This window comes from Pseudorca crassidens, chromosome 6 (genome assembly GCF_039906515.1).
Source record: "Pseudorca crassidens isolate mPseCra1 chromosome 6, mPseCra1.hap1, whole genome shotgun sequence".
In the NCBI taxonomy this organism is placed as follows: domain Eukaryota; kingdom Metazoa; phylum Chordata; class Mammalia; order Artiodactyla; family Delphinidae; genus Pseudorca; species Pseudorca crassidens.
Window position 1 is genome coordinate 124,178,058 of NC_090301.1, and position 144,179 is coordinate 124,322,236.

At 41.1% G+C, this 144,179-nt stretch overlaps 2 protein-coding genes, 2 long non-coding RNA genes and 1 other non-coding gene across 6 annotated transcripts in view; 3 read left to right on the forward strand and 2 right to left on the reverse strand.

Annotated features, from left to right (window-relative positions):
* Positions 1-6,052: 6,052 nt before the first annotated feature.
* On the reverse strand, positions 6,053-105,124 carry MAP3K2 (mitogen-activated protein kinase kinase kinase 2). The gene is made up of 17 exons (XM_067742248.1): positions 104,689-105,124; positions 49,296-49,364; positions 44,962-45,080; positions 44,247-44,287; positions 42,632-42,731; positions 37,238-37,351; positions 36,978-37,065; positions 33,574-33,704; positions 32,560-32,639; positions 31,207-31,274; positions 30,938-31,030; positions 30,023-30,229; positions 28,445-28,593; positions 27,932-28,063; positions 23,219-23,348; positions 18,570-18,747; positions 6,053-15,287 (listed from the first exon to the last, which is right to left on the reverse strand). Exons 2-17 carry the CDS (start codon positions 49,300-49,302, stop codon positions 15,062-15,064), a joined length of 1,863 nt encoding a protein of 620 aa, XP_067598349.1. The 5' UTR covers positions 49,303-49,364; positions 104,689-105,124; the 3' UTR covers positions 6,053-15,061.
* Positions 75,959-76,031, forward strand: TRNAW-CCA (transfer RNA tryptophan (anticodon CCA)). The gene has a single exon. It is a non-coding gene; the product is annotated as a tRNA-Trp (tRNA).
* A 211-nt stretch (positions 105,125-105,335) lies between the features above and the next one.
* Positions 105,336-114,748, forward strand: LOC137226738 (uncharacterized). Of its 2 annotated transcripts, XR_010944497.1 has the most exons (5): positions 105,336-106,200; positions 108,983-109,123; positions 109,702-109,817; positions 110,612-110,665; positions 112,064-114,748. It is a non-coding gene; the product is annotated as an uncharacterized lncRNA (long non-coding RNA). The 2 variants fall into 2 exon arrangements; XR_010944496.1 differs by lacking the exon at positions 112,064-114,748 and having other exon boundaries at positions 110,612-111,262.
* A 19,139-nt stretch (positions 114,749-133,887) lies between these two features.
* PROC (protein C, inactivator of coagulation factors Va and VIIIa) overlaps positions 133,888-144,179 on the forward strand; it is a 10,335-nt gene continuing 43 nt past the window's right edge. Inside the window, 10 exon segments of the mRNA XM_067742250.1 lie at positions 133,888-133,999; positions 134,129-134,321; positions 135,658-135,711; positions 137,005-137,171; positions 138,581-138,605; positions 138,725-138,921; positions 138,923-139,103; positions 141,021-141,169; positions 142,301-142,418; positions 143,519-144,179. The exon segment at positions 143,519-144,179 is cut by the window's right edge and continues 43 nt beyond it. Coding sequence (XP_067598351.1) covers positions 134,276-134,321; positions 135,658-135,711; positions 137,005-137,171; positions 138,581-138,605; positions 138,725-138,921; positions 138,923-139,103; positions 141,021-141,169; positions 142,301-142,418; positions 143,519-144,096 — 1,515 coding nt within the window. The 5' untranslated portion in view covers positions 133,888-133,999; positions 134,129-134,275 and the 3' untranslated portion in view covers positions 144,097-144,179.
* Positions 135,073-139,383, reverse strand: LOC137226740 (uncharacterized). The gene is made up of 3 exons (XR_010944498.1): positions 138,713-139,383; positions 136,633-136,880; positions 135,073-135,807 (listed from the first exon to the last, which is right to left on the reverse strand). It is a non-coding gene; the product is annotated as an uncharacterized lncRNA (long non-coding RNA).

Below are 144,179 nucleotides of genomic sequence, written 5' to 3' on the forward strand. Positions count from 1 at the left end.
AAAGGACGACAACAAAATGAAAAGGCAACCTACAGAATGGGAGAAAATATTTGTAAACCATATATCTGATAAGGGGTTAATATCCAAAATATATAAATAACTCATACAACCCAATACAAAAAAAATGTCAATTTAAAAATGGGCAGAGGAACTGTAAAGGCCTTTTTTTCAAAGAAGACCTAAAAATGGCCAAAGGATACATGAAAAGATGTTCAACATCACTAATCATCAAGGAAATGCAAATCAAAAACCTCAGTGAGATATCACCTCACACAGGTCAGAATGGCTTATCAAGAAGACAAAGTGTAAAAAATGCTGGCAAGGATGTGGAGGAAAGGGATTCCTGTGTCCATCAATAACAAAAAAACAAACAACCCAATCAGAAAATGGGCAGAAGACCTAAATAGACACTTCTCTAAAGAAGACATACAGATGGCCAATAGGCACATGAATAATGCTCAACATCACTAATTATTAGAGAAATATAAATCAAAACTACAGTGAGGTACCACCTCACACCACAGAATGGCCATCACTAAAATGTCTACAAATAACATACCCGGTTGGTCATGCCAGTAGCACATGCTTGTCTCAAAGATTAAACCATGCCTGTCTAAGTATGCATGGCTGCTACAGTGAAACTGTGAATGGCTCATTAAATCAGTTATGGTTCCTTTGGTCACTCGCTCCTCTCCAACAGTAATTTACTGGCACAAAAACCAGAAATACAGATCAATGGAACAGGACAGAAAGTCCAGAGATAAACCCACGCACCTATGGTCACCCAATGTATGACAAAGGAGGCAAGAAAATACAATGGAGAAAAGACAGTCTCTTCAATAAGTGGTGCTGGGCAAACTGGACAGCTACATGTAAAGGAATGAAATTAGAACAATACCTAACAACACACACAAAAATAAACTCAAAATGGATTAAAGATCTAAATGTAAGACCAGATACTATAAAACTCTTAGAGGAAAACATAGGCAGAACACTTTCTGACATAAATTGCAGCAAGATCTTTTTGGATCCACCTCCTAGAGTAATGAAAATAGAAAACAAAAATAAACAAATGGGACCTAATTAAACATAAAAGCCTTTGCACAGCAAAGGAAACCATAAGCAAAATGAAAAGACAACCCATAGAATGGGAGAAAATATTTGCAAATGAAATCAGCCAACAAGGGATTAATCTCCAAAATATACAAACAGCTCATGCAGCTCAATATCAAAAAAAAAACAAATAACCCAATCAAAAAATGGGCAAAAGATCTAAATAGACATTTCTTCAAAGAAGATCTACAGATGGCCGAGAGGCACATGAAAAGATGCTCAACACCACTAATTACTAGAGAAATGCAAATCAAAACTACAATGGGATATCACCTCACACCAGTCAGAATGGCCATCATCAAAAAATCTACAAACAATAAATGCTGGAGAGGGTGTGGAGAAAAGGGAACCCTCTTGCACTGTTGGTGGGAATGTATATTTGTACAACCACTATGGAGGATAGTATGGAGGTTCCTTAAAAACTGAAAAAAGAGCTACTATATCATCCAGCAATCCCACTCCTAAGCATATATTCAGAGAAAACCATAATTCAAAAAGATACATGCACCCCAACGTTCATTGCAGCACTATTTACAATAATCAAGACATGAAAGCAACCTATATGTCCATCAAGAGAGGAATGGATAAAGAAGATGTGGTACATATATACAATGGAATATTACTCAGCCATAAAAAGAATGAAATAATGCCATTTGCAGCAACATGGATGGACCCAGAGATTGTCATACTGAGCGAAATGTCAGACAGAGAAAAATAAATGTCATATGATATTGCTTATATTTGGAATCTAAAAAAGGGTACAAATGAACTTATTTACAAAAAAGATATAGAGGTGCAAATTTAAAAAAAACAAACTTATGGTTACCAGAGGTGAAAGGGGCAGGGGGGAGGGATAACTGGGAGATTGGGATTGACACATACACACTACTATATGTAAAACAGATAACTAACAAGGACCTACTGTCTAGCACAGGGAACTCTACTCAGTGCTCTGTAATGACCTATATGGGAAAAGAATCTAAAAAAGTGGGTATATGTATAACTGATTCACTTTGTTGTACAGTAGGAACAAACACAACGTCATAAATCAACTATACTCCAATAATTTTTTTTTAGAAGTCTACAAATAACAAATGCTGGAGAGGGTGTGGAGAAAAGGGAACCCTCCTACACTGTTGGTGGGAGTGTAAATTGATACAGTCACTATGGAGAACAGTATGGAGGTTCCTCAAAAAATTAAAAGTAGAACAACCATATGATCCAGCAATCCCACTTCTGGGTATATATCCAAAGGAAATAAAAACAGGGTCTCAAGGAGATGTCTGCACTCCCATGTTTATTGCAGCATTATTCACTATAGCCAAGGTATGGAAACAACCTCAGTGTGTGTCAATGGATGAATGGATAAAGAATATTCGGTTTAAATATACAATGGAATATTATGCAGCAATGAGAAAGAAGGAAATCCTGCCATTGGTGACAAATCCTGTATGATATTACTCATATGCAGAGTCTAAAAAACTCTGAACTCATAGAAACAGAGAGTAGAGTGGTGGTTACCAGGGGTTGGGGGTGGGAAGAAATGGGGAGATGTTGATCAAAGAGTAAAACTTCCAGTCAGAAGATGAATAAGTTCTGGGGATCTAGTGTACAGGATGGTGATTGTACTTAATAACACTGTATTAAATATTTGTAAGATGGGAACTTCCCTGGTGGTCCAGTGGTTAAGACTTCGCTTTCCAATGCAGGGGATGAGGTGTGTTGGATCCCTGGTCAGGGAGCTAAGATCCCACATGCCTCAGGGCCAAAAAACCAAAAACATAAAACAGAAGCACTGTTGTAACAAATTCAATAAAGACTTTAAAAATGGTCCACATTAAAAAAACAACAACCTGTAATAAATAAATACTTGGAAGTTGCTGAGACTAGATCTTAATCTTCTCATCACAAAAAAAGAAATGGTAATTATGTGATGGATAATGCTACGGTGGTTATCATATTGCAATATGTAAGTGTATCAAGTCAACACTTTGTACATCTGAAACTTACATGCAATGTTTTACGTCAATTATATCTCAATAAAGCTGGGAGGGTGGAAAGTATTTTGTACAAAACAAAAACACCCACATTTATCATAAAAGTTTTTAAATTACAGATAAGTAAAGTAATAACCATCATTTGAGTGACATATATATTCTCTCAATATTTTTTCTAGCTATTTTTAAACAAAAAGTGGGATCAAACTATACATCTTGTGTAACTTGCTTTCTTTCAGTCGATAATACATGATGAAGAGTTCCATTGTACAGATATACTACAATTTTTTTGCTCAATCCCTGCTATGGTTCATTTTATGCGTCAATTGTCTAGGCTATGGTATCCAGTTGTTTGGTCAAACACAGTCTAGATGTTGCTACTAAGGTCTTTTTTTTTTTTTTTAGATGCAATGAGCATTTGCAATTAGTAGACTTAACTAAAGCAGAATTTGCTCAATAATGTGGGCAGGTCCCATCCAACCAGTCGAAGGCCTTAAGAGCAAAGAGAAGTTTCCGAAGGAAAAAGGAATTGTGCCTCCAGACTGTGACCCACAAGTTCTGCCTCTCTGAGAACCTTGGCTAGTACAGATTTTGGTAAAGGGAAGTGCTGCAATAAATACCCCAAAATGTGGACGTGTCTTTGAAATCAGGTAATGGGTAGAGGCTAGAATTTTGCAATGCACGATAGAGGAAGCCTATAGTGCCTTGAAGAGATGGGTGGTAGAAACATGGACATTAAAGGTGATTGTGCTGAGTGCTCAGATGGAAATGAGCATTATGTTATTGGAAACTAGAGGAAAGATGATTCTTGTTATAAAGTGGCAGAGAATTTGGCTGAACTGCTTCTGTTGGGTGGAAAGGAGAACTTGTTAAGTGATGAACTTGGATAAGATTTGGATAAGCTGAGAAGATTTGTAAGCAAAGGTTGAAGGTGTGGCCTGGTTTCTCCTTGCTGCTGCTAAGTTTAAATGTGAGACGAAAACGATAAATTGAAGAAGGAATTGTTAAGCAAAAAGGAGCCAGAATTTGAAGATTTGGAAAGTTCTCAGCCTATCCATTTGGCAAATAACTAGAAAGGATGCTCTGAAGAAAACACCAAGGGTGTGGCTGGACAACCATTTGCTAAAGAGATTAGGCTTGTGACTTGTGGATCCAATCGACTAAAACCCTGACCACTTGGAAGGGGACAGAGATGGGACAAAATGACAAAGGCTGGTAGACATCATGTATTCTACAGGCAGGAAAAGGATAGAGCTTTTCGGCTGCAAATGTGTTATCCTTAAAGAAAAGGGAAGAACGATTTGAGGGCAGTTCAGATGCCAGCAGGGCTGCTGTTGCCACCATAGGCCCAGAAGAGACAGGCCAGGGTGCAGGTCCACTGACTCTGGGCCACCTTCTTGGTTCTGAGGGGGCAGTGCAACTACCCCAGTAGGTTCCTCAAGACAGGGCATGGAGCCAGTGAGGATTCTTCTCAAGTCTTAAAATCTAATCAAATGTGCCCTGCTAGATTTCAGACCTGCTTGGGACTTGTGTCCCTTTTTTCCTTCTGACATCTCCCTTCTGGAATGAAAGTGCCTATCCTCTCTGCCTGCCCCACCACTGTGCTTTGGAAGCAGATAACCAGTCTGGTTTCACAGGTTCACAGATGGAAAGGAATTTTGCTCCAGCATGAATCATACCTCTTACCCATAACTGATTTGGATAATTTAGATGATGACATCTGAGTTGATGTGGTTTAGATGAAATACTGGACTTAAGAGTTGACGCTGGAACGATTAAGACTTTGGGGGAAGTTGGGCTGGGGTGGAAGTATTCGGTACCTGGGAAAAATATGAATTTTCAGAGGGAAAAATATGAATTTTCAGAGGGCAGACTGTAATCGGTTTGTGTTCCCCACAAAAAGGTATTTTGAAGTCCTAATCTCCAGTAGCTCAGAATGTGGCCTTAATGGGAAATATAGTCTTTACAGAGGTAATCAAGTTACAATGAGGTCAGTAGGGTGGGCCCTGATCCAATATGACTGGTGTCCTTATTTACAAAAAGGGAAACACACAGAGGGAGACCACCACATGAACACAGGAGGTAGAGACGGGAGTTACAGCCACATGCAAGGAATGCCTGGGGCTACCAGAAGCTAGGAAGAGGTAAGGAAGGACTCCCCGACAGGTTTCAGAGGGAGCACAGACGGCCCTGCTGGCACCTTAATTTTGGTCTTACAGCTTCTAGAGCTGAGGCAATACATTTCTGTTACAAGCCACCCCGTTGCAGTACTTTGTTGGACACGTAGAACCTCAATTTTGGGCTTTTATGGATATACTTTAGCGCATCTGCAATCATATTCCTACATACAAAACTGTTGTGTCAGAGGATATACAAGATTGAGACTGTTGACTTGCATAGCTAAGTTGCCCTCTGCAGCGTTCCCCAACCTTTTTGGCACCAGGGAACGGTTTCGTGGATGACAATTTTTCCACGGACAGGGGAGTGGGGCGGGGGGGATGGTTCAGGCGGTAATGCGAGCTACGGGGAGCGACGGGGCGATGAAGCTTCGCTCGCTCACCCGCTGCTCACCTCCTGCTGTGCAGCCCAGTTTCTAACAGGCCATGGACCGGTACCGGTCTGTGGCCCAGGGGTTGGGGACCCCTGCTCTATATGCGGCATTAACTCAAATGATCTCCAATACTGTGGGAGCATCCATTCCTTACCCTCTGACAACAGACTTTGTTTTTAATCACCATTGATCTCTGATTTGGGTAATCAAAGTGTCCAGAGAAATATGCCAGAGTATGTTGGGTAGAACATTATAAACTTGTATCCTGGGAAGATTTAGTTGCAGTGTTTCTAGGTTGGTCTATTACTGGTCTCCTAGGAAGTGATCAGCTCAGGCAAAGGAAAGACAACCGTGAGCGCAACGTGTCCAAGAACAGATCTGGACAAAACAGTCACAGTGGAAATAAATATCAGCTTTATTAACACTCAAAGTGCCATTCATTTATATTCATTCCATAGTCCAGAAGGTTACTTAGAGTAAGCCTTTGCACCACAATCTTTCAAAAAATGAACTAACATGTAAGAAAAAGCAATTTTCATTGTGCTAATTATTGCAGGCCTTCATGCACGATAAATCTAAACAAAGATGGGTGCCAACAATATACAAATTTCCATATAAACAAAGTCATTGATCACTAACAAAATATAAACATGGTTTCTTTCACATTAGATTAAAAAAAAAAAGGCTATTTACCAGCAAGAAAAAACAAGTACATAAAATCTGTAAAACTCAGAAATTTTATACATTTTTACAAGCACAATTTTGAATGAACACAAAGTCAAAATGTGCATGAAATGTGGCACACACCACACTGGATCTGGCTTCTGGTAGGTTTTTCTAATCATATTGGCTCCTTGTAACATAATAAGCTTAGTGACATTCAACTTCAACAGTGGACTTTATTCCTAACGTAAGTAATTTTACATGGTACCGCATATTAAAAACAAGGTTTTCCTTAAGCACAACAACATTGTCAGATTGGAACTTTAATTCCCAATTCTTTTTCTGCCAGTTACTTAAAATACACAGTACGGTATAAAGACACAATGTATGTTTGGACATTTCTAAACCAATTTATAGTCAATTACAGAGAATCAGAATTTGTCAATATATTGTTTTATGAATGAGGTCTGACCTTGCCCAGTAAGAAAAAAACTGAAAGTTGAAATCTTTGGGGAAGAATAAAGGAAATGTTCAAAAACAACAGTAGGCCAGGCCAACAGCAACTGGAGATATAAAAACCTTTGACATCTCTTCAAATTAATTTAGTTTCTCACATTTTTTCATAGTTCTGAGAATTCAAAGACTGTTTTAGTGGACAGTGTTTTTGCTACTGCTTAAAACCTATTTTTTTCTCTTAATTTGCATTTCATAGAATTCTCAGAGAGAATTCAATGTTGTTCTTTGCAAGAGTATTTTAATTGATAGATATCTAAGTAAATCTGCATCCAATTGTGGAAATACAAATACATATTGAATGGTTAAAAACAAAACTAAAAAAATATTTTTGATCAGCCAGCTGAAAATATATTCATATAGTAAATAATCTCTCAGAAAGCTTTATATATATTTAATTATTCTAACGAAACAGTACCCTTATAAAACAAGTTCATAAAAATGTAGAAATGAAAATAAGAAATTACTGGGATATATACAAGTACCTACAGACAAAGACATCTCCACACACACATCCCCTGACACAGAGTTACAAGCATACTTTCCACTTAGTCATGGATTTCAGAATACATATAAAATCAGAAAGTGATGTCGAACTCCTGAGTTCTTCAACAAAGATAGAACCATAGATATGTATACTTTGTAAAAGCAAGGAAGTCCATGTAAGTCAGTAATAGCAGTGCAGTTACTGACGGCTACATCTTGAAAGAAGTTTAAACACAGAGACACAGACAGTAGTTCAATGCGCGCATTCATGATGCTCAGACGCCCACCAACAATTATTGGTCAGAGTAGTGAAGCAGTGTACAGATTAAACACTTCCAAAATGTGCAAAAAAGTCAACCTTGGTAGGAAAAGAACACCTCTGTACATAATTATAAACTGCCCAGCATTCAACTGAGATTAAAAACGTTTACAGAGAGAAACTAATGGATTAAATATAGAGAATTTAATGGCTACATTTAAAAATGTACATTAGGTCAAAGGGTAAATTTACAAACTGATAATCATAGTTTGCAACAATTAAAAGTTTATTCTCAGATTTATCCAAGTTTACTTTTATTTACAGTGATATTTGAATAAAAAGAACCATGTGAAATGTAAGAGATGTCAGACATTAAAAGTATTTTTGGTATTAACTCTTTTACAATGTTTCAGAATGCAGGGTAGCAAATTTTAAAACCAACAGCAATAGAAAAAATGTAAACCTTTTACTTACTAATTAAGATTGTATTAAAAACAATTGTTTGTTTTTAAAGTATTCTTATCGTTAGACACTGTAGTTTCACTTGAACAGGGTATATTGCAAGGGTTTGGCCCACTTTTTTTTTTTTTTGGCCCATAAACCTTTCCAGCTCAAATGTTTCCACTAGTTCTCTCTTCTTATTCCAGGTGGAAAAAATTCTTTGCAAAAAATGAGAACATGACAAATCCATTTTGGAGCCTAAGTATCTAATAGAGTTAGGATGTAATTTTGTTACTTATCTCTCCCCTCCAAGTAATGCTAATGCTAAAGTCACCAATTGTTACTTACATAAATAAGTGAACACAAAAGTGCTTTTCAGTATAGTCACAAACTTTACTGTTCTCAACTGGCATTAAGGGACTCAGAAATCCTACCTGGGGACAAATTCTGCATGTATGCTGGAGAGCAGACTCATCCTTACGTTCCAAAGTGTCTATGGCACAAAAAGTCCATAACCTACTTTTCTTCACAGCTTTCCTGAAATGCCCCTCAAGTCAAACACAAGTTCATAAATGTTAAGACATTAGGAAGAAAGTACGCCACCAACCTGAGGCATCATATGTCAAGGTATATGTATATGCGTTTGCGGTCAAGTGACGTTAATAAGATTGGCACGTGTACAAACTCAAGCTCATAATGTCTATATAGTTCCGTAATAGTTGAAGTAAATTCCTGCATGTCTAAATGCAGACACTGAGCACCTGTCTCTAACTTGAAGGATAGATTGAGATACAAACTCTACTAGTACCTGTTTTATTATTTTTACACTATTAGCTTACAGGTGGGCAGAAGTAACAGTGCTAATCATTTTGGCTGTATGTGCAGAGAATATAAAAGCTTTGGTTTAATGTGATTCTGATAATACAGATTGTAAATACAAACAAGAAGTCATCAGGCATAGGGAATAATAGTACTCACTGATTTAATGCCTTTGCTGTTGTTAACAAAAATATCATTACTGTCAATTAAAATGCCCAATTATGAAAAATATGAAGAATTACATAAGAGACTGTATACAGGCAACAGGTAAAATTTATTCTTTTCTTTACGATAGCTGCGACTCCTCCCTTGACCTTCTGAAATGAAACCATATCTGCTCTCACTATAACCTAGAGAAGGTTCTCTAGACTCCCCTGAGAGCTCACTACCATCTACAGCTCTGAAAGGTGAGTACAGAGAGATGGTTGGCCCCGATACTTTCACACCTATTATGGCATCCTGTCCAGACTGTGGCAGAAGTTAAAGCAAAGCTAAAGACGACTATGAAGTAGGAACAGTGGCTTCACAGCACGCCTTCCCTAGCCAACCAAAACAGAGGTAAAATTTCCTTTTGAACACTTGGTAAGCTAAGGAAGCTTGTTTTGATAATGTCTGGCAGAATTTCTATTCCAAAGAGCTCATGAAGAACTATGCAAAACCAATTACTTTCTACTTAAGAATTATATATAAGCTATTATACACACATACAAATTCAATTTTTATCTACTTTTAGCAACCAAGAGCTTGGAAATTTACAATAAATACCTTTATTAAACAACCGTTTGTACTAGCTACTTGTGGAAAATGTGCTGGCATTCCATCATCAGTAGGTCACACACATTTGAGCTGTTCTTCCAAGAACAGAGACTAATCTAACTGGACATTCACACCTTTCCTTCCTTCCCACCCCTGCACCAACTCCAAACACACACACACACACACACACACACACTCTCACACACACACGCACACACACACACACACACACACACACTTCACAGAAAAGTAAGGTGGAGTTTTAGTCAAAATGTTAGTCATAAAGTAAGGATTAGAATTTGCTATCCCTGGATTTCTTGCTCATTGCCCTAAGTCTCATTGCCTTAACATCTGTAAACCATTTAACGGACCTCTTTAGGACAAAAACCACCTTTCTAGTTCTGCTTTGAAAATCATAACTGAACCACGACATACAAAGAATTTGGACAGTGCCAGTGTGATTGAAAATCAAGTAATCAACCGGGAAAACAATTCACTATGTCTCTTTAGAATTACAATACCTCTTTCTATCCTTATCTTAGGAATTTGTGTCTAGTAAAACTGCAATGTGTCTATCACAGAACAATGCTAATGTTTCTCTTCTAACATATTAAAAAAAAAAGAGGTAGAAAAGGGTAGGAGGAAGAAGCAGGCATTAAGAAACGTTTAAGGGCCAATACACAGTCTAAGGCCAAATCAACTCTTGAAGCCTACTGATTTTGGAAACACCTTCATTTCGGTGGGTAACTTGAATTATTATTGATATAAAACGAAATTAAGGCATACAGAGGAAAAGGCACTACGAAAAATTAACAAATTGCTTTCCGTTGACATTTTAACCAATGTTAAAATTCAAATAAATATGAACAGTGCATTTGTAACTAAGGCCAAACTTCATATAAAACAATAAGATCTCAAGAAATTTTCCTGATCTTAGTATAAATAACACTGTTGACAGAATTCAATTTCTATCAAATGTTTTGGGTATTTTAACAATTTAGACCAAAAGAAAATATTTTTTTCTTTAAAGGAAAAAGCAGGAAAAAATACTCTGTAATGGAATAAATGCCCCCATCACTGGAACTGTTTGAGCAGAGGCTGGGTTTTGTAAGAGGGAGTCCTGAGAGAGAGGCTGCTTGACCTACACGGATCCCTCCAATTTGGGGATACTTTTAATTGCTGTTGTTAATGACATTTTACTTTATAATAGCCAATGGTTACCCAAAATTGCTTTCCCTCACTTCATAAGAAATAACATTTTAAAACATCATTGCTTAACTTTCAGATTCAGGATATGCCATAAAAATAAGTAATTGGGGGCTCCCCTGGTGGCGCAGTGGTTGGGAGTCCGCCTGCCGATGCAGGGGACACAGGTTCGTGCCCCGGTCCGGGAGGATCCTGCATGCCGCGAAGCGGCTGGGCCCGTGACCCATGGCTGCTGGGCCTGCACGTCCGGAGCCTGTGCTCCGCAACAGAAGAGGCCACAGCAGTGAGAGGCCCACGTACCGCAAAAAAAAAAAAAAAAAAAAAAAGGAACTGTTTGCCCATTTTTCCTCCTAGACTGTGACCTCCTTAAGTTAATTTAGTACCATAGTAAGCCACAATACTGAAAAAGCAAATGAAAAGGATTCACCATATTTAAAAAAAAAATCAATAGATTCCTATACTTGGTTGACACCAGGTGATTTTATATCATGCTATTGGTCCCAAATGAAATCAGTGACCAAGAATTCTGCTGTGGGCCAACGAGTTTGCATCTGGCGAACATCTTGGCTTTTGCACCCAAGCTTAGTTGTCCTATAAACTACTCAGATTTGATTTTCTCAGTGATTTCATGTATCTTATAACAACTCCATCTCAGAAATACGACACACCAGACCTGACATATATAAGAACTGAAGTAGCAAAGAAAGCTACTCTAAAGAAATCGTTTCCTCTTTTTAATGTAGCTTCTACTGGGAATAAGATAAAGACTCCTTCAAGTGAAAGCCAATTCAATTTACTATGAAATAAGTTTTAATTTTTCTTTTATAGTTCAGCCTGTGCATTAACATTTCCATCTCTTATATAAATTATGTAAGGTTGACTGTACCTTTGAAAACTTTCTAAGGCAGTAGTCTTTGACCATTCTTCAGGTTAGAAACATGTTTTGTAAATGAGGAAAATTAAAGATAGTCATACTGAAAATTTCGAAGTCTGTATATTTTTAAATACATTTTAAAGAATTATCATCAAAACTTCCATTAGTCATTATGATATTTCTCAACCCTTTTATTCAATGCACTTTGTTTGCAATGTAAAAGATCTTATATTTGGTCCAAGCCTAAATCATGCCATTTTGAATCTCTCAAGGCCTAAGTAGAAAGATATTTCCTGAAAAGCACATATAAGACTGCTAGTGAATCTTCTCCAGCACCAAAAAGTCTGCCACTGTCAAAGCAGAATGCATTTTAAAGGCACAAAGTTAGCAGTCTGGTCATTTTCCAGCCTCAGCAAAGAAACATTACAGTATAGAAGAATCAGTTGTGCATTTAAAAAACAAAATACATTTAGAGTCATCTTAAAAAGTTCAAATTTCATTTGTTGATCCATACAATTATTAGAAAGAAAAAATTGGAGTGTTATTTTAACTGCCCCTGATAGAGGTAGTTCCTTTGAAAATTTTCTTTTTTAAATTTAATTTTGGTCTTTCATACTTCACCCCACTTTAAGCTTTTTTGTTCTAGTAGTTTTTATATATATTAACTTTTACTGTGGTTTTTGGTACCTTTACAACTTGTCTGAAATAAATTCACATCACATTTTTATATAACTCTGTAAACTATTAGTCTACTCTTAAGTCTTTACATAAAGAACAATACTTTTCCATAGCTAGTAATATTTTTCTTATAAAACAAAGGTCTTGTGCAGCAGTGTTAAAGTAGTAGTTTCTTTTCAGGTGATTTTATTTTCTGTAGCATTTCAAAAAGAAAAAGAGACTGAAAATAAAGCAAACAATTTTGCTTTGGGTTTCACAGTCTCCCAAGATTTCTCTTTAAAGAACACCTGTCTCATATTCTGCACTGCTGATTACCCTGACAGACCAAAAATGAGCCAAAAGGAAATCACAACCACACAATACAAAGAAACAAAGGAAAAGCCCACTGGTCCAGATACCATGATCCTGCTCAAGTAGAAGAGATGCCTTCACTCATAAAAGATAAAGAAATTATAATAGATCCACATCCTTGGGGACTATGTTTATAGCACAAGATTTGGCAGTTGATTTCCCAGGGGGAGGAGGCCAGTAATTCATGTTCTTCCTTGCAAGCTGCTTCCTTTCATTATAAGGGTATGTGAGAAGCTTTAACAACTATATTTGTGCTTTGACTTCTTCTCAGACTAGCTAATGGAATTTCAAATATTCCTACAGGGAATGCCAGATAGGACCTTGATACAGTAAAACAAGATCTACTTAACTTCAGAAACAAAGTATTTTAAAAGAGTTCCTAAACGAGCATACCTTTTAGCAGAAAACAAAATACCTGAGTCCCTTATGAATCCCATGAAAGGCATCACAGTTAGGGCCTCCAAGAATACTATTTTCTAGACCTTTAAAAATAAAGTACTTAGCATTTGCTTTAATACGTTGAAAAAAATTGCAAGTGGCCAGATTACCGATATCATTCATGTTTCTCAGTAGCACAAGTCCATTAGAGATAGTGGGAGTTTCCCAGCTGTCTCGTTCCGCTTAATGCCGTTGCTCTTATATTAGAAATACCTGGCAGTTTTAACCTTCCTATAAAGTAGCTGATACTTTGTTTTAATATGCCTTTCTTTTCCCACAATTACGAATTGACTTTTGAGGAAAGAATACACACAGATGACTGAGTTCAACAGGCTCCGTGTTTAAGTTCATTTTGTGTCTAAAATGGAAGTTACTGATTTGGGTGCAATATGCAGCTGGAAGGGAAAGGATTGTTACTGGCTTTTGTTGAGACCTTTCACCCTCGACTTGAAGTAGTGGTATCTTCTCTTGTAAAACCCTCATTATGCATTACATCACTCTCTGAAACTTACTTTTTGCAAGGAACCTGCTTTGCGAATGGCCATTTTCATTTATAACTGGGGCTGGTATGTACATCAGGGTTTCTCAACTTCGACACTTTTAACATTTGGGGCAGGATAATTCTTTGTTGGGGGGCTGGACGTGCTGTTCTTGTATACTTTAGTTTGTTTAGCAGCATCCCTGGCCTCTAACCACTAGATGCCTCTAGCATCCTCCTGGTTGTGACAACCAAAAATGTTTCCAGTCATTGCCAAATGCCAAGCAAAACTATCCTCACCCCAGCTGTGAAAACCACTGTTTTACATGCTAACTGTTTTTTGAGGTGCTTTAGTAGTCTGTGATCCAAAGAACAAGAACAAGGGTTTCATATCATGACACTAGCTTTTAACACATGGATACTGCAGGTTAAACTCTTAGTTCCTAAACAATGTTATCTATGGGGAATCAGGAGCTAGAAACAGGAAGATATAGTATACATGATTTTGATTATTTCTCCTTCCCCTTGATTTTTGGGACTTTCCCCCTCGGGTAAAGAACACAGTTTAAAACACTAAACAACACTTAGTTCTTCTTTTCATTATTTCTGTTGACCGGCAAATGTGGTCTCTTCTACTGCTCACACATTTAATTAGAGCAATCTCCTTTTGTCTTTTAATTTGAATTTGCTTATTGACTTCCCATATCTGTTTTAAAATAAAACAATATCTTTTCTTTTTTTAAGCAGAAAGCTATCCCTCAAGGTTTATAGATTCCAGTAACATGGATCTATTATAGTGTATTTGCTTATTATACTGGTTAGGATTAACAAACATACCTCCTAGAGATTCATATTTGCTATCAAGAGTCCTACTGAGCAAAAAGCTTGGTAGACAGAGGTTAGGATCTAAAGAATACAGATACAAGAAGGAACCTATATTCTTTAAGCTGAGTACCTATCCTAAACTCAAGTTTAGGGCTCAACCCCACAAACAAGAATCTATTTTAAATACTATCACTAAAAACTACAAATTATACATCATTTTCTTCTCCTTGTTTTCCATGTCTCCCCATCACTGCCAGTCTGTCAGTGACACAGGGAAAGACTCTACAATCTTTAGGTATTCCAAATGATCTTTTTGTACTAAAAAGAGTGACTATGTACTAAAGTGCTTTATGTCTCTGAACCACATCAGTACATTATAAAAATTTAAAAAAAAAAGTTTCAAGTTCTTGTAAGGGAAAAAAAGATTAAATATAAAAACTTCAGGATACTATTATTATTAATCAAATTTAACCAAGAATCAAGAGAAACACTTTCCCTCTTGTCTTTGTTTTCTCCCCCATCTCTCTTTTTTATAAAAAAGAAAAGTGCAGTCAGAGAGAAGGTGAATGAATAGATGGGAGCTGGGTAGAGGCACAGGAGAGGTTACTGGCTGCTAGTGATAGTGCACAAACATGTGCCTTAAAAGTTCATCAGCGGAAGGTCTCAGTTTGGCCTCTACAAAGATCCGTTTGAGGAAATCTCGAGTATGGTCTGAGACATGGGGTGGCAGCTTAGGGTTCGTCGGCTGAGTGGCGATTTTAAAGATGGCAGCCATTGCTTCAAATTCTGCCCAAGGAGGCTTTTCCGTTAGCATTTCCACCACAGTACAGCCCACGCTCCTAAGAAGAAATAAAAGAAAGACCTTACACAAACAACATCATCATGAAGTCAGCTAACTAACTACAAGATGAGAAACAGACGTGAAGTCCATATACATTTAAGTACGACTTGGTTTCAAACGTAAAGTTTCATTAAAAGGCTGTAAAAACTGAGGTCGGCCTCCCGCACGGAGCCTCTGGGGTCGGGGCCAGGGTCGGGGTCGGGGCCGGGCGTGCCTCGGCAGCGGCTCCCTCTCCTCACTTCCGAGTTGCCGAGGCGCTGCCGCCGCCGCAACCCGCCGCCACAACCCGGGCAGCCCCGCGGGGTCCCCGGGCCGCCGCAAAGCGCCAAAAAGACGCAGAGGTGCGCGTGGCTTCGGTGGGCCCGGCCTGAAGCGCGGCCATCACCCGACAGCGGGGACACCTGCCCCCGGCCCCGCGCCCCCTACGGGTACTGGAGGAGAATCCCTCGGCTCCTGTCGTCGGGCGGACACTGAGGGCGCGCATGAAGACAACCTGAGAGAAGAACGCTTCGGGGCAGGAATGAGGCGATTAAGATCGACTGACACGGAGACCTGACAGAAAGGGCTGGAGAAACGGGGTTTTCTGAATTTGAGGAGACATCTTTAAGTGAATTTATGTATTCTTAAGAAATAAGGAAAAATATATCCATACTTGATGTGGTATCATTCCCAAACCTGAAAAATGAGGAAAGTCTGTTTTAAAGATAAATATGCCTGCAGACACTACTGGACCTCCCAACAGGGATTTGTCGGGGGCAGAGGGCAGTTAGAGGGGAAGCATTCTATGTATGCAGTCTTGAAGAAAAATTTATATTTGGATTCTAGACTTCAATGAATTCTGACAGTTGTAGAAACAGATGGGAAACACTCAAATATTCCTCTTGTTGCACCAAAAAGTTAATTTGCGGTACATGAAATGAATATTGTTTTATAACAACTGTTATTAGTGAAATACTTTCTAGTGCATTTTATTGACTCTTCTTAGTTTAACAAACAGTTTAAACACCTATGCAAACTTAAAATGTGCTTTTCTTTCTGAAAGCTGGTACTGTTTTGAAAGAGTTTTCTAAATGTAAAGTACTGAGAATTTCAATTTGGGTAAAATGTTTGTATAACTTCCAATATTTGATGTTTGTTAAACTCAACTCTGGGCAATCAAAAATGAATAAAAAATAATGAGGAAATGAATAGGGGCTACCCTCCTTTTCCCAGGATAAGGGGAAAGAAATTTATATTTCTTTTTTTTTTAACGTCTTCTTTTGAATTGCTTTGAAGGCATGGTTTTTTTGCTTATTACTTTAGGCTTGTAGTTCTCAATCCTGACAATACTTCAAAAATCTTTGCCTGGGCCCCACTCTTGAGAGATTCTCATATAACTGTTCAGATATGGGCTTTGGGTATAGCTAGTTTTTAAGCACCAATTCTCCTCCTTCCCTCCATTCCTCAAATGTGTGGATAGGTTTGAGAACCACTAGACTAACGGTGGTTTTTCCTGTTTAAAGGACATAATCAATTTGGGCTTTGTTTTTATATTGCTCTGTTGATGGCTTTGTTACAACTAAATTACTGTTATTACTATTTCATTGTTAAATAAAGTAAGCAGGGCTTCCCTGGTGGCGCAGTAGTTAAGAATCTGCCTGCCGATGCAGGGGACACGGGTTCAAGCCCCGGTCCGGGAAGATCCCACGTGCCGCGGAGCAACTAAGCCCGTGTGCCACAACTTCTGAGACCGCACACCACAACTACTGAAGCCCATGCGCGGAGAGCCCATGCTCTGCAACGAGAAGCCACCGCAATCAGAAGCCAGCGTACCACAACAAAGAATAGCCCCCACTCACCGCAACTAGAGAGAGCCTGCGTGCAGCAATGAAGACCCAACACAGCCAAAATTAAATAAATTAAAAAAAATAATAAAGTACTACAGCCTGTGTTTGAGCTAAAAGAAAAAAAAAACCTGTAGTTTAAACATAAATATCAATGAAAATAAACTAAAATTTAAGCTCTCAAATTTGTTAGGCAAAGAATGTTATTCATTTTATAATTTTTGCTTTATATAATTCTCTAACCTGACATTGAATATAATTGTTTTCTGTCTTTATCTTACAAAGAATACAAACGCTAGAAATTCTTTGTCTTTAGGTGCCTAAAATGCATATCTATCAAAAAAATTTCTCGGGGCTTCCCTGGTAGTGCAGTGGTTGGGAATCTACCTGACATGCAGGGGACATGGGTTCAAGCCCTGGTCTGGGAAGATCCCACATGCCTCGGAGCAACTGGGCCCGTGTGCCAGAGCTGCTGAGCCTGTGCTCTGGAGCCCATGACCCACAACTACTGAGCCGGAATGCTGCAACTGCTGTGGCCTGTGCACCTAGAGCCCATGCTCTGCAGCGGGAGAGGCCACCACGATGAGAAGCCTGCGCACCTCAGTGAAGAGTGGCCCCCACTCGCTGCAACTAGAGAGCCTGTGCGCAGCAGCAAAGACCCAACGCAGCCAAAAATAAATAAATTAAATAAATGTTTTAAAAAATTTCTCAGTGGGAAGTAGGAAATGGCCATTTTATGTTCTAACTTAAAATTATTAAGCAATTAAAGGTTAACTGAATTATAAGACTAATAATAAAGATTAATTATTTTTAAAGTTCTTCAGGGAAATAAAATGAAGATAGCTTTCTAATGCTGAAATTTGCTCTAGATGAAATCCTTCCTGGGACTTCCCTGGTGGTGCAGTGGTTAAGAATCCGCCTGCCAATGCAGGGGACATAGGTTCGATCCCTGGTCCGGGAAGATCCCACATGCCGTGGACCAACTAAGCCCGTGTACCACAACTACTGAGCCCGTGTGCCACAACTACTGAAGCCCATGTGTCTAGAGCCCGTGTTTCACAACAAGAAAAGTCACCGGAGTGAGAAGCCCGTGCACCACAATGAAGAGTAGCCCCCGCTCGCCACAGCTAGAGAAAGCCCACGCACAGCAACGAAGATCCAACGCAGCCAAAAATAAATACATTAATTAATTAAAATAAATAATAAAAATAAGTTGTCCTCTGTTTAAAAAAAAAAAGAGATCTTTCCTAAAGAATGGAAGACAGGTTCAAAAGCTCTATTTATTTAGTCATTTATTAAGCCTCAAACACACACAGTTAAAATGATATTAATCCTTGTAATCCTGACATCCTATTTCAAAAGTACAAAAAAATAAATTTACCTTAGTAAATTCCATCCTGGGTGGAAATATGTTAAGAAGGCATGTGCTTTCGGTCAAATCCCCCATCAAAACCTACCAGATATCTGCTTTTCTGCCATAGCCTTCTCCACTAATCACTTCAGGGCTCATCCAGTATGGTGTGCCTGTGACAGACTTCATTCCTGTCCCCGAAAGACAGATGGTTTGAAGCCGTTTGCTGGCCCCAAAATCTCCTAGTTTGACGTTGCCTGTTGAATCTCGCAGAATATTTGCGCCTAAAATAAGAAATATCCTCATTTCATTATTTGTATTGGCAATTTGGAATACAACATAAAAGAACAACGGCAGAAAATTACTTAGCAGACTCCTCAATCTGTCTCCAAAATCAGGCTGCTCTCACCTTCCGAGCAGTACCTGGCATAATGCCAGTCATACAGTCAGTGTGCATTAAAAACTTATTACATGAACACTGAATATTTAGAGTCACCTGTGTGATTCAAGACCTAAGAAGTTTCTCCCACTGAAAAGGACTGGTGCAAGTGGGAGGCGAGGATGAAAAAGAAGAGAAAGGGGGAAAGGGCTAAGAATGTGAAGTTCAGAGAAGGATGAAGAAAAGCAGTAGCAGGCTCTTGGCCCCAATTTCTCTGTCCTAAAGTAAGAAGCCCATGTCTATAGATTATTTCCCTGAGGACCTAGCATCTCCTCAGGAACCTCTTAAGGGACCTTCATAATCAAAATCTTTTCATTCTTCATTCTCAGTTTCTGTACAGTGTATTTTAAATCTAATCTAAGCAAGCTTTGAGGTTTCTGTTTTAAAATTTCATTTACTTCTATAATAAACTTTTAATTTTATTTATTATAAACTGACCTTGATAGCCTGGCTGAGGTGGTGTTTGCAGAGTCCTCCCCTGTAAAGTTACTCTTTCCCCTTTTCCATACTTAGCTCTTTGGAAGAAGTTCACTATGTGTAAAGGAGTGAGAAGTTATGCTACAGGCTTAGTAGTTACCTATAAGGGAATTATTCTGCATGGGAGATTTGTCTCTTCTCTCCCATTTATTTATTCAACCATCCATTTCTATCAGTCTGAACACATGGATATTAATTTTATACTTTGGGTTATAATCCAATGACTTTTCACTCAAGCTGTTCCAGCTTTGGCCATGGGGAGCTCTCTCTGTTGGCTCCTGTGTCCCTCTGCCATACCTCAATTATTGTGTTCTTGCTTGATTTGATTTCTGGATTGTTTGTTTGTTTCTTAGTATCGTCTTACATTCTGGTACTAGAAGACGCTCCAGGCTCACCTTGTGTATCCCCTGTAACCACTTCTAGAATTAGCCATTTCTCCTTTTACTGAAGAATGGTATCAGAAACCAAGATCTAGGAGCTAGGTTCATTTATTTTTATTCTCTATTTTCCCCCCTTTATCGTTCTTTAAACTCAATCTTTTTTCTGGGATTGTAACTCTAGTTTCTTCTTATGTTAATTATTTCTATTCTCATTTTTAGCTTTTTCTATAAACTGTTTTTAAATGAGCAACTTATTTAATTAGCTTATCTAATTTTAGTTTCTAAATTTTACCTCAATTATTTTTAAGTCTTCCTAACCTTAATCATATTTTATACTTTTTAAAAAAGATTCCCTATTTGTCTTTTTTTTTTTTTTTTAATGGCCTCTAAGAAGGAGAGTGAATAGTGGAGAAAATGTATTATAGACTGGAGAGAATGCAGACTGTCCATCCCCACCATGAACTTCTGTACCTGTCTTTCTGTTCTCCCAGCAAATTTCCCAGTCTAGTCAATTAAGGCTTTGCAAAGCCTCTCTCTGGGGAGGGTTAAGGATCCATTCTCTGCATGCCATAAGCCTAAGTACGCCATGGTACCAGTGATTCTCTAAGACAGCACTGCCTTTTTAACATCTCCCGCTGTCCAATTCTTAAAGAAGGACTCTGTCAAAAAAAGCCACCGTGTCTAAAATATTTAACCTGGGGAAGGACAAGAAACAAGCCAGTTTTTACTGGTTACCAGCTGGGAAGGAACAGTCCCAGGCAGGTCACAGACAGACAGAGCTATCTCCAGGGAGTAATCACCAATGCTGAACCAACGGCCATCCATACAAAGGGCTGAGGAGAAAATGTATAGCCAGGTTCCCAATACAGTTATCTAATTTTTTAAAAACTTACTTTGGATATGTTAAAAGTAAGCTATGAAGGAGAGTTTTCAAACATACACAAAAAGCAGACCGAACCGCATATGAACCCCTCACACTATCTGAATCAAATGAAAGACATCGCGATCCATCAATAGTTCAGTCCGTATCTTTAAAAGATAAAGACTCTTATCACACCTAAGAGAATGGACAGAAACGCCTTTAATATTATTAAATGTACATTCAGTGTTTTTTTGTTTTTCTTTAAAAAATCAGAATCCAAATAAGGTCCTTACATTGAGAATCATTAATACATCTTTTAAGTCTTTTCCTAAAGTTCCCTCCAACCTTTTTTTTTTTTTCTTTGCAGTTTATGAAGAGTCTAAGCTGTCTGCCTATAGCTTTCTTATTGTCTAGATTTTGCTGAGTCCATCCCAAGGAGTCATTTAACATGTTCATCTGTTCTATATATTCTATAATTCTCCAATTTGGTAGCTGAATCTAGAGGCTTGATCAGATTCAGGTTCAAAAAAAATTTTTTTTGGCAAAACTGCTTTGTAGATAATGATATAGTCTATGAATAGGAAGTATGTAATGATAGACTGTCTGTGTGAAGTGATGTTAACAGCTATTAATGTTTAGTGCTTATGTCTACTAATCTGTTAGTCATTGTAAAATGGTACTATTCTATCATTCCTGCTTCATTTGTTAGCCAAAATATTTTTATAAAGGTAAGTTTCCTTTCATCCACTATTTAGTCCTCAGTACAGTTCATAAAAGAAAGGTCCAATAAAGAAACCCTATTATGAAATAATGAGTTGGTTCCCTAGCAACAATGATCAATTAATTCTTACCCTAGGTTTCATTACGAACTCATGAGTCTAAACTTAAAAGTAATCAACTAGCTTTCCTTTGCCCTCGCTATTTAAAAACTGCTCATTATAAAAATTTAGGAATTACATAAAAAGTAAAAAGTATGCAGGAGAAAAACAACTATCACTCATTCTGCCACTTGGAAATAACCACTGTTAATCATGTAGAGATTGTAAAATTAAAGTATGACCTAGAAGAACGAACTTGAGATCATACTGCTTTATCCAATTTTATACCTTACATTTTTCTTATCAATATATTTCCCCTATAATGTTTTTATATCAGCTTGTTTCCAACCTCCTCATTTTACTGACAAGGTTAGAGGAGGATCCGCTTGGGGGGTAGCTCCCCTCAGTTCCTTTACCTTATCTTATTATCAGGGGTAAAGAGAAACTGGCTTGAATAGAGATTATTCCTAATAGAATAATTCACAATCAAATCATTTTCCTATGTGTTTTTTTTTAATTGAAGTACACTTGACCTACAACACTATGTTAGTTGCAGGGTGTACAACATTGTGATTCAATATTTCCATACATTACAAAATGGTCACCACCTTATGTGGTTCTTTAAGCTTTAGGGTTTTGAACTTGATAGCTGAGGTCTGCCTAAGCTGGGTAGACCCTGAGGTGAAAGACAGGCTCTTATTTCTTTCAGATCATGAGCCATGTTGTCATCCTCTAAGACTCACTAGTAAGGTCCATTCTTTACATGTGATCTGGCTCAGGCATTGTGCAGCAGATCCTACTCTGTGACCAGACACTGGTTAGGAATGTTCTCTTTAGCCTGAATATGGCCATATTCAGGGTGTGATATACCACAGAAAGGAAGTAAATTCCTGGTAGCTCATAAGAGCCCTTAGAAAGACCAATGAAAAAAAAATTCAATTTATTATTTATAAATGTGTGTTGTGTATTTGTTCATTATTCTCGTCAAATGATTGAATAAAGTGATCTTTATATTCGGGTCACAACCTGGTTTTTACAGAATGAAGCCTCTCAGTGTGCTTTGCAGTACAGAGTTTTATGACTCTCAAACTTACATACCTCCACCACTATTTTGTCTCACTTCATGCAGTTACCTTATGTAACTGATCCATGAAAACAGTTGAGCTTTTGAGTTTTAAAAAGTGAGCTTAACTGAGTTGCAGTTTATCAAAGCTCAGTCTTGGTCTCTCTTCTCATTCTCTCCCTTAGGTAATGAGGTCCATCCCTCAGCTTTAAATATGATCTCAGCATAAAGTACATCATCACCGTAACTAACTTTTGAGTGCTTTCTAGGTGCCAAGAACGGTTTTAAGCATGTTATATGCATTAACTCATTTAATCCTTGTAAGAATCCTGTGAGCTGTTCACTATTATCACCCTCCTTAAAAATGAGGAACTGAGGCATAGAGAGATTGTCTCGTCTAAGGTCACACATCTGGTGATGGATAAAGCCTGAATCTGAATCAGGTCAAATTCAGAGCCCCTATTCTTAACCGCTATGTCCGAATGCCTGTGCACTATATGTGAAAACATGCCTCATTTTCATGCTCATTTGAACTTTACTGATTCTGTAAGCCCCAACAGGGGAGCTTTCCTCTTGTGGCGACCTGAACAACACAACTAGCTGGAACTGTTTTCCCATGGTACTTTAAAGGTACATGTATTAAATGTTGAATTTCTTAACCACAGCACATGTTTCGTTAAAAGAACTGTGTACTTAAAAAATACCTCATTACTCACCTTTTATATCTCTATGAACAATCATATTACTGTGCAAATAATGGACTCCCTCCAGAATCTGACGGGTGTATTTCCTAGTCACATTCTCAGTAAGAGCTCCATATGCTTTTAGTTGGTCCTTAATTGAACCCTAGGATAAAAGAAAACGAAAGAAAACTATAGTATGGTTTGAAATGAAAACTACTAGTAAATCTTTATTTTTAAAGATGTGTATATGGGTATTTATTATTCTTATCGACTGAATAAAGTGATCTTTGTTTTATTTTTAACATCTTTATTGGAGTATAACTGCTTTACAATATTTTATTTATTTTTTTATTATTATTATTTTTTTTGCGGTATGTGGGCCTCTCACTGTTGTGGCCTCTCCTGTTGAGGAGCACAGGCTCCGGACACGCAGGCTCAGCGGCCATGGCTCACGGGCTCAGCTGCTCCGCGGCATGTGGGATCTTCCTGGACCGGGGCACGAACCCGGGTCCCCTGCATCGGCAGGCGGACTCTCAACCACTGCGCCACCAGGGAAGTCCTATTTTATTTATTTTTAATTGAAGTTTAGTTGACATACAATGTCATGTTAGTTTCAGGTGTATAACACAGTGATTCGACATTTAAATGCATTACAAAATGATCACCACGATGAGTCTGGTAACCATCTATCTCTGTACAAAGTTATTACAGTATTATTGACTATATTCCTTATGCTGTATATTACATTCCCATGACTTATTTATCTTAAAACTAGACATTTTAATTTGGAGAATCCTAGTTCATGACTGGGAGGCTTTAATTGGACAGCACAGGAATTCTCAGGAAGGACATTATATGCCATTAATTTAACATAAAACTCTACTATATTCCCTGACTAGAATTGTGGAAGGAAGGCTTTAAAACTATTCTTTGACTGATACCCTTGTTTCTATGACTATGCTGGTTCTATCTCCTGTTCCTTGCAACTGTATTTTTTAAAATTCTCCAGTACTTTTATCTTGCATTGTTTTTGCCCTGAATACATTTTTGATTTTCCTACTTGCTCTTCTATATACGTCCTACTTTAATTTTATTTATTTTGTTCTTACTCTGTTTTTAAAACACAGTTTTATTGATACCTGCAAATTTACTTCTCAGGAGAATGAATGGGTATGATTAGAAGATCAGAACACACGTGAGATTTTAAAGTTTTTCTTTTATATACTCACCGTTTTAGTTCAAAACACGAGAAAATTAAAAAGGACTTTCTAATTTTCTTACATGTTTTAGGCAGGACGAGGTGCTATCTCTGAGAATAGGGAATCAATCTGGTGAGACATAGGCACCTGAATTTTGAAAAAGCTTCCCTGCTGATTCCAATGTGTAAATTTGATAAATAATCACGACTTTAAAGGATGGAAATAAAATGCTTCCTGAGGGACAAAATCTTTTAGAGGTAACATAACCAAATGTTCCCGTCTTTCCTTGAATCTTGGTAAACTGTGTACTTTGTCATATAAAAATAGATCCTTGGATTTTACAGGTTTAGCCACTTGCTGTTTCCACTATGCATGAGCAATCCCTGAAGGGACAGCAAGATGCAATTCTGCTGACCCCAACTTGTAAACACGTGTGGAAAGCCTTAGGCAGTGAGTGAACCCAGACAACCAGTCATACCTATAACTCAATGTGGCTTGTTCTTCAGTCAACTTATTATGTCTCTACTTGCAGTAATGCACAAAATAACAGAGCTAGAACTGAGCTTTCCAAACCATAAGCCCCCAGATACTTGTAGGCTGCAAATGAGTGTCAGACTTACAGATCCTCTGGGCCCTCTGGCAGCTGGGCCAGTGGCCCATGGTGCTAACAGCTCCATCAGTGTAGTCTGTTTACTGCTGTGTAACATGAAAATATTACCTTCTTCAGTGTGAACAACTGGAATAGGCTGGAAAGCACTGTGTCAGATAAAAACAGTGTGTGTGTGTGTGTGTGTGTGTGTGTGTGTGTGTGTGTGTGTAAGAGTAACAGAGAGAAGTCAACTGCTAGGCCAGGTATTGGAAATAAAAGAAAGTTATGGTTCCAGTGTAAAAGTAGTTCTAGATAGACTAAGGAATGGAATGTTATGTCAGGAAAAACTGAAAAATGGAATGACAATTTTGGCAAAGCTTGAATCTAGGGCATCTTAAAGGGGTCCATTATATCAAATTTAATGAAAGAAATTATATAGCATCATTTACAGACTTGGAGATTCAGGAAAGTCTAGGAACATCTACGTCCATCCCATGTATGCCATGGGCTTGCCGTACACATAATTCATTTAGATTGCCAGTGAACTATCATTAATTTAGTAACATGCTTTTCAAATTCAAGGAGTGATAACCTAGACTTTGAAAAGACAGCTGCCTTTACAAAACCTAATGAGAAACATGATCTAACGCCTCTTCCTGAATAGTCCTAGTTTAGTCTTAAGATTGCTAAATATATAAAGATTACCCATATCTCCATTTGCGATGTAAACTGGTTCTAACCAATGAGTCATTTTAATTAATTTTATCTTCAACAGTCTGGGTCTCTATTCACATTTATTCATAGTTATTTCCTTATTTTTAATTTAAATATTTGTTGCACAAACAGTAATGGGAATCTGAATAAGAGAAAAGTCAATCACAATCCCAACATAATAACATTTTCATTTTTCTAAGTTTCTTCTGTTCTTGTCCAAATACAGATACTTTTAAAATATCATTAATATTAAAAAGCATTTTATATTCTTTTCCTCTAAGTAATTCCTCCAACTTTGCTACATGGGCTTCACAATTTTAATTTTTAATATATACTGTCTTGGACAATGCCATCATAATTTACTTCCACTGGGGGAATTGATATTTCCATTTTTCCATCACAGATAGTACTAAAATAAAGGTTCACAGCTTTCTCCTTCTTTTGGATTACTGCTGTAGACTAAATTTTAAAGAACAATTTACACTGCCAACATAATCTTTGAAAATAAAAAATAGCAATGATGAATAACAGTGGTGTCCCTATAAACAATTATTCATGAAGATAAAAATCAAAGTAAAATTTACTGTTGCTGTTGTAAGACCGAGGATGTGTTAAGACCATTACAATCGGCCTGTATTCACAGGCCTCTCATCTGGGGATTCAACCAACTGCTGACTGAAAATATCTGGAAAAAAAAATTCCAGAAAGTTCCAAAAAGCGAAACTTGAATTTGCTGCACTGGCAACTATTTACATAGCATTTACATTGTAGTTGTAACTATTTACATAGCATTTACAGTGTATTAGTTATTATAAGTAATTAAGAGATGACAAAGTATATGGGAGGATATGCGTAGCTTATATGCAAAAAATACTGCACCATTATATAAAGGACTTGAGCATCTTTGGTTTTTGATAGCCGTGGGAAGTCCTGGAACCAATTCCCTGGGGATACCAAGGGACAACTGTACTATGAGATACTGATCCACAGTTTTATTGATCCATAAGATTAAACTGCAACCTGTACATTCTACATACAATTCTAATAAGCTATTTCCTTAAAGACCCATAAATCAAGCCTTTTTCTAACATATACTGCCTATTATAAGAATGAATGTATTTTTAAGTGAGTAAATATACCACCATCTTGAAAATCATTAGTATTAGAATATACTCTACAAATACTAAAAATAATGAAGAAGGAATGACAGAGTTTTTTGCAAATCACATTTTTCACCTCCCAATGAAATTACTGACTCAGGCAATGACTAACAATCTGTGTTAAAAACATTAGGTGGATGGTTGAAAAGGAACTGGATATTCCTATGTGCCACTGCTGTAAGCCCAGATTACTTTCTCGTCTTCAGGAAAAAAACAAAACTTTACAATGGAAGAATCAGGACGTCAATCACCCTAGTCAAGCAGTCCATCTTAGCATCACTACCAGTAGAACAACCAGAAATTGTATGTCTCCTAATGGGATGCACAGCATCATTTAGGATGCATGCGAATAAATGCTGAATTTGAATATAATTTAGATTTTAGATCTAAGTTGGAGTTTACAGGAAATATAGGGATAAACGAACAAACTAAACACCACCATGAGGATGCAAGGGGAGAAATCTATGAGATGAGACTGTCAACAGAACAACTAGTTTGGTCTCTTTCTTTTTTTTTTTCTTAACGTCTTTATTGGAGTATAATTGCTTTACAATGGTGTGTTAGTTTCTGCTTTACAACAAAGTGAATCAGCTATACCTATGTGTATATCCCCATATCTCCTCCCTCTTGCGTCTTCCTCCCACCCTCTCTATCCCACCCCTCGAGGTGGTCACAAAGCACCAATAGTTTGGTCTCTTTGTCAAATCTGTCACCTAAAACTGTTCTAGATTAAAAGAGGAATAAGAGACATAGCAGCAAAATGTAATGTGTGGTCCTGGACTGAGTCCTGGTTTGGATAAACCAGTTATTACAGGTTATTTTTAGGGCATTTAGGGAAATCTGAGTATAGACTGCTATGATGTCTGTAACCTATTTTAGTATACTTTAGTATTTTTAAAAAACAAGTTAAAAAATACAAAGATAGATGAAGAAGACAGAAAATAAAATTATATTACCCAGTTCTCATTTAAAACTCTTCCAAAATGTCCTTAACATTTTATAATCAAAGTTTTGTTGTTTTTCTTTATTCTCAACTAAGACTTTAAACAGAATATCTCTATTTTCAAAGGATGTACTAACTTACCCCTGGCATATATTCCATAAATATGGAAAGTGTTTTTTCTTGGGGATCCCTCAAACAGCCATAATACTGAACAATTCGCTCATGCAGCAAGTTTTTCAACAACTGAATTTCACACTCAAGTGCATTTACTTCCTGAAAGACAGAACTCACTGTTAAGTCTTTACAGCATTGCTAGTAAAAGCAAAAAAATTCTAACTTCATGGACCATCAAGGTGATTTCAATCTGAAATTTTCACTTCCCAAGGAATAAACATTTTAAAGTCTCTAAACAATAATAACTTTTGTAACAGTCCTTGATGGTATGCTAAAGCAACACTAAATCACATTAGGAATATAACTGAGTACTAAAAGAGAAAAATCCATAGTACAAAGTAAACAAACATATCTAGTTATCTATTATTTTTGCAAATAATTTGCATTGAGGAAAAACAAAAAATTCTATTATGTGTTATACTTATTTTAGTAAAAATGCTTCTTATAATGTGACAAAGTAGCTTATGCAGTGATTCTTACCTTGCTGGTCTCAGGGCTATCTGGGTCAAACTGAACTTGCTTAACAGCCAATTCTCTTCCTGTATCAACATCATAACAGAGGTAGACCCTGCCAAAGGCTCCCTGGCCAAGCAGCTTGCCCAATCTCCAGTTGGTTGGAGCACGAGGTGCTAAAAAAGAACATTTTCTTAAAATGGAATAGCCCAATGGCACACAATGGTTAAGGACTACTGCATTATTGATATCCTTAATTGAATATGCTTGGATATTAAGGGAAAATCATGTTCATCCAAATTCATAATGATCATCATCTTTGAAAACTGTAAGAATTCTAAACCCAAACAAGGTTCAGATCCCTATGACTAATTTTTTCCAATGAGATTTTTTTTCACCTGATTATAAACGTAATAGCATCTTTCACTCAATTTAAGATGCCACTGATTATGTAAGATGCACTACTTCTAATCTTTATTGCAGTAATATCTGTAATTAGTTTTTCAACTGCCTACAATGTAGAAAGCTGGAAAGACCATCGCTCTCATTCTAACAAGAGGAAATCTTGAAAGCAGCCAGTGGGGGAAGAAGCACACTATATACAGAGGAATAAAGATAAGAAATACAGCAGACTTCTCCTCAGAAAGTATACAAGCCAGAAGACAATGGAGAAATAACTTTAAAGTGCTGGAAGAAAAAAAAAATTGCCCAGAACTCTATACTCAGAAAAATATATCTTTCAAAAATAAAGCAGAAATATGAGTTTTTCAAACAAACAAAAGCTGAAAGAATTTATTACCAGTAGACTCGTACTACAAGAAAAGGTTAAAAACAATTCTTCGGGCAAAAGGAATTTGATACCTGACAGAATCTTGGATCTACATAAAGATCTACAGAAATAAACTGGAGGTATATTTAAAAGACATTCTTCTATTTTTAATCACTTTAAAATATAGTTGTCTAAGGCAAAAATAGCAGCAATGTAGTGCGAGTCGCAGATGTGAAAGTAAAATATGACAACACTAGCACAAAAGAGAGGAATTCAGAGTATAAAAATATTGTTGCAATAAATATCTTTGAGCATGAATCTTTTATACATTGCTTACATGATAAAGTTCAAATACTTTACAATCCGGCCTTAGTTACCATTCTAATTCTACTTCCACTGTTTCAAGTAAGATACCCTCTACTTCAGCCAAAGATGAACTATTCCCCATTTTCAGAAAATATCATGGCCTCTTGCACATGTCACCTCCTTAACTGGTGAATTCCTATGCACATCACTATCCCCACTAGATTACATCTTAGAGGCCATATTTGAAATCTCAGAGCTAAGCACTCAATAAGGATATGTGGAATGAATGAATGAATGACTAATTGGTAACAATTTTCCTAATAAAAGCAAAGGACAGAATCATTTAAAGTAATAGCAGTAATACCATGCTTATACCTGACATTACAACCACCTTTAGAAATACCGTTTTTACCTCTTTTGAGATTCTGGTCTCCCTGTGAAGGCTGGCTTGGCATTTATTCTATTTTAATACTATAAAATTCTGCAGAGGCTCTGCTGCACATTTCACTATGCCAATTTCTATTACTCACAGCGGCTGGGTGGGCTGATGTCCATTACAGTCAAAGTAGGATTGTCTATGTCACTTCCCCTTCTTCTTATTCGACTCTCATCATACTCTGGGGTAAAGATACTGCTTCCACTACTAGTGCTTAAGGAGTGGTCTGTAGGACTGAAACTCACAGGAGACCGGAAGCTGGTCCCCTGGGTCCTTCTAGCTCTTGGAAAAGTTTTACGACCTACAGAGTGAAAACAGAATTACCTTGCAACTTTTATTAATATATTATAATTAAAAGTATTTAAAATTTGTAACATAAGAGAAATTTGTTCTGTGACTAGGCTAAGAAACTAAAACAGCAATTATATGATTATATGTTTTAAACTTAAAAAGAATAGTATTTTTTAAGAGTGCAAAGAAATATCTTTGTTAACACTGAATCATGAAGTAAAAAATAAAAATACAAAGAAAAGTGAAAGCAGAAAAGAAAAGTGGGGGAAAAAGAAACAGAATCTGAATATAAATTCAAATAACCTCTTATGTTAACACACACACATTCATAAAAGCATAGAACTCCCTCAGTTTTGTATAAAAAGGAGAAAAAATATATTTATTCTTATTTCCAATAATGATTTAAAATACAAAATAAAAATTGCAAAGTTTATAGGCAGCAATTTTTTTTCCTTAAGAGGACAATGCAAGTATGCATTTCAACATCAAGGAATAATTTTCTAATTAATACCATTTTTAACTACTCCTTTCTTTTTTCTAAGGCAAAGATAAGTATTATGAGGTAAGTTGGCATAAAGCTGTTATTGTAGTTTTAATTATGATCCAATATCTTTAAAAAAAGTTTTAAGCAGAAAACTAAGTGATATAGGAAGAAGTTTTTTTTATTGTTTCTGAGATTTTTAACAACCTGTTGTGTTCTTTGATCTAATAAACTTACCATCATTATAGTCTTGATGATGATATGAAACATGATACCTTCTTGGATATGTTCCTCCTTTTCCAAATTTCTCAAAGATAGGGTTATCATAGTCTATTAAGACACACAAGAAAGTTGTATACAAGTTATACAAAAGTCAAATATTTCCAATGATGAAAAACACATTTACTCATTTTTATTTGATTATTTTAAAAAGTTCCCTTGCCCTCCCAGCCAAAAGATTATTCAATGACATAACATTTAAACATTTAGAATGTGAACAGTCTAACCTGAAAATTCCTGATGATTATCTGGGTAGCTCTGGGCCCTAGGCATTCGTGATTTTGGATAGCTCTCTCTAAAAGTAGAAAAAGTCTTGTTATTTTAAGACAAAATATTTAAGGCATTAAAAAAAATCTTTATGCAATACCAATATCTATCTGTATGTATGTGCATATATACATACATACATATATAAAACAACATATATTTTATGTATACATACATATATACACACACACATACATATATATACACATATATGCTCTCTCTGAAACATTAACTGAGAAAGGGGGAACTTCTTTTCAAACACTTATTTGGTACATGCACCGCAAAAAGCCTGGCTTTTAAAATTAACCCACAGAGTACAGTGGTAAGAATGATATATTTTGGAATTACAGATGCATGGAAACACCTGTGTTTCAATCCTAGCTCTGCCACTTAAACTAGCTATTGTAACCTTGGCAAATCACCTTTCTGAGACTATTTCTGCATTTATAACAAGGAGATAATAATGTCTAACTCATCAATTTTATACTTATCTACCTCAGGACACTGTCTTTCAAATATTAAGTACTCAATATACAGCTTTCACAACACAATTTCCCTGAATTTCTTAAATGTTTTAAATATCTATCTTGAGATAGACATGGGCACAGACAAAGGTTTCATGTATATGGGTAACAAAAAATTAAACGTAAAGTTCCATACAATATTAGTCATATTTTCCAAATTTGCTTTCATAGAGCAATTCCAGAGATTAAATAGGTCATGATCTTAATAAAGATATTGACTTTGCATGCTACAGGTGAACACTGTCCGACTGAGACCAAGAGAGAGGGAGCACTTGTAACCAAAAATTCACAGATACAACTTGTCCCAGCTTATATTCCTGAACAGCTGTCTCACAAAAGTACTTAAACTTTAATTGACCAAAATACTGGGACATAACTACCAAGAATATATGTTATTTATAATTTGGTGCCAGAATGAACGTAATCCTGAACAGGTGCAACAACTCAAGAATCTCCAAAACAAAACCTATTATGAAAAATTTGACAGCAGTTTCACCAACACAGGTTTAAAAGTAAACGTACATAAATTCTAAGTTTGCCTTTAGTTTCAAACACAATTTAGCAAGAAACTCAGAATATTATAATCAGATATCATTTTAACTAAAAAAGATACTGAGCCCATGAAGTTAAGAAATTTGTCCAAACTGAAAAAATCAATTTGCCGTAAGTATAGATGAGTATCAACTACATTCCTCTGAATGTAACACAGAAGAGTTGATACTTCGACATGTTATATATATGCATATTTACCCACATATATTAAAAAACAAAAACTACAATCAACATTACCCATCCAGAGGGCTATCAAGTGATGGACAACTTCCTGAGCCAGAATTTTCAGGGCTGCTTAAAGATAATGGGTCCAGCATCTAGAAAAATAAATGGGTCCACCTTGAGTCTGCATGATATAACCAGAAGTTACTGTTTTTTAAAAACAGCTTTATTGAGATATAATTCATGTATCATAAAATTCACCCACTTAAAGCATACAGTGCAGTTCAGTAGTTAATACTGAGAATGTATAACCCTCACCATAATCTCAGAACACTTTCAGTACCCAAAAAAGAAAATCCATATCCAACAGCAGTCATCCCCAGAGTTATTCATTTTTAAATGTTTTAAAAGTAGTTGTCCTTGTAGGTAGGCTACAACTTCAAAATTTCCTAACAGAAAAATAGGAATTTTCTATTTCTTTCTCTCTGGATTATTATCTAAATAATTAAAAGCTAAAACACTTCACATAATTTTGTTTACTGAAAACTGAACAAAGGCACCACCCAAATTGAAACAAATGACACCATGACTGCTACATTATTAGAAAATGTAAATTCCTGTAATAATATAAGCAGCCAATTTAATGTTAAGAAAACAATAGCAAATCCATGAAAATACTTCAATACCACAAAACTTTAAAAAACATTTTTAAATGTTTTAGAAAGTAGACAAACCTCAGCTTCACAAAGTTAAATATTTACAGTTTTACTGTGTCTTTCAAATGTTAATTTAAAAAAATCCGAATGTTAATCCCAGGATTATAAACAAATGCATTCATTCACTTATGGATGAGCAACATGAGAAAATCAGCCTTATTCCACCTTTCTTTATACATGAATGCACACAGACACATGTAAATTAGTGGGGTTTTTCCTATATTTCCACTATTTTGTTCGCTTATAAAGGAAGATATGGGATTGGAGAAGAGGTAAAACAAATACCCCCTCCTCCATATACCTGCCAAACCACACTATGCCCTGACAACATCCCTTTAAATGAAATTAAAAACCACATCCAAATTTTGCTTACTTGGTCCATGCTCTCTGGAATGAACTCTCCTTCACTGTTGATACTGGTAAATGACCCATTCCGGGCAACCTGGTGTAATTCATCTGGAATGTATCCAGGGGGAGGGGAGCTTCTATCTCTACTAGTGGGACCTCAAAGGAGAAAAATTATATGATTTTATAAATTCCAGCAGGGAACCAATTCTTGTTTTAATTAAATATACACTCAAAATTTCTGGACTATAATACGAATGCTTTTAGCAACTGAAATCTAGTTTTTATTAAAGCTTATCAGAGCACTCTTGTCTGTAAAACTTCAAATGTTTTTATTCCTTCCTAAACTCCCACCTACTGTAATCATTAACCTTATTGTAATATTCACATATATTTATTAGGTGGTATGTTCTTCTGACTGCTGACAACTGCATTATGAGTATTGTATTGATAATAAAGATTTTTAGATAAATGCCACTGCTTCTGCACTTCCAAAGGTCACCTGTACCCTGGTATACGTTACCCTTTAATGTAATTTATGGACGGCATCATGATGTAGTGGAAAGAATATGGGCTTTACAGTCTAACCTCAATTTAAATCTCAGTTCCAGTTATTTACCAGCTCTGCGTCTTTGGGAAAGTTATCCAATCGCCATGAACCTGTTTCCTCATCTGTAAACATGGGACTAAATCTCTCCTTTGCAAGGGTGTTGTGATGGCAAAATTATTCATAATGAACATATGCTGTGCACATCTGTCTACATGATGTTCTTTCCATTGCTGCTCTTTAATCTTTAGAAACCTAAAGTGAGGTTACTTCTTAGTCATTTGGTCAACATTAGAATGTTTCCAATTTGGAATCCTGGACTTTATTCTTGGGTACTTAAAATTAGGCTTTTGGTGGCAAGCCATATTCCTGGAATTTAAATGTATTCATACTTTAGAAAATTAGAGAATCTAATACAGTTCGTCTAATTATGCTATGTTTATTAACATAGTTTTCTCAGCTTTCCTCCTTATTTTTTGAAATTAAACTATAAAAACGATATGATGAAATCATGTGAGCATTTGAGTTCTGGTCAGATTTAAAGCAAAAAAGGCTTTTGCCTCATGTAAGGGGTCACTGTAAATACGTGTCGGCATTTGTTAGTGAAGAGATAGGGAGAAAGAGAACAAAATGATTATCAAGAGATATGCATGAAAAAGATAATTTTTCTACACGGGACTCCAAAATTATTAGAAACTATTGAGTCAGTGGTTGATGTGGGCTTTGTAACAATTATGATCACAATGTCCCTAATATTTTTATTTCTTCCATACGCCCCTATTTATAAACGAAGATAAATATACTCATTATTTGAAGCAGACAAGGAAGAAAAAAAGCTTAGAAAATTTCTTCATCTTCTTACTTGATAACCCATTTTTTTGAACCTTTGTTATTAATAGGTATACCAATGCACTCTTGGTCAAAACCTCCACACCAGCATATACTCCCATCCCAAAGTAAGTTCTTCCTCTATCTTTTGTAAAAATAATTGAAGGAGATAATGATCAATAAATAAGGAAAAAAGATAATGGTCATATCTATCAAAGCTATTTCAAGTTTAAAGAGGTGCCAAGAAAAGACTAGTAAATTTTATACTTTACAATTTCCAGTTTCTTCTTATGCTGGCACTGAAGTCAAACAAGAATATTTATTAGTAGAATAAGAGTGAGACATTCAGTACAGTTTTAAATCAAAATGAATTTAAAATGTCAATTTAACTAATGTATTTAGCTTGTTCTGTCTAATGCAACTAAGGTGAATTAGCAATTTTTTACTTTAAAATGATAGGTACTATAATGATAAGAAAAAGGATAAAGAAATGTATGATTAATAATAGTCATGCTTTCTAGTTTGAAAAGCAAAATGTTTAAAAGTGTTCTCTCAGGGACTTCCCTGGTGGTGCAGTGGTTAAGAATCCGCTTGCCAATGCAGGGGACACAGGTTTGAGCCTGGGTCTGGGAAGATCCCACATGCCGCAGAGCAACTAAGCCCATGCACCACAACTACTGGGCCTGCGCTCTAGAGCCCGTGTGCCACAACTACTGAGCCCTTGCACCACAACTACTGAAGCCCGTGCACCTAGAGCCCCCTGCTCTGCAACAAGAGAAGCCACCACGATGAGAAGCCCAGGCACCACCAGGAAGAGTAGCCCCCACTCACCGCACCTAGAGAAAGCCCATGCGCAGCAATGAAGACCCAATGCAGCCAAAAATAAATAAATTTATTAAAAAGAAAAAAAAGTGTTCTCTCAATTGACTGCTACAACAATCCCATGATTTAAAGATGAGGACAATGTTACTGGTCTCAGGTTAATTATAGAGCTGGAATTTGAATTCAGGTACCCCTAATGTTCTTTCATCAAAAATTTAAATTATATCAAAATACATCCAAATGAAGACAAGCAATTTTTATTTTACTTGTATATTATCTCTGCTGTTCATACTTGCAACACTTCTGAAACCCAAAGTAAGACAAAAGACAGACACTTAGAAGGAAGTAGTCATAAAAAAGCTTTTGGGTACCAAAACAGAAGATGAATAACAGATTTTCTGGTTGGTTCACATGCTAATTTAATCTTTTCTTTCATTACTAACAATCCTCTTCTATCACCAGTCTTAGATTCCCTTCCTGCTTCCTCCCTATTCATCTGTTTTATGTCTCCTACTTCCCCCTTTAAATCCATCCCTCACATATGTTTTCATGCTATCTTTAATACCCATTTTCGAGCAATGAAATGTTTTTATCATATAAAAATGTAGATTATCAATGTTTTATACAAATTGAAGAAGAAGCACAGAACTGGGGAGTTCAGAGCACCTCTGCCCAGCCTATGCCTCTCTAATAGGCCTCCTTAAAAAAAAAAAAAAAAAAAGCACACAGGATCCATTTTTCTTTTTACCATAAACATAAATATAAGTGTATTTTTAATGACTAATAAAGTAATTATAAAACATAATCTGGAAATTCTTAGCAATCTTTATTTTGGTAGCATTCTTGGCAATAACTAAAACTTAGAGAAAAGTTTATGAACTTAGTCCATCCATTAATTTTAATATGTTAGAATTACTTCTTTTAATTTTTTTCCCTTCAGCTTATTTGTACAATTAAAACGCTCTTGAGGTTTCCTTATAACTTGTTAAACATCAAAATACCCTGGGTATCTTAAGAAAGAAAATATTTAAACTGGAGACTGCTAATCGTGTAATACTTGACATTAACTTTTCAAGGGACATCAGATACCAGAACATAGTTAACTGAACTAAATTACAGAGTACAGAGATAGGCTGCTATTTATCAGGATTATGTTTAGATGTTGCCCTACCTTAAAGGATGGAGATGAAACCAAGAAATCACCCATTTCATGATTTCGACGCTAGCTTTCTTACCTACTATAGAAAGTCTTTTTTTCCTCTCTGCTCCAAATACTGTGTTATCCAAATCTTCTAGTGATGGCAATGGCTCTAAATTAGTAGCCTACGAAGAAAAAAAGAAGATTCATGCTATTCTTCCCCTTTAGGGCTTTAATCAGAATCCTTTCCCCTACCAAATATAACCCAGGCATTCTAGGTAACTATGTTTCATATATTGACTTTTACAAGCATAAATCCTATAATCCTCACTGAAAAAACAAAATCCCAACTCATACCTGTGTACTTCCATTTATTACAAGTAATATTTTGAGGCTCTTCATATGAATACTACGATCCAGCAGTTCCACAGCTTTGTCCAAGTCATCTTGGGTGGTTAATGGAATCACCAACTAAACAAAAGGGAACATAGGAATTGTGCAGCCATCTCACCAGGTCAAGTCCTCCCAGGAGCATCTCCATTACTATGGAATTATAAATCTCAAAATACCTTGCTCTTTGATTTGTCAGTATAATGAAATTCTGAATGAATACACGTTATCTAGATTGTTTTGCTCTTCCCATCCTACCATCACTAAAATCATAAAATGAATACAGATTAATAATTTTTTTTTCTTTACTGAACATTAAATTCTTCTAGAAAACACATTTAAAGATTAAAGATCAGTTTTCTAGGATATTTCCATAATATTATTAAACTTAAGTTATAATATCTTCACCTCAAAACAGCATTAAGGAACATACACAAAAATGTAAAATAAAAGTACTCTCTTTTATCTGCATTGATGAAAGTTTTACTTTTTTTATAGCAACCACAGATTCTCGTCCTCAACCGGTATGCTTACCAACATACAAAATACAATGAGCATGCCGTGGAGGGGTGCCGTGGAGGGGTGCCACCAGTAATGTACCTGCAATCTACAGCCTACCTGGCACTCTCATCTCTGACTTGACCACTACAGTCTAAAACAGGTAAGCTAAATGGGTGAGCCATCCTACAGTAACCCCTGAATGCTGAAATTTGCTTTCATTAGTCCTCTCATGGATCAGATGTTATAAGGGACAAAAGCACCTGAACAGCCTGTGAGGAAAAAGCATGATTCATACTACTAAACAAAATACTTCTTTTTTTAAAAATGTAAACTTAGGGGCTTCCCTGGTGGCATAGTGGTTGAGCGTCCGCCTGCTGATGCGGGGGACGTGGGTTCGTACCCCGGTCCGGGAGGATCCCACGTGCCGCAGAGCGGCTGGGCCCGTGAGCCATAGCCGCTGGGCCTGCGCGTCCGGAGCCTGTGCCCCGCAACAGGAGAGGCCGCAGCGGTGAGAGGCCCGCGTACCACAAAAAAAAAAAAAAAAAAAGTAAATTTAGTAGCTTAAGATGACTTTGTCAATAATCTTCAAAGTACATTCCGTTTCACGGAAAGGACAGAATAAAAACAAGTGAACATATTCCATACTTGTGAGCCGGCACTAACTAACACAGTATATAAGCCAATCAAACGTAAAGGCATAGTTAGTTAAGGGTCCTCTACAGTACAAATACCTTGCGGGTAAGGACTCCCCCCCTAAGCCAGCAATGAACACAGAGCACATCAAAAACCAAATACTTGGTAAATATTGTTTAATAAAGATCATAGGGTAAAAGCTTCATCTGCACCCAAACCCACTAGCTGACATGGTGTGCATTCATTCTCCATAGATTTCTTTATGAAAACTATTCCTTGTTTTAAGAAAGGCTGCCAGGCACAAATACAAAGCAGAACTAATGTGAATTACATCATACAATCTGCTTACATTTACTTACTCTGTACTTGAAATTATACTCCCGATTTCTGTTCATATAGCTAGTTTTATACTGTCACAATTTAGCTACTATCAGGCCTTTTTTTCTCTGTGAGAATTTTTTTCTAATAAAAAAAAGAATATTAACTGTTTGGTATCATAGAACAAGTCTGATCTACTTAATTAAATTCCTTTCATTTTCCTATCAATCATGAGCCATATTGGTACACCTTGTTCCCATCTTTAATAGTTTGTAAATTATATTTTAAGCACTAGAGAACATTTTAAAGCAATGAAGAGGATTGTTCTGCCAACTTTTCATTTAGGGGGAAACCTGAATGTTTACTTTAGCTACACATTATTTATAATTGGATTGTTTACTTCTCCAAGATACTGCTGCTTTGGAAGGAAAAGACACTAATTTAAATCACAGTAACAAAGTATGAACATAAATGATTCCGCTCTTCTTTAGCTTACGAAAGTGAAATCTGGACATTCTGGAGTACCTGGAGTGGCAGCCTGGACTACTGTCTATATCGCTGATGTAATCCCTCATATGTGCTGAGATCACTTATTACAAATTTTAAAACAAGGACTAAAAGTCACGAACAAGTCCCACCCTACCTAAATTATACTAAATAAGTCACCCAATATTTCCCTGCTTGGTAAATTCATTTTGGCCTCATTCATAAAATCTATTTGCCTCTGGCTTATTACTGATAAATCCAGTTGTATGTTAATAAAAATCATTTCTGGAAAGGAAACTAAAAATTAAGTCCAAAACCCCGTTAAATAGAACCTAAGTTTGAAATAAGTTAATTATCTTCCTAACTTTACATAGCGAAACATGAAAACTGCCCATACAAAGGCTTGTCCTCCTCTACCTATCTAAAATGGAAAAGGTCTTAGAAAACCCACTTACTTTTGCCTGCATTTATCTCCTCTGACAATACACACAAACCCGACACTTTATTAGATAAAGAGTAGCCTAACTCACAGATCCAACCAATCCCAGCTTAAATTTGCTTGTTTCAATTCTGGCAAACCAGAAGTTTATAGTCTTTTAGAACAGAGGATTTTATATCACACGACAAAAAAATATAGAACTGGAAAAACAAGCAGTCTAAATGAGTTTTTAGCTTGTCTACAAGTCCACGAAACTAATACCCCTTGTTAAGTCTTTCCCTAGTGCCCCCAATGTCCAAGGACATGCCCTGGGCTTGCCATGACGTGAATCAGGACATGGTTAACTTACAGAATCACAGATTCTCACAGAAACTCAGAGTTGCAAGACAATTTTAAACAATGTAATGTTACCCCAATGCCTCCTCCACCACATTTCTGCCAAGAGGCCACCCAGCATAATGGCAAAACCACTCTCAGAAATCCTTTAGAAAGCATGAGAAAAAGAAAATTTTCCAATTTTTAGACAATGGGAGAGGGTTCCTAAAACTACAGATCAATTAGCTTGATGTCAATCCTCAAGAAAGCCCTAGAAAAAATTATATGCAGGCACCCCTTGTTTTAGTGTGCTTCACTTTACTGCACTTCAGATACCGTGTTTTTTACAAATTGAAGGTCTGTGGCACCCCTGCCGCAAGTCTACTGGCACCATTTCTCCAACAGCATTTACTCCCCTTATGTCTCTGTGTCACATTTTGGTAATTCTTCCAAATATTTCAAACTTTTTCATTATTATTATAATTGTTATGGTGATCTATGATCAGTGATCTTTGATGTTACTATTACAAAAAGATTACAGTTTGCTGAAGGCTAAGATGATGGTTAGAATTTTTTAGCAATAAAAGTATCATTAAGATTTTCTTTTAGACATAATGCTATTGCACATTTAAAAGACTATATTATAATGTAAGCATAACTTTTATATGCACTGGGAAACCAAACAATTCATGTGACTAGTTGCATTGCAATAGTCACTTTATTGTAGTGGTCTGGAACTGAACCTGCAGTATCTCCAAGGTATGCCTATAAACAAATTGGGAGAACTCAGAAAGGAAACAGCAATTTTAGGAGCTCAGACAGGTACAATATGAACAAATCATGTCAAACTAACTTCATTTTTCTTGACAGAACTACTAAGCTCACAGATCAAGACAATATTGTAGTCAATGTATCTTGGCATTTGAAAGTTTTCCATGATACAATTTTAGACCAAACAAAACCAAAACAAAGATATAACTGGGTTCCTCAGAATCATAACATGAGATAAAGATTCAAGTATGTTTATAAAAGATACTAGGAAACACTGATTGGGGAACGGGGAAGACAGGGGAGAGAAGGAGCCCCATAAAGGGTATCCTATCCAGCTAGTTACCACCGTGGGTAAGTGGGGCCCATCCATCCCCACCTCCCACCACATCCTTGAGCCTCATATCGCCAATCCCAATTCCCCACCGCCATATGTACTTCAGCTTACACCCTTCAGCCATACCTCTGAAAAGCCCTCAGCGTCTCAGGGGCTGGCAGATGGAAATCAGGCCAGCACAAACAGAAACAAGTATCATGATAGGGCCAGGCAACAAGAGGTGTTCATGGCTAACTGAAAACCCAAAAAAGTATTTGAAAAATAACATTTTAAGGTATTACCACAGTATAATACTCATCACTTTGTTCAGAAATATTATTTGGATATGGATTTTTACTTTATCAAAATATTTTCCACTTTCAGCTATAAGTGGTTTCTATAGACAAGCTACATTAGCATGTTCTTTTGCTTTAAAATAACAATAATTCATTTGAAAATCTAATATTTCAAATATTTTTATTAGCACAATGTTTTAACATTTGCAAAGTACTTTCACATTTTCTCAAATTAATTTTTACTGAACTTTCCACTGTCACTCCATTCCCACTGACACTTTTTCTACTCCTGACACACAAGTCTTTTCCATCTTAGGATCTCTGTGTGCTCTGCTCTCAAGCTGCTCTCTCTGTCAGGAATGTTGTTCCTCTCAAACTCTTTGCAGGGTTGGCTTTTCATACTTCAAATCTCAACAATTAAATATTACCACCTCATTCAGCTCTTCCTTAGTACTACCTAAATAGGACACCTACTGCCCTTGCCTTTATCCTTTATCATAACACTTTATGCATTTCCTTCAAAGAATTTCACATATTTAAACAAATCAATTATTAACTGTCTGCTTCTACCACAAGTCTATAAACTCCATGAGGGGCTGTAATTCATAAATCATAGCCATCATGCCTGGCAAATTCAACACTATTTTTCGACAGGGAACAATAACAAATTAACCAATTAACTAAACTGTCCCTAAAATTTTTTAAGTCTCAAGATCTTGATCTGAGATCACAGGACTTGAAAGAAATCTCAGAGATTTGCAATCCACATTTTACAGAAGGTTCAAAAGGGATTCCCCAGAACACAGAGCTCCTGAATGCCACAGTGAGCCCTTAAGATTACACGTACTGACCCCCAACATAAACATGATGATCTAATCACGTCCTTAAAAACATGAAAGTAATCCTTTAAGCTTTAACTAAACTGTCCAACTACCAAAGCTCTGTTGACTCTGTAGACAAGTATACAGTATGAAAAGAAAAGAGTTCATCAATAAAGAACAAAGAGTAAAAATAAAACACAAATAAGCAGCAAACCTCTAAGTAATACATATATTTCCTCCTTTAATAGATTCTCAATTATTTGCACAGTAGCACCTTTCAATATCCTCCACAATGAAAAAACTCATTTTAATAAGTTAAAATTTACTTCTGTTATCTTATTCCTCTCTAAAATACCATATCCTTAATCAAGCCCCAAATAAAAGCACAACCATCCTAAAACAATCTCTTAAATAAACACACTGTTTTCCAAAATAAGAACTATTGAAAGTTAAACTGTACATGTTTACCTCATTATTGGTATAATGTAGGTCCATAGACTGTCCAAAGGCAATTTTAGCTTTAGACCTCAGATCTTCCAGTTTAACTGGTCTGGGAAACTGAAGGATTCTATATAGACAGAATTTTTATATATTTTATTTTCTTAGGCATAGTTAAATAACTTACTTGCAACAGTTATCGCTTGGATAGAGAAATATAAAATTAAGTTAAAATGTAAACATTCACTTAAACACTACAATGGCGCATTTTTGATCAAGTGCACCAATATTTCAACACAAAGTTCAAGAACTCTGAAGTTTGTTCTATCTTAATAAAAATTATAAAAAGGAAATTCTCTAAATGTTCTGTACTTTATAATTTGTGCTGCAAGTGTTATATGAACATAAAAGAGCAATGTAAAATGTTCATTGAGGAAAGTGATTAAACTTAATTATGTGACATCCATACGATGAAATGCATCATAACTGTTAAAAAGAATAAAGCTGTTCTCCAGGGATCCAAATTTTGATTCCTATACCCTTATCAACTCAACATTTCTGAGCACATATATATATCGTGTAAGCACATCTCCCCCAGATAAATATCTTTAAAGAGTTAAAATTTTTTAATTCTAGAATTCTTTTCGTATTTCACAAAGGATTGACTTGTGTTGCCCCTGGGGACCATGCACCTAAGCTTGGAGACTACTCTACTAGACCGTAGGTTTTGTAACAGGAGGGATCATGTCTATTTCACTTACTTTATTCCCTTCATAGCCTAGCATATAGTAAGTACTCAATAAACAGTGCTCAATGAATAAAAAAAAAACTGAGAAAATATCCATAAAGAATTGTAAATAGGAAAAAAGTAGATTGGACAATACATGTATGGTATATCTGGTATGTCCCCCCCCTCTTTTTTTTAAACATCTCCGTGTAAATCATTTTTACATCTTCAGGTTGTATGATTTATGAGCCTTTTAAAATTTCTTAAAATGGATAGATCTTTCATTAAATTAATTTAATGAGACACTAATAATAGAAATAAAATCCCATCTTCTCTAACTCCTATTAGGTCTTGTTTAGCAATTCTGTTGTCAACCACCACTACTATGACTTCCACCATTCCACTGAGATACAGATACCCAGTTGAAGGCTAGGCTTCCACCTCCGCTAAGTAATTTGTAGTCACCATTCCAACTCACTTTCCTCAATGTTATTAATTAAATACAGGTCATATGATTAAAGTCTCTTGAGAATAATCAAAATTGTGAATTTAAGTCCACGCATCTAAATTCTATATAGTATCTGAAGGGATGATGCAATTATAATAAGGAGAAATACATTTAATTTCCACTGAGTAAAAATTTTAAAAAATAGTAATATTTAAAACTGCATTATGCAATGACCTTATTTATTTCCTAGTACTGCAAAGTAAAAACATTAATCATTTCTGATGTTTAGCCTGAATTTTGACAGGTTCTATCTTAAGTCCAAGTACACATTACAGTTACCAAGGACTATTCCATTCTCAATTTGTAAGCCATGAACCTTCATTAAAATCTAAAAACAACCTCTAATGGTCTTAACTAGGACATGCATTTGATTATATCAATAAACCGACATATAATGTTTCCTTCCTTACCTTTTTTCTCCTCTGTGTTCAAATTTGACTCGGACATCATTCTGTAATGAAATAATAAATCACTTCAGAGATCAGATAAAATTTCCAGAATTTCTAAATCACTTTTTTTTTTCTTAGTCACTCATTTAAAATAGAGCAGAGGGGGAAGGAGGTTTCATTTTCAGTGTCAACTCCAATCAATTGATAGTGTCTACCAAAGAGCTGAGCTGAGAATTAGGCTGCTGAATCTGGGCTCAACAGGAAGGAGCACCAAGATCTATTAGTGATGGCATCATGGGTCTGCGACATTTGTTAATTCTGTTAGAGGGCAATATAGAATACTATATTTCCACTTTTTTATGTTAGACATCCCAAACAAATTTAATATGATACTCCAATAAAAATTAATTTAAAAAGAATCAAAATGATTTTCATCTGTAAATATACAGAATAATAGACTATTTTAAATAAAAACCATTGCTCGTGTTACATGCCTTAAGAATTGGATGAAATATCAACTCTAGAGAGAAGTTACCACATTAAATGAAACTACCATTTAAAAAAACAAAACAAAACAGACACCCTACGGAAAAATGTATGCAAATAACAAAATACTTGATTAGAAAGTGTAAAAGCTAATCACTTTAAACAAACCCTCTATACAATTAGGATATTCAAAGAAAGTAATTCATAGAATAACAATATATATTTATTAAAATATTATTGAGACAAATACCTGCTTTTTTGGTGATAAGGATTTTGCTTTTCTGGTTTCCTGTAAGGATAATGCTGGTCGACTGGCCTTATGAAGAACAGCCAAATCTTGCATGATTGACTTCAAAGCTTGCTGATCATCTGGTATTTTTAAAATAACATATACACAGAATTGTAATTTCAATATGTATTTATCATAGACACCAATACAAAAATTTATAGTAAAATTTAATGCAAAAATACATTAATTTAATGCAAAAAATGCACTTAGAACATCTTCAATGCCTACACTCCTGCTATTTTGGTGAAATAAAAATTTAGTTATTTAAAAACTGAAGACAAGTAACATTAAAACTGCACTAGACTCAAGCACTTGCATCTTACTCGCATAGGTGTTCACACGAGACATTTATAAGGCAAGTAAAGTCATACTGATGCTTCTAATGATGTAACATCCTAGCATATGAGTCAAAACAGCCCTGTTATGACAAATTCTTTTCTACGACACCTAAACAAAACATCAACAAGACATCTAAAATCTTAATTAAAACAAGTGGGGAAAAAATAAACAACTTTCTATAAATACCATCATTATTTAACATTTATGTTCAAAGTATGGAATGCCTTTTAGAGTTTTTCTCTTTCATCAATACTTCAAGTCAGAAACAAAGAAACGCTTTATCAGTGGATGAAGACCCATACTGATACTTGGAAGTGTTTTTTTTTTTTAACTTCTTCACCATAAGGTTCAACAAGACTACATTTAACAGACAAACTATTTAATGGTCTCAGCCACTAACAACTTAAAAGGTAACAATGCAAGAAAAAAGTAATGAATCCATAAAACTGAATGAAAGGATCATGAACCATGAACTTTTACTCTCTTCCAAACACATCAAAGATTCCTAAGACTATAAGCATGAGCCTCCTAGTAATGTCAACTATACGATCTCTGGAAAACTTCAGAGACAATTTAATTGATTTTCACTAGTAAATCAACTCTACTAATGATAATCACCAATTGGTAAATAAAGGAACTGAGGGACTTTACAGCTTACATTTTAAAATGTAACCATTTTGGTGAAGAATAATTTATGTTCCAGAGCAGTAGTTAAAACATGCTTTATCCTGTAAAGGGAGATCATTAAAAAGAATGTGGCAAGTCAATGGCTTCATCAGTCTTTCAAACACACAAATAGCTGACTTCTCTAACATGTTAATTTTTTATAACACTCAATATATTCTGTTCTACAGTAAAAAAAAAACTTGCATATTAAAATTAAAATAATGGCTCCAAAGGTTTTGTTAATAAATTCCAGGTCTGGAGAAAATTTTAATCCTTCACAAAGTATTCTTTGTAAAATAAAATTTCTACATAATATTAGCTTAGCCAAACAGTAACTGAGCCAGATGGGTATAATGTAATAACAACAGGTGTATTGTATATGGGTCCAAGCCAGATTATGTCATTTATTGATAAAAATAAATCCTCCCTTAGAAAAAGAATAAGTTGAAAATGATCTGAACTGGAATAAAATTATCTGATGTAACCTTCTTAAGAAAAGTAAGACCCTTAATTCTATACTGGGGAAAGGAAAACTCTTAAACATATCTATGTTTTATTTTCTTCATTAAACACTTGAATTTAGGCATTTTCACAATATTTAATGTTTAACATTACATGTTTAATATTATAACACCAAAATAAATAAATGCCTGGGAAGGCTTTGGCTTAAATCTCTTATCACATTTACATATACTAACTTCCGTGTTTAAAAAAATGAATACCGTTTTCTACAGTACATGTAAAAAAGTAAAGAGAGCCATTTGAATAAAAGTAACTTCTCAGGGAGATAACATACAACTGAAGAGTTACTTAATTGAATTCATTCTTTTTCTGGAATGAAGGAGAATCAGATGGCAAATTAGTACCCAGTAGGTAACTTACTTTTGATAAGATGTAAGCTAACAAATCCCCAAAGGATCGAGCAAAGTGGTGAACATACACTACAAGCACTGTTCTAACTATTCCTAGACTGTTTTACTCTATTAAGAATCTCTATGGTGGTTACAGGTACTAGGAAAATTAGACAGGTTATAAACGTCATAGGATCATGAGTTGATCCAAATGGCAGAGAGGATGCTTGAAGGATCCCAGAGCCTGACCAACAGTCACACAGGAGAAGCAGTGTATTTCTGACAAACGTTAAAAGGACAGTGAGTTGAGCAGAAAACCGGAAAATACTTGGGAAATAATTTCAAATAAAAAATTTATCAGCAATGTTTAACTTGATATCTTATATTCTTATTTTACTTTAAAACTACAGGAGAAAATCTTCAATCAAAAATTCAAATATCTGTGACACACTTTTAAATATTCACAGTTTCTTGTGACTAGCTTTGTACATGTTTTTAAGCAATGACTGTTCTTTGCATACTATAAGTATCATTTGAGAAGTATGGTGTAATTCAATTTAATATAAAGTTCAGACTGCAAGTGAGAGCAACAAAAATGAAAAGTTGGTATGAATTCAGTAAAAGGATATCCAATTTGGAATTGGAGGCGAAGGTGACAAAAGTGGAGAATTTGGACCACATGATGGCACTGCACTCATGGTTAAAAAAGGAGAAAGTAGGGCTTCCCTGGTAGCACAGTGGTTAAGAATCTGCCTGCCAATGCAGGGGACATGGGTTCGAGCCCTGGTCTGGGAAGATCCCACATGCTGCGGAGCAACTAAGCCCACGTGCCACAACTACTGAGCCTGTGCTCTAGAGCCGGCGAGTCACAACTACTGAGCCCACGAGCCTAGAGCCCATGCTCCACAAGAGAAGCCAGCGCACCACAACGAAGAGTAGCCCCCACGCGCCGCAACTAGAGAAAGTCTGCGTGCAGCAATGAAGACCCAACGCAGCCAAAAATAAAAAATTTTAAATAAATAAATAAAAGAGACTGTAGAAGAGAAATTTAGAAAGTAGGAAGGTGGAGGTTTATTTTACACACTTACCACGAGTAGACACACTGAAAGTGTGCTAGCCCTCCCACTAAAGAACACAGACAAATTAAAGTTCCTTGGCCTAAATGCCATGTATATACATATACAAGTGACTAATATATTTTTTTAAATTAATTAATTTATTTTTGGCTGCGTTGCGTCTTCGTTACTGCACACAGGCTTTCTCTAGTTGCAGCGAGCGGGGGCTACTCTTCGTTGTGGTGCACAGACTTCTCATTGCAGTGGCTTCTCTTGTTGCAGAGCACTGGGCCTAGAACGTATGGTCTTCAGGAGTTGTGGCTCACGGGCTCAGTAGTTGTGGCCTGTGGGCTCTAGAGCGCAGGCTCAGTAGTTGTGGCGCACCGGCTTAGTTGCTTTGCAGCATGTGGGATCTTCCCGGCCCAGGGCTTGAACCCATGTCCCCTGCATTGGCAGGTGGATTCTTAACCACTGCGCCACCAGGGAAGCCCCAGCAGACAGATTCTTAACCACTGCACCAACCAGGGAAATCCGAGTGACCAATATTGATACATTTGTTAAGCAAGTGGTAGGAAAAGTGTGACAAAGACAAACATTGGCAAATACATGTCAGCACTAAGATACCGTTATAAGATACTGGTCTAAGTTTAAAACCTTAGCTTCCAACTACCCAGTCCATTTTTCCCCATTTAAGATAGGACAGGCCAGTTGCTCCATTTCTTTCTAGTGTTTCACTGTCCAATCCCTGCCTCACATTGGAATGCTCAACCCCAAGGAGAAAAGAGAAGAAAAGAAAGAAAAGAGAGTAAAGAAGAAAACAAAATGATATAGAAACTGAACACCCACAATCCATTCCCATACTTTAGCCTCTCTTTCCATTAACATTATGACACCATAGGAAATTCACAAGAGTTGTAAAACATATCCTCTTCAAGCACCAATGATTTACTGCTCAATTCTTTTATAAAGTTTCATGATTTATTATTTTTATGCAGCTATTTTCTTTAGCCTATCTATATTATTACACTGTTGAGTAATTATAACAATTCATTCTTCAACATTTATTCAATTTTTAAAAGTCAGGTTTCTTTACCAAGTATTCTCTCTGGCCATCAGGTTCTAAGAAAATCACAATCCATCTCAACAGTTTATTTTGAATGTCCATACTATGTCCTGCATAAACTGGTTATCCCAAAACTGTAGAAGTCAACACAAAAAGTGCTTTAATTGAAAATCTATTAAGTAAATAAATGTAAAATATTACATAAATCTACTTAATCATAAAATTTCTTCATAAAAAGCTTATCATACACACAGAGAAAAAGTTGTCCCTCCCATTTTATCCTTTAATTATAGATGAGAAATGCTTTTAGTTGGAACTCACCCATCATGGCAACCAGCTTGACTATTTGAAAATTAGGGAAATGGTTCTCTCATCAGCATTCTCTATTGCCTAAGAACATAAAAAGATGAACACGTTAATAAGACGAAGAAAGAGAAGAGGTAGCCACAAAAAGAAAAAAGTCAGTATAAATAACACTAATGTGAATGTACAATATTAATACTTTACACATTTTGCTGGGGAGAAGTGCCTTCTTTTTTCCAGATATTCAATTATTGAGAAGGAACTGAAAATTATTATTATTTTAAATTAAATTTACCTAAGTACTTTTCACGTTCCTATCTATCTAAGCTAAAGCAAAACAAAACAAAACGATTTTTGAGAGACAAAACACTTAAGAGATAATCTAATAAACTCAAGTTCCGGGACTTCCCTGTTGATCCAGTGGATAAGAATCCACCTTCCAATGCAGGGGACGTGGGTTTGATCCCTGGTAGGGGAACTAGGATGCCACATGCAGCAGGGCAACTAAGCTGGCATGCCACAACTACTGAGCCCACGTGCTCTGGAGCCCACGCGCTCTGGAGTCCACGCATCACAACTACAGAGAAGCTCGCGCACCGCAACTAAGACCCGATGCAGCCAAAAATAAATAAATAAATAAAAATTAAACAAAAACTGAAGTTCCCACAGGGCAATGGCAGATATAAAGATTGAGTGGCAAATGTCATATTTAGAGACATCAACAAAATAGTAAAGGCCTACAAATCTCCATAAAAGAAAATATTATCACAATCAACAAAGAGGAATTAACCGAAAGTTTGCAGCAATCTGGGCAGCATTTAGGAGTCACAGTAAAAAGAGAGAACCTTGTGGCATTCTGACCTTCCCTATTTCTATCTTCCTGCCCCTTATTCCCAGCTCCAAAGTAGCAATCTAAACCAACAGCCCACAGTCACCATGAAAATGAGCAGCCTGGCAGCAACTGGAAAGGGCAGAATGGAACTGGAATGCCTTCAAAGTCTGATTCCAAAAAAACTGTCATTATTTGACCTATCTAATGGTTGGCTGATAGACCCCATTTGAAAGGCTGCCTTTATTTAACCTGACTCAAAGCTTTTCCACTGCAAAGAACTTAGAGTGTTTGCTGAAATCAATCAGGGACAACATATGTCAACTGTCTGAGGAAGGGGAAAATAGTTGGGCAAACAATAGGTTAAGAAAAAAATTTTTTAGAAAAGCTGAGAAATGAGATGTCAACAGGGAACTCTGAAATGAGAAATGAGATGTCAACAGGGAACTCTGAAAAATGAGATGTCAACAGGGAACTTAGAAAAGCTGAGAAATGAGATGTCAACAGGGAACAGACTCCTGGGACTCTAGAAGGTACACAAATGCCCAAGGCTGTTGCTTTACTCAAGAAAGGCCTAAGAAGGCCCTCGGCTTTCACCTCTGGCTAACTCTGAGGCTCTGTGTAGCAGTAAGTAAAGGATAAGGTGGAGTTGTAAATGCCTGGGAGAATGTTAAAGGCCAGCCCCAACACACACAGAAAACCACTCAAAAAAGACTTCGAGACTTATCTGTTCCAAGTATCTAAGGAAATCTCTGTCTAATCATTAGATGACAGCTAAACTAAGAGCAGTCTTCACTGACCATATATGACAAAGAATACAGACTTTAAAAAGTGAGTTCTGAAATGTCACTAAACAAACAAATAAGAAGAATAAACAAAAAACACTGGGGAGGGGACTTCCCTGGTGGTCCAGTGGTTAAGACTCCATGTTCCGAATGCAGGGGACATAGGTTTAATCCCTGGTCAGGGAACTAAGATCCGGCATGCTGTGTGGCACAGCCAAAAAACAAACAAACAAAAAACCACTGGGGAGGGAGAAGAATCTGATTTCCAGAGGTGGCCCATTATGGTATTTTAAATGTCCAGTTTTCAAGAAAAAAATGAGACATACAAAGATAATAGTCCATACACAGAGAAAAAGCAATCAACAGAAACTGACCCTGAGAAAGCCTAAATGTCAGACTAACTAGACACATACAAAAATTCCTGATTCCCAGATGAAAAGCCAGTGTTCAGCATAAACTATATTGTTCGTATAAGCAGCTGAGGCACAATAAGCCATTCTTATCAGTTAGGCAGCTGGGAACTCTCCTGAAATCCAAGTTCTCAGATGCCAGCCAATGATAAGCAATTCATTCCAAAGATAAGCAGTGAGGCTATGTGAACTCTTTTCTATACAAAGAGCAGAAGGAAATTAATAGACAAGTTTAAAGAAACTGCATAAAGCAATAATTATAAGCGTGTTGTTGGGTGTACAATATATAGATATAATTTGTACAGCAATATACACAAATTTCCCTTTGTATAGTACAAAGGAAAGAGGAGGGATGGAGTTAAAAGGGAAATTTTGTATGCCACTCAAATTAAGTGGCATTAACTCAAACTACATTGTTTTAAGTTGAGATGTTAATTTTAATCCCCAGGTCAATGACTGAAGAATACATTTTTTAAAATGGCAAAAGAAATGAGAGAATTAAAATAGCACACAACAAAATATCTATTTAACACAAAGAAGGCAGTAATGGAGGAATGAGGAACAACAACAACAAAAAAAGATACAAAACACATAGAACACAAAAATAAAATGACAGATGTAATCTTACCTTATGTGTAATTATATTAAATATAAGAGGAATGAACAAACCAGTTAAAAGGCAGAGATTAGCAGACTAGGTTAAAAAACAAGATCTAACTATATGCTGTCTACATCAGACACATTATAGATTCAGGCACAAAACAGGTTGAAAGTTAAAGACTGTAAAAAGATATACCATGCAAACAGTAGCCAAAGGAGACCTAGCTATATTAATAGCAGACAAAATAGAATATATTATACACGAGCACTGAATATGAAACTGTGACTAAAAATCTTCCAACAAACAAAAGCCCAGGACCAAATGGCTTCACAGGCAAATTCTATCAAACATTTAGAGAAGAGCTAACACCTGTCTTTCTCAAACTCTTCCAAAATTTGGCAGAGGGAGGAACACTCCCAACCTCATTCTACAGGGCCACCATCACCCTGATACCAAAACCAGACAGAGATGTCACAAAGAAAGAAAACTACAGGCCAATATGACTGATAAATATAGATGCAAAAATCCTCAACAGAATACTAGCAAACACAATCCAACAGCACATTAAAAGGATCACACACCCTGATTAAGTAGGGTTTATCCCAGGAAGGCAAGGATTCTTCAATATACGCAAATCAATCAATGTGATACACCATATTAGCAAACTGAAGGAGAAAAACCATATGATCATCAAAATTGATACAGAAAAACCTTTTGACAAAATTCAACACCCATTTATGATAAAAACCCTCCAGAAAGTAGGCATAGAGAAAACTTACCTCAACATATAAAAGGCCATATATGACAAACCCACAGCCGATATTGTTCTCAAGGGTGAAAAACTGAAACCATTTCCTCTAAGATCAGGAACAAGACAAGGCTGCCCACTCTCACCATTATTATTCAACATAAGTCTTGGAAATTTTAGCCACAGCAATCAGAGAGAAAAAGAAATAAAAGGAATCCAAATCGGAAAAGAAGTAAAACTGTCACTGTTTGCAGATGACACGATACTATACATAGAGAATCCTAAAGATGCTACCAGAAAACTACTAGAGCTAATCAATGAATTTGGTAAAGTAGCAGGATACAAAATTAATGCACAGAAATCTCTGGCATTCCTATATACTAATGATGAAAAATCTGAAAGAGAAATTAAGGAAACACTCCCACTTACCATTGCAACAAAAAGAATAAAATACCTAGGGATAAACCTACCTAAGGAGACAAAAGACCTGTATGCAGAAAACTATAAGACACTGATGAAAGATACTAAAGATGATACAAACAGGTGGAGAGATATACCATGTTCTTGGATTGGAAGAATCAACATTGTGAAAATGACTATACCTCTCAAAACAATCTACACATTCAGTGCAATCCCTATCAAACTACCACCAGCATTTTTCACAGAACTAGAACAAAAAATTGCACAATTTGTATGGAAACACAAAAGACCCCGAATAACAAAAGCATTCCTGAGAAAGAAAAACAGAGCTGGAGGAATCAGGCTCCCTGACTTCAGACTATACTACAAAGCTACAGTTATCAAGACAGTATGGTACTGGCACAAAAACAGAAAGATAGATCAATGGAACAGGATAGAAAGCCCAGAGATAAACTCACACACATATGGTCACCTTATCTTTGATAAAGGAGGTAAGAATATACAATGGAGAAAAGACAGCCTCTTCAATAAGTGGTGCTGGGAAAACTGGACAGCTACATGTAAAAGAAAAAAATGGAACACTCCCTAACACCATACACAAAAATAAACTCAAAATGGATTAAAGACCTAAATGTAAGGCCAGACACTATAAAACTCTTAGAGGAAAACATAGGAAGAACACTCTATGACATAAATCACAGCGAGATTCTTTTTGACCCACCTCCTAGAGAAAGGGAAATAAAAACAAAAATAAACAAATGGGACCTAATGAAACTTGAAAGCTTTTGCACAGCAAAGGAAACCATAAACAAGATGAAAAGACAAGCCTCAGAATGGGAAAAATATTTGCAAATGAAGCAACTGACAAAGGATCAATCTCCAAAATATACAAGCAGCTCATGCAGCTCAATATCAAAAAAAATGGACAACAATCCAAAAATGGCCAGAAGACCTAAACAGACATTTCTCCAAAGAAGATATACAGATTGCCAACAAACACATGAAAGGATGCTCAACATCACTAATCATTAGAGAAATGCAAATCAAAACTACAATGAGGTTTCATCTCACACCAGTCAGAATGGCCATCATCAAAAAGTCTACAAACGGGGCTTCCCTGGTGGCACAGTGGTTGAGAATCTGCCTGCCAATGCAGGGGACATGGGGTAGAGCCCTGGTCTGGGAAGATCCCACATGCCATGGAGCAACTGGGCACGTGAGCCACAACTACTGAGCCTGCGCGTCTGGAGCCTGTGCTCTGCAACAAGAGAGGCCGCGATAGTGAGAGGCCCACAGATCGTGATGAAGAGTGGCCCCCGCTTGCCGCAACTACAGAAAGCCCTCGCACAGAAACGAAGACCCAACACAGCCAAAAATAAATTAAAAAAAAAAAAAGTCTACAAACAATAAATGCTGGAGTGGGTGTGGAGAAAAGGGAACCCTCTTGCACTGTTGGTGGGAATGTAAACTGATACAGCCACTACAGAGAACAGTATGAAGGTTCCTTAAAAAACTAAAAATAGAACTACCATACAACCCAGTAATCCCACTACTGGGCATATACCCTGAGAAAACCATAGTTCAAAAAGAGTCATGTACCACAGTATTCACTGCAGCACTATTTACAATAGCCAGGACATTGAAGCAACCTAAGTGTCCATCGACAGATGAATGGATAAAGAAGATATGGAACATATATACAATGGAATATTACTCAGCCATAAAAAGAAACGAAATTGAGTTATTTGTAGTGAGGTGGATGGACCTAGAGTCTGTCATACCGAGTAAGTCAGAAAGGGAAAAACAAATACCGTATGCTAACACATACATATGGAATCTTAAATTAAAAAAATGGTTCTGAAGAACCTACAGGCAGAACAGGAATAAAGACGCAGATGTGGAGAGTGGACTTGAGGACACAGGGATGGGGAGGGGTGAGCTGGGACAAGGTGAGAGAGTGGCATGGACATACATACACTACCAAATGTAGAATGGATGGCTGGTGGGAAGCAGCTGCATAGAACAGTGAGATCAGCTTGGTGCTCTGTGACCACCTAGAGAGGTGGGATAGGGAGGGTGGGAGGGAGACACAAGAGGAAGGGGATATGCGGTATGTGTATATGTATGGCTGATTCACTTTGTTATACAGCAGAAGCTAATGCACCATTGTAGAGCAATTATATTCCAATAAAGATGTTGGGAAAAAAAGAAAGCATCATTACGATGTGAGAGCCACCATCATCCATTTTAAAAGTACAAGACAAGCTCTTTAACAATCAGACATTTTACATCATTCCTTTTACTCCTTGAAATTATATTTCCATTTCACTTCCCCCACAGAATTTTATCCTGATGTTATACATTGATATTTTTATGCTTGACAGTCTTTTTTTTTTTTTAACATCTTTATTGGGGTATAATTGCTTTACAATGGTGTGTTAGTTTCTGCTTTATAACAAAGTGAATCAGTCATACATAAACATGTTCCCATATGTCTTCCCTCTTGCGTCTCCCTCCCTCCCACCCTCCCTATCCCACCCCTCCAGGCTGTCACAAAGCACCAAGCCAATATCCCTGTGCCATGCGGCTGCTTCCCACTAGCTATCTACCTTACTACGTTTGGTAGTGTGTATATGTCCATGACTCTCTCTCGCCCTGTCACAGCTCACCCTTCCCCCTCCCCATATCCTCAAGTCCGTTCTCTAGGAGGTCTGCGTCTTTATTCCTGCCTTACCCCTAGGTTCTTCATGACATTTTTTTTCTTAAATTCCATATATATGTGTTAGCATACGGTATTTGTCTTTTTCTTTCTGACTTACTTCACTCTGTATGACAGACTCTAGGTCTATCCACCTCATTACAAATAGCTCAATTTCGTTTCTTTTTATGGCTGAGTAATATTCCATTGTATATATATGCCACATCTTCTTTATCCATTCATCCGATGATGGGCACTTAGGTTGTTTCCATCTCCGGGCTATTGTAAATAGAGCTGCAATGAACATTTTGGTACATGACTCTTTTTGAATTTTGGTTTTCTCAGGGTATATGCCCAGTAGTGGGATTGCTCGGTCATATGGTAGTTCTATTTGTAGTTTTTTAAGGAACCTCTATACTGTTCTCCATAGTGGCTGAACCAATTCACATTCCCACCAGCAGTGCAAGAGTGTTCCCTTTTCTCCACACCCTCTCCAGCATTTATTGTTTCTAGATTTTTTGATGATGGCCATTCTGACTGGTGTGAGATGATATCTCATTGTAGTTTTGATTTGCATTTCTCTAATGATTAATGATGTTGAGCATTCTTTCATGTGTTTGTTGGCAGTCTGTATATCTTCTTTGGAGAAATGTCTATTTAGGTCTTCTGCCCATGTTTGGATTGGGTTGTTTGTTTTTTTGTTATTGAGCTGCATGAGCTGCTTGTAAATTTTGGAGATTAATCCTTTGTCAGTTGCTTCATTTGCAAATATTTTTCCCATTCTGAGGCTTGTCTTTTCATCTTGTTTATGGTTTCCTTTGCTGTGCAAAAGCTTTCAAGTTTCATTAGGTCCCATTTGTTTATTTTTGTTTTTATTTCCATTACTCTAGGAGGTGGGTCAGAAAGGATCTTGCTGTGATTTATGTCATAGAGTGTTCTGCCTATGTTTTCCTCTAAGAGTTTGATAGTTTCTGGCCTTACATTTAGGTCTTTAATCCATTTTGAGCTTATTTTTGTGTATGGTGTTAGGGAGTGATCTAATCTCATACTTTTAAAAGTACCTGTCCAGTTTTCCCAGCACCACTTATTGAAGAGGCTGTCCTTTCTCCACTGTACATTCCTGCCACCTTTATCAAAGATAAGGTGTCCATATGTGCGTGGGTTTATCTCTGGGCTTTCTATCCTGTTCCATTGATCTATCTTTCTGTTTTTGTGCCAGTACCATACCATCTTGATAACTGTAGCTTTGTAGTATAGTCTGAAGTCAGGGAGCCTGATTCCTCCAGCTCTGTTTTTCTTTCTCAGGAATGCTTTTGTTATTCGGGGTCTTTTGTGTTTCCATACAAATTGTGCAATTTTTTGTTCTAGTTCTGTGAAAAATGCCAGTGGTAGTTTGATAGAGATTGCACTGAATGTGTAGATTGTTTTGAGAGGTATAGTCATTTTCACAATGTTGATTCTTCCAATCCAAGAACATGGTATATCTCTCCATCTATTTGTATCATCTTTAATTTCTTTCATCAGTGTCTTATAATTTTCTGCATACAGGTCTTTTGTCTCCTTAGGTAGGTTTATTCCTAGATATTTTATTCTTTTTGTTGCAATGGTAAATGGGAGTGTTTTCTTGATTTCACTTTTTAGATTTTTCATCATTAGTATATAGGAATGCCAGAGATTTCTGTGCATTAATTTTGTATCCTACCACTTTACCAAATTCATTGATTAGCTCTAGTAGTTTTCTGGTAGCATCTTTAGGGTTCTCTATGTATAGGATCATGTCATCTGCAAACAGTGACAGCTTTACTTCTTCCTTTCCAATTTGGATTCCTTTTATTTCCTTTTCTTCTCTGATTGCTGTGGCTAAAACTTCCAAAACTATGTTGAATAAGAGTGGTGAGAGTGGGCAACCTTGTCTTGTTCCTGATCTTAGTGGAAATGCTTTCAGTTTTTCACCATTGAGGATGATGTTTGTTGTGGGCTTGTCATATATGGCCTTTATTATGTTGAGCTTGACAGTCTTTTATTGATCAGTCTCTCATATATCACAGCAACAAAACATGTATGCAAATTTGTTTAAAATTTGTTTCCTATAACCGTAAATAATAAATAATTATTAAATATAAAAAAGAATATATTACAAAATCATTATTAGTGGCAAAGTAGGACATTTATAGTGAAAAAATTGCCAACTTATCAACAAGATATAGTAATTATGAACGTGTATAAACAACAGACTCTCAAAATGCATGGGAAAAAAAAAGATAGACTTGAAATAAACAATTCAAATATAACAGAGATTTCAATGCCTCATTTTCAATACTGGATAAAACAAGTAAACAGAAAATCAATGAAAAAGTGAAGACTTAAATAATGCTATAATATGCTATACAGATAAAATAATGCTACATAGATATAGAGCACTATATCTATAGAACACTGAACCCCAAAACAGAAAAATACACGCTTTTCTCAAATACATGTGCAACATTTTCCAGGACAGACCACTTGTTAGGCAATAAAACTTATCTCAGCAAGTATAAATAGATTTAAGAAATATGATGTATGTTCCCTGACAACAATGCAATGAAATGAGAAACTGATAATAGAAAGAAATTTGGGGAATTTACAAATATGTGAAAATTAAATAACACATTCCTAAAGAACCAATGGAACAAAAAAGAAGTCACATGGAAAATTAGAAAATGCTTTGAGAAGAATGAAAATAAAAACAAAACATACTGAAAATTATTGGATACACCTAAAGTACAACTTAAAGATAAATTTATAACTGTTGGGAACTCCCTGGCAGTCCAGTGGTTAGGGCTCAGCACTTTCACTGCCATGGACTGGGTTCAATCCCTGGTGGGGGAACTAAGATCTTGCAAGCCATGCAGCATGGCCCCCTCCAAAAAAAAGAGAGAGAGAGAAATTTGTAACAGTTAGTGTTTATATTAAAAAAAAAAAAAAGATCTCAAATCAATAAACTAAACTTCTACCTTAAAACACCAAAAAAGGAAGAGCATGTTAAACCCAAAGCAAGTAGAAGGAAAGAAACAATAAGAATTAGAAGTAGAAACAAACCAAAAAAATTAAAACACAATAGAAATTTTTTCAATCAATGAAACAATGGTTCTTTGAAAAGATCAATAAAATTGACAAAATTTTAGCTAAATTAACCAAGGAAAAAAAGAGGGAAGATACAAATATCTAAACTCAGGAATTAAAGGAGAATTACTACCAATCTTACAGAAATAAAAAGGATAAGGGAATACTATGAAGAACTGTATATCAATGGATTAGATCACCTGGATGAAATAAAGAGATTGAATTAGAAATTTTAAAACTTTTCACAAATAAGAAGTCCTAAGCCAGATAGATGGCTTCAAACATTGAAGAAAGAATTACCACCAATTATTAAAAAAAAAAAATACTGAACCTAGTATTACTCTGATAACCAAACCAGACAAACACGTTACAAGAGAAAACTACAGACTGATAACTTTGTGAATACAGATAAATCCTCAACAAAATACTAGCAAATCTAATCCAGAACGTTAAAAAAGGGGACTCTAGGGCTTCCCTGGTGGTGCAGTGGTTGAGAGTCCGCCTGCCGATGCAGGGGACATGGGTTCGTGCCCCGGTCCGGGAAGATCCCACATGCCGCGTAACGGCTATGCCCGTGAGCCATGGCTGCTGAGCCTGCGCGTCTGGAGCCTATGCTCCACAACGGGAGAGGCCACAACGGTGAGAGGCCCGCGTACCGCAAAAAAAAAAAAAAGGGGGGGACTCTACACCATGAACGTGTAGGATATATCCCACAAAAGCAAGGTAGGTTCAGCATACAAAAATCAATGTAATAAACCACACTGATAGAATAAAAGAAAGATACATGATCATCTCAACAGACAACGAAAATGCAAGTGCCAAAATCCAACTGCCTACTCAAAAGACTAGGAAGAAAAGGAAATTTCCTCCAGCTGATAAAGGGGATCCATGAAAAACCCACAGCTAACATCATACTTAATGATGAAAAACTGCATATGTGCCCCCTAAGATCAGGGACAAGCAAGGATGTCCAGTCTTGCCACTCATATTTAATATTGTACTGGAGGTCCTAGTCAGAATATGAGGCGAGAAAATGAAATCAAAGGAATCCAGACTGGATAAGAAGCAAAACTATCCCTATTTGCAGCTGACAATCTTGTATACAGAAAATCTAAGAAGTTCACAAAAACAATATTAGAGCTAATGAATGAGTTCAGCACAGTTGCAGGATACAAGATCAACACTGAAAAATCAGTTGTATTTCTATACACTAGCACTGAACAATACAGAAATAAAATTTAGAAATAAATTCCATTTATAACAGCATCAAAAGAATAACAAAGTCTTGTACACTGGAAACTATAAAACATTATTGAAAGAAACTGAAACAGATCTAAATATACGGAAAGACATCCCATGTTCATGGATTGGAACAAAATATTTTGTAGGTGACAAAACTCTCAAAGTGATCTACAGACTCATTATAAAACTGAAACTAACACACCACTGTAAAGCATTTATACTCTAAAAAAAAAAGTGATCTACAGATTCAATGCAATCTCTATCAAAATCCTCTATCAAAATTCCAATGGCCTTTCTTTGCAGAAATGGAAAAGCTGATCTTTAAATTCATATGGAGCTACAAGAGACCCTGAAGAGCCAAAACAATATTGAAAAAGAAAAATAAAGTTGGAGGACTCACACTTCCTGATTTTAAAAATGACTACAAAATTATAGCAATCAAAACAGTGGGGGTACTGACATAAGGAGAGAAACTGGTGGAATAGAATTGAGAGTCCAGAAATAAACCCGAACATCTACAGTCAAATGATTTTTGACAAGGGTGCCAAGACAATGGGGGAAAAAACAGTCTTCAATAACAGGTGCTGGACAACTGGATATCCACATGCCAAAGCATGAAGTTGGACCCCTACCTCAAATAATATGTAAAAATTAATTCAAAATGGATCAAAGACTAAATGGAAAAGCTAAATCTATAAAACTCTTAGAAGGGAACAGAGGTATAAACATCATTTTCTACCTACCACCCTTAGTTTTTGAATGCAGAACTTACCTAAAGTGAAGAAATTTTAAATATACATTTTACATATGCATTTACCCACATAACCACCAAACAGATAAAAATATAGACATTTCCGGGACCCATAAAGGCTCCTTTGTACCCATTCCCAGTCACCCTTTCCCCACAAGGGTAACCATCATCTTGACATTTATTGCCATAGATTAGTTTTGCCTTTTAAAATTTCATGTTAGTCGAATCATACAAGACAAACTTTGTATTTTTTTTTCTTTTTTTTGGCCACACTGTGCAGCTTGCAGGATCTTAGTTCCCCAACCAGCGACTGAACCCATGACCCTGGCAGTGAAAGCATGGAGTCCCAACCAATGGGCCACCAGGGAATTCCCTGTATTTATTTTCACTTAATATCTTATGTCTCTGAAATTCTTCCACATTATCTATATGAGTATTTTGTTCACTTTCATTGCTGTGTAATATTCCATTATAAGCCTATACCTCAACTAATTTACCCATTCTACTACTGATGGACATGAAGGTTGTTTCCAGTTACTGGCTATTACAAATAAAACTTCTATGAACCTCTTTGAACATGCTTTTTTGTAAACATAAACACATATTTCTGTTGGATATATACCCAAGGAGGGAACTGCTAGATCTCTAAGACATGCATATAGTTAGCTTTAGCAGTTCTGGCCGAACATTTCTTCAAAGTGATTGTGTTAAATATATATACTCTCACCAGCAATGTAAGAGAGTTCCAGTTCTTCCACATCCTCAGCAACACTATTAGTCATTCTGGTGGTTATGTAATATCTCACTATAGTTTTAATTTACATTTATCTGATGATTAATGATGTTGAGTACCATTTTCATTGGTTTACTGGCCACTTTGATATCCTCTTTTGTAAAATGACTGCTTACGTATTTTGCACATTTTAAAACTTTAGATACAAGAATTTTGTTGGATATGTTCATTATGGTGTCTTCTCCTTACACTCTGTTTATGATATCTTCACTCTAACAAATTTAATGGAGTCAGTAAGTATACAGTGGAGAATTTGGGCAAGTCCTTGATGAGGTGATCAAAATTAACATCACATATAAAGGATGGATGAACATCCTGTGTCTCTAGATGTGATACTCTGAGAAGGACACAATGTAAACTAAGCAGTTTTCTGAGAATGTATAACCTAAATACAATTCATAAAGAAACTTTAGACAAATAAAAAATAAGAAACATTGTATTTAAACAAAAAGGGAGACTGCATTCCTCAGAAATGCCAGTGAGATAGAAGTCAAAGAACGGCTATGGAAATGTTGCAGATTCAAGGAGAGTAAAGAGACATGGCAACTTCATCCATCCTGACCCTAGACTGGATCCTGTACTAGAGGGAAACAGTGCTATAAAGACCATTATTAGGTCAACTGACAAAACTGGAATACGCACAGTTACTATTTATTCAGAAAGGCTACATTCCAGTTACTGCTGTCTCTGCTATCCTTTTTCCTTTTATTCCCAACATCAGAGCCTTTATTATTTGCGTAGTAAATGATAAAAATGCGCATGTGTGTTTTGGTGGTTATTAACTGGCATGAAAGATATTAGAAATGAGTTTTCATTCATGAAACTGGTGGGGTTCAAATAAGTAGGCTGGCTAAAATACCAAAGAAACACTCCTCTACTCTTGTATGAACAACGTATAAGAGCCCATATTCTTTACTCTCTAAAATTTTTAGAATGTTTTTATTGAATTATAGTTGATTTACAACGCTAGTTTCTGGTGTACAGCAAAGGGATTCAGTTACACACACACACACACACACACACACACACACACACATATATATACACATATTCTTTTTCATATTCTTTTGGTTTATTACAGGATACTGAATATAGTTTATTATGGTTCCCTGTGCTATACAGAACCTTTCTTAAAATCTATTTTATATAGATTAGCTTGAATCTGCTAATCCCAAACTCCTAATTTATCCCTCCCCACCCCCTTTCCCCTTTAGTAACCACAAGTTTGTTTTCTATGACTGTGAGCCTGTTTCTGTTTCGTAAGTACATTCGTTTGTGTCATATTTTAGATTCCACATATAAGTAATATCACATGATATTTGTCTTTCTCTGCCTAACTTACTTCACTTAATATGATAATCTCTAGGTCCATCCATGTTGCTGCAAATGGCATTATTTCACTTTTTTATGGCTAAGTAGTAGTCTAGTGTGTATATGTACCACATCTTCTTTATCCATTCATCTGTCAATGGACATTTAGGTTGTTTCCATGTCTTGGCTATTGTAAGTAGTGCTGCTATGAACACTAGGGTGCATGCATCTTTTTGTCCCAATATATGTCCAGGAATGGGATTGCTGGATCATATGGCAATTCTATTTTTAGTTTTTTAAGGAACTTCATACTGTTTTCCATAGTGGCTGCACCAATTTACATTCCCACCAACAGTGTAGGAGGATTCCCTTTTCTCCATACCCTCTCTAGCATTTGTTATTTGTAGACTTTTTAACGATGGCCATTCTGACCGGCGTGAGGTGGTACCTCATTGTAGTTTTTATTTGCATTTCTCTAATAATTAGCAATTTGAGCATCTTTTTATGTGCCTGTTGGCCATCTGTACATCTTCTTTGGAGAAATGTCTATTTAGGTCTTCTGCCCACTTTCTGATTGGGTTGTTTCTTTTTTTGTTATTGAGCTGTATGAGCTGTTTGTATAGTTTGGAAATTAAGCACTAGTAGGTCACATCATTTGCAAATATTTTCTCCCAGTCCATAGGTTGTCTTTTCATTCTGTTTATGGTTTCCTTTGCTGTGCAAAAGCTTATAAGTTTGATTAGGTCACATATGTTTATTTTTGCTTTTATTTCTATTGCCTTGGGAGACTGACCTAAACATTGGTATGATTTATGTCAGACGATGTTTTGCCTGTGTTCTCTTATAGGAGTTTCATTGTGTTATGTCTTATATTTAAGTCTTTAAGCCATCTTGAGTTTATTTTTGTGTGTGGTGTGAGGGTGTGTTCTAACTTCATTGATTTACATACGGCTGTCCAGTTTTCCCAACACCACTTGCTGAACAGACTGTCTTTTTCCCACTGTATATTCTTGTCTCCTTTGTCGAAGATTAACTGACCATAGGTGTGTTGGTTTATTTCTGTAAAAGCTTATATTCTTAAAGATAGTGCCAAGGTCAGTCATTCATTTTGAGGATTCTGATTATTTGATGCCACCAATAAGATTAACCAACTGCTGCCTCTACAATTTTGTTGCATCTATATATCAAGTGAATCTTTCATGCAAGGTATGGCTGAAGTACCTTAAGGATAGAAAGTTGGGAAGTTAACGTGTTTACAAAGCAAATGGCACTTACTATTTTTGAAGTTGCTTGCTAATAAATGTTGGCGAAATAAAAGTCTATTGTATTTGGCAGAATTTAGTCTAAGGTTTACTTTCATTATAAGCCAATAGATTACAAGGAAGCAGCTGATCTTCACTTAACTTCATTGATTGGTAGCTACTTTTATTTACCTAAAAGAACACAATAATTGTGCATAACCAATTTGACTTTGTTCAATTCACAACACCCAACTTAGGGCCTCTGCACTTGCTTTTTCTACATCTAAGAGTCTTTCCCCAAGTCCTTAAATGGCTGCTCATGTCTACTGACCATCCAATATGAGACATTTCTCCCACTCACTCAATTATTTTTTTTACATCATCCTATTTTTGCTTCTTTATAGAACTTATCATGATACAAAAATACTTTTAATTTAGTTAATTTACTTATTTATTGTATCTCCACCCCCAATGGCACACAAGAGCCTTAAGAACAGAGACTTTATTGATATGGTTGATTACTGATTCTCCTATGCACAGGACAGTGCCTGGCTCATAGAAGGCGCTGAGCATTTTAGAATGAAAGACAGAAAGCAAAAAAGTGGGAGGTGGGGGATAAGAGAAGAGAGAAGTTAGCTTGCAAAGATAAAAAACTAAATCTAAAAGAACAGGGAAAAAATAATAATAAAAAAACAGGGGAAAAAAGGTCTACACAAATACTCACACTATAAGAAAATGAGCAAGACATTAGTAAGACAGTTTTGCACTCCACTCAAAAAGCCCATGGACCAATAAAGAGGAAAAGACACTGCTGTAGTGTCATGCATGTTAACAGAGATATGTCACTAAAATATAGGTAAGAAAAGCCCAACTGTGTGACAGTATTTTGCCATACTGTACTACAACTAATTATTTAAAGTGCATTTCATTATAATTAAGCACACCCTCATCCGCAAGCAGATCATGAATTCACTAAGATCAAACCAAATGTTATGTAACTCTTTATCCTCACTAACAAACGACAGTCAAAACTGGTACTCAATCTAAATTTGTTAAACTGTTCTAACAAGATTTTAATGATTTTCACGTTTATAGGAAACTAATGATTAGAAGACTGTCCTGATATGAATAACTTGCAAGTTAAATGAGATCTATGAAAGTGGTGTACGAGAAGCTGAGAGTAAATTGAGAGCATCTCATGACATTTCAGCCTATTAAGATTCAGTCGAAGCAAAGATGACCTATATTCTATGTACCATGTAAAAAAGTTTTTTAAAATTTTGATTGTATGTGGCTTTATTTTCCAAAATACATCCTTTGTCCTGGAATCATTCTCATTCCAGGATCTAATCAAAATACACTTAAAACAAAGTAACCTATTTCTGAAACTCAATAATTCAAACAACTTTCTAAAGCACTAAACCCACAAAAGTATATGCTAAAAATGAAAACTATAATTTATATTGAAATATCATTAACATTCTATAATCTTCTGAAGCTTTCCAAACAAAATAATTTACACTGACCACATTTCATGTCACTCACAACCTATCTAAGGTCTTTATCTAAAATCATTTAGGCTTAGACTAGGGAAAAGCCTTTATATCACAGCGTTCCTCACTGTCCAAAACCTCAATTATAAGCATTGACTTCAACAAGGTGGCATGCTGAAAACTTATATTCATGTTCTTGTGTAATGTCCTCCTGCTAAGCACAACTGGACCTAGTGACTCTCTTTTCAACAAAAAGAACAGGAAAAAAAATGATGAGATGTCATCTCTGAAATTAGGTTACAAGAAGACTGACTTCTATCTTGCTCTCTCTCAGTAGCACCCTCTGAAGAAAGCCAGACAACATTCTGCAAGCTGCCCTATGGAAAGGCTCACATGGCAAAGAAACAATATCTCGCCCAACATCCAACAGGGACTTAAGCCTGCCAACAGCCAACTGAATGAGGAAGCAGGTCACACGCCAGGTGAGCCTTAAAATGACTACAGCATGGCCAAAAAACTCACTGCAGCCTTGTAAGGAATCCAGAGCCAAAAGTATCCAGATAAGCTGTGCTGCGATTCCTGCTCCACATAAACTGTGAGAGACCAAATGCTTGCTGTTTTAAACCCTTGAGTTTTGAGGAAACTTCTTATGCAGAATAGATAATTGACAAAGAGAAAAAAATTAACTTTTTATATCTATGTAAATGTTGATATTTCCAGACAAAAATAAAATACTAACTAAACAGAGATGTATGAGCTATAAAGTGATGTCATTCTGCCTATACATATATACTTACATACTTTAAATCTTTAAAGTATATTTAAAATATTTACACTTCTATTTAATATGTTATTACTTAAGTTTCATAAAATGGAGAGGACATTTTTGATGCATAGTGTCTTTCCGTCAAAACTGAATGGATTCACTGCAGCATTATTTACAGGAGTAAAAAGTGGAACCAACCCAAATGTCCATCACCTGAGGAACTGATAAGAAAAATGTGATCTATCTATACAGTAGACTATTACTAGACAATATAAGGAAATAAGATACTCAGGAGTGACATCAGCAACATGATGGACTATGAAGCTCCAAGCCCTTATTCCCCCACAGAACATTTAAAATCAGCCAGAAGCTGGTGAAATAGGAGCTCTGGAAAACAATTAAACGACTACAACAACCAAGTAAATATCTAATCAAGTAAAAGCTACATTCAAAATAGAAACAAATTTGGTGGCATTTTTATTTGACCTTGCTCCACCCCCTCCCTACACAGTCTTGGTCTGGAGCAAACAGCCTGGTTCCCAAATCCCTCCCCCAAACTAGAGGGAACAAAGCAAATTTGTTTGCAGTGTTCTAAGCTGCTGGGAGCTGCCTGAAGGACTGACTGCTCTCTGTTGTACCTAACTCAGAACTCAGATGGAAAAGACGACAGTACTATGTGGGTAAACTACAGGGGGCCTACAGACCTGCAAATGCTTGAAACAAGAGATGATACATACAACAGATCATCTAGGACCCTGAGGAGAAGATTCAAGGGGAAGATTCTTTGGAAATTTAAGACCTTTAAAAGCAGTTGTGGGGACTTCCTTGGCAGTCCAGTGGTTAAGAGTCTGCACTTCCACTGCAGGGGGCGCAGGTTCAATCCCTGGTCAGGGAACTAAGACCGCACATGTGGTGTGGCCAAAATAAATAATTTTATTTTTAAAAAGGAGTGTCAGATATAGCAGAAAGGTCAGAGTTTGGGGTACAAGATGCGGACAGTGGGACCCCATTAACCTCCAACAGAGGTTAATGGTAGAGAGACTAGGATCAGCATTAAAAAAAAAAAAAAAGCAGTTGTGGATATGGGGGAACTGAAGAAGTCACATGGAGATTTAGCAAAAGGTATGCCCAGAAAAGGCCTGAGAAGACAAAAAGCCTTCACACTGGGCTGATCCTAAGCCCCAAGCACACTCGGCTTATTAGTGAAAGACTGGTCTGACAGACACAGAACAAGTCTGCAAAGGCAGGGAGAAGTGATCGTTTTTTCAAATGATTAATTTTCAACAAAAAATGACAAAGCATACCAAAAAAAAAGGAGAACGTGGCCCATTCAAAGGAAGAAAAATAAGTGGCAAAACCAGCTCTAGAGAAGCATAGTTAATGAACTTACTGCGTAAAGACTTTAAAACAACTGTCCTAAATATGTTTAAAAAGCTAAAAGAGGGCTTCCCTGGTGGTGCAGTGGTTGGGGGTCCGCCTGCCAATGTGGGGGACGCGGGTTCGTGCCCCGGTCCGGGAGGATCCCGCGTGCCGCGGAGCGGCTGGGCCCATGGGCTGTGGCCACTGGGCCTGTGCTCCACGGCAGGAGGGGCCACAGCGGTGAGGGGCCCATATATCACAAAAAAAAAAAGCTAAAAGAAAACACAAAGAAACAAGGAAAACAATATATAAACAAAATTACATTATCAACAAAAAGAAATTACAAAAGGGAACCAAACAGAAATTCCAGAGCTGAAGAATAAAATAAAGGGGTTCAACAGTAGACTTGAGTAAAAAGACAAATCAGCAAAATTAAATATAGAACATTTGAAATTATCAAGGCTGAAGAATAGAAAAATATAATAAAGAAAAGTGAACAGAGCCTAAGGAACTTATGGGACACCATCAAGCAGACCAATATATCAATATAAACATTATAAGAGTCTGAGAAGAAGAGAGAGTGAAAGGGGCAGAGAGATTACCTGAAGAAGTAATGGCCAAAAACGTGCCAAATATGACAGAAGACATGAATTTACAAATCCAAGGAGTTCAATAAATTCCAAGTAGGACAAACCCAGGCAGATCTACAGCAAGACACAATATAATCAAACTGCTGAAAGAGAGAGAATCTTGAAAGCAGCTAGAGAATCTTGAAAGTAGCTAGAGAAAATGCACTCACTATGTAGATCCTCAAAAAGATTATCAGTAGAAACTGTGGAGGCCACAAGGCTGTGGGATAATACATTAAAAGTGCTAAAAGAAAAAAAATGCCAAAGAAGAATTCTGTATCTACCAAGAGCTAAGGAAGTTCATTACTATTAGTACTGCCCTACAAGAAATGCTATGGAATTTCTTCATGTTCAAATGAAGAAACACCAGACAGTAACTCTAAGATATATAAAGATAAAGACTCCCGTAAAGGTAAATACATGGGCAAATATAAAAACCGGCATTACTGCAATATTGGTCTGTAACTTCACTTTTTATGTTCTACAGGATATAAAAGACAAATGCACAAAAATAATTTTAAATCTACGTTAATGGGAACACAATGCATAAAAATGTAATTTGTGACACTAACAATAAACAGGGATGAACAGAGCTATAGAGAAATAGAGTTTTCGTATGTGATTGAAGTTAAGTTGATTTCAATTCAAAACAAACTGTTATAACTTTAGGATGTTACATGTAACCTCATGGTAACCACACACACACACACACACACACACACACACACACACACCCAACAGAAGAGAATATAGATTAAAAAAAAAAGGTGAGAAAAATCAAACTGCGTCACTACAGAAAAATCAACTAAACACAAAGACAGGCAGAGATGGAGGAAATGAGGGACAAAAAAATACCAAAAAAACACATAAAATGCCTTCTCTATCAGTAATTACTTTACCTGTAAAGTAATTAAGCATTCCAATCAACAGGCACAGATTGGCAGAACGAATTTAAAAAGCATGATGCTCCTGTATGCTGTCTACAAGAGACTCACTTTAGATCTAACTACACAATAGGTTTAATGTGAGAGGACAGAAAAAGATATTCCATGCAAATAGAAACAGAAGAAAACCAGAGTGGCTATACGAGTATCAAACAGAATAGACTGTAAGTCAAAAATTGTTACAAGAGGGCTTCCCTGGTGGCGCAGTGGTTGAGAGTCCACCTGCCGATGCAGGGGACACGGGTTCATGCCCCGGTCTGGGAAGATTCTACATGCGGCGGAGCGGCTGGGCCCGTGAGCCATGGCCACTGAGCCTGCGCGTCCAGAGCCTGTGCTCCGCAACGGGAGAGGCCACAACAGTGAGAGGCCCGCGTATCACAAAAAAAAAAAAAAAAATTGTTAGAAGAGACAAAAAAGAACATTAAACACTAACAAAAGGGTCAATTGATGAAAAAAATATAACAATGATAAACATCAGAGCTCCAAAATATATAAAGCAAACGACAGACTTGAAGAAAAAAATAGACATACTTAAACAATAACAACAGTTCACTCAATACCCCACTTTCAATAATGGATAGAACAACCACACAGATCAAGAAGCAAACAGAAGACTTAAACAACACTAAGAGCAATTAGACCTAACAGATATATACAGAACACTCCACCCCCAAAACAGAATATATATTCTTCTCAACTCCACATGGAATATTCTCTAGGATAGATCATATGTTAGGCCACAAAAAAGTCTTAAAAATTTAGTAAGATTGAACTCAAAATAATTTTTCCAAGCACAATGAATGAAACTAGAAATCAACAGCAGAAGGAAAACTGGAAAAGTCACAAATATGTAGAAATTAAACAGCAAACTCTTAATCAGCCAAAGAAGTCAAAGGAGAAATCATAAGGTAAATTAGAAAATATCCAGAAAAAAGTGAAAATAAAAACACAACATACCAACACTTTTGGGATGCAGTAAAAGCAATGCTAAGGGAGAAATTTATAGCTGTAAACGCACACATTAAAAAAAAAAGATTTCAAGGGAATTCCCTGGTGGCGCAGTGGTTAAGAATCCACCTGCCAATGCAGGGGACATGGGTTCCATCCCTGGTCCGGGAAGATCCTACATGCCACGGAACAACTAAGCCCGTGCACCAAAACTACTGAGCCTGTGCTCTAGAGCCCACGAGCCATAACTACTGAGCCTGCGTGCTGCAACTACTGAAGCCCATGCACCTAGAGCCCGTGCTCCGCAACAAGAGAAGCCACCGCAGTGAGAAGCCCGTAGACTGCAACGAAGAGGAGCCCCTGCTCGCCGAGCAACAAAGACCCAACACAGCCAAAAATTAAATAAATAAATAAATTTAAAAAAAAATAAAAAAGATTTCAAATCAATGACCTAACTCTACATCCTGAGGAACTAGAAAAAGAACAAACTAAACCTAAAGCTAGCAAAAGGAAAGAAATAATAAAGATCAGAGCAGAGAGAAGCAAAATAGAGAAGAGATAAACAACAGAGAAAAATCAATAAAACCAAGAGTTGATTCTCCGAAAAGATCAACAAAATGGACAAACCTTTAGCTAGACTAAGAAAAAAGAAAAGGTTCGAATGACTAGAATCAAAAATGAAAGAGGGAACATTACAGAAATAAAAAGGATCAGGGAATTCCCTGGCAGTCCAGTGGTTAGGACTCCATGCTTGCACTGCAGGGGGTGCAAGGGTTTGATCCTTGGTTAGGGAACTAAGATCCCACATGCCATGTGGCATTGCCAAAAAAAACCAAAAAACCCTCCAAACAAGAGAAGCCCAGGGACTTCCCTGGTGGCACAGTGGTTAAGAATCTGCCTGCCAATGCAGGGGACACAGGTTTGAGCCCTGGTCCGGGAAGATCCCACATGCCGTGGAGCAACTAAGCCCATACGCCACAACTACTGAGCCTGCACTCTAGAGCCTGCGCTCTAGATCCTGTGAGCCACAACTACTGAGTTCATGTGCTGCAACTACTGAAGTCTGCATGCTGAGAGCCTGTGCTCCGCAACAAGAGAAGCCACCGCAATGAGAAGCCCATGCACTGCAATGAAGAGCAGCCCCCACTCGCCACAACTAGAGGAAGCCCACGCACAGCAATGAAGACCCAACGTAGCCAAAAATAAAATAAATAGATAAATTTATAAAAAAAAGAAAAGCCCAGATCCAGATGGAACGAACACTTCCTAACTCACTGGATGAGGCCAATATTACCCTGATACCAAAACCAGACAAAGTCATTACAGGAAAACTATAGACCAATTATCTCTTATGAATACTGATGCAAAAATCCTCAACGAAGTACTAGGAAACCAAACTAAGCAACATATTAAAAGGAGTATTCATCACAACCAAGTGGAATGGATTATTAAAAGGCAGGATGGTTCAACACATGAAAAGTCAATGTAATGTATCATATCAGTGGAAGGAAGGGGGCAAAATACACAATCATCTCAACTGATGCAGAAAAAGCATTTAACAAAATTCAATACTCTTTCATGATAAAAACACTCAGCAAACTAGCAACAGAAGGAAACTTCCTAAACATAATAAAGATCATATAAGAAAAACCTATACTCAACATCATACTCAATTGTGAAAGACTGAAAGCATTTCCCCTTAGCTTTTCCTGGTTCACATTAGGAACAAGACACAGATGCCCACTTTGCCACTTTTATTCAACATAGCATTGGAAGTTGTAGTAAGAGCAATTAGGCATGAAAAGAAACAGGCTTCCAAATCGGAATGAAATAAGTAAAATGATCTCTGTTTGAAGGTGACATGATCTTTTATGTAGAAATACCTAAAGACTGTACACACACACACACACACACACACACAAACACACACATACACACAGAGTGCTGGAGCTAATAAATTCAACAACACTGCAGGATACAAGATCAACACACAAAAATCAGTTACATTTCTATACACTATGAACGATCTGAAAATGAAATTAAGAAAATTCCATTTACAAGAGCATCAAAAAGAATAAAATACTTAGAAATTAACTTAACCAAGGCAGTGAAAGACATACAACGAAAACTACCGAATGCTGCTGAAATAAATTAAAAAGATATAAATAGGGCTCCCCTGGTGGCACAGTGGTTGAGAGTCCACCTGCCGATGCAGGGGACACGGGTTCATGCCCCGGTCCGGGAAGATCCCACATGCCGCGGAACGGCTAGGTCTGTGAGCCATGGCCGCTGAGCCTGCACGTCCAGAGGCTGCGCGTCCGGAGCCTGTGCTCCGCAATGGGAGAGGCCACAACAGTGAGTGGCCCATGTACCGCCAAAAAAAAAAAAAAAAAAAAAAAGACATAAATAAATGGAAACACATCCCATGTTCATGGATGAGTAAACTTAATACTAAGAAGTCAATACTATCCAAAGTGATCTACATATTCAATGCAATCCTTATCAAAATCCCAATGATTTTTTTTTTTTTGCGGAAATAGAAAAACCCATCCAAAAGTTCATAAGGAATCTCAAAGGATGCCAAATAGCCAAAACAATCCTGAAAAAGAACAAAATAGGAGGACTCACACTTCCTGATTTCAAAACGCACTACCAAGTTACAGTAATTAAAACAACACGTGGTGCTGGCATAAAGACCAATGGAATAGAGTCCAGAATTAAACCCTTGTATATTTGGTCAAATAACTTTTGACAAGGGTGCCAAGACTATGTAACAGGGAAAGAACAGTTTTTAAAACATTTAGTGATGGGAAAACTAGACATTCACATGCAAAAAAAAAAAAAAAGTAGCCTTACTTTACACCAAATACAAAAGTTACCTTAAAATGGATCATAAACCTAAATGTAAGAGCTAAAACTATAAAACTCTTAGAAGAAAATATAGAGGGAAAGCTCATTTTTGCAACAATGTCTTGGATGTGACACCAAAAGCACAGTCAACAAAAGAAAAAACAGATAAACTGAAGTTCATCAAAATTTAAAACATCTCATGGATGAACCTGGAGGACACTATGTTAAGTGAAACAATCCAGTCATAGAACAACAAATAATGCATGATTCCACTTATATGAGGTATCTAAAATAGTCAAATTCATAGAAGCAGAGAATAAAATAGTTGTGGGGTTGGGGGACCAGCAGGTGGTGAAAATGGGGCATTGTTATTCAATGTACATAAAGTTTCAGTTATTCTGATGACTAAGTTCTAGAGATTTGCTGTACAATGCCTGAAGTTATTAATATGGTACTGTGCACCTAAAATTTTGTTAAAAAGGTAAATATGTTAAGTGCTCTTACCACCACCAAAGAAAAGGGGGTGAGGGGGACACAAGGAATTTGGGGGAGGTATTGGATATGTCTATTACTCTGATAGTGGTGATGGTATCATGGGTGTTCATATATGTCCAAACTCATAAAATTGTACACATTAAATATGTGCAGTTATATTTTGTTATCAATTACACCTCAATATAACTGTTTAAAAAATTTTAAACTTCTGTGCCTCAAAGGACACAATCAGCTGGGTGAAAAGGTAATACATGGAATGTGAGAAAATATTTGCAAACCATTTATCTGATGAGGTTAATGTCCAAATATATAAAGAACTTTTACAATTCAACAACAAAAAACAAATAACATGATTAAAAAGTGGGCAAAGGACTTGAATAGACATTTCTTCAAAGAAGATATACAAATGGCCAATAAGAATATGAAAAGATGCTCAATATCACTAATCATTAGGGAAACTAATGCAAATCAAAACCACAATGAAATACCATCTCACACCCCTTACAATGGTTACTATCAAGAAAAAAGAAAATAATAAATGTTGGCAGAGATGTGGAGAAATTGGAACTCTTGTGTACTGTTGGTGGGAATGTAAAATGGTGCAGTCACTATGGAAAACAGTATGGCGGTTCCTCAAAAAATTAAAAACTAAGTTACCATATGATCCAGCAATTCCACTTCTGGGTATATACCCAAAAGAACTGAAAGCAGGGACTCAAACAGGTTTTTGTACTTCCATTTTCAAAGGAGCATTATTTACAATAGCCAAAATGTTAAAGCAACCCAAGCGCTCACTGACAGATGAATGGATAAACAAAACATGGTGTATATGTATACAATGAAGTATTATTCAGCCTTAAAAAGGAAGTAGATTTTGACATATGCTACAACATGGATACACTTTAAGGACATTTTACTAAGTGAAATAAGCCAGCCAACAAAAATACAAATACTGTATGATTCTACTTATTTGAGGTACCTATTCAAATTCATACAGACATAAAGTAGAAAGGTGGTTGTCAGGGGCTGGGGTCAGAAGAAAAGGAGTTTTTGTTTAATGGGTCTTGAGTTTCAGTTTTGCAAGATGAAAAGAGTTCTAGAAAAGGATGGTGGTGATGGTTGTACAACAATGCTAATATATTTAACGCCACTGCACTGTACACTTAAAAAAATAGTGAAGACAGTAAATTTTAGGTTATTTTTATTTTACTACAATTTTAAAAATACCAAAGAAACACCCCAAAACACTTACTTCTTGCAAAATCCCAACAAGGCTCAAATCTAAACTTAATGATCCTGCACTGTGCTTTCCTTCAAATGCAACTTTTTTTTTTTTTTTTTTTTTTTTTGGGCTGTATTGGATCTTTGTTGCTGCGTGCAGGCTTTCTCTAGTTGTGGCGAGCGAGGGATACTCTTCATTGGAATGCGTGGGCTTCTCATTGTGGTAGCTTCTCTTGTTGTGGAGCATGGGCTCCAGGCGCGCAGGCTTCAGTAGTTGTGGCACACGGGCTCAGTAGTTGTGGTGCATGGGCTTAGTTGCTCCTCGGCATGTGGGATCTTCCTGGACCAAGGCTCAAACTTGTGTCCCCTGCATTGGTAGGCAGATTCTTAACCACCGCACCACCAGGGAAGTCCCGCAACCATTTACTTTTAAAATGTAGGGTTTTATTTTGTATTTTAAATGATCTACTAACATTGTAAATACCTCCATTTCATATGCTTTGAGGACTACCATTCACTCATGTCTTAAAAAAAAAAAATTATTAAGCGTCCACTCACTATATGCCACATATACTATAGTAAACAAAGTCCCTGTACTCTTGGGGCTTACACTTTAATGAGGAAGACATACAAGTGAATACAAAGTGCCAATGAAGAAAACAAACTCAGTGAATGAGTAAACAGGTAAGCACTCTAACAACTGAGAAGGTATCAGTCTGAAGAAGAGTCAGTGGGAAAACTCTCAAGGCTGAAGAATAGCACACACAAATGCCCAAAAAGCTTAGCATGCTCCAGGAACTGTAGGAAGGACTGTGTGGTCAGTACTTTACAAAGCAAAGGGGGAGTGGCAAGAAATAAAATGAAAATGTAAGCTATAGCCACTACCAAGAAAGTTCATAAAGGAGTTTGACTATCATATATAATACAGCAGAAAGTCAGTTAGTGGTTTTAAGCAAAGATAAGATATGATTTGATTTGGGGTTTTTTGTTTGTTTGGTTGCATTTGTTTTTGTTTTGTTTTTAAATATCACATTGGGGGACCTCCCTGGTGGTCCAGTGGTTAAGACTCCATGCTCCCAATGCAGGGGGCCCAGGTTCGATCCCTGGTCAGGGAACTACATCCCACATGCCACAACTAAAGATCCCGCATGTCGCAAGGAAGATCTCGCATGTAGCAACAAAATATCCCGCGTGCCACAACTAAAGACCCCGTGCAGCCAAATAAATATAAATAAATAAATATTAAAAATAAATAAATATCACATTGGCTGCTGAATAAATGTAACAGCCAAAATGTGTATCACTCATAGAATGGATACACTATAAATTCAGGAACTGAATGTTATTTAGTTGGTTCATTTGCATTACTACAGATACATGTAACAAAACATGGATATTTATTCATATTGAGCAAACAATGCTTGAAGTTAAAAACACATGTTGAGCAAAAAAGCAAACAAAAAAGAATGCTTACAGTGTGCTTTCATTTGCAAAAGAGGGGAGGAATGACTTTAAGTGCAGATATATAACAGGTACTACCTCAGCCAGGTGACCAGGGTCAACATCACAGTGATAAATCAAGTTTATATTCAACCTTTAATATGATGTTATCAAATATGATGAAAATGGCACTTTACCTTTGTGGTCTTCCTCCAAGAACTCATAAACTAAGTAATATGAGAAAGTATCAGTCAAAATGAAATTTGAGAGACAGTCTATGAAATATCTAGTCAATATTCTTCAAATCTGTCAAGGTCATTAAAAACAAGGAATGTTTGAGAAACTACCACAACCCAGAGGAATTAAGGCATTATAAAAACCAAATGTAATCTGGCATCCTAGATGGGATCCTGGAATGGAGAAAGGACAACAAAATCTGAATAAAATATGAGATTAATAATGATATATCAATATTGATGCCTTACTTGTGACAAATGTATCATAATAACATAAGATGTTAACAATATGGAAACTGGGTGCAGAATACAAGAACCCTCTGAACTATCTAAAAGTTTCCTGTAAATCTAAAGCATTCCCAAACTCAAAAAATTATTTAAAGAATGAACTGTAAGAGAAACAGAAGCAGCAAAAACAGTTATAAGGTTACTTAAGGTCCAGAAGGAGATGATGGTATATTAAAGTGTTTAGAATAATATGGCAGCAGGTAAGATGGAGGAAAAAAAAAAAAGGATTCATGGTATATTTTGAAGACAAAATAAAAAGAGCTTGGACTTCCAGTTAATGCGGAATAAAAAGGTCAGCAAATCCTCTTCTCCAAAAGTAAGAATAAAACTGGACAAATTGCCAAAAATAACTATTTCAGGGATTTGGAAACTGCCAAAAGATAAACAACAAATTGAGAAGTATTTATTCAGGGAAAACTACCAGAACTTCAGGTAAAGCAGTGGGAGTCAGGAGATTCCCAACACTAGCCCAGTTTGGCCTACATAAGAACTTTCAACAGGGCAGAGTTGGCCCTGAAATTCAGCAACTCTTGCTAAAGGGCTTGACTTGATTTGGTGTGAAAGATGAAGAGTCACGCTAAGTGACACTGTCAATAAAAGGAAAAAACAGGGTAAAAATGAACAGGGAAAACCAGTAGCTCTGCTAGGAGGAGGAGGAAAGGGTCCCAGCTGGGGGCAAAGTCACACCAGCCAAAAATTTAATGGGAAGATCTTGAAAATGAGAGAGCCACAGAAGTGCTGGATGAACTGTACAAATCACTGGCTGACTAGGAAACTATGGGCATATGTAGACAGAGGAAACCCAAGAGGGCCAGGTACAAAGTAAAAAGTAAGGTCCACTTGGCTATTGCCTTAAATTTGCACTCTCCAATTCACACACATCCACCAGAAGATGGCTGAAGCCTTACAGGCTTGAAGTATTTGAGTGTAACCTCTGTTCTATCACTGACTGACCACTAAGTTATGCAGTCACAGGGCAACCCTTAGGAAGTTTGGCTTTAAAAATACAAACAGAGGGCTTCCCTGGTGGTGCAGTGGTTGAGAATCTGCCTGCCAATGCAGGGGACATGGGTTTGAGCCCTGGTCTGGGAAGATCCCACATGCCGCGAAGCAACTAGGCCCGTGAGCCACAACTACTGAGCCTGCCTGTCTGGAGCTTGTGCTCCGCGACAAGAGAGGCCGCGACAGTGAGAGGCCCGCGCACCGCGATGAAGAGTGGCCCCCGCTCGCTGCAACTAGAGAAAGCCCACGCACAGAAACGAAGACCCAACACAGTCAAAAATAAATAAATAAATAAAAATACAAACAGAGAAACAAACAAAAATAACTAAGCAAATACAATAACAGCCAAACAAGAATGGGGAACAATGTATTCCATGGATTAAGTAGAAGCAACTTGGTTTTAAAAAAAAAAATCCCAATCCAGAGATCCTACAATGTATTATCTAATATGTCTAGTTCTCAAAAAAAAAAAAAAAAGTGAAGCAAGCAAAGAAAGAGAAGAGTGGGACCCATACTTAATATATATATATATGGAAAAAAGCTATCAGTAGAAATGGACCCTGGGTAGGCTAAAATGTTGGAATTAGCAAAGACTTCAAGGCAGCTATTATAAATATATTTAAAAGAATTAAAGGAAAATCTGGTGAAAATTATTCCATAAATAAGAAACATCAATAAATAGAAACTATAAAAAAGAACTGAAATGGAAATTCTAGAGGTGAAAAATACCATATCCAAATGTAAAGTGTATCAGATGGACTCAACAGTAAATCTGAGATGGCAGAAGAAAGAATTAAACTCCACAAAGAGATCAATAGTAGTCATCTAATCTGAAGAACAGAGAGAAAAAAGACTGAAGGAAAATTAACAAAGTCTCAGAGACCTGTGAGACATTAAGCAGACGAACACATTTTAATGCATGTCCCACAAGGAAAGAAGAAAAAAGTAGACAGAAAAAAATATCTGAAGAAGCAATGGCCGAAAAGTTCCCAAATTTCTTGAAAAACAGGAATCTACAGATCCAAGAAGCTCAATAAACTCTAAACACAATAAATATCAAGAAATCAACACCTAAAATTTTTTTAAAGTCATTTGAAAAATCTTAAAAAAAAGATTCACACCTAGACACACATTGTAATTAAACTACAGAAAGCCAAACATAAAGAACATCTTAAAAGCTGAAAGAAAATAACTCATTTTGCTAGAGAGGAAAAATACAACTACTAACTTCTGTCATAAATAACTGAGTCAGAAAAAGGTGGAATGGCACGTGTAACAACAAAAATAAAACAAGAACACAAATATCAAGCAAGAATCTCATATTCAGCAAGACTATGCTTCAAAATGGAAGGTGAAATAAAGACATTCCTAGACAAACAAAAACTGAGAGAATTCACTGCAAGAAGAACTGCTTTATAAGAATAAGGGGGGACTTCCCTGGTGGTCCAGTGGTAAAGAATCCACCTTCCAATGCAGGGGACGCAAGTTTCATCCCTGATTGGGGAACTAAGATCCCACATGCTGCAGGGCAACTAAGCCCACGCGCCACAACTACTGAGTTCGCACACCTCAACAAGAGAGCCCGCATGCTACAAGCTACAGAGAGCCCACGCGCTCTGGAGCTCAAGCACCACTAGAGAGAGAAAATCTGCCCGCCACAACTACAGACAAGCCCGCGTGCCACAACGAAGAGCCCACGCCATAACGAAAGATCCCACACACCTCAATGAAGACCCCGTATACTGCAACTAAGACCTGAGGCAGCCAAAAAAAAAAAAAGGCAATAAATTTAAAAAAAGGAAAGAAATACTAAGGTGAGTTCTTCAGACTAAGAAGTGACATCAGATGAGGTAACTCAAATCCAACAGACAAAATGAAGCACACTAGAAAGAAATATGAGAGTAAGTTTGAGGATTATTAAAATGTTTTCTTTTTTCTTCTCTTAAGCTCCTTAAAAAACATATGATTGTAATTAAGCTAATTCACACATACATGTGCGCGTGCACACACACACACACACACACACACACACACACACAAAGAGACCATTCCACCCATTAATGGCAGATTACACATTCTTTTCAAGCACCCACGGAACATTCACCAAGGTAGACCTGGGCCATATCCTGGGCCACAAAATAAATTTCAACATATTTAAAAGAATTAAAATCATATAAACTATGTTCTCTGACCACAGTGGAAGCAATCCAGAAAGTAATAACAGAAAGACAACAAGAAAATCTTCAAACATTTGGAAGTGAAACAACATACCTAAAGAATAATCTGCAGCTAAAAGAGAAAGTCTCAACAAATTTTTAAGTATATAGAACTAAACGGAAATACAACATGTAAAACACAGGCAAAGAAGTGGTGAGAGGAAAAATTATAGCACCATGCTGGGCTGCTATTACACCTGCCTCTGCCCACCCAACAACTGCTCCATCTAATGTCTTTGGGGGTCTTGCAAATATGGAAAGGGGTAAGGCAAGAATGAATCCTGTGGTGTGGAATTGGGATTGAAGGTATCATCATAAGTCACAGTTTTGAAATATGTAAAAAAACAGATATAGATGTACACAAACACACACATTTGTACCTATATATGTTTTTTTGTCTTTTTTTTTTAATATAAATTTATTTATTTATTTTTGGCTGTGTTGGGTCTTTGTTTCTGTGCGAGGGCTTTCTGTAGTTGCGGCAAGCGGGGGCCACTCTTCATTGCGGTGCACGGGCCTCTCACTATCGAGGCCTCTCTTGTTGCAGAGCACAGGCTCCAGACGCGCAGGCTCAGTAGTTGTGGCTCACGGGCCCAGTTGCTCCGCAGCATGTGGGATCTTCCCAGACCAGGGCTCAAACCCGTGTCCCCTGTATTGGCAAGCAGGTTCTCAACCACTGCGCCACCAGGGAAGCCCCCCTATATATGTTTTAAAGCTTTGTCTATGGAGACCTGGAAGCAGTGACATCCTACTCACAATGAGTACACCTGCTAAATGTTGGTTTCTAAATACCAATCTCCACTAAGAGGAATGAAGGATCCTTGAAAATACGGATTATTTCCATGTATGAATCAGGTGACTGCAAAGGAAGCCTAGAACATCTTACTGTGCCAGGAAGAAAGGATGCAAAGAATCGTGGGACATGTCAAAAGGACACAGGAACGACCTTGAAGGGGCTCCCACTAGCCAAATATGGGACAATTTGGGCTTCAAAATAAATAATGATCGATTACAACCCACTGAACAAAAAAGGAATCCATGAGTCCACAGACACATCATTAAAAAATGAATCAATAAATGGGAGAAGAGGAAGAAGACTTTCCTTTATTCTGACATTCAAAGCATGGGTTATTGAATGTAGACTTATAAATTATAATAATAAAATTATAAGATCATTATTTGGCAGTCATCAGTAGTAATAATTCAGCCAAGAAAAATCAATAAATGCTAAAACTAGTGGGTGAAGTGATGAGGAATGAGATACTTAGTCTCAAAATATCTTTCCCCCCAATGTTTATTAATTATAAAGGAAAAAAGTACCTTTTTTTAGTAGAAATCTGGCAGAAAGCTTAGTTAAGTTATCAATTAACATCACCAGTAATGGGCAAATTAAAATCATTTACACCTGATGGGATGCATTGAGAAGACTATCACATCACCTCTGTGATGTTCCTGCCAAAAATATATAACCTAAACTGAATCATAGGGGAAGCATCAGACAAACCTCAACTGAGGAATATTTTAAGAGTCAACTACTCTATAAATTTCAAAACTATCAAGATCATGAAAGTCAAGGAAACATTGAAGAATTGTTCCAGACAGAAAAACACTAAATACAAAATATGATCCTAGATTGAATTGTGTTGCTAAAAAGGACATTACTGAGACCACTGGCAAAACCTGAATGGGTTCTGTGGATTAGATGATACTATTCTATCAATGATAACTTCATGATTTTGATGGCTGTATTCCAGATATGTAAGAAAATGCCCTTGCTGATAGCAATTACAAACTAAAGTCTTCTGGAGTGATGGAGCCTCATGCTGGCAACTTAGTCTCAAATGATTAGAAAAGAAACTTCTTTACAACCATTTCTGCAACTTTTGAAAATTTCTAAAGAAAAAATTTTAAACAAACAAAGTTGGGAAAATATAAACATTACTGTTCCTCCCCAGTCTTCACTATCTCATCAAAAAAGCGTCTCTATTTTTCCAGCTGTTCAAGACAAAAATTTGGGGATAGCCCTGATTCCTTTCATTTTTTCATTCTACATTCCAACCTGTCAGCAAATCCTGTTAGCTTTTCCTTAAATATATATCTCCACCACTACCATTCCATTCCAAGGCATGATCATCTCTTGTGTGGGTTACTGCAATACCTTCCCATCTAACCAGCCTGTTTTCACTCCAAACCCTCATACAGTAACGAGTGATCTTTTTTTTTTTAAGTCAGTGGATAAATAAACTGTGACACATTCAAGCAATAGAATATTCAGTGCTAAAAGAAATGAGCTCTCAAGCCATGAAAAAGACATGGAGGAACCTTAAATGCAATATTATAACTGAAAAAAGCCAATCTGAAAGGGCTATATACTGTATGACTCCAACCATATGACATTCTGGATAAGGCAAAATTATGGAGACAGTAAAAAGATCTGTGGCTGCCAGTGGCAGCCAGGGAGGGAGGGAGGAAGGGATGAATAGGTGGACCACAGAAGATTTTTAGGCCACAGAAGATTCTGTAGGGTATTATAATAATAGTAGATATATGTCATTATAAATTTGTCAGGACTCATTCAATAAATAACACAAAGAGTGAACCCCAATGTAAACTATGGACTTCAATGAATAAGAATGTATTGGGACTTCCCAGGTGGTCCAGTGGTTAAGACTCCACAATGCAGGGGGCCCGGGTTCGATCCCTGGTCAGGGAACTAGAACCCGCATGCCGCAACTAAAGATCCCGCATATGTTGCAACTAAGACCCGGCACAGCCAAATATAAACAAACAAATAAATATTTTTTTAAAAAGAATACATCAATACAGGCTCATCAAATGTAACAAATGTATCAATATCACACTAATGCAAAATGTTAATAATAGGGAAAACTGGGAGGGGTGAGGAGGTAAATGGGAACTCTGTACTTTACGGTCAATTTTTCTGTAAACCTAAAACTGCTCAAAAAAAAAAAAAAAAGTAAAATTCCTTCCTTTTCACAGTCGGCAAGGGGCGGGGGGAAATACAATGAGATTCCAAAAGAATGGCCATATGAAGTGTTGGCAAGGATGCTGTGCAACAAAAACATCCACATTGCTGGTAAGGATGTCAAACAGTACAACCACCTTATGAAACAGTCTGGCAAAATCTTACAACCCATCCATTTCACTCCTACATACTTACTCAAGAAAAATGAAAGCGTATGTCCACACAAATACTTGTACACAAATGCTCATAGCAGCGTTATGTGTAATAGCCCAAAACTGGAAACTCAAACGTCCATCACCAGGTGCGTAGTTAATTTATGGTGACAAAAAGCAGATCATTGGTTGCCTAAGGACAATGGAAAGAGGCAAGACAGTGATGGGACTAGAAAAGGGCATGAAGAAGCTGCTGGGGGTGGGGGATATGTTCACTATCTTGATGGGGTGATGGTTTTACAGGTGTGTGTGTCCAATTTTAGCAAATCACATATTTTAAATATGTAGTCTGTCAATCATCTCAACCCAGCTGCAAACTTTATTCTATAACGCTACTAGCACTGCAACTCTGACCACTGACTTTAAGCCAATTTATAAGCTACACAAGTCTCACTACCTTACAGACACCCCTTGCTTTTGATTTTTAAAAAATTACGCAGACTGGTGGCCCCTTTATTTGCCAGACTACAAATGAATTCTGACTCTAAAAAAATAAAGTCTGCCATCATTTGTCAGACACATTCCAATTTCAGGTATTCAAAAATTCGGAAGACAATTTCAAAGGAGTACTTCCCCAGTAATATTGGTCACTTCCAGTTAGGAAGAACTGGGTAGCTGGGGGGTGAGAGTTGCACTGTGTATCTTTTCATAGTTTCTGAACTTTGTACCATATTATCTACTCAAAACCATATAAAGATCAAATTTAAAGAGAACTTTAAGCGTTCCCAAAACATCTTAAGTACTGATATAATAACAACAATATGTAGCCTCCTAGAATGATTTAAGAAAATACTTACCTAGATGCAATAAATCTGGTTAATCCTTAATAACTTAATAGCGCTACCTCTAATGTAATTTCAAACTGGTTGAATGATCACCCTCATGTGCAGGCAATCATTTGTAAACAGGCCTGCACATCCTCAGAAAGGCAAAGAAAAATCTAATGTCCATCTAGTGGTCCCTGTTGTCATGATAATCATCATATTTAGGATGTTTTTGCTTCCTTTCTGTTATCAAGTTCTAAAAGACTTTTTAGTTAATAAAATGTTTTATTATTTCTTGAACTGACATTTCAAAAGGACATGTAGTTTATCTGGCAAATCAAATTTGAGTTTTCACATTTCCTTGGGAAGCAGAGTATTGTAGTAGAATGTTTTAGATTCACACAGGGACTTGCATTCATAACTCTTGCCATTCTGAATACAATCAGAGTATTCATGGTCTTGTTTATAAAATGAAGATATCAGAGGTCATATTCCAGGTTTGCTTTAAGCACTGAATAAGATGATACGTATAGCACCTAACACAAATACCTAACATAGAGATTCTAACTTAATAGATGTCGGTTGCCTTCTCTTCCACCAAACAACTCAGAGCTAAAGGCAGGTTAAATTCTAAAAAGCAAATTCTAATTTTTCTCCTTTTTTAAGTATAACACAGTAACAAAATATTTGTGATCTGTAACATTATGTCATACTCACCTGCATTTTAACATTCAACAGGTCATGCTCCCTATAAAAATAAAAATAGCAAGCATAGTGGTTAGGAGCTCAGACTGTGGAGCCAAACTGCCTGGGTTTGAAATCTGCATCTGCCACTCACTAGTTGTGTAATCTTAGGCAAATGACTCAATCTCTCTTTGCCTTAATTTTCTTACCTGTAACAGGAAGATTTATATAGGTATAATCATCACCAGACTGCCATGGAAATTAAACAAGTTAATGTTTGTAAAGTGCTTAGAATGGGCCTAGCATATAGTAGTAATTATGTAAATGTTTGTTAAAATTAAGTTGATATATTAAGGGGTTTTTGTTTTTCTTTCTTAGTTCTTAAATCATACTAAGAATGTTGGGGAATTTATTTTAAATGTCTACAAACCTTAATTATTTCCTACATTTTATTAAATGGATCTTAAAGGAGAATGGGGTAGCTCTTCAGTCAATACTCTTTTGGGCATTTTAAAAACTTCTGGGACTTCCCTGGTGGTGCAGTGGTTAAGAATCTGCCTGCAATGCAGGGGACAAGGGTTCAAGCCCTGGTCCGGGAAGATCCCACATGCCGCAGAGCAACTAAGTCCGGGCGCCACAACTACTGAGCCTGCACTCTAGAGCCTGCGCCCACAACTACTGAGCCTGCGTGCCACAACTACTGAAACCTGTGCACCTAGAACCTGTGCTCCGCAACAAGAGAAACCACCTTAATGAGAAGCCCACGCATCGCAACAAAGAGTAGGCCCCGCTCGCGGCAACCAGAGAAAGCCCGCAGCAACGAAGACCCAACGCAGCCAAAAAAAAAAAAAAAAAACATCTCTCAAATCACTGTAGGCTAATGTAGATGTATTTGTACCCTGACTGGCATTCCCTGATATTTCTATCATGCACTAGAGAGGAAAAAACTCAACATTAGTTTACCAAAAATGTCACAAAATTCCCTGACAATAATGATAATGATGGCTCTCAAAGCCCATTTCCTCATCTATAAAATGGGGACAGTAACTGTACCTACTTCATTATTATAAGGCTTAAATGAAATATCTGTAAAGCACTTAGAACAATACCAAAGCATAGCGAACACTCAAAAAAATAATAATAAGTTTATTAAGTTGAGCTTTGGAACCCACACAACCTTATTCAGAATCCACTCTTGCATGCTACATTATACTGCCTCTCATTTGTCCACCAGCACTTAGCCCCTGCCTACTGTGTACCACTATGCTCCCCTCACTCATCTCCTGGATTTAAAAAATGACAAAACACCAAATTCTAAAATACTGATGTCTTTTTAAAATTCTAAAATCTATCCAAAGCTTAAAAAATAAGCAAATACGCATACCTTATACTGGTATAATAAAATCACGGCCAGGGTCATCTTCAAAATAGGATTACGTTGAGCACACTCATTTTGCTGGTAGCAGTCGGACACTTTCTATTGCTTATATAAAACAAAACTGCCAAATAATATGAAACATAGTACTTCTCAGTCAGAACTTGAATTCAATATATATTGCCAGAACCTCAAACTCCAACATAAAACCCCAAAGCTAGCCAGTTTTCATCAAATCAATTCCCATAATCCCTTTCATTTCATGCTTTGTAAAAAAGTTATGTGTACCGGGCTGTGTCCTCATGATACAGTAAGCTCCTGGAGGGCAAGAAACATTACTTACAAATCTTTATATCTCCTGAAGCACCTAAAAGCACTTTGTAAATAGCTAGGCCATTAACAAATACCTTAAACCTCAAATTTGGATCTCTTTACTACCACAACATAACACAGCACACACCTGTTTCAGTCAATCCAATCTACCTGCCTTCCCCAAAGGACTTGATAGATCCTACTTACTGGGCCTTAGCTTCTGTTCATCTCCTGAATGCCTATTTCCCCCTCCTCTTTAGGAATTCTTACTCCTAACATTCATCTCAAAACAACTTATTCATGAAACCTTTTCCAATTAACTTAATTGCCACTCTGAGCACTTTGCCCCCTATTTCCCCGATTTCTGGGCATGATCTCCTACATATCCAATTTGAAAACTCTAAAATTTTTGTCCACTGTGGCTTTTGCCATGTTTTCATTAGGCTAAGCTGACATTTAGGTATCCTTCATTCCTGTAAGATGAAAAGTATTACGGCTATCATTATTTAATTAAATACAGCTTCAGTATTTCAATATTAGATTACTACCTATACTTTTGTACTTAATTTTATTTCTATATTTTATATTATCTGTGATATTCCCATGGTACTTTGTATTTGCACATATGTACAGTAAACTGTTAAGTCCCAGGCTGCTAAGGACAGTCCCGTTTTATTTTTTAACATCTTTATTGGAGTATAATTGCTTTACAATAGTGTGTTAGTTTCTGCTTTATAACAAAGTGAATCAAATATACATATACATATATCCCCAAATCTCCTCCCTCTTGAGTCTCCCTCCCACCCTCCCTATCCCACCACTCTAGGTGGTCACAAAGCACCGAGCTGATCTCCCTGTGCTATGTGGCTGCTTCCCACTAGCTATCTATTTTAGGTTTGGTAGTGTATATATGTCCATGCCACTCTCTTCATCTCAGCATACTCTTCCCCCTCCCCATGTCCTCAAGTCCATTCTCTATATCTGCGTCCTTATTCCTGTTCTTTCCCTAGTTCTTCAGTAGCTTTCTTTTTTTTTTTTTTTAAGATTCTATATGTGTTAGCATACAGTATTTGTTTTTCTCTTTCTGACTTACTTCCCTCTGTATGACAGACTCTAGGTCCATTCACCTCACTACAAATAACTCAATTTCGTTTCTTTTTATGGCTAAGTAATATTCCATGATATATACGTGCCACATCTTCTATATCCATTCATCTGTCGATGGACACTTAGGTTGCTTCCACGTCCTGGCTATTGTAAATAGAGCTGCAATGAACACTGTGGTAAATGACTCTTTTTGAATTACGGTTTTCTCAGGGTATATGCCCAGTAGTGGGAATGCTGGGTCGTATGGTAGTTCTATTTTTAATTTTTTAAGGAACCTCCATACTATTCTCCATAGTGGCTGTATCAATTTACATTCCTACCAACAGTGCAAGAGGGTTCCCTTTTCTCCACATCCTCTCCGTCATTTATTGTTTGTAGATTTCTTGACAACATCCATTCTGACTGGTGTGAGGTGAAACCTCATTGTAGTTGTGATTTGCATATCTCTAATGATTAGTGATGTTGAGCATCCTTTCATGTGTTTGTTGGCAATCTGTTATCTTTTTTAGAGAAATGTCTACTTAGGTCTTCTACCCATTTTTGGATTGGATTGTTTGTTTCTTTCATATTGACTGCATGACCTGATTGTAAAGTTTGGAGATTAATGCTTTGTCAGTTGCTTCATTTGCAAATATTTTCTCCCATTCTGAGGATTGTCTTTTTGTCTTGCTTATGTTTTCCTTTGCTGTGCAAAAGCTTTTAAGTTTCATTAGGTCCCACTTGTTTATTTTTGGTTTTATTTCTATTTCTCTACAAGGTGAGTCAAAAAGGATCTTACTGTGATTTATGTCATAGAGTGTTCTGCCCAGGTTTTCCTCTAAGACTTTTATAGTGTCTGGCCTTACATTTAGGTCTTTAATCCATTTTGAGTTTATTTTTATGTATGGTGTCAGGCAGTGTTCTAACTTCATTCTTTTACATGTAGCTGTCCAGTTTTCCTAGCACCACTTATTGAACAGACTGTCTTTTCTCCAATGTATATTCTTGCCTCCTTTATCAAAAATAACATGACCACATGTGCGTGGGTTTATCTCTGGGCTTTCTATCCTGCTCCATTGATTTATATTTCTGTTTTTGTGCCAGTACCATACTGTCTTGATTACTGCAGCTTTGTAGTATAGTCTGAAGTCAGGGAGCCTGATTCCTCTAGCTCCGTTTTTCTTTCTCAAGATCGCTTTGGCTATTCAGGGTCTTTTGTGTTTCCATACAAACTGTGCAATTTTTTGTTCTAGTTCTGTGAAAAATGCCATTGGTAGTTTGATAGGGATTGCACTGAATGTATAGATGTTTTGAGAGGTATAGTCATTTTCACAATGTTGATTCTTCCAATCCAAGAACATGGTGTATCTCTCCATCTGTTTGTATCATCTTTAATTTCTTTCATCAGTGTCTTACAGTTTTCTGCATACAGGTCTTTTGTCTCCTTAGGTAGGTTTATTCCTAGGTATTTTATTCTTTTTGTTGCAATGGTAAATGGGAGTGTTTCCTTAATTTCTCTTTCAGATTTTTCATCCTTAGTGTATAGGAATGCCAGAGATTTCTGTGCATTAATTTTGTATCCTGCTACTTTACCAAATTGATTAATTACCTCTAGTAGTGTTCTGGTTGCATCTTTAGGATTCTCTATGTATAGTATCATGTCATCTGCAAACAGTGACAGCTTTACTTCTTCTTTTCCAATTTGGATTCTTTTTATTTCTTTTTCTTCTCTGATCGCCATGGGTAAAACTTCTAAAACTACGTAGAATAATAATGGTGAGAGTGGACAACCTTGTCTTGTTCCTGATCTTAGAGAAAATGGTTTCAGTTTTTCACCACTGAGAACAATGTTGGCTGTGGGTCATGTATGGCCTTTATGATGTTGAGGTAAGTTCCCTCTATGCCTACTTTCTGGAGGGTTTTATCATAAATGGGTGTTGAATTTTGTCAAAAGCTTTTTCTGCATCTATTGAAATGATCATACGGTTTTTCTCCTTCAATTTGTTAATATGGTGTATCACATAGATTGATTTGCATATACTCAAGAATCCTTGCATTCCTGGGATAAACCCCACTTGATCATGGTGTATGATCCTTTTAATGCACTGTGCGATTCTGTTTGCTAGTATTTTCTTGAGGATTTTTTGCATCTATGTTCATCAGTGATGTTGGCCTGTAGTTTTCTTTCTTTGTGACATCTCTGTCTGGTTTTGGTATCAGGGTGATGGTGGCCTCGTAGAATGAGTTTGGGAGTGTTCCTCCCTCTGCTATATTTTGGAAGAGTTTGAGAAGGATAAGTTAGCTCTTCTCTAAATGTTTGATAGAATTCACCTGTGAAGCCATCTGGTCCTGGGCTTTTGTTTGTTGGAAGATTTTTAATCACAGTTTCAATTTCAGTGCTTGTGATTGGTCTGTTCATGTTTTCTATTTCTTCCTGGTTCAGTCTCAGAAGGTTGTGCTTTTCTAAGAATTTGTCCATTTCTTCCAACCATTTTATTGGCATATAGTCGCTTGTATTAATCTCTCATGATCCTTTGTATTTCTGCAGTGTCAGTTGTTACTTCTCCTTTTTCATTTCTAATTCTATTGATTTGAGTGTTCTCCCTTTTTTTCTTGATGAGTCTGGCTAATGGTTTATCAATTTTGTTTATCTTCTCAAAGAACCAGCGTTTAGTTTTACCGATCTTTGGTATTGTTTCCTTCATTTTTTTTTCATTTATTTCTGATCTGACCTTTATGATTTCTTTCCTTCTGCTAACTTTGGCGTTTTTTTGTTCTTCTTTCCCTAATTGCTTTAGGTGTAAGTTTAGGTGGTCTGAGATGTTTCTTGTTTCTTGAGGTAGGACGGTATTGCTATAAACTTCCCTCTTGGAACTGCCTTTGCTCCATCCCATAGGTTTTGGGTCATCGTGTTTTGTCATTTGTTTCTAGGTATTTTTTGATTTCCTCTTTGATTTCTTCAGTGATCTCTTGGTTATTTAGTAATGTATTGTTTAGCCTCCATGTGTTTGTATTTTTTATTTTCCTGTAATTAATATCTAGCCTCATAATGTTGTGGTCGGAAAATATACTTGATATAATTTCAATTTTCTTAAATTTACCAAGGATTGATTTGTGTCCCAAGATATGATCTATCCTGGAGAATGTTCCATGAACACTTGAGAAGAAAGTGTGTTCTGTGGTTTTTGGATGGAATGTCCTATAAATATCAATTAAGTCCATTTTGTTTAATGTATCATTTAAAGCTTGTGTTTCCTTATTTATTTTCATTTTGGATGATCTGTCCATTGGTGAAAGTGGGGTGTCAAAGTCTCCTATGATTCTGTTACCCTTTGTGGCTGTTACCATTTGCCTTATGTATTGAGGTACTCCTATGCTGTGTGCATAAATATTTACAACTGTTATATCTTCTTCTTGGATTGATCCCTTGATCATTATGTAGTGTCCTTGTCTCTTGTAATAGTCTTTATTTTAAAGTCTATTTTATCTGATATGAGAATTGCTACTCCAGATTTCTTTTGATTTCCATTTGCAGGGAATATCTTTTTCCATCCCCTCACTTTCAGTCTATATATGTCCCTTGGTCTGAAGTGGGTCTCTTGTAGACAACATATATATGGGTCTTTTTTTTGTATCCATTCAGCCACTCTGTGTCTTTTGGTTGAAGCATTTAATCCATTTACATTTAAGGTAGTTATCGATACGTATTACCATTTTCTTTATTGTTTTGGCTTTGTTGTTATAGGCCTTTTCCTTCTCTTGTGCTTCCTGCCTCGAGAAGTTCCTTTAGCATTTGTTGTAAAGCTGTTTGGTGGTACTGAATTCTCGCAGCTTTTGCCTGTCTGTAAAGGTTTTAATTTCTCCATCGAATCTGAATGAGATCCTTGCTGGGTAGAGTAATCTTGGTTGTAGGATTTTTTCCCTTTCATCACTTTAAATATGTCCTGCCACTCCCTTCTGGCTTGCAGGGTTTCTGCTGAAAGACCAGCTGCTAACCTCACGGGGATTCCCTTGTATGTTATTTTTTGTTTCTCCCTTGCTGCTTTTAATATTTAATCTTTGTATTTAATTTTTGATAGGTTGATTAATATGTGTCTTGGCTTATTTCTCCTTGGATTTATCTTGTATGGGACTCTCTGCACTTCCTGGACTTGAATGACTGTTTCCTTTCCCATATTAGGGAAGTTTTCAACTATAATCTCTTCAAATATTTTCTCAGTCCCTTTCTTTTCCTCTTTTTCTACTGGGCCCAGTAGAATGTTGGTGCATTTATTGTTGTCCCAGAGGTCTCTGAGACTGTCCTCAATTCTTTCCATTCTTTTTTCTTTATTCTGTTCTGCGGTAGTTATTTCCACTATTTTATCTTACGGGTCACTTATGCATTCTTCTGCCTCAGTTATTCTGCTATTGATTCCGTCTAGAGAATTTTTAATTTCATTTCTTGTGTTGTTCATAATTGTTTGTTTGCTCTTTTGTTCTTCTAGGTCCTTGTTAAATGTTTCTTATATTTTCTCCATTCTAGTTCCAAGATTTTGGATCATCCTTACTATCATTATTCTGAATTCTTTTCCAGGTAGACTGCCTATTTCCTCTTCATTTGTTAGGTCTGGTGGGTTTTTACCTTGCTCCTTCATCTGCTGTGTGTTTTTCTGTCTTCTCATTTTGCTTATCTTACTGTGTTTGGGGTCTCCTTTTCACAGGCTGCAGGTTTGTAGTTCTTGTTGCTTATGGTGTCTGCCCCCAGTGGCTAAGGTTGGTTCAGTGGGTTGTGTAGGCTTCCTGGTGGAGGAGACTGGTGCCTGTGTTCTGGTGGGTGAGGCTGGATCTTGTCTTTATGGTGGGCAGGACCGTGTCCAGGGTGTGTTTTGGGGTGTCCGTGACCTTATTATGATTTTAGGCAGCCTCTCTGCTAATGAGTGGGGCTGTGTTCCTGTCTTGCTAGTTGTTTGGTGTAGGGTGTCCATCACTGTAGTTGCTGGTCGTTGAGTGGACCTGGGTCTTAGCGTTGAGATGGAGATCTCTGAAAGAGCTTTTGCTGTTTGATATTATGTGGAGCCAGGAGGTCTCTGGTGGACCAATGTCCTGAACTTGGCTCTCCCACCTCAGAGGTACAGGCCTGATACCCAGCCAGAGCACCAAGACTCTGTCAGCCACACGGCTCAGAGGAAAAGGGAGTGAGGGAGGGAGAGAGAAGAAAAAAAGCAAGAGAAGGAGAGAAGGAGAGAAAGAGAGAAAGAAAAGAAGGAAGAACAGGAAGGAAGGAAGGAGGGAAAGGAAGGAAGGAAGGAAGAGAAAGAAAGAAAGAAAAAGAAAGAAGAGAGAAAGAAGAGAAAGAAAAAAGGAAGGAAGAAAGAAGAAGAGAAAGAAAAAAAGAAAGGAAGGAAGAGAAAGAAAAGAAAGAAAGAGAAAGAACAAAAGAAAGAAAGAAAGGAAGAAAGAAAGAAAGAAAGAGGAAGGAAGGAAGGAAGAAAAGAAAGTTATTAAAATAAAAAAATTATAAAAATAAGCAAAGTAAAAGTAATTTTAAAAAAAGAAAAAGATAAGAAAGAAGAGAGCAACCAAACCAAAAAACAAATCCACCAATGATAACAATCACTAAAAAACTATACTTCAAAAGAAAAAACAAAAAAACCAACACGGACAGACAGAACCCTAGGACAAATGGTAAAAGCAAAGCTACACAGATAAAATCACACAAAGTCCACCAACTCAATTTTCGGATGATCTGTTGTCTATTCAGGTATTCCAGAGATGCAGAATTCATCAAGTTTATTGTGGAGATTTAATCCACTGCTCCTGAGGCTCCTGGAAGAGATTTCCCTTTCTCTTCTTTGTTCACATAGCTCCTGGGGTTCAGCTTTGGATTTGGCCCCGCCTGTGCATGTAGGTCACCTGAGGGCATCTGTTCTTTGCTCAAACAGGACGGCGTTAAAGTGTGGCAGAGGCCGACGTGATGGTGCAACAGTCTGAGGCGCACTGTGTGTTCTCCCGGGGAAGTTGTCCCTGGATCCCGGGACCCTGGCAGTGATGGGCTGCACAGGCTCCCGGGAGGGGAGGTGTGGATAGTGACCTGTGCTCGCACACAGGCTTCTTAGTGGCTGCAGCAGCAGCCTTAGTGTTTCATGCCTGCCTCTGGGGTCCGTGCTGATAGCCACGGCTTGCGACCGTCTCTGGAGCTCGTTTAGGCGGTGCTCTGAATCCCCTCTCCTCATGCACCCCAAAGCAATGGCCTCTTCTTGCCTCTTAGGCAGGTCCAAACTTTTTCCCGGACTCCCTCCCAGCTAGCTGTGGTGCACTAGCCCCCTTCAGGCTGTGTTCACACAGCCAACCCCAGTCCTCTCCCTGGAATCTGAACTCAGAAGGTAAAGCCTCAGCTCCCAGCTCTCACCCGCCCCAGCGGGTAAGCAGACAAGCCTCTCGGGCTGATGAGTGCTGGTTGGTATCGATCCTCTATGCGGGAATCTCTCTGCTTTGCCCTCTGCACCTCTGTTGCTGTGCTCTCTTCCGTGGCTCCGAAGCTTTCCCCCGTCACCACCCATCTCCACCAGCGAAGGGGCTTCCTAGTGTGTCGAAACTTTTCCTCCTTCATAGCTCCCTCCCAGAGGTGCAGGTCCCATCCCTATTCTTTAGTCTGTTTTTTCTTTTTTCTTTTGCCCTACCCAAGTATGTAGGGTGTTTCTTGCCTTTTGGGAAGTCTGAGGTCTTCTGCCAGCATTCAGTAGGTGTTCCGCAGGAACTGTTCCACATGTAGATGTATTTCTGATTTATTTGTGGGGAGGAACGTGATCTCCACTTCTTACTCCTCTGCCATCTTGCAGGTCTTCCCCAGTTTATTTTTGTTGCTCCAAAACCATTATTAAAATAGCATGCTTTCACTCTCAAAAGTAGCCCAGTTTGGATAACTAATTATGAGGTCACCCTAATATATCTGTCTCTCCCCAACCAGAATGGAGTCTATGACTACAGGAACAATGATCAATTTATCTTCAGTGCTAACACAGAGAAGGCAGTCAAACATTTTAGTAATAACTGTGCACATGAACAACTAAAACTAGATAACAAACTTATTAAAAGCTCATTTTACTGATTCCTAAGATTTTTCAATAAACATTCAGTGAATTTAAAAATTAAAATAGAAAGAAAAAAAAACAATGTGAATACTTCCATTAAAAAATCACTTATATACTCCAACAACACAATGAAACAATTATCATTAATAAAATATCCATACAGCCTTTTAGGTCTGATTATACAAGAGAAAACAGACTGGAATAATATCTTCAAAATGCTGAGGGAAAAATAACTGCCAATCTAGACTTTCACTCACAACTAAAATGTCATTCAAGAATAAGAGCTAAAAATTTCCAACAAACAGAAATCGTAATTTATCACCAACAGACCCTTCTTAGTTGAGGAACTCCTAAAGGATATACTTCATGAAGAAGGAAAGTGATTCCAGGAGAACAAAAGCTGGAAATAATTGGTAAACGTCGTTAACTTACACAAATATTAATTGTATTAAAAGAATAAAATGCTTAATTCAAGGAACTGAAAAATAACAAGGTAGAATTATTATACCAAATGACTACAACGAAAGGAGGGACTCATCCATAGTGGCCTTCTTCTGGAAGCTTGTCCCTTCTACCACCACCACCTCCAACCACCCACCTGATTACTAAGTGTCACCAAATTAGCTCAGTGTGGTCCCACACCATAACTGATGGTCCAGAGGTGGGCAATTGGCCCAAGCAGGAGCAAACACGGACAATCTTTAGAAACTACAAACAGATTACCAAAAGCAAAGAGTGGAGTCAACAGGTCCCAAACTGTGTTAATGAAGTGCTACATACCTTGTCCACGTCTCCTCCTATTTCTGCTGTCTGAAATGCTTCCTCCCTTTTTCTACTTGTCTAAACAAGGACCCAGCTTAAGCCTCCCCTACCCACCTCATCTGGGCATCTTTCCTTCTATAAATAAGAAGTGGAAAATAATTAACCTCTGTGGACTGCCAGTGTACTAGGAATTTCACATACATTACCGCTTAACCTAAACTGCCCTGGAATGACAGCACTTGCTGTCTCTCCACTTATCACAGCAGTCATTTTTCTTAAAGGATATCACCTTACTTAACAGCTTCCCAACCATGCTTTATGTTTACATGTGTTCTCTGCAGCTTGACTGTAACATTCTCAAGTACAGGAACCATGTATTCTACTTCATTCCTTTTTTTTTTTTTTTTTTTTTTTTTTTTTTTTGCGGTACGCGGGCCTCTCACTGTTGTGGCCCCTCCCGCTGCGGAGCACAGGCTCCGGACGCGCAGGCTCAGTGGCCATGGCTCACGGGCCCAGCCGCTCCGCGGCATGTGGGATCCTCCTGGACCGGGGCACGAACCCGCATCCCCTGCATCGGCAGGAGGACTCCCAACCACTGTGCCACCAGGGATGCCCCTCTACTTCATTCTTATCTCCACTCATCTGCTCTACTTCTCCCCTCCCTTTTGAAATACACCCTTCCTATTTCTCAATCCCTTCTCATTACTACCACAACTACTACTACTAACAAAAGCTACTATTTACAATATTTTACATTGTGCTGACACTGCTAAATGCTTTACAAACATTTCATTTAATCCTCACAATAATCCTGTAAAGTAGGTATTATGTCCCCATTTCACAGAGGAAGAAAAAGGCCTGGAGATTTTAAAGAACTTGCTCTCTCACAGGAGCATGAACCTAGATCTATAAAATATCACTGTGGACTCCCGCAACTACCATGTCCCCTACTGTGGTTTCCCACCCGCCACTCTCACCTGCAGTGACAGTTTGTACCATGTCAACTTTTAAGTTCAAACTACATTTCCCAGAATCCTCTTCCCACATGGTTCCAGGTTAGAGCTGGCCAAAGATGGAAATTACTCTCTGAAGATTATGGTTAGATGCACAGTTGCCAGAAGATTGCACCGTGTCTCTGCTCTCCCCTGTACTGCATGCGGCTCTTCTTCCTGATTGCCAACCCTGCTGACCAAACAGCAACCTCAGCCCCACCACCAGAAGCCTGACAAAAGACCACAGAAGAGGTAGCTATGCAGAGGCAACAGCTTTCCGTACTTTCCACCAGCTCTACTGTGCAGTCCCACTCCAGCATCTGGGCATACCTAGCTTCTCAGATTCACCTGCAAACTCTGACTTGGCCACTGCACCACCGCTTCAGGAAGGCTGATTAGTGACTTCTCTGATCTGCCGATTTCCCCTTACAGACTGTGGTTTCCAAGTTTCTCCCACAACTCCGTAAGGTCTTCCGCCTTTCATAAATCCCTTAATTCCATAATACCATAGCAGTTCTTCTTCTGTGACTGAATCCTAACTCATGCAACTACTCAAGCCTCCCCCCATCTACTGACCAAGATCTCTGCAACTTTCCCTTTTGAGATCTTCCTGCATAACCAAATCTAGGCCACTCAGTCCTTTCATAATCTCCAATCAAGCCTTCTTTTATAGGTTCTGAGCTGCCCATCTTTGAAAACAGGCTGAAGTATCCATCATTCTAAAGAAGCTGTATCTCCCTTACTTGATCCTCCCATTTGCAAGAGAGCAAGATTTACATGAGAGAAAACACTAGAGTGGGTATCAGATTAACAAAAGCCAATACCAATTTATTAACTAAGGACAAAATAAGCTAAGCACTCTTAAGGTACTTTTGTGCTTTGGTTAGAGATGTGAGGATGGAGAAAGAAAGAATAAGGATACAGAAAGATTCTGAGAAAAAAAAAATTTGCTGATGTATAATTTGTCCCAAATGTTTTTTTCCATTGGGAAGTAGAAAGCTTCATTCTTTTATGTAATCGTTTTGGGCTTATCCAAGTACATGCATAAATTATTTTAAAATTTCTAGTGGGCATGAAAGACTGCATGTACAAGTTTTCCAATACTTTTTTCCTCCTTTTCCAGAAAGATCTTCCCTCTCTTTTGGCTAAAGTATTTCCAAAAAATGTATTTCACTAGTCTTGGCTCCCCATTCATGAGAATAACGTAGTTCTTCTCTGTTATTTTCTAGGGTTCAATGCTTACTATCCTGGATTTTATCACTGAACTGATCTATGAGTGATTCTGATGTCTACTGCATCAGTCCTGAAGTTATTCAGTCACTCTTTCAACAAGAATTTACTGAGAGCCTACTATAGGTTATCATAGTTCAACACAAGGTACTTGGCAATAAACTACCTTTAAGGGAAAAATCTCATTCTGACAAATTAATCACATTTAAAGAGAGCTATTTATCTTCCAAATGCTGCCCTATAACTAACATTCCCTGGACTGTTGTCATCTTAACAACCTCCTAACCAAGAAAACTTAAATCTCTTTTGACTCTTTACTATTTTCTATTATGTTGTGGATCTCACAGAATCAGAGACTAGACAGGTCCTTAAGAAATCAACTAGGGTAACTTTTTCAAATTCAGAAATGTTGAAGTGGACTTCCCTGGTGGCGCAGTGGTTAAGAATCCACCTGCCAATGCAGGGGACAGGGGTTTGAGCCCTGGCCGGAAGATCCCACATGCCTCGGAGCAACTATGCCCATGTGCCGCAACTACTGAGCCTGCACTCTAGAGCCTGTGAGCCACAACTACTGAGCCTGTGCACCACAACTACTGAAGTCAACGTGCCTAGAGCCCGTGTTCCGCAACGAGAAGCCACCGCAATAAGAAGCCTGCGCACCGCAATGAAGAGTAGCCCCTGCTCGCCAGACTAGAGAAAGCCCGCACGCAGCAACGAAGACCCAATGCAACCAAAATTAAACAAAAATTAAAAATAAAAGTTTTTTAAAAAAAAAGAAATGTTGAAGTCACTTTATCACAGTCTATTTCTAATTAATGGCAGATTTAAGACTGACCTCAGGCTTCCTACCTACCATCAGTGTTCAACAAACAGCATGAAATACAGTTTGTAGTTTGTGGTACTCACTTCAGGAACACTAGGCAAGATACATCCCTGAGTAAACCTTCTAACCCTAAGGCAGTATGCAACAGTCCATGACTGTGGGACATAACTTTGAGATGCTGATTAGTATATATTACATGATCTAAGAACACATAACTCATCTATCCTTTCTTATATCATGGGGCAAGATTTATATATGCAGGTACATGGTGGTTTGGGGGTGAAGTCAATAGAATGCAGCCAGGTACTGCTCACAGGTCGGATGGTTAATGTTGCACCATCTCTCAAAGTAAATCTTCATCAACACTAGGCTGAGCTACCTTCTACTTCTTTCATTTCCTTTTAATGTCTAAGCAAATCAGAAAGTTTGTAAATATAGTTTGACATTATCTCATACTGTACAATAAAATATTACTAATTTTACAAAGCAGTCAACAGGCTACTTTAAAATGCCTAAACTGATTTAAAAATACATTAAAGTCATCATATAAATCATATTAATTCTCCTTAAATTTAGGCAGAGGACATTGGTCTCATTTCTTTCATATTAAAACAAAAGAAAAAAATATTTTGGGTTAATTTAAAACTCCACAAATACAATTAAAATGTAGCCAAGTCAGTCAAACTTAAGAGTAATCACAAACTTATCAAATAATGATAATGAAGCACCTTCAAGTCACAAATCTAAAATACGAGTTGGAAGTATTTAACTATTATTTAACAATAGCACAGAAACAATTAAAAACTGGCTTCACCTTAGACTGCAGATCTGTTCTCAAAGACTTACAAAAATAATAAATATTATCTCATATTCTCCCACTAGCTCCTGCTAATAATTTCCAAAAACTTTTCAAGGGACTTCCCCGGTGGCGCAAGACCCTGTGCTCCCAATGCAGGGGGCCTGGGTTCAATCCCTGGTCAAGGAACTAGATCCCACATGCATGCCACAACTAAGAGTTCACATACCACAACTAAGGAGCCCACGTGCTGCAACTAAGGATCCCGCCTGCCACAACTAAGACCTGGTGCAAACAAATAAATAAATAAATATTTTTTTTAAAAAACAACACTTTTCCACAGCCTTGCCTCTGTGTTAGAGCTGTTCACAAATACTTAATTTTCTCCTGGGCATATGGAAGTATTTTATTGAACTTCCCCACCCTGTTCAACTCAGGCAGGCACGACCTTTTAAGACTCCTATAACAATGCGAAAGAAGGTCTCTTCTGTCAACTCCCTATTCATTTAATAAACATTTGGCAACAGGCATTGTGCTCGGTGTTGGGGCACCAAAATCAACAAAACACTGCCTCTGTCCTTGAAGAGCCAACTTCCCAGTGGAAGGCACAGAGATGTGCACAGTGCAATGCACACAGTGCAATGCGGTCAGTGGGTGGTCGAGGCAGGTGCAGAGTGCTCAGGGAGCATTCTGCCTGAGGTAGTAGTGCTGCGGGGACTCAATCTGGGAATTATCAAAAGAATACTGATAAAATCATATCTTAAACTATTATTTTAATTGGTCATCATTAATAATTAAAGTCCACACTAAATGACTAACTGCACAACTGGGGGAAAAACTCTAGAAAAAACTTCTGAAGTTTATAAACACCACAGTGCTTTTTAAATTTATGGTACTATGAATCTCAAGTGTAACACTCTTGAACACTTAAAAGAAAGGTGATGAGCTAGTTACCAGAGGAACTCCAAAGAAGATTCTACCCCTATCCTCCTGACAAAGTATGCATAACAAAAAAAGTAAGCAACAAAAGTAACAATAAGGGCAACAACACAAGAGATGTTACAAAGCAAATATGTATTAACCAGAATGAGAAAGTCAGCCAATGTTCCTAATAAATCCCAGGGATATCCTAGATAAAAGATGAAATTAGGGCTTCCCTGGTGGCACAGTGGTTGAGAGTCCTCCTGCCGATGCAGGGGACACGGGTTCGTGCCCCGATCCGGGAGGATCCCACATGCCGCGGAGCGGCTGGGCCCGTGAGCCACGGCCGCTGAGTCTGCGCATCCGGAGCCTGTTGCTCCGCAACGGGAGAGGCCACAACAGTGAGAGGCCCGCGTACCGCAAAAAAAAAAAAAAAAAAAGATGAAATTATACAGACATGTTTCTTATAAATGTGTGTGTATAAAGAGGTATACCTCTCACAACGCTTAGAGAATAAGGGAAAAGTTTTTTAATTTCCATATGTACAGTTCATCCTGTTTATAAAAGAGATGTGTGGAAAACCTTCATGTAAACTTGCTTCATGAATTAAATCATACTTTTAATGAGAAAATGTGTTACTTAAGTAAGTTATATTATGAACCCTTCATTAAAACAATCACCTACTAAATGTCAGTTAATTCGTTGGGAAATAAATTCAATTTATATTACACATAGTTGATTTATTTCTATGTGGCTTAATTAAAGTGAGGTTTGCCTCTAAATGTAACCAACATGTCTCATTAACAGAAATTCACAAATGTTTACTAACAATCATTATGACATAAGAATACAGGGTGAAACTTAAAAACTTATAATCCTTGCACTTCACAGAATGGTAGAATTAGGCCTAGAGTTTAGATCTTCTGATTCTCAATCCAGTGCTCCTTTGTATTACACCAGAAAATAGACAGTTTTGTCAAAACGTTTTTTAGTAAAGTCATTCTCCCTTTATTGTATTTCTGGCTATTCCTGTGCAACAAATATTGGCTAAGAAAAACTGAAAAGAAATACACTCCTTGAGGGAATTCCCTGGTGGTCCAGTGGTTAGGATTCCACACTTTTACTGCCAAGGGCCTGGGTTCAATCCCTTGTCGAGGAACTAAGACCTCACAAGCCACACAAGCTACGTGGCACAGCCAAAAACAAAACACAAACACACTCACACTCCTTGAGACAGATGAAAGAGTACAGGAAAAGACAGGCATTGAATTTTTCCCATTTTTCTCGGGCCAGGTTTCCTTTTATTCATAAGAGGAGATACCTTGAATTCATGATTAAAAATCTTTAAAATCCTAGAAATCAGAACCTGATTAATATAGCTGCATAGATTTTTACAATTCCTGTGATGTTGTTACTATCTATAGACCAACAAAAGATTGTTAACACTGAAATTCAAAAGTTACCTTGACAAGGATCAGCAATAGATAAAACTATTAGGCGAAAGATTACTGGAGAACAGGCCAGCACTAGAGTGCTAATTTATCATGCCAGACTACTTGCCAACTGCAATGGGGAAAATAAACCTCACCTTAACCCCCATAACCAAGTGATCAAACTCAGCATCACAAATAACAGGACTTGACAATATACATCCCCTGATGGGAAGCAATATAAAGTACACAGCAACATCCAGTAGTTATTCTTGCCCAAAATATTTAATTTGAAACTAATCAATCCTTTAAACCTAGCTTACAGTTAGTGTAGGGGGAATAGAGGAACATGCTAAATGACATGAGGGAAAAAAATCAGACAAATCCAGAATGTGACTCATTTTATAAGGTAACTGGCTTGATCTCTGAAACAAAACAAAACAAAACAAAAGAAACCATCATTTTAAAAGAGAGAGGTAATGGGACTTCCCTGGCATTCCAGTGGTTAAGACTCCACACTTCCACTGCAGGGGGCACGGGTTCAATCCCTGGCCAGGGAACTAAGATCCCACATACCATGTGGCACAGCCAAAAGACAGATAGACAGATAAATAAAAAATAAAAATAAATAAAAGGGGGAGGTGAGGCTGTTCTAGATTCAAAGAGATCAAAGAGACTTAACCAAATGCAGTGAATAAAACTTGATGGGATCCTGGTTTGGTGGGATTGAGTATAAAAAGCCGTAAAAGACCGTGCAGCACAAATGGGGAGATTTAAACATGGATGGATACTAGATTACATTTAAAAATGATCAATAAGAAACTATTAACTATCAATAAAAAGTATTAACTAAGGAAGTTAACAATAATGGTATTTTGGCTATGTAAGAAAATGTCCTTATCTTTGGAGATGCAAGGGGTAAAGTGTCATAATGTCTACAGCTTAGTTTTCAAATGGTATGACCAAAAATAATATACGCATATTTATACACAAAACAAATAGGGCAAGACGTCAACAAATGAAACTAGAGAGTTATCATACGGATGTTCAATATTACCAACTTCCTGTGTACTTGAAATTGTTGTATAATAAAAAGTTGGGGCTGGGTTTGGGGGTGGTGGTGGGAGGGAGCCTAAAGAGCTCCGATTCTACAGGGAAAAAAAAAAAAAAATCAACCTGAAACCAAAGCTGTGGGCACTGCATAGAACCAAACATGATTTCATTTTAATATAGCATCTATTAAATATAGTTTACCCCTTTGGTAGCAATAAGGTAAACTAGGAATGAAAGTTCCAACTAAAACACTGCTTAAAAGATTGAATCTATAATGTAATCCAATTATTTAAGATAAATCTTTAATAGTTATTTCTTTCAAGAGAGACACATGGGGCTTCCCTGGTGGCGCAGTGGTTGAGAGGCCGCCTGCCGATGCAGGGGACATGGGTTCGTGCCCTGGTCCGGGAGGCTCCCACATGCCGCGGAGCAGCTCAGCCCGTGAGCCATGGCCTCTGAGCCTGTGCGTCCGGAGCCTGTGCTCCGCAACGGGAGAGGCCACAACAGTGAGAGGCCCGCGAACGGCAAAAAAAAAAAAAAGAGAGACACATGGAGAGCATGACTGGATAAGCATTCTACAACGATATATTCAACAAGACTCACCATACATTTATATTTTAACCAAACAACAAATCAATCTGTGAACCATCCACTTCTTAACTATATAATTCGACCTTTTCTCTTACAGACATTACAAAGACATTCAACTACAAATTTTCTTAAACCTGATAATACACTAAAGGAAATTATAAAGTACTACAATTTTGGGCATCAACAGATTTCTTAAACATTTACAACTATGCATGAAGCTTGAACTACTCAAAGTGATTTATCAACACTTTCTTCTGTAAAGAGAAATGTAAAAGAACTTTCGTTTTTCCCTAACCATAACCAAAGAAACAGTACAGGCCAATGTTAAAATGAGAATTTCAATTAGTTTATAAACACTCATTATTTGCTACATACAAAGGAAAGAAAAAAATCACACCAATAAAAGATAACTTTTTACAATATTCTACACATTAAATTTTGACACTCTACTCAGAAATATTGCACAAATTAACGCACAAATTACTAAGCGTGTTGCCATTGCCACATAATCCAGCAACAAATTTTGCAATAAGGAAATCTCAAGGAAATAACCCAACTGCGAGTTCCCTGTAGGCATCAAGAATTACACAAGTAAAATTGTAACTTTTCAAGAAACATGGAGTTTTACCAAATCTATTTCTTCTTTTTGTTAAGAGAGAAAAGAATTTCTGCTCATTCAGTCCCACTGCAAAAAAAAGGTAAAGGTGCATAGAGTCACCTTTTAAAAGTAATTTTTTTAAAAGAAGAGCCAAGAAAATCATCTGTCTAGACTGCAGCAAAACACATCGAACAGCCTACATTACAGGCAAATGAACTCTACCTATGTATTTAGAATTCACTCCCAAGAAGAAACTTTCCAGCTATTCTCATTTTCCTCACCAATTTATTTTCGCAAGACCCAGAAATACGGTTCTACAAAAAAGACATCATATTCGAATCAAGACTTTCCCAGATTACCAAGCTGCACGACCTTGGGCAAGTTCCTGAATCTGAGCCTCGATTTTTTCAACTGTAGAATGGGGAGACACGTACCCACCTCACTGGGCTTCGAAGGTGAAGTGAAACAACGCACGACAAATACCGGGCGCGCATTAAGTGTAAGTGCTAGCTAAACGGTCCGTAAACAGAAAGGGGCCTCGACCCTAACCACTAGCGAACCACGCGGTAACAGTGCAAAGACAAGCACTTTCTCGCTCACTGCATATAACATTTCTGCTTCTGCCAAGGACCAGGGACAATCTTCCTTCCCAAAGCCCTGCAGAGTACGCGTCTGACAGCTCCACCGCCCAGCAGTCTAGTTCGCTCAGACCTGGACTTCAGGACAGGATGCAAGGGGCCAGAAGTCCGCCCACCCGGAGCGAGGCAACCACCTAGCGAAACCTCCGCCCCAGGAGCAGCGCTCAGGCCGGCGGCGGCCCCCTCCCCACGTCCGGCCCGCACCCCCGCCCCCGCCCCCGCCCCCACCCCACCCCCACACACATGCGCGCGCCCGAGCACACGTACCGGCCGCTCCGCCGGGACATAGGGAGCCGCAGGCCCACCCCTCCGCCCCCGCGCGGCCTGTCACCGCGCCCCCCGGTCGGGGGAGGCTGCGGGCCCCCGGGAGCCGGAGGGGCGCACGAGGAGTCGGGCGCGAGTCGGGGGACCAGGCCCGTCCTTCCTTCACATGGAGCCCGGGCCGGGCGCGTGGACCGTGGCGGCCGGCCGGAGCCTCTCGGAGCCCCTCGGTGCTTCTCGCCGCCGCGGCCAGAAGGCCCGCGGGAAGCTGGGTAGGAAAGGAGGAAGCCGCGGCCGGGCGCCGCCGAGGCCGGAGAAGGGGCGGGAGCGGCGACTCCGCGGCTGGGAGCGCCAGGCCTCCCGGTCGTGGTCGCTGCCGCTGCCGCCGCGGGCCGCAGGACCCCCGAACGCCGCACCCAGCGGCCGCACCGCCCTCGCCAGGAGCCGCTGCTGAGGGCAGCCCGGCCGCCACTACACACGGACCCGTGACGTCGGGCGTAGCGCGGCACACGTCACGGCCGGCTCGCTCGTGCGCGCGCAGCCCTTCGCCTGTCGGGAGCGGAACCCGCCGTGGGCGCGCGCCCGCCCGGAGCGCCGCGCGCAGGCCGAGGGGAGCGTGTCCGCGCCTGCGCAGTGGCCGGATGCGTCCACGCACGTCCCGCTGCACACGCCCGCTACGCCGTGCGGAGATTCCCGGCCCGGGCCCGGCTGCCGCGCCGCCTTGTATTTAGGTCGTAGGTACCGGTTCCCGGCGGGTGAGCCGCGCGCACACACACGCGCGCACGCATCTCGGTCCCCTCGCATCTGCGGGAGTCCTCGGCGCCGAGATTCCAAAGCAAACCTCGAAAAGGGTCTCCCGCGTGGCTTCGGGCAGAGCGGGAGGAGCAGAGCAAGAAGAGGCTGCGACCCACTTCGAGTCCATGGCAAGTCGTTTGCAGGCGAAAAGCCATCTGCCTCTTCGTTTTTGGATCTGGTTTCAGAATTTTTTCCTAAAGGACTTACGAAATTTTTGTCGGCTTGTCACCTGACCGTAAACCACCCCCCTGGAGATCAGCCTTCTAAGTTTTATAGTTGTTTTGTGTTTAGTTATTACATGTATGTATTCGAGGTCGGCCCAGCAAGTATTACCTTTTCAGTTTAACAGATGTGGAAATCTCGGCCCAGAGAGATGAGTTGACTCCCCACCTCCAGAACTCGTGGCAGGGTCTAAAACCCAATCTCTTTCACCGAATCCATTTTCACCCCTTCTCGCCCCGCGGGATAAAATACAAATTCATCGTGCTAGCGTTGGAGGCCTCTGTGATGTGACTAACGTACATTCCGATTGTTTTTAGCCCACACTACTCTGATCCGAAAAGTATCTGTCCCTCCCCATCTCTTCTTTCCTCAAATACCTCCTTACAACTTCCTGTGCCATTTCTCCTCTCTCAGCATCTGCTTGGTTTCTCGGTACGTTGTGGGTCCCACCCGCTTCCTGACTTTTCCAGACCGAGAGTTGGGGTGGGTACCCATCCAGAGGTAAGCAACTGCCCCAACTCAGGGCCCTAGAGGGCAGGGGAGCTGGCATCCGTGGGGCAGGGACTGAGGAGGAGGATGTTATGTAATAAAATATCTGATCCCCTTCGTGGAGTTTTTATTGCAGACCCATTAGCGGTGTTGTCAAAGGAGCAGGACCAGAGATGTTCATTGGCAGGTTTTTGTAACAGTGAAAGCCTGGAAACCTAAATGACTATAAGACTGAGCTGACAGTGGTTCATCTGCTCTGCGGAGGATTAGGCAGCCAACACAAAGAAGGGCTAATGCTGAAGGACTTCAAAAATACACAGCTAAATAGAAAAGCAGATTGCTCCCACTAATTTAAGAAGTGGAGGAATTTTAAGCTTACATACGCATAAAATCAGTCTTTAAGATTGCTTTTGGTTCTAACATCTAAGCCTGGTAGACCACAGAAAAAAAGGATCTCAGTATGCTTGGACAGGATTTAAATCTTAAACTTCTATATTGTTTTCAACAATTCCTGGCCTGACCACATAGCAGGCGCTCAATAAATACTTGTTTACTAAATAATCTAGAGATGGAGATGGATTTTTCTTCACACCTCTGCTCACTCCTTCCTTTCCTACCCAGGGACTTCATCCACCACTGGTTCCTTAGAAACACCCCACGTGTACATTGATAATAGTCTCTTTTTTCTTTTTCTCCAGTCTCTTTTTACATTGGTGAGACTCTTGCTTAGACGTTAAATTTCTGGCATCCTGGGTTACTTTAGTATATATGATTACAAATTAGTGATCTCAGGCCTTCTTTTCCTGGATGAAACCTTCATCACACAAATATTTTTTGCTTTTGCCTCCCTGCTCTGTGCCTGGGATTACGATGATAAAGTGGTAGTCCCATCCTCTCCCAGGAACTTAGAATCTTTTGAGGAGAGCAGACTGGTAAATGAATCATTATAATACCGAGTGACATGCCCTATAGCAGGATGTTTATGAAGTGCCACAGCAGTGGAGAGGAAGATGGCACAGGGGTACCCAAGGAGTGAAGGGAAACTTGCGAGAGGAGGCATGATGTGTTTGTTTTCTGTTGCTGCATAACAAAGGACCAGAGCCTTAGTGGCTTCAAACAACACCTGTTTATTAGCTCGCAGTTCTGTAGTTCAGAAGTTTGCACAGCATCCTGGCTGGGTCCTCTGGTCAGCATCACAGGCTGAAAGCAAGATGTCAGCTGGGCTGAGTGCTCATCTGAAGTACCTGGGAAAGATCTGCTTCCAACCTCATTGTTGTTGGCAGAATTTGGTTCCTGGTGGTTGTAGGGTCGAGGTCCCCATTTCCTTGCAGGCAGTCAGCCAGAGCTTGCTGTGGGCTCCTAGAGCCCACTGGCATTCCTTGCCGTGTGACCCCCTCCATCCTCAAAGCCAACAGCAGAGGATTTCTTGCACACCAGATCCCCCTATACATGTTGAATATCTGACTTCCATTTTTGCTACCAGCCAGAGGAAACTGTCTGCCTTTAAAGAGTTCATATGATTAGATCAGGCCCACCCAGACCCACCCAGACCCACTGTCCTACAACATAACTTAACCATAGGAGTACAGCTCATTGTATTCACAGTAGCCAGGGTTATGCAGGCCATGTCCACCAATGGGCAGGAATTTTCAGGGACACAGGAGAATCCTGCGCACCACACACGGTGAGCTAAAACTTGGTTCAGGGTATTTATTTGCTGGGAGAAATAAGGATGGAGGAGTGGGCATTCCCAAGCAGAGGGAATCAAGTATGCACAAGCTTGGAAGTGTAAAAGAACATGCCCTGTCTAGGGAATGGCAGGAGTTGCTGGCCTTGGGGTGTTGGAAGAGATGCAGGCAGGGGATAAGGCAGAGAAGGAAGAGAGCAAAAGCAAGGGTGTTGGAGCGGGCTAAATAAGTAAGGAGGTGAAGGTGTAAACCACAGCAGTGGCTGTGAAAGTGATTTGAAGAATGTCGATTGAGATGCATTCAGCTGCATTGAACAAAACACCGGGACCAAAAACAGCTTAAACAGTGAAGTTTATGTTCTCGCATAACAGAAATCCAATAGATGGGTCCAAAGTTGGTTAGGGCTGTGAATTGTTATCTCTGCAGTCAGAAGATGGCTGCCTCAGCTTCAAACATTATGACCTCCCACTCACGAAAGAGGGGAAAGCGTCTTTCTCTCTTCTCTCTCTCTCTCTTCATTTTTTGTTTTTGCTTTGTTTTGGCCACGCTGTGCAGCTTGCGGGATCTTAGTTCCCTGACCAGGGATTGAACCCAGGGCCATGGCAGTGGAAGCACCAAGTCCTAACCACTGGACCGCCAGGGAAGTCCCTCTCTCTCTTTTTTTTTTTTTTTTTTTGCGGTACGCGGGCTCTCACTGTCGTGGCCTCTCCCGTTGCGGAGCACAGGCTCCGGACGCGCAGGCTCCGCGGCCATGGCTCACGGGCCCAGCCGCTCCGCGGCACGTGGGATCTTCCCAGACTGGGGCACGAACCCGCGTCCCCTGCATCAGCAGGCGGACTCTCAACCACTGCGCCACCAGGGAAGCCCCCCCCTTTTTAATAAACGTTTAATTTTAGAATAGTTTTAGATTTACAGAAAAATAGAGACGATAGTACAGAGAGTTCCCATATACCCCACACCCAGTTTCCTCTGTTATTCATATTTACATTAAAATGGTACATTTGTTACAATTAGAGAACCAATATTGATACATTATCATTAACTAAAGTCCATACTTTATTCAGATTTCCTTAGTTTTTTTACTTAATGTCCCTTTTCTGTTTCAGAATCCCATCCAGGACACCACGTTACTCTTAGTCATCATGCCTCCTGAGGCTGCTCTTGGCCATGACTTGTCTTGTTTTGGATGACCTTGACAGTTCTGCGGAGTACTAGGCAGGTGTTTTGTAGAATATCCCTTCACTGTGGTATGTCTGCTGTCTTTTCTGGTGATTAGACCAGGCTTATGGGTTTGGGGGATGCAGAGCACAGAGGTAACGTGCCATTCTCACCACAGCCTGTCAAGGATACATCCTACCCACATGATTTATGACTGTTGAGCTTGACCTTGATTGCCTGTTTGAGGTCTGGTTCGTCAGGTTTCTACAGTCTTTTTGCCCCCCTTTCCATACTGTACTCTCTGCAGAGGAGGCACCGTGCTCACACCCGAGGAGTGGGGAGACATGCTCCACTCCCTGGAGTGCAGAGTATCGACATGAGTTCCGTAGAATTCTTCTGCGTGGGAGATGTGTCCCTTCTACCTCAGTTACTTACTTATACGGTCATTTATTTACATTACTATGAACTCGCGGGTATTTATGTTTTACTCTGGTTTATAACCCAGTCCCACATTATTTTGTTCGAGTAGCTCCAGATTTGGGCATTAGGAGATCTTTCCATCGACTCCTGTGACCCTTTGACATACCCCCATCACTGTGCGGGTTTTGTTTTGTTTTTGTTTTTGTTTTACTTTTTTGAGCACTCCCTTACTTTCTTGCCTTCACAGATGTGCCAGATTCATCTTGACTATTTCCTGACCCAGTCATAGATTCAGCCATTTCTCCAAGGAGCCCTGGTTTCTTTGATTGGGGGATGACATTAGAAACAAAGATCTGAGGCTGGGTATGCTTGGGACTCTCTTTTCATTAAGAATGATCTCACATCAGCCCCCCCCCCCAGAAGACTGCCTCTTTTGTTTTTGCAGCAAGGTCAGCTAATGGTGGCCCCAAATTCATCCCTTTCTTTCCCAAGTCATCAGATTTTAGCTGAGTACATAGGCACCCCCCCCCATAATAAAGAGTTCATTTCCCAGTCTCCCTTGCAGCTAAATGTGGCTGTGTGACTAAGTAAGTACTGGCTAAAGGGAAATCAGTGGAAGTGTCTAGTCCAAGTACTTGCCTTGAGAGACCCTTCCTCAGCAGACCACTGCTTTTGCCCCTCCGTCTTCATCCTCTCCTCCATTCTGGAAGACCTCCTGGCCATCTTGGAGAGTGAGGACAAGGGGCCACACACAGGAATGGTGGAGCTGGAAGCAGAGCCCCCTTCCCAGTCTGTACTTTCTCATAAGAGAGGAGTAAATACCTGTCACCAGTAGCAGAACCTACTCCTAATAGCATCTCATCGGCAGGAGCTGGGCCACGTGCCTGTGCCTGCAGAGGACTCGGCTTGGCTATGATGGGTTCAGCCCATATGAGGCCCACACTGGGGCTGGGCACACGGCCAGGCCACATCTGGACAGAAAGCCAGGTTAGGTTACAGGGGAGCCGCGGGATGGATGGCTGTTGCATAGCGGCCAACAGTGTCTGCCTGAGAAGCGCGTGGAGAGTCAGGACTCGGGGAGCCAGAGCAGGACCCCTAAGCGTATCTTGTACTGTGTAAATGATCGGTGGCGTGTCTATTATTCTTATAATCCTCAGGGCAGTTGCGGTGGAAACGCACTTTGCTGTTTCAAAAAGCAAAACATTAGTAAGGTACATCTCCTGATCGAAGTGCACAGTGCTTCCACAACCAAAGAAAAGTCATTTCTGTGATTTCTGCTGCTTGGAACTGCCCGAGAAGTTTTCTGAGTTTGGTAAAAGGCCATATGAAGGATTTCTAACAGAGGATTATCTTAAATTTTCTGTGATCTTGATCATCTCCAGTTCTTCTGTTTATCTGTTGCTCATACATACATTTCTTTAAAATTATATTTGTTACATATCTTCTGCTATACATAGTAATAGAAAATGTGGAAAACACCCTCTAATTCCTTCTGTAGCTGTATTTCCATCCAATCTTTTCTCTTCGCGCAGATCTTTGCTGAGGAGTTGTTTTTTATTTTTAGATACATTTTAAGATAGTTTTCAGGTAGTTGTGCATGTAATTTTATAGCCTGCTTTTTTCACTTAACACAGCGTTAAGTAGTTTGACTTTATTTTCCTTATACTTGCAAACAGAAATTTGAATTGCTGGTATGTATACTTAAAACTTTGCCTTTATTCTAATCTTTTCAATGAAACATGTTCATAAAATGGATCTATGTGGAGCCAATGACAGCTTCATGGCTGCTGTGGAACCGAGAGAGAGATTTCTCTCTCTCTTAGAGAGAGATTTCTCTCTCTCTTAGAGAGAGATTTCTCTCTCTCTTAGAGAGAGATTTCTTTTTGCCCTTAGTATCTGAGGCAAAGAGAGAACGACCACAGGAGATCCCAATGCTAACCTAAGTCTGAGAAGTGAACCTCATACTACAGGGAATGACTGTCCCTTTCGCATCCCCTTAGCCCTGGTCCCAGCATGAGCTAATTTTGCTTATAGTGCCAACGGAATATTATGGGTTACCGTTGGGGGAGAACTTCCTATTTTGGAAAAGGACCCATAGGTATTTAAATCATATGGTTTATCCGCATTAGTGCATTCTAAGACTTTATAGTAAAAGATATGCTTTTAAGACATCAAACTGTGAAAAATAATAACCAGGTTTTCTAGCAGGTGGCTGTTTGCTTGGGGCCTCCTGGTGCCCCCCACCGCCACCGCACACACCGCGGGCCCCTCGCTTCTGACTTCTGTCAGCACAAAGAGGACTGGCTGCCCCTTCCCTTGCTCCTGTTTGTGCCGTCTTCTTATTCTCTTCCTGTGCCTCTTTCTCCTTCTCTTTCTGCCTCTTCCCCACTCTCTTTAATTCACCAAGTATTATCACTTAGTTTTCACAAACATCCTGAGTAGCTCAGCAGAATTATTATTCTCATTTGCCTGTGAGGAAAAAGTGGCAGAGAAAGGTTGGAGTTACTGTCACCACGTCCCTGGGACACCTCATGAAGCAGCCCTGAACTGGAGTCCACCTGTCCGGTCCTCCCTCGTGCCTGATGTCTCACGTGGCTCCCTGTTGCCAGGTCCCTCCCTGATCGCCTAACGCCCGGGGGTTCCTCCCAGCACCAGGGCTCTGCTCTCCAGGTTCAGCCTCGTCATTCCTGAAACCATTGGTCCTTCACTCCAAGCCTTCCCAGCCCCCTCTCAGAGCTGCTCTGCAGGACTCCAAGCCCCCGCGGTGCACCATCAAGGGGGCTGGCACCAGCAGAGGTGAGTTAAGGGTCAGTCATCTTCATCCTTAGGGCTCATCACACCCCTCAACCCAGTGTGACGTAGCTCCTTCGGCAGATGGTTTCTACAAGTCAAATCACGAAGGTTGGGGGCCTTTCTTCCACTGGTTCTTCATCAGAGGCCAGCCTCGCTGAAGCTGAGCGGGGCAGGGTTCAGTGTCTCAAGAGACAGCAGTGCCACTGAACCTTCAGGCCCTCCAGACTGCTCAGACCAGTCTCAGAGAGTGGGGCTCCCTGTGTCCTCAAACGGTGGCCGCCCTGCCATGGCCAGGCCTGGTAGCTCTGGCCAGGCTGAGCCACACAGAACCCTGGAGTTAGCAGACACCAGTGCCCGCTCTTCTCAGCCCAGTTTGCTTAGCATCCTCATCTGAAGACAGAAGAAGGCATCCTGCCCCAGGACTGTGGTGGACACCGCGGGGTAAGGCATGTGGAAGCCACTGGAAACGGACAGCACTTGTCTGCACCTGCTGCCCACAGAAAGCCCAGCACTGCCCCCTCCCCACTAGACTAAGAGCCAGCGAGCCCTTCAGAATGGAGGGCTTCCAGCACGACCGGCAGGCACAGTCATTTTCAGGGAGACCAACTCTGAGATTGTGTCCCCACGAGACGAGTCACCACCTCTCATTCCTGGAGTCACGCGGATAATCAGGCTCTCATGAGCCAGTTGACGGTCAGCCTTAAGCACAGCACAGGGTCTGTGCCAGGAGAAATCTGGGCAGTCTTCTGTCGCCATGGGAGACACAACCTACCACCTGGAGGCCCTGAGACAACCCTTCCCCGGCTGGGCCTGCCCCTGCTCTCCCTGACCCTCTACCACCGTCCTTGAGAACCAGCCTCTCAGGTCCTCTGCCCTGGAAGTAATTCACGCCAAAGCAGGAAGAGCTGAAAGATGTTATCCCTGGAGGTTTATAAAATTATGAAGCTGTAGAGAGATTGCTGAGCAGACAAACTGCACTGTGGTTGGCTTGGATTCCCACACCCAGTGAACCTGGCTCTGACTACAGATTCTCTTACAGGCCGATGCCTGACTTCGCTGCGCCCTCACTTGCAAGTCCAGTCTCTGGTCCATACCTCTCACCTAACCCTGCTGCCTTAAGATCCCGTAGCTTGAGGGGGCCTAGAAGTCAGACATCCCAGTGACGATGAGTATGTCTAATGCCCTAGTCTTGGTTTCTGTTTGCCATTCTCCACTAAGGGGACCAGGGCTGGTGCAGAAGTGTGAGAGCCCGGACCATCGTACACCAGAGAGTAAGGAAGTGCTCAGAAAACCATGAGGGTGTGTTAAAAGGACTCAGGAGTCAGCTTAAAGGGACTGCTTCTGGCCAGATGTGGGACATGGTGAACATTAAAACAGTGATAGTAATGAATTCTATCCCATATCATAAAATAAACCATGGGGCATACTGACACGTGAAGGAGCCGCAGAAGAATGTCAACCAACAAATGTAAAAGGAATGGTGGAGTTAGGAAATTCACGTTGGATATTCAAACTGGTGGGTGAAAGCTTGATGAGGTACAGGATACTTATTTCAAAGTCTCTCAAACTATTAATTACAAAGAGGGAATAGTCACTTTACAGTGGAGAAACCCGGCAAACACCACCTTTACCAAACAAACACCCTGCAGCCCTGGAGTCACCTGCTTCCAGGAGTCACCTGCTGAAGTGCCCTCCAGGAGTGACCTTTGTCCCTGTGCATATGGTGTGCTCAGCAGCTTATGCTCAGTGTCAGGCTATGAACTTGAATGCAGCTGAATTCAGCCCACGTACGCGTCACTACAGTGATTACTGACCAAAGAGGTACTTTCAACTCAAAAAATACCTGTTTTCTGTGGGTGGCCACTTGGCATACAGGTCAGACTTGACTTTGAATTTCTGCCAAACTGTGGGAGCTCAGGCAAGCTGCTTAACCTCTCTGAGCTTCACTCTTCCATGTATATAATGGAGATCATAATAATAATACCTATTAAATGAATCAGCAATTCCACTCCTAGGATTTCCTCAAGAGAAATGAAATCATATGTCCACACAAAGGCTTCTACATCTATGTTCATAGCCGCTTTTCTCAGGAGAGCCCCAAACCAGAAACAATCCAACTATTCATCAACTGGTTAGCAGAGAAAGGAACAAACCAGTGCTCATATGAATGAATTTCAAAAGCGTTATGCTAAGTGAAAGAAGCCAGACAGAAGACTTCAGAGTACAGGATTCCATTTATATGAAAGTCTAGAGGTAAAGCTCTAGTGGTCAGTGGTTGCCAGGGGCCAAGAGGGGAGGATTGTCTACAGAGGGGTGATGGGAATGTTCTATGTCATGAACATTGTGGTGGCGGTGATTAAAAGCTTGTATACTTTTGTCAAAACTCGTCAAATTGTACACATAAAATTGCTGAATTTTGTTGTATGTCAGTTAAGCCTAATAAAACTGATTTTAAAATACCTGCATTACAATGTCGCTGTGAGGGTTAATGGAATGATATATATGCAGCCCCAAGTTCAGCGCCTGAGTAGGACAGGAATCCTAAAATAATAGCTGCTAACTGCGCACGCAGTCTTCGGCCAAGCAGGCAAGTGTGCAGACGAGAGGCCGCCCAGGGACGTTCGCAGCTAAATTGAGTAACCAGGTGATGCGAGGTGGCGTAAGGAAAGCGCGGGTGCGCAGGTTCGAGGAGAGGAGCCGCGGAGTCCTGCAGACCCACGCAGGGCGCTGTCACCGCCCTCGAGGCACCAAGAGGAGCAGAAGCCCCTCGTGCCCCTGGGAAATGGGCACGCACTCTCATCGTGGAACCATCCTGTGTCCTCCGATTCGGCCTCAGGGAGCCCTGCCCGGGCACCACCTCACGCAGCCGAAATGGTGAAAGTCCACGCTGCCTGCCGCCGCCCACGCCTTGGGCCGCCCCTCCCTCCACCCTGCCCCTCGTAGACTCGTCCCATTCATCGCCCGGGCAGAGCCCCGCATCCACCCCGGGAAGTCCGCATTCGCTCCGGTCTGGAAGCTCTTAGCCCGAGGGTCAAACCTCCTGCCCCAGAAAAAGCCGGAGGGAAGGCTGCGGGGCCGGGGCTGGAGGGGAGGGGCAGGGGAAAGACAGCAGCGCCATAGACAGCCTCACTGTTACAGCGAGGGATCCCAGAGTGTTTATGTGTGTTGTGTCTTGTTGCTTGGCAACCAGGTCTGGGCCGCGAGCAGGCTGGGGAGGAGGGGGTCTCCTTGCTGGAGTGGGTTGCTGTGACTCATCCCTGCACACTGTGGCCCCTGGGACTAGGTTGCCAGGTACACGTCGTTTCAGGCTGGGTGCAGCCAGCCGGGGCTCTTCTCGTGGAACCGAGTCTGGAGCAGCGCCAGCTCCTAGGAGGTACATGGGCTACCTAGTCAGACCACCAATGGGCTCCTGGTTCTGCCAGCTGTGTAGCCTCGGGCAAGTCCCTTAACCTCTCTGACCTCAGCTTCCTCATCTGTAAAGGAAGAGTATGAGATCACATTTAGAGTGACTCCTAACTGGGGGCTTACAACAGACTTTAAATACATTACCTCATTCACACTTACCCCCGCCCCCAACTTGACAATGAGGAAACTGTAGTCCAGGGCAAAGTTGACTAACTTTCCTAAAATCACCTAATTTGTAGGTGGAAGAAGCAGGATTCCAATTGGATCTGTGTGGTACAGCACCCTGCCTTTTCACTGTGACACCCCACCTCAGGTGCTCAGATACCTGGCCCCTCCAAGGGGTTCAGGGACTGAGTTCCTGAGCTCAGCCTGAAGCGACTCTCCAGGGCAGACCCTCAGAGGATGGAGGGCTGGAGAATTCCCTCTGATGTCAGGGCCAGGCCTCGGACTAGCACGGATGGTCCCTGCACTTGGCTGGGAGAGGCTGCAGCTGCCTTCATGCCTCGGCTTGCCTCCTCTAACTGGAAAGCGGGCTTCTCATTGTGGTGGCTTCTCTTGTTGCGGGACCAGGGATCGAACCCGTGTCCCCTGCACTGGCAGGTGGATTCCCAACCACTGTGCCACCAGGGAAGTGCCCCCTTTTCTATTCTTTTTTTTTTTTCTGCGGTATGCGGGCCTCTCACTGTTGTGGCCTCTCCCACTGCGGAGCACAGGCTCCGGACGCGCAGGCCCAGTGGCCATGGCTCATGTGCCCAGCCACTCCGCAGCATGTGGGATCTTCCCGGACCGGGGCACGAACCCGCGTCCCCTGCCTCGGCAGGCGGACTCTCAACCACTGCGCCACCAGGGAAGCCCCCCTTTTCTATTCTTGAGTCAACTTACCGGGTGTCTTTCAAGTGCTGCACGGTGTCAGATTTTGACCAGTTTCCTTAGAGCTGCAGGCATCTCTTGAGTCAGGGTAAAGGATACAGATCTGGCCATGTCACTCTGTTACCGACCAGGGTTCTTGGCCTCCTTAATAAATAGAAATTGATAAGAGGCCAGGCAAGGCTTTATTGGGGCCCCTGCTAGAGCAGGAGGGAGCGAGAACAACCAACAGGTTCCCTTGCTTGCTCCCTCCCGGGGGGAGTGTGAGGTGTGGGGAGTGAACTGGTTCCTCATATGGGGTGAGGGGAGGGGTGTGCCCAGGGGTCTGGCTGGAGGGGCGGCTGAGGCGATCTGCCCACCCCCTTGGTGGTGCTGCATGCAGGGGGCACGCGCAGTACCCTGCTTTTGCTCCCAGCTCTTCAGAAGTGGCCCCTGGGATTTTGGTCTTTTTGTATCGTATTGTCCATAATTTGCCCCCGCTGCGCATGCACACAGTTATTTTTAGTTTCTTTGTATTTAGTTTCTCTGTATTTAGTCTCTCATAGTTTCTTTGTACCTGTTGCAAACAACACTGAGGAGATGTTTGTCCAGGTGCAAGCACTGCAGCAATGGGTCCCAGGTCCCAGGTCCCAGCCTGTTTCAATTCCCCTTCACAGAGCACCTCGGTGGCCTCCTTGCCCACGGATGAAGTTTAAACTCCATTGTGTGGCAGGCAGACAAGGCTTCCATCCTGGGGCTACTGCATCTCTAGCCCCTCTTGTCATTCTCATCACACCTTGCTCTCCAGACCCCAAATCCTCAACCAGTCCCACCTCTCAGGCCTGCAGGTCCCCCACAGACTGTGTCCTCTCCTCCCTTTCCCTCCGCAGGCCTCCCCGCCATGCTCTCCTGAAGCCCTCCCCAGCCTTCCTGGGCTGGATGCTTCCTAGGCTCACTAGGACTCAAGCAGGTAGGTCTCAGCTGCCCCATTTTCCAGGGGAGGAAACTGAGGCTCAGAAAGATGACTTTCCAACGGTCACACTCCCATCCTACCAGGCTGACAGCCCTCACTCCCACCCTGTTCATCTCTGTCACTGCAAGGTCCTCTGTGTCTGCTTCTACGGCTGCCTCCCGATGAGACTGAGAGCACCCCAAAGGCGAAGTACCCCACCTCCATCGTGCATGCCTGCTTCTGCCTAGGACCAGCTGTGCGTATTTGCTGAGTAAGTGGATGCATGGGTAGGTGAAGGACAAAAAGTTTATTTTATCTTAAAGGGCCTAAAGCCTCCAACATTAGGAATTTGAGGCTATCGACTAAGGGCAGGAAATCTCTGATTCATGACCCTTAGGCTAATTTCACCCAGCTCTGGACACTTTTTAAAAATCTACTCTTATTATTCAGACCTATTTCTCCCCAATAGCTGTAAAAATTGTTTTAAAGGCCATAAGCAAATGTATCCTGAGAAGCTGCGGCAGTTTGGGCCCTCACTCCCCTTCTTGGGGCCTCAGTTTCCCTGTTTGCACAACAAGAAGCTGGCCTAGAGGGGTGTTTTTCAAACGTCAGGTCCTGATCCATTCATTAGTATGTTGCAAAATCAAAGTAGGGGGAAATAACCTGCATGGGGTAGAAAGTGTCACACACAACAAGAGTGACTATTGTGTTGTGAGATTTTAAGTTGAATGTGTGTCTCTATGGTAGGACATCTTGTAAAATGTATTTTTTTTATTTTTTATTGTGGGTGACAATCAGAAGAGTTTGAAAGCCCCTGTCCCTCTGAGCCCCGAGGCTTTCATCATTCGGAACTGGAGTGCAGGTGGACTGCTCCCCCCCAACACACACACACATTTTGTGGTGGGTGAAGCCCACTGTAACAATCCAGCCACATCCCCTCTGCTGTTGTTCAGTTTGAGAAAAAGGAAACAATATAGACATTGTTAAAGAAAAAAACAGAATAGATCTTTTCTGTTCTGTTTTAAAAATAATAGATGATGTGGTTTAAAAAAAAAAAAAATTCAAGCAGTACTGATGCAAGGGAAAAAAGAAAAATCATCCTCTCCCTTTCAACTCCCGGCCCCAGGTGCACCCCAGAGGCAAGCTCTGCGTGGAGCCCAATGGAGGGGCACTGCCGCTCTGAATCCATCCTTTTATCCGAATGGAGGCCAGGTCCCCACAGGTGCTCCCAGCCAAGGACTGAGGGACCCAGCTGCCCTCCCTCGCTCTGGTTCGCTGTCAGTCTCACACTCTGTGTGCCCCCTGCCTCTCTTCTCGGCCCTGCACAGTTTGCTCCTCGCCTTCCCAAGCTGCCCCAACGGCAGCTCAGTTCTGCATTTTCATTTAACCCAGTTAAATCTGACTCATGCTTAGATCTTACTTTCTAAATACGTTCTCCAGTGAAACAAACCAGGGCTCCTAGAGAAAGGGTTGATCGCAGCTCTGGAGCAGGGAAAGTACAAGATGAGCCTGCAACATCTTGTGTCAGACAATAAGGAAGTGCTCCAAGGATGACGGGGCACATCACAGACACAGGGACCAACCCAAAGGAGCTCCCAATAGCCAAATGTGGTGCAATCTGAGCAAAAATAAAAAGGTAATAGTAATGGACTGTAACCTATAGAATGAAATAAACATCCAAAAGTCCATACAGATATAGAAATAATGGAATAAATACATAAATGGGGGAAAGAGACAGCTCTTTTTTACAGCAGAATTCCAAAGAACAAATGTAGAAAGAACAATGGTAATAGGAAAATCACCATTTGGTTAAAAAAAAACACCACACAGTAATAACTCTTGCAAACAAGAATCACTGATGGGGGACTTCCCTGGTGGCACAGTGGTTGAGAATCTGCCTGCCAATGCAGGGGACAGGGGTTCGATCCCTGGTCCGGGAAGATCCCACATGCCGTGGAGCAACTAAGCCTGTGCACCACAACTACTGCGCCTGCGCTCTAGAGACCGCGAGCCACAGCTACTGAGCCCACGTGCCACAACTACTGAAGCGCATGCGCCTAGAGCCCATGCTCCGTAACAAGAGAAGCCACCGCAATGAGAAGCCCGCGCACCGCAACAAAGAGTAGCCCCCGCTCGCCGCTATTAGAGAAAGCCTGTGCACAGCAATGGAGATCCAATGCAGCTATAAATAAATAAATTTTTTTAAAAATCACTGATGGATGCTAAAATTAGAAGGAAAATGTAAGAGGAGAAACAGGACATTTACATAGTCATAAAGATTCTCCCCACAGGCTGTTTATTAATTACAAAGGAAAACAGTAACTTTACAGTGGAGAAACCTCAGGAAGACATCACTTTAACTAAGTGATCAAAGTTACCATGACTAGTACAGGCGTACCTGGGAGATATTTTGGTTTAGGTTGCAGACCACTGCAACAAAGCGAATATTGCTACAAAGCGAGTCACACTTTATTTTCCCAGTGCATACAAACGTTATGTTTACACTATACCTTAGTCAATTAAGTGTGCAATAGCATTGTGTCTAAAAAAAACCAATGTACATACCTTAATTTAAACACACTTCATTGCTAAAAAAAAAAGTGCTATCTTCTGGGCTTTCAGCGAGTGGTAGTAGGAACGTGAAAGGTCAATGACCACAGACAACCATAACAAACATAATAGTAAGGAAAAGTCTGAACTATTGTAAGAATTGCCAAAACATGACACAGAGACACAAAGTGAGCAAATGCTGTTGGAAAAATGGTGCCACAAGACTTACTTGATGCTAGGTTGGCACAAACTTTCAGTTTGTGAAAAATGCAATAAAGTGCAATAAAGCAAAGAGCAATAAAACGAGGTATTCCTGTAATTAGACACATCAACAACACCTGATGTGGTGTCCTGAGACAGGCACAACATTGCTTCCATGGCATCCTTGCCCAAAATGCATAACCTCAATCTATGAATGAACAAACATCAGACAAACCGAAAGTGAGTAATGTCTTACAAAACAACTGGCCAAACTGCCACAGTGGCAAGGACTGTGGAACTGTCCCAGATGGGAGGAGACCCAGGAGACATGACGTGTGGGATTTTCAAAATAAAAACACTGGGTGCTGGTAGCCAGCATCAAAAGGGTACAGCCTACAGGATGGCAACTCAAGGCTGCCCCGAATGCTAATTCTTTGGCTTCATCCCAGGGGCAGAGCGGAGGGTGGCTGGAGTTGTCTATGGGGAGGGGGAGGGAAGGGGGAGGGGGAGGAAGGCCAAGTACGTGAACTTGGTGGTGGGTACAGGACTGTTACATTTGTTCCTGACACCTCTGTGTAGGTTTGAAATGTTTTTAAATAAAAATTTTGAAGTAAAATATATACAACAGAATTCAAACACCACAGTGAAAAGTCTTCTTCCCATCCCCAAGTTCCTCCCCTCCCCCGCCCCACCGCCCTTCCCCACTCCTAGGTTATCACAGTTACAGAGGATTCGATGCACATCAGATAAGAACAAACAGGTATGTGTACTTATTGCCCGTAGATGTTGGGGGCTCTGTCTTCGGTCACAGGAAGTCAAGGAGGGTCATGATGCGTGAGAGCCAGGAAGTTTCTGCCAACAGGTGAAGAAGGTCCTTTCCTGCTGCTGTGTTTTGTATTGAAGACAGAAAAGACAGATATGTCTGGATATCATCAAACACATTGGTGTTGCACTAATAGGTAGGTCAAAAGATCAACTGAGTGTTTCATGATCATCAATTTTTAAAAATAGGAAAGATATTCTAAGAAAAAACGGGAATACAGTAGATGAAACAAGATGGACAAAACGTTCATTGTGAAGCTGAGGGACCGGTACATGGAAGCTGATTACATTATTCTACTTTTCTGTGTTTGAGACTTTCCACAATCGTTTCTGTAAAACTGTATCTCCTGGCAGCTTTTCTTTCCATTAAAAAAAAAAAAAAAAGTGAGAGAGAGAGAGAAAGGAATAGACAATGGCAAGAGTGCATCACTGTATTAGGGGTCGTTTTTGTGACACTCTATTACCATGTAAAACGTATTTCTTACTGAGGGTTGAGGGCTTGTTTTTTTAAAGTTTGAAAAAGACTGCCTTAAGCCACAACTGTCAGAAGGCTAGAACCTGGAGCACCAAGACAGTTTGCCCCAGGCTGCACGCCATAGGGCATGTCACGTTCCTGGGATCCACCAGGCAATAAATGCGCAGGCCTGACTTCCTTGAAACTTGATTCGAGGACTAGCTGGTTAATGGGTAACCAGGGACGACAACCACTCAGCTTGGGTGCGTGTGGTCCCACGGGGGACCCTGCACACTGCAGGGTATAGGGCTGCCCCAGGGCCTACCAAGTTCAACCACAGAGGAGGCTAAGGGCGCCTGTGCCGAGGGCTCTCCCGCCAGCTGACAAACCCTGGGATAGCTTAGCTGGGCTGGAAGGGTTCCCAGCGTGGGAATCCCCCGCAGGCCGGAGCCGCCCACCCCAGTGCTCTCTGCAGACCAAGCCGCCTTAACAGCCGGGCGGGGCGCGCCTTCTGTGAAAGGTGCGGAGTCTAGGCTCTGGGGGCCACACAGCCCCTCACAACTGCTCCGTTCTGCAGCTGTCGTGCAAAGCAGCCATGGAAAATACATAAACAAATAAGCACTGCTGTTCCAATGAAATTTTTCATGGACGCTGAGGTTTCAATTTTATATAATTTTGTTTCTTACAAAATAAGTCGTTTTGGGGGACTTAACCATGAAAATATGTAAAGATCAATTTTAGCTCCTGGGCTGAACAGAAACATGAGATGCTGGACTTGGCCCGCAGGCCACAGGTTGCAAACCCTTGCTTTGAAAGTGGCCCTTCTTTCCTCCGTCTCTCCCATCCCTCCCTCCCTCTCCCCCATCCCTCCCTTCCTGCCCCCCCGCTCTCCGATCCGGGTCCCCGACTGCAGCCCAGACGCGGCGGCCGGCGATCAGGGGGCGCTGACTCACAGGCTGACTCAGCGGCAGGCGCGCGGCCAGCACACGCCCGGACTGGGCGGCGGGGCGCCGGGCTGGCTGGCGGCCGGCGGGCCGGCGGCGCTGCCCTCGGAGGTAGGGGCGTGGCGGCGGCCGCGCAGAGGACGGAGCGGCGCGGACCCGCGCGCACGCCCAGCCGCAGGAGCAGCCTTGCGGGCCCCTGACTTCCGCGGGGCCGGGCAACCCGCGCTGCCGGGAGCGGTGGCCTCGCCAGAGCCTGCGCCCCGAAGGACGACGGCCCACGGCGCAGGACAGGCCCGGCAGACTCCGGGCGCACGGGGGCGGTGACCGGGAGGGAGGCCCGGGCTGCGCAGGTCCACTGGGGCAGTCCCCGGCCGGGAGAGACTGGGCCCCGCCCACCTCTTCACACGCCCCCTCTCGGAATTCCAGCCACGCCCCCGCCCCGTCCTCCTCCCCGCCCCGGTCCTTCGCCCCCGCGGTCCAGCCGGGGCTGGCCTCCTCCAGGCAGCTTTCCCACGGGGCCTCCTCGGGGCTAGGTAGGGCCGGCTCCAGGATTGCCTGGGGAACCTCCCTCCTGGCACCTTGGACGTCGGTCTCAGTTGGCTCTGCATCCCTGGGGCTTAAACAGAGCCCAGGCAGAGGAGAAGGTGGTGACCAACTTTAGAGATCCCACCTGAGACACATCCATACCAGATCCCCCAAACCGATGATAATATAATAGGTAAAAAATAGACACTTATTTGTTATACCCAGAGTAATATAATAAGTAAGAAAATTCTACACGTACATATCTATATTACTTTAACATAGAAATATGAACAAAGGGTTTATTTGAAATGATATCTATTAGAATTACACATTCTATAGGTGTAATATGAAAACTAGGTGTCTATTTAAAATGATATATTCTGTATTTACTTTTCTGTTACATAACTGCTATCGTTTAAACAAAATAGGATTAGTAATAATTAAGAGTAGGGGGCTTCCCTGGTGGCGCAGTGGTTGAGAATCTGCCTGCTAATGCAGGGGACATGGGTTCGAGCCCTGATCTGGGAGGATCCCATATGCCGCGGAGCAACTAGGCCCGTGAGCCACAACTACCGAGCCTGCGCGTCTGGAGCCTGTGCCCCGCAACAAGAGAGGCCGCGATAGTGAAAGGCCCGCACACCGCGATGAAGAGCGGCCCCCCGCTCGCCGCAAATAGATAAAGCCCTCGCACAGAAATGAAGACCAACACAGCAAAAATAAAATAAATTAATTAATAAACTCCTACCCCCAACATCTAAAAAAAAAAAATTACGAGTAGGACGACTTAAGCAAATAATATGTATGAGAAAGAAATAGGAAACTAGTTTTATAATGTTTCTTTCCTCTGACAGGGCACTTTATTTTAACCCATTATGGGTTACTAAAATTTTGTATTAAGATACATACATATGAAAGGCTATGTACTATATGATTGCAACTATATGACATTCTGGAAAAGGCAGAACTATGAGCAGAATGAAAAGATCAGTAGCTTCCAGGGGCTGGGGAGAGGGGGGTAGTGCCAGGGATGAATAGGTGAAGCACAGCATCAAGAGTGAATCCTAATGTAAGCTGTGGTTTTGGCTGATGATGTTATGTCAATGCAGGTTCATAGTTGTAACAAATGCACCACTGCTGTGGGGATGTTGATAATGGGGGAGGCTGCACATGTGTAGGGACAGCGGGTATATGAGAAATCTCTGTACTTTCCCCCTCGATTTTGCTGTGAACCTAAAACTGCTCTGCAAAATAAAAAAATTTTTTTTCCATGATTCACGGACCCAGCCGCTGTGCGGCAGGTGGGATCTTCCCGGACAAGGGCACGAACCCGTGTCCCCTGCATCGGCAGGCGGACTCTCAACCACTGCGCCACCAGGGAAGCCCCAAAATAAATTTTTAAAAAATACATGTAAGACTTTTAAAAGGGAGAATGTAAATATAATAGGACTAATTAAACAGATATTACCAGTATTTAATTTTAAAAACAACGACATTGCTGTTCTATGATACAAAGGCCCTTTTTACCTCTTTCTATTTCCTTGCCTGCAGCCTTTAGGAAACTATTCTTTTGTGTAGTGATCAAACTGAATGTGGTCAAACATAAAACTCTTTGATTTGCAACCCTGCTGTTATTAAGCGCACTTTGCAATGATTCCAGCAGTCAGTCCAATGTGATGGCAACAAGCTAACGATTCTCTCAACAAAATCATTTGAGCTCGGAATACTTAGGGTCTTAACTAACAATAGCAAGTTTTTAGACTGTAGGAATTAGTTTCCAGATCTCCAGAAATGTCCATCCGCTTCATACCTCCAGGCTGGTTTTGGTAGATAAGTTGTTTGTCAGCTCCTTTGCATCTATAAATTCATTATGTAGGATATTCATGTCTAAAATGTCCTTTTTAGACATTTTGAAGCACTCTGGATGTTGTAAGTTAAACCTCTCAGGGAAAATGATTTTAAAGCACAGTGATATTTGAACTTAGGAAATTAAAGTTGAATGACCAGTAATTTCCAGTTTTAGTAAAGAAATGATAAAATCCTGTTTAAATTCATTGTCCTTTTCTGGTGACATTTTGTTTTATTTCCCACATGGTGAATCATTTTTCATTATATGAGTTTTTGTCACTACCTACACATCACATTGAACAACTCAGGTGCAGTCAGCTCACCCATTTTTAGGGTCCATATGGCCTCTTCAAACATCATCAAACAGTTTTATTTATTTATTTGTTTGTTTGTTTATGGCTGTGTTGAGTCTTCGTTGCTGCGCGCAGGATTCTTCTAATTGCGGTAGGCGGGGGCTACTCTTCGTTGCAGTGCACAGGCTTCTCATGGTGGTGGCTTCTCTTGCTGCAGAGCATGGGCTCTAGGTGTGCGGGCTTCAATAGTTGTGGCATGTGGTCTCAGTAGTTGTGGCACGCGGGCTGCAGAAAGTGTGATTGTTGGTAGTGTCTGATAGATTCAGCTCTACATCATAAAGAGCCAACACATCTGTTATCAAAATTTTTCTCCTTTTTTTCACTCACAGGATATTTCAGTTACAGCCTCTGAATGAGGAAATGTAACTTTACTCAGTTTCATTGAACAGTGAAAGGAGCAATACGTTCATTCTTGTGGCAGGCCCAAGCTAATTAAATGGCCACTGTTTTTCTTTTTTTTCTATTGAGGTATAGTTGTTTGTTTGTTTGTTTGGTCGTGCGGCATGCGGGATCTTAGTTGCCCGACCAGATATAGAACCCATGCGCCCTGCAGTGGAAGTGCAGAGTCTTAACCACTGGACTGCCAGGGAAGTCCTGTTGAGGTATAGTTGATATACAATATTTATAAGTTTCAGATGTACAACATAATAATTCACAATTTTAAAGGTTATATTCCATTTATAGTTACCATAAAATATTGGCTGTATTCCCTGTGTTGTACAATATATTCTTGAAGCTTATTTATTTTATACATAGTGGTTTATGCTTCTTAATCCCCTACCCCTAGCATGCCCCTTCCCCATTACCTCTCCCCACTGGTAACCACTAGTTTGTTCTCTACATCTGAGAGTCTGTTTCTTTTTTGTTATATTCACTAGTTTGTTGTATTTCTTAGATTCCACATATAAGTGATATATACAGTATTTGTCTTTTTCTGTCTGGCTTGTTTCACTTAGCATAATGCTCTCCAAGTCCATCCATGTTGTTTCAAATGGCATTATTTCATTCTTTTTTATAGTTGAGTAATATTCCATTGTGTGTGTGTGTATATATATATACCACATCTTTATTCATTCATCTGTCGATGGACACTTAGGTTACTTCCATGTCTTGGCTATTGTAAATAATGCTGCTACGAACATAATGGTGCATGTATTTTTTCAGAGTGTGGTTTCCTTTGGATATATGCCCAGGAGTGGGATTGCTGAGTCATACGGTAGCTCTATTTTTAGTTTTGTGAGAAACTGCCATACTCTTTTCCATAATGGCTTCACCAATTTACATTCCCACCAACAAGTGTACAAAGGTTCCCTTTTCTTCATATCCTCACCAACATTTGTTATTTGTGTTCTTGTTGATGATAGCCATTCTGACAGGTGTGAGGTAACATCTCACTGTGGTTTTAATTTGGGTTTCTCTGATGATTAATGATGTTGAGCATCTTTTCATGTGCCTGTTGGCCATCTGTATGTCTTCTTTGGAGAAATGTCATTTAGGTCTCCTGCCCATTTTTTTAATCAGGTGGTTTTTTTTTTGATGTTGAGTTGTATAAGCTGTTTATATATTTTGGATATTAACCCCTTATCTGTCATATCACTTGCAAATATTTTCTCCATTCAGGTTGTCTTTTTATTTTGTTGATGGTTTCCTTTGCTGCACAAAAGCTTCTAAGTTTAATTAGGTCCCATTTGTTTATTTTTACCTTTATTTCCTTTGCTTTAGGAGACAGATTCAAAAAAATATTGCTATGATTTATGTCAAAGAGTATTCTGCCTATGTTTTCTTCTAGGATTTGTATGGTTTCTGGTCTTACATTTAGGTCTTTGAGCTTATTTTTGTATATGGTGTCAGAGAATGTTCTAATTTCATACTCTTACATGTAGCTGTCCAATTTTTCCAGCACCTCTTATTTTCTTAATTAATTAATTAGGTTGTGCTGGGTCTTAGTTGCAGCAGGTGGGCTTGTTAGTTGCAGCTCGCAGGTTCCTTAGCTGCGGCTCACAGGCTCCTTAGTTGCAGCACATGGGCTCCTTAGTTGTGGCATGCAAACTCTTAGTTGCAGCATGCATGTGGGATCTAGTTCCCTGACCAGGGATCAAACCTGGGCCCCCCTCATTGGGAGCATGGAGTCTTAACCACTGCGCCACCAAGGATGTCCCATCCCAGTACCTCTTATTGAAGAGACTGTCTTTTCTCCATTGTATATTCTTGCCTCCTTTGTCATAGATTAATTGACCGTAAATGAATGGGTTTATTTTTGAGCTCTGTATTCTGTTCCATTGATCTATGTGCATGTTTTTGTGCCAGTACCATGCTGTTTTGATTACTGTAGCTTTGTAGTATAGTCTGAAGTCAGAGAACATGATTCCTCCAGCAGCCGTTATTTTCAACTGCAAATTGTTTTGGGGGGAGGCCAAAAAAGCCTTTTGATTAATTTAGAAGCACTTGCCTGTCTCACTGGGGACTTGTGAGAATCAGTTTCTACATGTGCTTTCACATTCCTTTTTCCACCATGCCCAACCCAAATTCTTTTCTGCATACTGTGCAGTATGCTCTTTTTAATTTTTTACCTCCCTAACCCAATTTGTATGTGTTATGCCAGCTGTCATTAAAGTAACATAGTCATTTAGCCTTCTAAATTACCATCATGTCTGGTTCCTGCTGGCATTGATTGGCATTGTCATCATTTTCATTTCATTATTCAAACTCTTAAAAACATGGCCACAATATTCACCATGTTAAAAATTAAATTAGCACTGTCTCGACACAAATCATAACAGCACATGTTAAAAATATTATTCAAAACATGGCCACAATATTCACCATGTTAAAAATTAAACTAGCACTGTCTCGACACAAATCATAACAGTCAGTCCACAGGCAAAGTGGATGTTCATGCTTTAGATTACAGTGCACTTAAGTGGAATCACTAGGCAGTGGTGGGGTGGTGGTTTATAATGGATGATCCATTGTCAGTAACTGCAAATCATGGTTGTCATCATCAGCAACAGAGACTAGGGAAAGTGCCACGTCCATTTTGCACTAAAACTAGTGTGGCTTTCAGCCTCTCTTTTGGGGGTCACCTTTGGGTTTTGTACCTTTCCCCTAACCTTCTGTGCCCATCACTGAAAACTGGGAGTTTTCTCATCCCAGGGAAGAGTTTACCCAATGTAGGACTTTTAGTGCTAAAATCAGGACAGTCCCAGACAAACCAGGTTGGTTGGTCACTCTAGCAAATGCTTGCAGGATCAAGAGCTCCATCTCAAGATAAATACTGTATGACATCACTAATGAGCGTAAAAAAAGAGAACTCATAGATTAAGGAAACAGACTGGTGGTTGCCAGAAGGTGGGGGCTGGGCGGGGGAAATGGGTGAAGGTGGTCAGTTATAAGATAAATAAGTTCTGGGGATGTAATGTACAGCATGGTAACTATGGTTAACAATGCTGTATTGCATATATGAAAGTTGCAATGAGAGTAGATCTTAACAGTTCACATCACAAGAAAAAAATTGTAACTAGGTGAGGTGACAGCTGTTAACTAAACTTATTGTGGTGATCATTTTGCAATATATACATATCTCAAATCATTATGTTGTATACCTTATATTAATACATTATATGTTAATTGCATCTCAATAAAACTGCAAAAAGAGAAATGTCTCCATATTAAAAAATCAATCGTATTTCTATATACTAGCAACAAACAATTGTAAATTGTAATCTGTAAAATGCCATTTACAATAGCATTTTAAAAACATGAGTTAAGTAGGGATAAATTTAACAGAATATATTCAAGACTGATGCACCGAAAGCTATCAAACGTTGGTGAGAGAAATTAACAAAGAGCTAAAAAAAAAAAAAATGGAGAGAAATACCATGCTAATAGACCAGAAGACTCAATACTGAGATGTCTTTTCTCCCCAGATTGTTCTATAGCGTCAACTCAACCCCAATCAAAATTCCAGCAAGCATTTTTTTTGGTAGAAATTGACAAGCTGATCCTAAAATGTGTGTAGAAATGCAAAGGACCTAGAATAGCCAAAACAATTTTAAAAAAGAACAAAGAGGATTTACACTGCCTGATTTCATGACTCACTGGAATCTTGTAACAGTGGTCAAGCAATTAAGACAGTATGATGCAGGCATAAGGAGGAACAGATAGATCAATAGAATAAAATAAAGTGCAGAGGTAGACAAGTGCATATATGGTCAATTGATTTCTGACAAAGTCCTGAGGCAATTCAATGGGGAAAGTGATAGTGTTTGCCACAAATGGTGCTGGAACAACTAGATATCCATAGAAAAAAAAAAAGAACCAATCCCTGCCTCACACCATATATAAAAATTAATAAATTCAAAATGGGTTGGAGATCCAAATGTAAAAGCTAAAACCATAAAGCTTCTAGAAGAAAACATAAGAGAAAACCTTTGTGACCTATGTGATCTAAGGCAAAGATTTCTTAGGTAGGACACAAAAACACAAACCATAAAAAATATTGATAATTGGAGTTCGTCAAAATTAAAAATATTTGCTCTTGAAAAGACAATGTTAAGTAGTAAAAGACAAGCCAACAACTGAAAGAAAATTTTATTTATATGACAAAGGACTTGTTGCCAGAATATATAAAAATTCTCAGTTTAAAAAACTCAGTTTAAAAAATAGGTCAAAGATTTAAACAGTAACATAACCGAAGAAGATATATGAATGGCAAGTAAGCACATGAAAAGATGCTTAACATCATTAGTGATCAGGGAAATAAAAATTCAAGCTACAGTGCGATACTACAACCCACCTATTAGAATAGCTAACAGTTAATAAACAAAACCCAAAGAACTGACCACACCAAATGCTGGGGAGGATGCAGAGCAGTTAGAACATTTGTATGTTGCTGGTGGGAATGCAAAATAATATAAGCCACTTTTGATAACAGTTTTGCTCTTTCTTTTTTTTTTTTTAACAAAAGTAAACATGTACTTACCACATGACTCAGATCCCATTCCTAGATATTTGCCCACAAGAAATGAAAACATATACCCACACAAAGACCTGTGCGTGAATGTTCTAGCAGTTTTATTTAATAATAGCCAAGAAGTGGCAAACGGATAGCAAATTGTGGTACCTCTGTATAATGGAAACTACTCAGCAATAAAAGGAAACTGCTGATACACACATCAACATGGATAAATCTGAAAAGCTTCATGTTGAATGAAAGAAGCCAGTTTTAAAAAGGCTACATACTGTAAGGATTCCATTTATACGCCATTCTACAAAAAACAACAGAAATCAGATCAGTGGTTGCCAGGGGCTGGGGGTGTTAAAAATGTCCCATTTAATTATTGTGCTGGTGGTTACACTATTACAGACATTTGTCAAAACAAACAGAACTGTTCATTCAAGAGGAGTGAATTTTACTGCATGTAAATTATACCTCAAACCTATTTTTTAAAAAAAGAATAATAATAATAAAAAAGAATGAAATAATGCCATTTGCAGCAACATGGATGGACCTAAGTGAGTCCGTGGATGGACTCACTAAGTGAAGTGAGTCAGACAGAGAAAGACAAATATCATATGATATCACTTATATGTGGAATCTAAAAAAAATGATGCAGATGAACTTGTTTATAGAACAGAAACAGACTCACAGACTTAGAGGGCAGGCTTGTGTTTGCCAAGGGGGAGAGGTGGGGGAGGGATGAAGTGGGGGGTTAAGACTGGCATATGCACGCTACTATATGTAAAACAGATAATCAACAAGGACCTACTGTATAGCACAGGGAACTATACTCAAGACCCTGTAATAACCTATTTGGGAAAAAAATCTGAAAAAGAATAGATATATGAATATGTATAAGTAAATCACTTTGCTGTGCACCTGAAACTAACACAACATTGTGAATCAACTATACTCCAATATAAAATTAAAAGAAAAAGAATCAATGTGTCCTTGTGCTGTTGACATCATTTCCCCCGGGGGGGTTGATCCTCACCTTCTCTCTGGGATATTTGGGGAGCCCAAGAGAAAATTGTTGTCGATTAATCGATCACCTGTTAAGTCTCAGGCTCACCTTGTAGAAACTATTTGATCCTCATAACAACCACCTGAGGTGGATGCTATTCTTGGCCTCGTTTATGGAGTAGAAATTGGGGCCCAGGGAAGTTAAACACCCAGCCAGGAAGATGCCAAGATGAGGTTTAAACCCGCGTAAGCCTGACCCCAAAGATGAAGTTTTTGAACACCCCATTGCTGGATGCCGTCTGATAATTTTGACTTTCTGTTTCCCCACACACACACCTTTGCTTCTTGTTCCTTCACCTGGGTCCTCACAAATTCAGGGAATTCCCTGCACACAGACGTCCTTCCTGTCTCTCAATCACCTCTGGCTGGGATGCCTAAATTCTGCTCTAGCATCTGGAGTCGACCTGACTGAATTCGGGCCCATGTGGGGTGACACACCTGGGAAGAGAAACCCCAGAGTCAGACAAGGTCGGTCATCCGCGCCCACAAAGCCGGGTGGAGCTGCACCTTGGAGCAGCGGTCTGGACCCTTCTGTGGGACCAGAGCAGCGCCGCCTGCTGGAAGCCTGTTGCAGGTAAGCAGAGACGCTGGATTCCAGGCTGCACCTGGACTCTCCAGGTGATGCCAGGCTTTCAGAGCCAGCAGAACTCGGCAATAGCTGGTGGCGTGGACCTTCCCTGCTTCAGGAAGGTGAGCCGGGTCTCCTGCGCTGGCAGCCAATGCGGAGGCCGTGATGCGGGCACCCGCACTGCAGCGCCTCAGGAGGCCAACAGGCGTAAAGAGCAAAAGGAGACCTCCTGGCCTCCGGACAGCCTTGCAGGCCTTTGCGGACCGCAGCACTGGTCACTCCTCCCAGTGCAGGTGCTCTGGCTCTTCTGGGTGCCAGTGGGCATCTGGGCTGGTTTGGAAGGGGGTGCCTCGGGCAGAGTCCCTTATTCTTGGTCAGGGCCCGTGGTGGACCCTACATAGACTTCACATGGAGCTGATCTCCTGGGCTAGGCTGGGGAGCAGGTGGGAGGCGAGGAGGTGGTGGGGAAGGGAAGATGGGCGGGAGTCCCTGTGAACACACACAGCGCCTTGCACTTGGCAGGCGGGGTGAGGGGTGGCAGGCGGTGGAGTGGAGGTGATGCCGCAGACCCATGGGGGAGGACCCTGGAGCAAGCACAGGGGTGCAGGAGGCATTTTCACACATTCCTCAGCTTGCAAGCCTCCCCTCTTGTGTGGTCAGGCACGTCGTCTCCATGCTTCCTACCCGAGTCGACAGGACGTGACTTCCCTTTTCCAAGCAGTGGCCTCAGACCCTACAAACAGCCGCTGGCTCCCCACTTCCTCGAGGCTCCATCCCAAACCCTGTCCCCTCCCCCTCCCCACCTGAGGGCCCTTCCTCTTTTACCTGGGTCCTGCCTGCCCTCTGATGTCCAGCTGAAGCTCTGCGTCCTCCAGGCAGCCTTCCCTGACCATCCCACTTGTGCTGATTTCCCTCTCCTCGGAATTCCATAAGCGTCGCCATCTGCACCTGTCACCTGGCCTCCGCCCAGTGGGTCTGCCTTGTTAGACGGTCACCCTGTTCCTCTGGTCTTCTCCAGTGGGCCGTGTGGGCAGCACAAGGGCCTTGTACTCCACAGCCGGGCACGGTGCTGTACCCCAGTAGGAGGCGTCTGGTTGCAAGGACACGTAAGGAAACAGGGGGTTTCCCAGGAGCACAGGGGGACCGCCATGAAGCCAACGGTAGGATATGCCCCGGTCATGACGAGGTAGGATGCTACCGCCCGCCCGCAGCCCACCCGCGACTCTCAGCCTCTGTCTGCACGTTCTACATCTTCCACCTCATCAGCCTCGGCTGCTTTAGTCGGAAACGTCAGTGCCTAGCCTCTGGCTTCAAAACCTGAGTCCAGGGACTTGCCTGGTGTTCCAGTGGTTAAGACTCCGTGCTTCCCCTGCAGGGGCGCAGGTGTGATCCCTGGTCGGGGAACTAAGATTCCGCATGCTGCAAGGCATGGCCAAAAAATTTAAAAATCTGTGAGTCCAGGGCTCACAGTGGAACGAGGCTCTAATGCCATACTCCTCGGGGCCGAGGGAGAGAATCTGATGGACTCCTGGGTCAGGGGACTTCCTGGTGCCGTCACCAGAGGCCAGCAGGGCAGGGTCACACGAGCCGTTCAGGGGCTGGGAGTTTGAGGAGTTTGGTCAAGTCCTCCAAGGAGGGAGTGGGGTTTGGGAGAAGTGGGGGCATCCCCGGCACAGGAAGGAAGATACAGAATAAATGCTGACGGACCGCAGGGCCAGGGCGGAGGCTCCAGGTCGAACCCTTTACTTCTGCTCCTGCCTTTTGTGGCAAACCGGTCAAGAACTGACTGCAGCCTTTCCGGAATCCTGTTTATTTTTCTCACTTGCTCACAGAAGTGGCCAAGAGGTGCTGGGAAGACCCGAGTTCTAATCCAGGCCCGCCACTTACCAGCTCCGTGAATTTGAGCACGTGACAAAAGATTTCTGAGCGTCCTCATCTGCAAAATCGAGGTTATGGGAATAGTCGTGTGCAGTCGTGTGTGCGTGTGCGTGGGCTTGGGGGGCAGTTACCGGAGCGGCTGGAGCTGAGAGTTTAGCCGAGTGCTTGGCACCCACGTGGTAGGGACTCTGAGAGGCATATCTTTTCATGTTTTACATCAAACCTTCATGATGTAATCAGGATGGCCGGCCATTGAGTAATTAACAATGTTTCTTTTCTTTTACGCTGACACATAAAATAGATGCATCTTATAACTAATGGCATCCTAGATTTGGTGAAATATCATTACCGGTTATGCTGATCTGAGGCAAACCGCAGTATCTCCGGGTAAGAATGCCCCCATCGGCTAAAGGGGGACAACGTCCCTCCTTCAGCCAGCTGCTATGAGGCTAAAATGAGGCCGCGTCTGTAGACAGTTTTGACGTCGCCCACCCCTTCCCTCCTTCCCTCCTGCAGGCACCACTGATGGGCACAGGTGGGCTTGGGGCAGACAGAGCGGTCCTGAGCCGGGAACTTGTTTGTTTATCTGTGGAGAGGGAGGCCTCAGCACCAAGGGCCAAGCAAATATTTGCAGTTATGGATTAACTCGAGGTCCAGGCTGTCATGGCGGCAGGAGGGCGACCTTGCAGTTTCTCGGCGGTCCACCCCAGTAAGTCCCCTTCGAGGCAGGTCTGTGAGGGGGGCCGGAGGAGGGTGAGCAGGGCTGAAGGTGGACTCTTCTAAGCAGGGTTTGTTTGAGAGGCTGGCTGGAGCTTGGGGTAAAGGAAATCTGGGCTCTGCTGCCGGCCAGGCCAAGGCTCTGGCTGGCATTCCTCAGGCTGGGGTGCCATGGCTCCCAGGGGCCTTCCTCCCAGACTTTGAGGGAAGTGGAAGTCGGCTGAGGGCCTCCAGACCCCAGAGCCATCGCCAGAGGCAGCTTGGAACCCGGAGCCCTCCAGGCTCCCCACCACAGCCTCACCTCTACTTCTAAACCCTTTAAACAAATGTCAGAATCAGCCTCAGAGGGAGCCGGCAAAGTGGAACATGAGGTTAGACGGGGAGGGGGGTGCCGGTGGGGCAGCCTGGGGGGCAGCGGCGGCTCCTAGGTTTCCGGCCAGCAGGGCTACCTCTGTGGCCTTGTGGTGCGCCTGGTGGTTTGCGGCAGGGGTTAAGGTTCCAGGCCTGGAGCCACACAGGCCTGAGCTCAAGCACTAGCTCTTCCGCTTCCTGGCTGTGGGGGTTTAATAAGCGATTTCTCTCCTGTGAGCCTCAGTCCCCCTCTCTGTGAAATGGGGTGACGACATTAATACCTCCCTCTTGGGTGGTGGTGAGCCTTCGCTGAGATAAGAGTAGCTCATGCTTACTGAGCATTTGCTAGGTGCAAACGTATTCAACAGCTTTATGTAGATTAACTCATTTAATTCTCACAATAACCCTCTGAGGCAGAAATACAGTTTTTCCACCCGTTTTACAAATGAGGCAACTGAGGGGCAGTTAGGGATCTCGCCCGACAATCCTGTCCTGGAGCTGGGATTTGCACCAGGCGCTCTGACTTGGTGGCCTGTCCTCTGAACCATGTCCAAATTTCTTGAAAGACACCGTGACTGTCCAATAAATGTCCGTTATTATTCTTAACCTGGCCTTTAGATCAGCAGAGGCGTCAGCCCCGAATCCTCACCCAGGGAGGGCAGGAACGTTCTGGGTGCACCTGCCCATCACCCTTCTGTGCCGAGTCCCCTTTGATCTTCACCAGGTCGCTGCCCCTTCCACTTCCTGTCTTCACCCTGCAGGCTCGGGTCGTGTGACCTTAGCCCCATATAGACAAGGGGACCGAGGCGCCACGTGGGTGTCTGAATAGTAAACAGGGACCCCCGACCCCAGCTTTTGCCCTGGCGATCCCACCCGGGGCCGGGGAAGGGGGCAGAGCGGGGGCTGGCGCGGCTGCCGGAAGCTCAGAAGTCCTCCTCAGACAGGTGGCAGCAACTTCAGAATGTGGCGGCTTACAGGCCTCTTACTGTTCGTGACCATCTGGGGAGTTTCCAGCGCACCAGCTCCTCCCGGTAAGGCCACTCTCCCACCCCCTCCTCGGGACCCTCGGGGTCTTCACACCTTTCACCGTCTCCCCTGAGCCTCAGGGCCAGAGATGAGAGGCGGACCTGAGGGAACAGGGATAAATTAACCGAGGGGAACACAGCGGCAGGCCGCAGCTCAGGGGCTGAGTCCTGTGGCGATGGCAGGGAGCCCCCGGGGTCGCGGGGTCACGTCCTTCCTCCTACCTGGGGGGTTGGTCACAGAGTCCCCTGGGTCCCCCCACTCCACCGTTCACTCCCTCAACTGTGAGAGCGCCAGGCCCCGCTGCCATGCAAACTGCCCCAGAGCAGCCTGTCCTCCTAAAATGCTCATCTGCTGGCCGCTACCCTGCCCCAACCCCTCCCCTGGTCCCCACGGCCAGGGGACCAGGATGTGGAGAGGAGGAGGCCCGCGGGACAGCTGTGCTGCCTGGTTTCTTAGGCGGCCCTCCCCCCACACCTCCTGCAGCCACCGTGGGCTCTTTCTTCCATTTATGCCTCTTCCTGAGCTGCTCTGTCTTCCTGGTGGCCCTTCCTCCCCACTCCCAGCCCCGGTTCCCACCTGCGGTCCTCTTGGCTCCTATGTCCAGACTCAGTCTGGCACATCTTCCTTTCCTGAGGATGCCCTTCCTGGTCCCGGCACCCTCGAGCCTCTCTTGCTCACTCCCCTGCTTTGGTCCCTCCACCCCAGCTGTCCCCCTGCCCCCAAGGCAGACACCTCTCAGAGCCCAGGAGACATTTGGTGATGCTCCCCGGGTGGCAGGTCTGCCTTGTCCAGGTGTGCCTGCCCTAGGGGAAGGGCGTGGGAAATGCTCCAAGAGGGGGACGGGAGGAGGGGAGGGCAGGGAGGATGGAGGGACGGCTTCACGACGGGGTTGCACCAGGTGTATCTGGAGAACGAGGCCCACTTACCTTTGCAGTGTAATAATAACAGCAGCAGCACGTGGCATTTGTCACTGGCCGCTCATTTCCGTACTAAGTGTTTTACGTGATTATCCCATCCTCATTTTTTGATGAATAAACTGAAGTTTAGAGGGGTAAAGACATGGGCTCAGGGTCACACGGAGGTCGGGCTGGGCTCGGAGGGAGGGAGGTCTGTCGGCCTCAGTGCACGCACCCTGAATGGTCAAGTGTCCTGTCCTCCGATGGCCGGCCCCCTGCTTCGGGAGGAGGAGAGGGTATCGGTACCTGGAATTATAATCCTGAGGGACCCAAGACGAAAACCTCCCCAGGGACTCGCCAGCCAGGCCCCCCACCAACGCGAGCTCCCTGTCTCCCTCCCAGACTCAGTGTTCTCCAGCCACCGGCGTGCCCACCAGGTGCTGCGGATCCGCAAACGCGCCAACACCTTCCTGGAGGAGCTGCGGCCCGGCAGCCTGGAGCGCGAGTGCACAGAGGAGACCTGTGAATTTGAGGAAGCTCGGGAGATTTTCCAAAACATGGAAGACACAGTAAGGCCGCCCGACTGGGTGCAGAGCGTGAGGCTCAGGGGTGGGACCTGGAGCGGCAGCCGGGGGCCCCTTGGGGGTCCTGGGAAGCGGTGGGCACCAGCCCCTTACCCTCCCAGCTTGCCAGGGGTGCAGCAGTGGAGTAAACAGCCCTATGGTCTTGGCCAGGGCACGTGGGACTCCAAGAAACAAAACTCTGCAATGAGCGCGAGAAGCGTCTGGGGAAGCCTTAGGCAGGGATTCCCACCCAATCCCACTGGAGGTAGCTCAGTCCCCCTCTCCACCTGTGACTGGCCACCCCAGCCTCCCCTCTTCTCCCTCCCTCTGATCCAGAGGCCAGCACCCCTGCTTCCACCCTGCTGACCAGGTGACCCAAGACTCCCTGATGTCTGGGCACACACACTCACTCTGTGCCTTAGACACTCCAGGGGTGAAACCTGATTGCTCAGGGGATCCAAGGAAAGGGTCTGTGTCCTCTCTGGCCCCCAGGGCCCTGCGGTGGTGGCCCTGAGGTGGTAGGATGCGCTCGGTAAGGGAGGTGTTCCTGATACAAGGCTCAGACCCCCTCCAGCACCCAGAGCTCACTTTAGCGACTAGGAGCTGGGGGTCGTGCCACCACCTGGGTCCCCTTCAAGCTGTCTGTAGGCATGCCCTTCCCACTCAGCTCTCACAGCTGAAGGCGGAGCTCTGGGTGGCTTCCTCTCTTGCCCTCAGCCCCCATCTCCACTGCCTCTTCCCCCAAATGGCCTCCTCAGCAGATGCCAAGATGATTTTCGGCAGGCACAGCCTGGGCACATCACACCCCTCCGGTGCCTCCCCCCCCCACCCAGGGTCTCCCAGGCCAGCAGGGGGGCTTTCGGCCTGGGCATCAAGCAGTGGATCTCAGGGACTGGTGGTCCCAGCCCAGCAGCAGAAGTGCCACCAGAGAGCTGCTTAGAAAAGCAGACTTTCTGAACCGGCAAAAGCCCTGTCTCACACACACGATGTCCTGCTCGTCACCCAGCTCTGAGGCCAGGCTCAGGGAAAGAGCAGACACCCGGTGCCTGGAGGGATGGAGCTGGAAGCAGGCAGAGCACCCTGGGGGTGGGGGGTGGGATTTGGGTCCCTTCCTTTGCAGAGGCTGCTGGGGTAGCAGCCAGCGCCCAGAGGACGCTTCCAGCTGCACGGGCGGGAAACGGGGGGCGGGTTTGGGATGTGGGGTGGAGATGGGCAGAGGGGCAAGGAGCCTGGCTTTTCTCAGGGTGCAGCTGCCCAGAGGCTGGGGTTGACCCCTCTTTGTGTGGAAGCCCTTCACTTCCCTGCCCGCTTAGATGCTGCCTGCCGGACCTGGGCCAGCCCGGGGAGGGGCCCCGGGGGCTCCCCATCTACACAGGTGGGCTGACGGCCCCTGACACCGCCCCTTCTCCCCGCAGATGGCCTTCTGGTCCAAGTACCACGGTGAGTGCGCCCCAGACCCCTGGCCGCGGTGCCCGTGCCCCTCGAGGTCTCTGGGCCGCTGGGGGCACGGGGACGGGGCCGGCGGACCCCCGTGATCCCCTCCTTACCCCTCGTCACAGACGGGGACCAGTGCGCGGCCCCGCCGCCGGCGCACCCGTGCGACAGCCCGTGCTGCGGGCGCGGCACGTGCATCGACGGCCTGGGCGGCTTCCGCTGCGACTGCGCGCAGGGCTGGGAGGGCCGCTTCTGCCTTCAAGGTGAGGGGCGGCGGGCGGCGGGCCAGGGAGCTCCCCGGGGCCGGGGGCGGGGCCGGGCGCGCAGAGCGCCGCGCTCTCTCGGCGCCCTCCTGCCGGTCCCCTGCAGAGGCTCGCTTCTCCAACTGCTCGGCGGAGAACGGCGGCTGCGCGCACTATTGCTTGGAGGAGGAGGGCAGGCGCCACTGCCGCTGCGCGCCCGGCTACCGCCTGGGGGACGACCACCTGCTCTGCGAGCCCAAGGGTGAGCCGCAGATGGGGGACAGCACGGGGCGCCCGGGCGGTGAGCAAGCCACAGGGCCGAGTCCCAGGCGAAGGAGACGGGCCGCCCCAACGGGGAGGGAGGGTGCCCTCGGCGGGTCCCCTGCCCGCTCTTGCACTCGCCCGCCCGCCTTCCTCCAGGGGCCGCTGCCCACTCTGGGGGCGTGGCCTGGAGCAAGAACCCAGAGGTAGCGCATCTCCCCAGGGAGGAGCGGATGGGGCGGGCACGCCTCCAGCGTCGTCATCTCTCTTGACGGCTTTATTTCCGCCTTCACCTCTGGCTTCTCTGAGGAGAGACAGGAACCGTGATTCTGCCTCCTCTTCTACTTTCCTTTTTATACATCGAAATTTCTATCGGATTTATATACTTACGCAACAGTCGGAGTTTCACAGCTCTTACCATGATTTCAGCAGGTTGCTCCTCCGTGTGGATCTTCTTGCATTCACTGTGCAGCGCCCTTTTCATGTGGAAATGCGCGTCTTCTATCTCTAGGAACATTTCTGTAGTTATTTCCTTGATGACCTGCCCTGTGCTTTCTCTGTTCTCCCTTTCTGCACCTCCTAATCAGATCTCTTTCCCCGGATTGATCTTCTAGTTTTCTTATCACATTATCTCTTCTAGTTTCCGTATCTTTGACTTTGTGTTCTTCTTTCAGGGAACTTTCCACAACTTTATATTCCCGTCCTTTTACTGAAAAAAAAAGCCAACTCTTCCTTTTAAAGTAATTAGAGATTGACAGGAAGGTGCAAAGAAAGGCCAGGTGGGCCTGTTGGCTGGTGGGCTTTTCTGTGAGACCATCTGAAGGCCCAGGTCACTGGCAGAACCCCTGTTGCCCAGAGTCTTAGGTCTTTAGGCTTTTTTCTGAGAGTAATCCTCCCAGTTCATGCTTGGGTGGTCCCAGCCTGGCTTCCAGCCCCCTGGGGAGAGTAGGGGGAGAGGAACTGGCATCTGCCCCGTCTGCAGATGTCTGCGTGACTCTCTCTGGTCAGCCTTGCGTGTCACTGTTTCCTGTGGCGGTGCCTGGAGTCCCCAGGTCTCTGGTTCACCGTCTGCGGAGAATACACCTAGGGTCTTCTGCAGGGGTCAGAGAGGAGAGTCAAGCCACTGATGAGGGCTCTAGCAGTTTCTTTGACAAGCTCTCAACCTTCCTGCTGTAGCCCCACCTGCACAGCTTCTTCAGAGACACGTGGAGGCTTCCTGGGCGTTTGTGTTGCCAAGCAGCCTGCTCCCTGCGTCTCCTACCACTGGCTGAGGTTTCGGCTTTCTCAGTCGGCCAAGTCAGTTACCATGTCCCTCTGCTGTCCAGCTTCTGGAATCTTGGCGCTGTTGTTTCATCTCCCTTTTCTGTCACTAGGCGATCCCCCTGCTGATGGTTTCCCACTGCTTCTCGCGAGTCTAAGTCTCCCATCGCAGCCTGAATGGCCCTGGCCCGCCTCCCAGCCCTCACTTCTGCTCAGTGCTCTCTCCTCTGGGCTGGAGCTCACAGCCGTGCTCAGAGCCACTCTGCGGCTCTCTGGGCGTGTCCATCTCCTCCTCCCCATAAGTCCTTACCTCTGTTAGGAGCTCGGCAGTATCCCAGCGCTGAGACCTTACTTGTGCATCTCAGGGATTACTCCCAACAGCCCTGGGGTGTCCCAACTCTGAGAACTTTAATGACCTGCCCAAGGGCGCACCGCTAGGTAGAGATGCTGCTTGGTCTGACTCTTGCCATTAAGTGGCGCTGTTCGTTAACCGACTGACTATCCCGAGGGGCTTTGCAAGTTGATAGAATTGAGCGTCTGAGCATCATTTATCCTACAAGGCAGCAAAGGAGGCTGCTGGCAGGAGGGGGACGGAGATGGGAGGGCAGTCTCGGGAGCAGTACCCAGCAGGCACTCAGCAGCCTCCCCCTGCCTTCAGTGACGTTCCCTTGTGGGAGGCCAGGGAAGCGAATGGAGAAGAAACGCAAGAACTTGAAACGTGACACAGACCAAGTAGACCAAGAAGGCCAATTAGATCCACGGCTCATCAGTGGGCAGGAGGCCGGATGGGGAGAGAGCCCCTGGCAGGTGAGAGGAGAGAGAGGCAGCGGCTCACCAGCTGGGTCAGGAGTCACTGAGCCCACCCAGTTCCTGCTCAGGAGGCACCAGTGGGAAGGGAAGTGCAGCCTTTGCTTGGGGTGGGGGGTGGGGGGGCGGCGGCAGTGCTAAGGGTGGAGGGTTCCAGGGAAAGATGGCGCTAACCCGATGGGAGAGGAGCAGCCGGGCAGGGTGGGCTGGGCACCAGGGGCCAAGGGGGAATGTGCAGGAAGGAGAGGTATAGCTTTTAAAAAGAGCTGGAAAGATAATGCTCTGCTGGTGGTATTTGAGGCAGAAGCCTGGCTGAGGGGAGCGGTGTTCTGCGTGGGAAAGGGCTGGGAGGGAGGGTTGTCCTCTGCCCCGCCATGGGAGCTAACACTTATTTGGTCCCCATCTCTGCCAGGCACTGGGTCGGGGGGAAAATTGTCCAGAGATCAATAAGCGGGGGTGGTGGTGGGCTTCCCTGGTGGCGCAGTGGTTGAGAGTCCGCCTGCCGATGCAGGGGACGCGGGTTCGTGCCCCGGTCCGGGAAGATCCCACATGCCGCAGAGCGGCTGGGCCCGTGAGCCACGGCCGCTGAGCCTGTGCATCTGGAGCCTGCGCTCCGCAACAGGAGAGGCCACGACAGTGAGAGGCCCGCGTACCGCAAAAAAAAAAAAAAAAAAAAAAAAAGCAGGGGACTGGCAGGTCTTGGGGAGCTCACAGCCCCCAGGAGATTCAGGCTCCTAAAGACATGGTAACCCAATGGGACCAGAGCCGGCTGACAGCACAGGGACTGAGGGAACCTGGAGAGGGCTCCCAAGGCAGCCTGGGGGCCTCAAAGGCTTCTCAGAGGACTCGACGAGCAGCCTGAGCCCCCGACGGTGAGGAGAACTCTCCGGATGCTGCTGAGGATGGTTATAGGAACAGCACAGGCAAAGGCGGGGAGATACCCTGGAACGGGCAAACTCCATCAAACGTGCAGAAAAGAAAATGCCAAAAAAGTCCATGCCCGTGTGACCAGGGAACCCAGGGAAGACCTATTTACGCAGCTAGTGCCTGGGGCTGTGCTGAGAGCGGGGGCCCTGACACGGAGCTGTCAGAAGGCCGTGTGGTGCCGTCACTGCCCACCCCCCATTACAGGTGATCCTGCTGGACTCGAAGAAGAAGCTGGCCTGCGGGGCGGTGCTCGTCCACGTCTCCTGGGTGCTGACAGCGGCCCACTGCTTGGACGACCGCAAGAAGCTCATCGTCAGGCTAGGTGCGGGCTGGAACCAGGCCGGAGGGGTGGCCCAGATGGGCTGGCCGGGTGGGGAGCCTGGTCTCCGGGGTGCTTGAGCAAGACGACACCAGAGCCGCACAGAAGGCATCTGGGGGAAGAGGCCCGTGTGCTCCCACCCCGCCACTCCTGTGGTGGCATTTTAGACACAATGACACCAGGTAGTTTGCACGGAAGGGATTCTCTTCGAATCTGGTGCCCAGGTGCTTACACACGTGTGTTTGCCAGCGAGGAGGTTACACACATACTTGTGTCTTCACTCTCACTATGTGGAGTGGCCGTGTGTGTGGACCTGCAGCACCCTGGGGTGCAGGGCCACGCTTCACACAGGGTGACCGGGATGGACTGTGCAGCGGGGGCCCTGGCATCTGGTACAGCAGCCAGCCGCTTCCCTGCAACAGCCCAGGGCTCCCCGAGCCTAGACCCCACTCTCTACCAATTTCTGGGGGGCGAGGGTTCTCTCACTCCAATCTTTATGCAAAAAAAAAAAAAAAGAGGCAAAGATCCGTACTGAGAGTGAATGACCAGATTCACACACCCTTGCCATCACGCCCAGCACAAGCAGAGGCCAGTGGCCTCCAGCGGGGCTGGGCTTGGAGGCAGAGCCCTCACCCCCGCTTTCCAGGAACCAGCAGCTCTCCTGAGAAGACCTTGTGTCTTGTGTGTGGTCCAGATCTTTCTTCCCTGGTGGAGCCTGTGTCCGGCTGGCTGCTCCTGCCCTGCCCCCATCTTGGCAGGTGTCCCGTGTTCTCTTTGCGGCTCTGGTCTATGTCCCAGGTCTCCAGGGAGCTTCAGGCTTCCCTGCTGACTGCCCTCCGCCGGTCACTTCCCAGGCCTCACTGCTCCGTCTCTGAGCCAGTCCTGAATTCAGACCAGCGTTCTGCCCCTTTAGGACTGACACTCACGGGCTGTTACCCTTGATAGGGACCATGTGGCCCAGGACAGTGCCGGGCATACGTGGTGACCACTCCTGCTGTCCCTCCACGAGGGCCTGCAGGAGCGTGGCAGCCACGTTGGCTTCAGGAGGCCCCAGGGGAGGGAGGCTCCACCAAGCCCACTCTGACAGCCCCTCTGCCCTGCAGGGGAGTATGACCTGCGGCGCTGGGAGAAGTGGGAAGTGGACCTGGACATCAAGGAGGTGTTTGTCCACCCCAACTACACCAAGAGCACCAGTGACAATGACATCGCGCTGCTGCACCTGGCCCGGCCCGCCACTCTCTCGCAGACCATCGTGCCCATCTGCCTCCCAGACAGTGGCCTGTCGGACCGCGAGCTCACCCAGGTCGGCCAGGAGACGGTGGTGACAGGCTGGGGCTACCGCAGCGAGGCCAAGAGAAACCGCACCTTCGTCCTCAACTTCGTCAGGGTCCCCCTGGTCCCGCACAATATGTGCGTTCTGGCCATGCAAAACAAGATCTCCGAGAACATGCTGTGCGCCGGCATCCTGGGGGACCCGCGGGATGCCTGTGAGGGCGACAGCGGGGGGCCTATGGTCGTCTCCTTCCGCGGCACCTGGTTTCTGGTGGGCCTGGTGAGCTGGGGCGAGGGCTGCGGGCGCCTCAACAACTACGGTGTTTACACCAAAGTCAGCCGTTACCTCGACTGGATCCACGGCTACATCAACGCTAAGGAGGCCCCCCTCCAGAGCCAGGTGCCTTAGCGTCTTCCCCACTTGTGTCTGGACCCCAGAGGACACCCTTGGACGGGGGCTGGGTTGTTGAATGGCCAAGATGTTGGACATTA

Bases quoted from the DNA above. Each gene is read 5' to 3' on its own strand.
- MAP3K2 (XM_067742248.1), bottom strand. The intron at 42,732-44,246 runs GTAAGGAAGGAA...CTGTCTATATAG, and splicing joins GAACACAGAGGAGAAAAAAG to AATCCTTCAGTTTCCCAGAC. The intron at 37,352-42,631 runs GTAAACATGTAC...CCTTTTGTTTAG, and splicing joins TACATTATACCAATAATGAG to TTGGTGATTCCATTAACCAC.